Source organism: Musa acuminata, chromosome BXJ1-6 (assembly GCF_036884655.1).
Source record: "Musa acuminata AAA Group cultivar baxijiao chromosome BXJ1-6, Cavendish_Baxijiao_AAA, whole genome shotgun sequence".
Classification (NCBI taxonomy): Eukaryota; Viridiplantae; Streptophyta; class Magnoliopsida; order Zingiberales; family Musaceae; genus Musa; species Musa acuminata.
The window spans coordinates 480781-619830 of record NC_088332.1 but is presented as its reverse complement, the minus strand read 5'-3'; the positions used below and the strand labels follow the sequence as shown (position 1 = coordinate 619830).

The window sequence follows — 139050 nt, the reverse complement described above, 5'->3', positions numbered from 1 at the left end:
TTATTCATTGTGAGAACAATAAAATACAAGTAATAAAACTCTGTCCAAAGTAACTCAGGTCCAAGCTTTAGTCCCTTGTATACCTTCAAACGTAATCTGGGAAAAACCTTATTATCATCTGTCTTTCAACCTCCCTAACTAAAATCCTAGAATACATAGGCATTTGCCTATTAACTACCCAAATCCTAATATTCAAATATTATTTTCGAGATTAAATTTCTTATCCTCTAAGAGATAAAGTGTTGTGAGAAATTTTATTCCTTTTAAAAATTAAAATTATTTATCATTCTAAAGATCTTTTAGGAGATCATGCACTTAAACATTATATATATTACAGCGCTGGACTTCCCCTTGATCTCCTTTGGACAAAAACAGGCTATTTTATATTTATATTTTTTATTATCTAAAAATATTTTAAAATTTATTATTATTTTAATAATTTTAGTTGAACGTATGAGCTGACTAGCAAAATAATATTTTTAAAAATATAAAAAATACTTTTTATTATATTCAATGACTTATATAACGTTGATTTGAACATGACATCTGTCACTTATATGATAATACATTAATCAATCCTAGTATCTTAACAAAATATAATAAAATAATATTTAAAGTTAGTCAAATCACAAACCAATATATACTATTATATCACTCCAAAAATTAAACACTCGATAAATAGGCGAAATATTACTACAAACTCGGTTTCAGTTAAACTGTTATATTTCACTATGGCTCGGTTTCGGTTGTCGAACCGGTTTGGTTTGTCGGTCTCTTGGATTGTGATCGAACCGTACCAAATCCTAACCGGGCACAGACGAGAATATTCCTTCACACGCTCGGCATCTCCCTCTCCGTCTCCTTCAAAAACCGTTTGTTGGGCCGGTTGGTGTCGTCCGTCGCCTGTGCGATCCTCAACAGGGAAGTCGACCTCGGAGGCGATGGAGTGCACCGCTCTGCCGCTGGGACCGGAGGTCAGTTCTTCCCCATTCTTCCGATCTTTTTCTTTCTCGTCGCATCGCAGTTCCTTGGAGCAACTCTTGCCATGTGAGGAAATCATTTGATCCTGGATGAGATGCTTAAAACCCTAAGGTAGACGATCGGTATAATTCCTAGCACGGAGGAGCAATTCAATGATAGGCAGGAAAAGTAGGAAGTTGAGGTAACGGTCAATGTTGTCAATGTTCTAAGCTAATTGACGAGTGTTAACGTTCTACTGGGATCATAAATAAAGCTCCTTCTTGGAGCATTACTCTCTGCCCTAAATACTAGGCCAAGGCTCTGATGGTTAGGGCCACCTACCTTACTCTTCGGTGCAGGGTTATATTAATCTTCACGAAATCATGTAATGTAGCTTGCAAATTTAAGAAAAACATGCTAGATTTTGATGTCTTTCATTGGTGATTTCTGCATAGTTTGATTGAGAAGGGAGCTATAAATGAATTCTAAGGAAAGGGAAATTTAAGATGTGGTGAAACTACAAAACGTCCTTCAAATTGAAGGTGGAAAATGAATTCATAAATCGCTTCTTCCCATTGGTTCATCTTTACTTCTGCTCTATAACATTATCTACAAAGAATGCAGTCCTATTTGACCATTGCGCTAAGTAGTAATATTGAATTTTCTCTTGGATTAGAATTTGAAATTATACCTCTAGGTGAATCTAAACGTGCATTACATTTGGAATTTGTCTGGAGAAATTGATCTAATTTGTAACTTAGCTCAACTTGCATCAAAAGATTTCTGATGTAAGACTTAATCTCTAAAGACTTTCTCGACCCAGATTTTTTTTCCATTCTTTTGCTGCTCTTTCATATGATGAGCTATTGAATTGTGTGTGATTGTATAGAAACAATTTGCTACTATCCTAGAGGAGACATGCATTCGATCCTTGCTTGTACATGAAAATCATATATCTTCTACTAACGAGTGTTCCAAACATGTTGTACTGATATAATTTGAAACTTAAATCACTATATTGGACCAATTTCCTTACACCAACTGTGTGAGCTGGAGATGAGGTATTACATGTAGTTAAGGGATATCAACTGATCGATTTTTGTAGTTTTCACGTTTTCCGATATTAGATATCTGCATAATGCATTTGCTGGTCCTCCGGTATAGTCTACTTGTTCATTTCAAATCACCCAAAGAGGCCCTTCATAATTGATACTCTGAACCCAATAAAAAAAATTCTAGCTTTTGATTACATGATATATCAGTGACCACCAATTTTGGTTCACAGTCTACATCTAGAACTTTTTGGACTTTCCATTTGATTAGGAGGAAGAAATTGATGTCGTATGGATGGTACATTGTTATGATCCAATTCCTCCCTGGCTTTTTTTTTTTATTAAATCAGTCCAAGATTTCACTATATTCAATTTGGATTCTGAACTCTGATAGTTTGATGATATTGGAAGTCCTAGATGGACCACTTTAATCAACAAATAGTCTGTGGGTATCACAAATTTATTCACAGCAATAATTTAATTTGCAACCTTGGTCCTATACTACCAAAACTGGGCAAGAAGTAGGCCAAGATAGCCTTCCAAGTTAGGTAGTCGACAGCCTTTGATGATCCTATCATTTGGACAGCCCATGAAGGTGTCCCATATGGCATCACAATTGCCCAATTTCAACAGCTGGTCCAACAATATATTAGAAGAGGAACAAATTGTAAATAAATTTATGGCATGATAAGTTATACTCTAATCTCCATTCCTCGGTTTTCACAGCATTGGTTCCACCAATTAACCATAAAAACTATTGGATTTGCTACGAGTTGATGAAAGTTTGATGGCATGCACAAAGGATGGTGATTATACATTGATCTTGAATAAACAAGCACTAGAGGTCCAAGAATAAGTTGAATATATTTTTAATAGTGAGGACATGCATGCATAACAGAGGGGAGTTTTAAGGATGTTTCCAGATTAGAATAGGGTAGTAAAAATGTTCAATACTCCTTTACGTATTTAATTTAGTTTATGATATTTATTTTGCTAATGTTGAAGACATGTATGTATAAACTCTAAGAAAATAAAGTCAAACTTCTAAGAGTATTGGAGTCTTGCAACAAATTAAAATAAAAGGAATACCAATTCTAGCGACAATAGTAGGAGAAAGCCAAAACAATATACAATTGTGAGATAATGGAATTAAGGATAAATGCAGCTACAATAACTTTTATTAGGTAGCTCTATATGAACAATTTTACCAGGAAACATGGAATACAATATTTTGAGACTGTAAATCTATATAGAGCTGTTCTGGCAAATAACAAGCAAAAAATTCATATTCCATTTGAATATTTCAAGAGGACATATAGGGCACCATTAATGAGTCAATTCATATCCTAACAGATGTTCAACTAAAATCCTGAAGAAGCATTGTTAGAACAAGAGTAGACATCGTTGCTTTTTGGTCAGTGGATTCAAATGTATACATATGTGTTCTGCAATTTTACTACACTTTGCTGAGTTTGTCTTATTTGTCAATCAGGTGCTATCCCTAAACTTTGTAAAGCCCCCATTAGCTACTGTGAGTATTCTGCCACAACTAGAGAGTATTTTCCACTGTCATTTATTGCATGATATCAATAATTAAAATATTTCATTATGCATATATGGTATTTTTATTATATTCAACTATATCGTTTTGTATGTTTGTTGGTAGGTTTCCTATGCTATGATACATTATTTCATACGTTGTCATGTATTTTATATAAATATTCTATTTGATGTTATTTCTGTATCTATATTGACTTATGCTTATTTTATGTTGTTTGATATTTATCATCCTTAGAAGGAACAATATTTGCTCAGGTGTAGGCTAATCAAACTGTATCAATCCAATATGTCGAGATTTGTAATGTTGCTAAACAAAGATCCCTCATAAAGTATATGTCACATACAAAATATATTCAAACCTCTCATCAACCTCAACACTACATCGCCTCATCGTTTATGCCTTCGATCATGTTTCTCTCTCTCTCTCTCTCTCTGGAATGGAACAGATGCATTCTTGTTATAGAATCAATCAGGAATTAAACGGCTGTTCAAGGTCTCCTCGAAGCGACTGCAGGAGTCGACTCTCATCTCTGTGCTCATGTCATTCTCCGGTGCCGGATAGTAGTCTTCCCTGAGCTGCACATCCCTCAGGCCCGGCATCCCGAGAAAGAACCGCATGAAGTGCTCGTGGGTGGTGCCATGGATGAACAGCTTCCTCAAGCTAAGGCAGCCCTGGATCAGTCCAGTCGCCGGAAGCGACAGGCTTCTCTGGTTCACCTCCTTGTCCTGCGGCGGCCAGTAGTCGAGCTCGTAAAGGCCCAGGTCACCGATTCCGTGGAGGTAAAACCTCTCCCACAAGCTCAGATCCATGTGGCCCGTCGGCGCCGTCAGCGCGTACCCGAACGCCTCGCCGCAGTCCAGCTTCATCTTGGCAAGGCGCGGATAGCGGGCAAGAAAGCTTAACCCGAAGACTCTCTGCCTCGGCCTCGGGCACATCCGGCAGTCGCCCTCCACCTTGATGCAGATGTCTTCCAGTTGCGGGCAGCTCTCCAGCCCCGCATCCCCCAGCGGCGTTAGCACTTCTCCTGCGGGTATCCAAAGCGAGAGGCAGCGGAGCCTCGTCCATGTCCGAAACCAGAAGCAGCGGTTCTCGATGTCGTCATGAGTGCCGTCCGAGTACCTACATTTCTTGTTTCTTGATCCGTCAGGCGTTTCCTCATCCACTTGGTCGACGTCCGAGTCGTCAGTCGTCTTCTCCGGCGTCTGGGGTAGCTGATCCAGCTCGGGGTTCGCCCAGATGCAGTCGATGTGAAGGCGCTCGACGCGGTCGCGGATCGGCTCTACAGCACGCAGCGATCTTGTGGCGTCGAGAAGCTGGCAGCCAGAAATGGCAATGTCGACCAGCGTGAACCGGAGCATGCTCGAGAGCTTCCTGATCCCCATTTCCGTGACCTTGTTGCATCCATGGATTTCTAACTTGGATAGCCTGCTGCAACCGCGAGCGATGGTGACAAGGCTAGAGTCCGTCAGATCCGCGGATTTCTTGATGCATAGCGACTCCAGCCGGCCGCAGACGGCGACGCCGTCCAGGTGCAGCCAAGCGCCTTTGCAGACGCCGTGGAACTGCCCGAGCTTGAGCGACTTGATCTTGGGGCATTTGTGGCTCAAGGCCTCCAATGAAGGCCCGGCATCTCTGACGTTGTGGCATATATCGAGCGCGAGGTCTTCCAGCTGCGGAAGCCCGGCGAAGAGCCCCTCGAGGCCCCGCCCGGTAATCGCAGCGGCTTCCTTCGCTTCGGAGTCGATGCGGGCGGAGGAGAGGGTGGCGGGATCGACGAGGTGGAGGAGGGCGAGGCGAGGGCAGCCGATGGCCAGCGTGAGAAGGGTGTGGTTGCTGACGAACTCGATGCACCGGGGGTTGAACACGCAGGGGGCAAGGAGGTGGGTGAGCTTGGGGCAGGCGCCGGCGATGGCGGCGAGCTCGGACGAGCCAAAGCCCTCGGTCGAGGCGGGGCAGAGGAGGTCGAGGTGGACGAGGGACGAGGCGGCGGTGGGGTGGTCCTGAAGGGCTTGGGGGACGTCCTCGGTCCAGCAGTAGAACTGGGAAAGGTCGAGAGCGGCGAGGCCGGGGCAGGCGGCGAGCAGCGGAGCGAGGTCGCCGCCGAGGGGGAGGTTGGCGGGCCGCTGGTGCCAGCGGACGAGGCGGGCGGCGCGGAGGTCCGGCCAGAGCGGCGCGAGGGCGGCGAGCACGGACGGGTCGCGGGCGTAGATGGCGAGGGAGGAGACGCAGGGGAAGGCCTGAGCGAGGCGGGCGGCGACGAGGGCGGCCTGCTCGGAGAGGAGGTGGTGGTGGTGGTAGTGCTGCGGCGGTTGCTGGTGGTGGAGGAAGGGGTGGTGGCCCCAGGGGGAGAGGAGGGAGAGATCGAGGTGAGCGACGGCGGGGAAGCACGTGGGGAGGAGGAAAGGGGCGCGGACGTGGCCACGGAGATCGAGGGAGGTGCGCGTGGCCCGCTCCAAGGATCGCCACCGGCGGCAGGCCAACGCCATGGCGTTGCGGCTGCGCACGTCGCTCACCAGCAAGAAGATGTTTGTCAGGATTGATTCCGGCAGATCGTGCAGGTGGATGCCGCTGACGGTGGCGGCCGCCATGGACCTTCTTGTTGCCACTACTCCTACTCCTACTACTAATAGATTAGGTTGGATTGGAATTGGAAGAAAGGGAGAGGTTTAAGAGGAAGAGGTGAAGAAGAATAGAAGGATGGATATAGGGGAGGGAGGGAGGAAGGAGATGGGGGCATTGGGATCAGGTGAGTTGGATGGGTGAGAGAAGCCATCCACATGACGGTGATCTGATCTCTGTTCCTTTTCGCATCTTGTATATATCGGACGCATACTTTGGCAGCGCAGTAGTGATTGTACCCCCCGGGGATTAAAACTCAAGCCAAAATTGAACCCAAATCAATTAAATCTAAACATATTGCTTTGCTTTTATTTTATTTGTCAAAGGCAAATAGCAATATCCATTTTTTAGTAATACTTTCTTTGAAATAATATCCATGAAGAGGGGGCCAAAGAAATGAAGATGATTTAATATAACACACGTTAACTGGACATCATCCTAATTTATTTGCTTTGCATCAAATTTGACTTGGATCATTTCACTAGATGATTCCCAAAGAGTGCTCTCTCTCACTTTTTGACTTGGATCATTTCACTAGATCATTCAAACCCCTTATTAACTAAGCAACATCACATGACCTTATCTAGAATGCCACTGATATAAATTTTGTAGAGACTATTTGAATTCTTGGCTTCCTAACACCTTAGCTTGAGAGTGATTCGAAAGTAGACATCAGTTGATTCTAAATTATTTTTTATAAAAAAAATATATCGAATGAGATTTTGAATCTTTAACTATTGATGAGAGAATACTATCATTAGATCAATATTTAAGATATAAAATATACTGGATGAGATTTCAAACCTTCAATATAGTTGATAAATGAGTCTCGTATTCACAATTAGATAAATTCTTAAGGTATAAAAAAATATATCGAATGAGATTTTGATCTAGTACACTACCAATATACTAATAATTAAGGTATGTTGGCTCCAAACTCGAACAATCATAATTTAATTTAATATTAATAGATTATTAAGATGCTGGTCTTGGATCATATTTTCATATCCAAAAACACTATTTTTTATCATTTATTATTTATAAAGAATAATAAAATAAAATAGTGGTGGACAAGTGGATGATTACAAAGATAAGGTGATGGGTCACCCAATCATCGGTCACACTCTAGTCATTTGCATCGATCTAATTTTCGATAGAATCTACCTCAAGGATAAGGATAGGGATAAGGCATCATCAATGACTAGAATCTTCTTCCAATAGAATAGTCACATATGATTAAAAATTAAAATAATCAAATATTATTTCTCAGATTTAACTCACAATTTAATGAACTTAAGTTTTTATTCATCTTAATAAGAACCCTTGTACTTAAGCTTTTCGTTTAAATTGATGTGCAATCATCCCATCTGTTAGAGAGAAATCAGAGATCAACAATTAAGGTACAAATAAAAATACTCTTTCCTATATAAAAAAATCAAACATCTTTTCCTACTTCCATAAGGAAAAAAAAAAAAGGGGGGTCAAATTCTTTCCTCTTTACCAACACGTTAACGTAACACGTAGAACTCCTAATTCACAAGGGATGCGAAGCGATTAAAACGATCAAATTGGTTCACTCCCATCACTATCGAGATTGTCGAATTCTCACGTGAGTTGCACATGGGACGGCCAATCATGCGATGCGACACTGTGAGAGATTAACGAAGACGTCCCCAACACAACCATATGCGGAGGGGTGTGTGTGTGTATGTGTTGCTACTACCTCCGTCATACGTGTGCGAGTAGCGTATCGAAGCCAAACGTACGAAGCTTAAAGGACATTTCGCTGTACTCCATGAGGACACCACGATTCCAGCTCCTTTGATGTTACCCACCACCAACCCCCCTCTCTCTCTCCCTCTCTCTCTCTCTCACACACACACACGTGGAACACGTTTTTGGGCACAATTAACACGTTCTCTGATGAGAAGCTCGAAGAAATGATGAAGGATTAGTCAATGAATGAATTGGCTCAAGGATCTAAATGTGCTATTATAACTTAGACACGGATATATTAGAGTTGTCGGGGGAGTAAACAAAATTAATAAAATATTAAAATAAAAAGAATTAAATAAATAAAAGAATAAAAGTTTAGATTAAACCCAGATGAAATTTCTTGTTCAATCGATATAATTCATCATATAAGATTGTTAAAATGTCTTGCCTAACCTCCTTTAGGAAGCTAAATAATAAATAAATGAAGATATAATTATGAAAGAAAGATAAAAATACAATTGAAATTATGTATTTTGTCTTATTTAGATAGTTGAAGAGCGTGGATATAATATTAAAACATTAAATTAAACTTTTTGATTATTTATGATTTTGATTTAAGAGTCTCAATCAAGATAAAAAATTTGTTGAAGTCAAAATCTTGAGTTTACCCATTTTATAGAAATGCTTATACAATTGAGAGAAGAGATGAGATGGAACCAAAAAGTCTCAAAAATTTGAAGTTTGAGATATTTTAAGTAATTATATTTAATATACATTTTTAAAATTTGAAATGTCTCATCTATTCTTCTATATTGTTGTTACTCCTTTATGATTTATCGATACCCACCAACTTTTCCAGAGACTTTTCAACATGTAAGACTTGAGTTTTATTCCTTTGATTCAGATGTCAACTTCAACTTCAACATAGTTTTAATTGAATCCATAAATTGAGGAATCAACACCATCAATCAATCAGTCCCAAATATAAGGGAAAAAAGAAAGAAAGAAAGATTGTATTATTTCATTAATAGTCAATATAAAATTATGTTAAATTTCATAAAATAAATCTTAACCATTTTTTCATTGATATATCAAATTCAACTTGATCAAATCCATAGTTTTAGGAATCAACTGTAAGATGGTTAAAGTTTAGCACGTCATAACTATCGCAGCATATGCAAAATAACTCAAAAGCAAGTTCATTTTAATTATACAACAAATGAACGGATGATTGTCATATATCTCTTGTTGTCTTATGACACATAAAAATTTGTATTGAGATGAGATGATTGATATTTTATATCAGATCGACATGATGTTGATTAAAATAGATCAATTTTGGACACAATAAAACAATCAGCGAATGATGAATTGAACGTGGTAAGTAAATGTCTCACTAATTGAGAATCATATCTAGCCTTATCTCATTTTAGGGTTTTGCGGTATTGATATGATAAATAATTTTATGTTATTTAATTATATTATCATACAATTTAAAAAACTAAGCTATTAAAAAATTATTTATACATATATATATATAATTTAACATTTCCTTTGATGCGGGAGCAGATCACACTTAACATCTAACATTAAAGGAGGAGTATCAAAAGAGGGACTGCTCACTCTCTTTGATTGTCCTGTGCAACCCGCGGCCTCGACAAAGACAAATGCACACGCCCACTTGTCTTGTTACACGGCTCATGTACCCTCGGAGTAGGGCCCACGAAATGAGTGGCTTGTACGATACCACGTCAACTCTGTTAGAAAACCATGAGAAAAATGAAAAAGGACGCGTGCCGTGATGCGCAATATTTAATTAGTCTCAAGAAAAATAAAACATAATTCTTGAGATATAAAAAAATAAAGAGAAGAGTTCAAATATATAGATTTTCGGACAGAATCAAAGATTTGTTGAGGATTTATAGGAAACTTCTCATTGTCTTCCTATCAAAGATTCTCTAAAAATAAAAGATTCTCTAGGAATCAAAGAGTTCAAGGATTTTTAGGAATCAAAGATTCTCTAGCCACCTATCTCTCTCTCCTCTTTGCAACGAAGCCACATCTCTCTCTCTCTCTCTCTCGGAAACCTGAGCTGTTGGATATGATGTATGATCTACACAGGAGCTGTGGGACGGTTCCAGGAAGGGCAATTCTGTAACTCGAAGCAGTAGTATCCCTGTGATGACAACGATCTTGAGGAAGAGGAGGAGGCAGTACCTCGGTGCTTCCACTAGTGCAGTGCAGTCCAGTGCAAGTGTAGTGGGCGGAAATGACGAGATGACAGGAGACGAGATGCGGTGTCTCGTTCGGCGGCGTCTCAGCCGATCGCCCGTACGTGGCGCGGAGATCACTCGTCGCCGTCATCGTCCCGATGACGCATCTCACTGTGCTGTCCTTCCCTGCCCTCGCTGTTGGCAGACAAAGACGCAGCGATCGGTACTCACTTTACAGCTCGCCATGCAGTGCGGTGGTGAGCCCCGTTGGTCTCACTCAGCCTTGGGTTGGTAAAAATGCTCACGTGAGGTTTGTTTGGGTTGAAAGTAATTTTTTTTAATATTTAAATAAAAACGAATTTTTTTAATATTTACAATAAGCGAATTAAAAAACTCCTTATTAATAAGCATTTCAGATATTAGATTTTTTTAAAAATATTCCAGACATTTTTTAGAATAATAAATTAAATTTAAAATTAATTAATTAATTTATCTCGTGATTTTAGTGAGGAAAAGATGTAAGAATAACACTCTTCCTTTAGGAAATTTCATGATAAATCTAAAGAGGACGAGAAAAAAAAAATCTTTAAGATTTGTATAACACCAGCTCAGGAATATTTATAATTTATTTTCAAGTGATGAAAAAATAAATTTTAGATGTAAAAAAGGAGTGTCCAACTACATAAATGCATTAACTGTGTATATTTTATTGCTGATTTCCTAAAATTTCTCCAACACAAAATTTCATAATGACATATATAATTTTCTTTATTGATATATATTTTGTGATGGGATAATTAAAGGATTTTGTTACCCATAACTGAATTATGATTATGATTATGCCATAAGTGAACCACGGAAATGGATTGTTCATGAAATTGATCCATGTTTTTAGGATTGATATAGGAAACAAATCACTAAACAAAATAATTAATAAGCTATCAAGAAAACAAACGCAAAACATTTGTCCACAATGACAAGCCCAAGAGATAGCCAATAGGATTTTGAATAGCCCGCCCAAATGCACCAAGTCCATAATCTAATTGACCACACAGAACTAATTAATACAAATTTACCTTAAAATCCAAAAGAATGACTCCACATAGTATCTCATAATAAGCATGTCTCCAAATAAAAATAAATTCCCAAGGAATATTTTTTAAACTAAAGAAATAATTTTATTTCAAACTATAAAAAGTTCATTTAATGTGATATACAATGCAATAATGCAGTAACCACTGGATGTCCTCTGGGAATATGTTGGTGAAGTAGGAAAAGAGTGTTAAAATAGTTCCTATTCATATACTTGATGAATGACAGCATATGGCCAGCAACAAAGTGACCAACCTATGGGAAGGCCTCAATCAAGGCTTTGGCAAAGTGGAAGGGGAGCTTTAAGCTTTGGATAAGAATGGCCCCCTCCATTCTCCTAAGAAAACGTACCCTCCACCACATGAAGAGGAGGGTGGGGGCGATTAGAGTCTTAGATGGAAAGGCCAAGTCAGTCCTTTTCACTGAGACTTGAACGGCACCACGTCTCCCCTCCCTTGGCATTTACTTTGATCGGTCCATCATGTACTCGTCCGCAGCATGATAGAGTGCCCCATCTACTGTTCTCTTTCTTATCACCAAAGAAATTCATGGCAGTACCTTGAGAAAAGGACAGCAATGAAACTTGTCCTGTGACCTTCGTGCTTTCCAGTCGGGCACGGAGTCCTGCAACAATGACAGCCACATTGATCAATCCAATGATGTCAATAGGAGAAACAAAAGTATGAGTTGGTATCATGGAGATTATTTATCTGGCAGCCACACATCAGTTTAACCATGCAACTTGGATTTGTTCAGCAGCAGCAGCAGCACAAAGGAAAGTGGAAGTTCATGTCCCGTTAGAAGCTGCACAAATAAGATAGCTGTAGAATAATATTAGTAGCAGCACTTGCTCTGGTATAACACTCCACGTCATTATTATATCAAATTGGGTTGGGCTTGTAGGGGAACATGGATCAAATGATTCCGTCGACTTAGAAATCTATGCATCATAAGCTGATAAACTTATTGTAGGTTCGAAGAGATAATTCAGTATAAATAGTGTGTCTGAAGCATGTGTGCACTGCAGCAAACTCAGATAAGTTTATCTTTATGATGGGAATGAACCTTTTTAGCAAGATGGAAACAGTTGGACCATATTGTTGGGACCAGGTGGCAGCAATAAGTGCAGGTCTCTAGCAAGTTTCTGCACCATAGAAAAAATTTCATGAGAAAAACAAATTACTTGCTGTCAGAGCATTTACAAAATATGAAAAGATTCTTCCAAAGATGTGATTGTTTAACATTCTTAATTTTGCTTGCTGCAAAGGCATCTAAAACATACTTTTGGAGTTGAACTTATCACTGAACAAATAAGGCACATCATGACATAATATGATTAATCAGCAGAATCGATATTGCATTAAAGAATATGACTGCAAGGATACAACAATAGATCATGGTGTCTACTAAGTACCAAATCATCATGTAAATAATTGAGGTATCTAGAACTTGGATATTTTGGAGGAACCTAGATACATTGAGATACGTTTGGAAGTCCATATGCTTTTCTCACAGATGATTCTAAGCCCTCTAGTAAGATGATGCCTCTTGGATCCTTTATAGAGTGCTTCAAATAGGGAAATACCTCAGTTATGCAAGGCATGAAGCAGAAGTAATGTAATGGGAGTGTGTCAATCTCTTCAGCATCAGCTATTAACACTCTAACCAAGATGAGTTATAGCAGTATGATCCAGACCAGTTGTTGGGTATGTTTTGGCTAAACGCAAGATGACCAATACTGCTGTAAAATACCAGGAAGAAGTTTCACATGTTAATGTTGCAAAGATTTTTCTTGTTGATGCACAAAAAAGCAAGAAAGCAAATGGAAGAACATGGACATATATGACTGCCTTCAGCATAGACAGCAATGAATGACTTTTCTTTTACGGTTACAACCATGGATCTAAACACAAAGGAACTCATTGCAAATGTTTCAATTGTCTCAGTGGATATCTTTCGACTAAACATAGTCATGAGGTGAAAGGAGAAACATCATTAAGGTAGGTTTAACTATTTCACAGTTATTCCATAGGCCTCATTACAGAAAAAAGGGGAGAATCTAGTACATACGTCAATCATGATAATAAAGGTACTACTCGAGCTATAGGTGATGGACGATGTTTATGAAGAAGACAGCTCAGATTCATAAACTAATCCAACATTAAAAAGCACATGTTGCAACCTACTATGTCGCCAAATGATACAATATTCATCACGAAAGAAAACATGCCAAAACTTAAGACCAAATAATAGCTTTCACTGATTTGTCAATCACGTGATAAAGGATACAATAATCTGCTGCCCAAATTCAACATAAAGCAAAAATGACTTTTAGTTGGCATTAGATTGATAATTTTCTTATAGCTACAGAAAGAAATTCCTAACCATAGTAGAAAATAGTTAAGAATGGTTGTGAGGCACACTTGCAACGGTCATCCGCAAAGGGACAACTTAAGTACAACCTCGCACAAGTCCCAAAAGGATCTATCAAACAAGAAAAGGTTGGTTAGTTTCAAAGATGAGCGATATGTCAGTCTCGACATCTCGCTCAGAAATACAATACTCAAGCAATTTAGCATATAGTTCGAGTGCAGACAGAAAACAAGGACTTTGGAAGGAAAAAAGACAGTTGCAAGACCACAACGACCATTGAACTGGTGTTGGAGTGTTAGGCAACAATATGCATATTTTGAGTACAAGTTTGTGAATCCAAACAAGACCCAACATTACCCCAAAGCCCCATCTAGCTTTGTGTCACACGGGGTCCCAAGGGGCTGGGATGAGTGATGTTTTGCACTATACCAAAGGCTTGAGAGATTCGGTAGTTTTGGCTCAGTTTTGCCTTGTTCGGTGAGCGGTTGCTGTGCAGCCCTGTGCACTGCCTAGGCTTACAAAAGCTAAGGAAAAACATATAAAAATAAGGCAAAACACAATGCCAAACAACTGCACAAGCAAACATAAGTGATGAACAGTTCGTTGACGATAGTGTTGCGGGTATGCGACGATCATCTATGACACAGTAGAAAATAGTTAAGAATATTGTAGATGACCAAGTACATGGATAATGAGTTATAAGAAATGACATTGTACATGACAACAAGAATTTGGACATCCAAGTGACAACATTCCTTTCCACGATTCAATCTCAATATATAACATCATTAAATAATCACTTTAAGTCAAAAGAAAATAACAAAACGATCTAAATCTGGTGAATATGTCAACCCTTGAAATTGTTTAATACAGCTGATATTTTGGTGAGCAACAAAACAGAACAAATTGTCTAATTATCACACAAAACGGAAAATATTACAAAATGCCTAAACCAACATCAAAATTATGAATGAAATTAATGGAGCAGAGGATGACTGAGGATTCATGCTATTCTGGATTGGACAGAGGAAGTTCTGAATAACTAATATGGTATTCCATATGCAAATACTGAACCAAATAGTGATGAGAATCAACTGAAACTTCCATATAGTATCACAAATCTAATTGCTGCAAAAAAATTTAGAGAACATATAAACCAAAGGATTCAGATGGGTCATTATAAATTGACAAAACCTTGAAATAGTTAAACCAGTAAGCATTCCTAACTACAACATCATACATATACAATACTTCCATAGATTTGCTATTAACCAAGGAAAAACAAGAATTTACAATGTCATACGAAAACAGGGTATATGGCGGCAACCATGGATCTTTCTTCATATAACTCCATAAAGGGCCAACATACCACAAAAATGGATCTTTCCTCATGTAGCTCAACAAAGGACCTTCCATGATTCAAATCTGTAACTGGGTAAGTAAGAAACAGATAAGAGTGCATGGAAGAGACCAAGGTATATTCACATACACAGAATTACTAGACAGTCATAAGAAAATTCAAGTTATCATAGGTTCCCATTAAATATGGACACTGTAGAATTTTAAAAAAAAAAAGCTCTGCTCTGAGAGAGGCTGTTCCTAGTATAATTTAATTCCAAAAGAAAAAAACATCTTTCTTAATTGTGAAAAATTATAAATGAACAATGGAAATTGGCGAATAATTTCCAAGGTGTTATGATACTAAAAGATACAACTGATATCTCCACTTCAAGCCTTTAAATCTTTGCTTATTTTTTAGAACCTTGGTTAGATTATTAGTCAGTGTGCCAGATTTAGTGTCCAGCAGCCATCATACAATTGAAATACAGGAACAATACATAAATATATGTGTCCTGGGCCCTTGGCATGCATGAGGATGCAAACACTTCACTACCTAGGATGTGCCAAAATGAGTACAACATGGTACCTTCAAGTTTGTAACAATACCATCCTGATGAGTGACCATCATGGACATGGCATTTGATATTAATCATTGGTTGAGAGGCCCAAATTAAATTAAGAAGTAATTTGTGAGCTATCTAGTTATTCTTTAATTAGGCTCCATGGGTTTGTCTTGTATCTCCCAAGAATCAAAAGGTCAAGTTCCGATCTACAGTTTCAACATAATTATTAAAATACTTGTGTTTGAGTTGGTGGTCTCTGTGATGTGCATCTCTGTCAACTTGATGTAAACTTGACCTGAGAAGACTCATTGACACCCTGCTCATGAGGTGATAAAGGTGAAAGTGTTCAAAATGCTAGCGATAGAAGTACAAAAACATACTAAATGAAGGCCAAGGTGGTGATGAGCAAATTAGATAGTCCAATCATGTTCACTGAGTCATAAATGTGCTCCTAATTAGTGTTTCAGAGACAAGATTAAGGCTTAGGCCTATATAGTATTTGGAGATGATTTCTTATATTTATTGCATGAAGAATATGAAGTTCATGCAAAACAAAAGTAGGGGAAGTGGCTAAAAAGGTACCACTCTAGAATAGACTCATAAACCAAACCTAAAGAGTTTGTAAGTTGCACTGAACTGAAAACAACCATATAAATTTTGATAGCAAAATACCAGGACTACATATGACCTTCAGATGAAGTTATGTGAGAACAAGTTCATCTATCATTAAAAGTCATGCAAGTGATATGACTTGACTCGCATTATAGGAATGTGATTAACCTATTTAGATTTTAGATTTTTGATGAGGGTCAGTCCAACTCGACCAATTTTGGAACCAACCCAAGCATTTTGTAAAAAGAGGCCCATAGAGGGGACACATTTTGATGTAAAGGGATGGTGTGAAACGTGATGCCCCACTCTTTTTTTTTTCCTCTTTCCAACGAACGCACATACTCCTTTTTCCTTCTTCCTTCTTCCCTCTTTTCATTTCTTATCCTTTGTCCTTTCTTTCTTGTCCTTTCTCCTCATTTCTTAAAACATAGCTCCTAAAAAGCCCCAAGGAAATTTCTTCTTCTTAGAAAGATTTTTTTTTAATCACCATTTCTTGTATACCAATATCCTAAACTATGTTATTATTCAAGAAACTCATTCTCTCGATACTAAAACCTCGCGCACTATCTCAGATCTTGTCCTACAAGAAATGGTGATTAAAGACGCAAGAAAATCTCCATCGAAAGGAGGAGAAATTATCTTGGGGCCTTTCAATATAAAATCAAGGAAGTAAACCTAAGGCAGGAGAAATGGGTTGAAGAGAAAAAAAAAAGAGAAAAAAGAAGAAAGAAAGGAGAAAAAACGAAGATGAGAAAAAAAGGGGGAAAACGAAGAAGAAAAGAAGAGAAGGTAATGTGAATGAAGAAGAGACAAGAAGTTACTCTTTTCCTATACCAAAAATATGTCTCCTCCATTTGCCTCTCTTTTGGTTTTACAGAATGGGCCAGGTAGGTTCAGAATGGGCCAGGTCTTGTCCTACCAAAACCCCGCGCACTATCTCAGATCTTGTCCTACAAGAAATGGTGATTAAAGACGCAAGAAAATCTCCATCGAAAGGAGGAGAAATTATCTTGGGGCCTTTCAATATAAAATCAAGGAAGTAAACCTAAGGCAGGAGAAATGGGTTGAAGAGAAAAAAAAAAGAGAAAAAAGAAGAAAGAAAGGAGAAAAAACGAAGATGAGAAAAAAAGGGGGAAAACGAAGAAGAAAAGAAGAGAAGGTAATGTGAATGAAGAAGAGACAAGAAGTTACTCTTTTCCTATACCAAAAATATGTCTCCTCCATTTGCCTCTCTTTTGGTTTTACAGAATGGGCCAGGTAGGTTTAGAATGGGTCAGGTTCAACTTGCATTCACATTCTTAGGTTATTCTAAAAGCTGCACAGAAATTTCGCTATAGTGAAATTTATTTAGCATGAATGGGCATGAAACTATGGAATATTCCAAATTATGCTGATGTTTATAGTAAACCTGGATTGTTCCATTGGTACCATGTTGCTAATGAAATGGCCAGACCTACAAAGAAATGACATTGTAGTAACTGCAACTCAAGATAGTTGAGATGGAGATATAGAATTCTTCGTAGCAGGGTTTGCAATACCATATTGTGCCGCCCAGTATGGACGGTACATACCGGTTCGCCAGCAGACCAGCGCACGAACTGCTCGCTACCGGGCGATATCAGGCATTTAGCCCCATATCGAGCGATACGGGGTTGTACCGAGCAATCATAGTCAAAATGTCAACCGTTACCAACCTGAACCAGCTGGTACTGGCCGATTTTGACCGTTGGCAAAGGTGGAGGAATCACTCGGATGAAGATGCATTTGGCCGACGAGTATCCTGATGTTGTAAAATGCAAGAAGGTTCTGACGGAGATCCGTAAATCATTTCAAAACAAGTTACAACAAGTAAGAGAAGATACAATAAAAAAGAAGGCAAGAGCTAAGTAAGAATATACTGTATGGCTACATATGAACCAGTTTATGACGAGTATGAGGGTTGCGATGATGAAATTGACTCGGATCTCACTGCCGATATTCGTGCATCACTGGAGCATCAATATATGTATGACGAATACATGCCTTAGGAGCCGCCTCGGACACATGTGATTCATGACGATCAACCTACGACCATCACCACATTGATGCACCAATAGGATACGATGTATCAATACACTATGTCATGGAATCAACTTCAAGATTGGGTCCGACAAACATATCATATAGATATATAGATACATAGGAGCGAGGACCCCGATCCACCATCGTTCGTTTTGGTATTAGAATCAGGTATATCTACATATGTGATTACTTAATTCATTTGAATCTTAAAGTTTAAGTTGTATACAAAATAATCTAACAATTCAAATATTTTTTCTGTAGTTAATTCAATATTAATGAAAGGACGATCCAAAATGGACCAAAATTGCGAACCTTACACAAGGCCACTCAAAGCTTGAAAAAATATATGGCACTATTCTTACCTAATTTACATTAATTTTGCAAAAACTATAATAAATGTATATTTATTTCTAACTTAAAAATCCTATCCTAACTTTTTTTTTAATTTTTCAAGTATTTTAGGAGGGTTTTATACCTATTTTAGGCGTACTGCTCAGTACGTCATACCATACCATACCGTACCAAGCAAAGCTTAGTATACCGATACCGCTCAGTACGTCATACCATACCATACCGTATCGAGCAAAGCTCAGTACATCGGTAACGGGGTATAATTTTAATGTGATAGATTGTCTCTTCTCCTATAAATTCAGATTATGTTAAGTTTTTTATTCTTGACTCTTTATTCCATGGTGCTGCTGATTTTTAGAAGCTATGACGTTAGGGATTTCGGTAAATTATTGGGAAGCTTGGTCTCTAGACTCTACATGGTAGTCTTTATTAGATTCTCAAACATCCAAAAAAAAAAATGCTTGTAATGATCTTCAGGTGTGTGTTCCATCTGCTCTTTTCATTCACTTATCATTTTCCTATGACTCATTATGTTAAGCAATTTAAACATGTCAAAAAATGTGTTACAGTAACTTAGGTATCTTCTCTTCTTTTAGCCACTTCGAAGTAAGGTTCTTAAAAGACAAAGATTTGCATACCTAATGTGGTTGGTGATGGCCTCGTCTTCATCCCTTTTATTATCTTCTATTAAGCTTCACAAATCAGCAACGAACCTACATAAGCAAACCATCAGTCCACAGCTTCTCTCTCACAAGAAATGGGAATCAAGAAGACAGCTCGAGGCATCGCTCTGGGGTCGGTCCGTGTGGCCAGACATAAACAAACTCGTTCCTCGACCAGCACACTCGTGTCGATTCCGACTGGGAATCGTACCTCACGATTAGGGCAGTACTCGGAGTACTCGCTAGAGGCGGAAGCGAAGACATCGGCGTGGCGGGGGCTTCGTGCACCGGCGTAGACCGCAGTAGGAGAGCTCACGGCGCCATCCCAAAAGGCGGAGAGGAAGGAGTCGCGGCGGACGGGATTCCAGTCCACCTCGTGGGCCTTGCGTAAGTGCTCTCGTAAGGAGCAGACCGGGTTGGCGGAAGACGGCAGCGAGGCCTCCCACAGCTCGAGGGAACCGTCGGCGACTGCGGAGACGGCAAAGGAGTCGTACGGCCGCTACAACAAACTTTCTCGTTGTTTGTTTTATTTTAATTTTTATTTAGAATGATCTGAAAAAAATCTTCAAACAAAATATTTACTAATTAAATTAACTAATGCCTTGAAAACGTATAAAACAGTGAGTCAGATAAATCAACAAATAATATTTTTTTTAATTATATAATTTATAAAATAAGAACAAATTTTGGTTACTATTTTAATTAACAAATACCCGAAAGATTTATAAAATAGTGAGTCAGATATATCATCAAATTAATTTTTTGATTTCTTCCTGACAAAAGATATTGAAAAACTCGGTTCGATGTGTCTATCTCAATAAGGTCTTTATCAAATAAATTAATTATTTTTATTTTCATAAAAGATAAATAGTGAAGATAATATTCGAGCTCGAGATTAAGATATACTTTATTATTCATATGTAACAAAAGTAAATTTATTATACTAATATTTTAATTATAAATTCACAAATTGATGTATAACACACTCCATATATCATCAACATACTAATATTTTAAGTGTGACAAGTGACACTATTAAGCTAACCATTTTTATAACACTACTCATTTGAGTACAAAATAGAAGAAAGACAAGAATTATTTGAGTATAAAATATAAAATATCATATCATAAACTACATATTACATCATAATTTAGTCTCATCTAAAAAATAGGCAAAGATTTGGATTGATCTGGGCGTGAAAGGCATACTACTATAAATCTAAGTATTTTGGGTCAAGCTCAATGAACTTAACAAGTCAACTATCCCATGAGACATAATTTGCATTAAAATTATTAATGAAAAATTAAGAAAATTTTCACACACCTCTCTATAATCATAGAAAAAACCTAAATAAATTTGACATTTTAATATTGTTAGAATTCCACATCCAAAAGTTGAATCTCTAACTAAAATTGAAACAACAAAAGAAATAACTACTATCAACTTGGCAACATAATAGTTGATACCACAAAGATTCTTGCAAGTCACAATCTTCCAATATTATTGTTCTCCTCATACAAGTGACATTGAACATATCCACTTTCAGTGGTGGATTCTGATGGGGATTTTTATTTTATTATTTAAAATATAGGAATGGAATATGAAAAGGAATTATCACAAATACATTTGACAACATATATATCAAGTATTGAATAGAGAATGAGACCATATTTCTCTATATATCATGAATCATGACCAGCTAGCTTAGTCACCACCAACATTATCTAATGTGTTACAAGTGAAAATGTAGGACAATAATATTATAGCAAATAATAGGAAATAGAGCACAAGTATGGAAGATGTATTACATATAAAGTAAACCAAGGAAAATTAATATACATACAATATCATTAATCTTCACATAACCTATTGATGCAAGATGGAAATGGAAAGAATGACAAAACTCTAGAAACTGTATCTAACGAATGAAATATCTAAAGAATGCAAGATGGAAATAGGATAGTAAATGACAAACTCTAGAAAGCATATCTAAAGTACATTGAAAGAATGAAAGAGAGAAATTTATTGAAAAATTAACCATAGTAACAATGAGATGAGATACATACTTTGACTTACATATCTCACACTGAGATATCATTATTAACAATGAGAAACTCTCCATAGCATGCATGTGATTAGAGCAGCCTTATCATTATTCTTGCTTGCACACTAACTCCATTCCATGTATGTGGACAATAGGTTGTCGAACACTAGTTTAAACATACAACACATGCCCTTGAAGATCTAGTATTCTTTTGAGCCAATGAATCCAACACACTTACAATAGCTATCTTCAAGGAGACTATACAATCATTAAAGGCAAATTAGTAGTTCTATAATTAATTCATATCATATATTAAACTTAAAGTTATAATTTAGAGGGGCAAGGACAAAAATTATTAGTTTTCGATGAATATATACAATTAACATATATAGTTTTGAAGGAATATATACCTGATTCACTTAGTTTGTATTGAGGAATTGAAATATTATTCTACAAATTTTCACACATAAATTATTAGTATGGTATTAGTGTATAAACTTCATTACTTTGGATTAATGGTCTGAAACCCTATTTTATAATTCTATACCTAAAATATTAATCTAGTGATGACGTGCCTAACTCAATTATTCCTAAGTTAAAGATATGAAATCCCAATATATAAAATTTTAGATCTAATACATTAATTTGATGATTATGTATTTGACTCACATTAGTTTAATGTTATGAAATCTTATTCAATAAAGTTTTTAATACATCAATTAGCTTACTTAGTAAAAATTTTAATATATATATAGTGTGTGTGTGTGTGTGAATGAGAAATATGTATCTTTTCTCTCTTCATGTGTGGGAAATTGGGCTCTATCGAGCTCTTCTTGGGCCACAAACATGCCAGCCCATTTAAGCTAGAAAAGACGTTCCGCTACGCGCACCAGAGACACGCACCCCCGACTGCTACCCCTCCTGCCGCGTGACGTCTCGACACGCGGGTCCCACAGGTGAGGCGAGGTCATGCGAGCGTCACCATCCGCACAAGCTTCCGGGTGAGGTGAGGTGAGATCATGCGAACCTCACTGTGGACCCCACGTCAGGATGAGTAGACCTCTGGGGTGAACGTTTTGGGGACGCCAAAAGAAACACAAAACCCATAACGAAAGGGATCCCCTCTGTCATCATGAAGGGGAGGGGAGACGAAGGAGATCATGGCAAGGAAATGAGCTGGTCTACTTACCTGCGAACGCAGCTGCCCCCACGCGTGCTCGGGCATCCCCGCTGTCCCTCGATCCCCTCATCCCCACCATCAACCCCACACACCATGGAACCCTTCCCCACCCCCCTTGAATCCCACCCAAAACCCAGACCACACGATGATGGCAGCAGCAACAGCGGCGGCAGCATCACCCAGACCAAATGATGGTGGCCTTTTCCTGCTCCCCGACGCCACCACCCCATGATGAGGGCCAATCCGCCGTCACGCTCCATCCGACGGCCGCTTTCCAATCCCTCCCCGACCTGTGTGCTTCTCCCCAACGATCCGACGGTAGTCATGGAAGCGATGGGGCGAGAAAAGGCGACGACTTTTCGTGCGTTGGATGGAGGAGCATCACGCGCAATGAAGGGGGAAGAAGCGGGCGGGGGCGGCCGCGTGCGCGCACACACGTATCCATCCCGTTTGCCTGCCTCCTTCCCATCTCCCCCCCCACGCCGCATTAATTGCCCTGCATCGGTTTTAATGGAAATGCCGGAAATATATCTCGGCTTCCGAGGTTCCCATCATTAGCTGCATCCGAAGAAGGAAGACCGAGATACATATATAGATCGGTAGGAGAGCGACTGGGCTTCACAGATACACATACCCTCCTCTCTCTCTCTCTCTCTCTCTCTCTCTCTCTCTCTCTCTCTCTCTCTCTGTCCTTGCGATCTCAGTGGTTTCGTTATGGAGTGCAGCTGAATTTGATATGCAGGGTCACAGGAAGCAACATGCCGTGGGTGTCGCCGGCTGCGAATTGCCACGGGAAGTGCGGTCGCTTGGTCGTCTTCTTTCGCGTCATCCTGTAAAGTTCTCTGTCTACCTCTCTGTTGCCGTCCAGATCTCAGACTTGACTCGAAACACATGGTTGCAGGTGAGTGAGTCAGGCTGTTTGAGATTGGTGAGAGAGGAGATCTCTGATTGCTGAGAATGCACATTGAGATCGATCTGAAGAGGCATCGAACAGTGGAGAAGGTTGGGGAGACCATAATGCATGTCAGGATCATTGCTTATTGCCAATTGTTGCAAGTTTGTCAGGTACATCGTCATCATCATCTTATGTTTCATTCTCTCTGCAACAAAACTCCCAATCAGGGATAGAATTGGAGCAGATGAATCAAATACTCTTGTAATCGTTTCCTTTGTAGGCTGAGTACTTCCGTCAGCTGCTTAAGCCCGTAACGTAGGTGGAGACTGCTGCTTTCTTCTTCTTCTTCTTCTTCGTCTGTCAAATTCCTAACTCATCAGTGAACACCACCACCACCCACGATCGACGACGGCAGTGGAGTATGAAGAGGAACACGAGATACTTTGGTGGAAAGAAGCCTCTTTCGGAGGATGCATATGACTCCACTGCAGGTGCGCCTGTTGCAGGGCACGAGCCCCATGGATTCCCTGGGCCGCTCAACAACATCCAGTTCCAGCCGTCGGAGACGTGCCCCAAGAACATGGTCATCTTCGACCAGACACATCAGCAGAGCCGGGTCATGTTCCACCCTTGGCTGGCCCACAAGCTCGGCTCGCCCAGCTTCGATGCCTACGGAGCTAACGCCCACGAGGCCGGCAAGAGCGGGTACGGCAACGACGAGGAGGAGGCGGAGGACATCGACGCATTGCTGAGTTCCGAAGAAGGTGAGGAAGATGAGGTGGTCAGCACGGGGAGGTCGCCGTCCAAAAAGGAGAAGATGAAGAAGATGGTAAAGACGCTGAAGGGAATCGTGCCCGGCGGCGACGGCATGGACACACCTGCTGTGCTTGACGAAGCCGTGAAGTACCTGAAATCTCTCAAGGTCGAGGTGAAGAAGATGGGGATGAAGCACAACTGAAGGCGGTCAAGCTTGAGGAAACCTCGAGAAGCTGTGCTGTGCTGTGCATGCCATCAGGAGAAGTGGAGATGGGTTGCTGTAGTTGTGCTGTGACTGAAATGTGATGGTCTTCTTCGTTGAGTACAGTGCTTGTATTGTGTTTTGTTGTTCTGCCATGGCATTGATGCAGGGGGAATTTCGCCCCACTCTGTTTTGATATTGTGGCTTTGTACTACAAGATTGTGGTTTTAGTACTCTGTCTTCTCTCTCTCTGTCTCACTTTTGGTTTTTTTTTTTCTTTTCTGAAAATAAAAATTATATAAAATTAATTATCTATCAAATAAAATTAATTAAAAATATATTGAGTAAAAGTTGACTCATGTTGCATATCCTCTCATGTAGATCTTAAATTTTTTGTTTCTTTTACGATTATCACTGAACCAACTAGAGAAAAAACCAGAGATACCCAAAATATATTTTCACCTTATTTTCTTATTAAAACTTAAAAATATATGAGATGTTTAATATAATAAATAAATCTTAAGTTTTAGATTTTTCTTTTTGTTGTTGTTGGTAAGGAGTCTTTTTCATAATATGATTTTTGTCACTTGCTTCCAAAATCTAAAGATACTTATCAACCTCAGTAAGATGAAAAATACAGGATGCAAATATATCTAATAAGAATTCAAATTCTTAGTACATAATTCAAATGTATTCATCATGGATTCAAGCCATTAATCTAGAGGAATATTTCATTAAAAATTTATAAATATATATATATATATATATATATATATATTCTCTATTCTTTTTATCTTATTATCTTCTATGAAACTAAAAAATTATAACCCATAGTTAAAAATGTCTGTCCCTTGGAATCGCTTCTTGTTCATATGCCTTTTTTATCAATCATAGGAGTGATTGGGGGGGTCGTAGATTTTTTCCTTGACAAAGAGGCTTAATGTGTCTGAGAGAGAGAGAGAGAGAGAGAGTGTGTGTGTGGTTTTCTCTTGACAAGCAAGGTCTTTGCATTCTTGTTGGGGATGTCCACAGCTGGTTTCGCTCCTTCAAAGTCCTGACAAGGTGGTGATGCTCCCTTTCTTCTAAAGTACTCCTAAATGAGAAGAAAACCTAACCTGAAAAAGATGGAGGATTTAAACTGAAAAGCAAGAATTTGCCTTGTAATATTACTATATTTTGAAAGAATATTATTGTTTAATTTAAATATTTTTCAATAAAACATAGATATTACATGATCGTGAATATTTATTCGAAACATTTCAATCCGACATAAGCATTCATTCACTAATAGAAAAAGTTTGAGTATCTCTGGACTTCGTATCACAATTAACTTATGTTATTATCTCTATTTGCATAGTTATAAAATTCTGATCAGATCAGTTAGTCAAATAAAAAAATTAAAAAATATATATTCATCCACCTATTCGATTCAATAACTAAATTGTTTGAACTTAGAAAGATAAAAATTTCCTCAACCTTTTTACTTATAATAAAAAAATGTTTGAATTTTTCTAAGGATATTTGGTTTTTTTTCATTATGATGATGAAAGAAAAAATTCATTATGTTAAAAAGGCAATAAGTCAGCGGGTGGACACTATGCAATTGCCACATTATCTCCAAAGACGACGACAACAACAACAGCCACAACGAAGCGGTGCTACGCGTGCCACCAAATCCAATCTTTTTAGCTACTAATCAAATCAAAGTCAGTCGTTGCTGCATGATCTATCGCCATCACCACCACAAAAGAAGTCTCCATGTTTGCTCCACGTTTCCAACACCATCCCGTGGTGCAACCTTAAACCTCTACCTCTCTCTCTCTCTCTCTGGTCTCCCAACACAAAGCATCTCCACCTCAAGGCACGAAGACTTAAAGATGCACACACACACACAGTAGCACGGAGGGTGGACTCGGTAGCGATGGCCGTAAACATCATGCGGTTGGAGAAGCCAAGTGGAGATCGCATAGTGTTGTTAATGATGACGATGCCTCACGGGGTCTTTAACGTGACGGGGGATAAAGAGGAGGAGGAGGAGGAGGCGTCCACTTCCTCAAAGGAGACGTCTTCCCACTTTGTGGCAACTGAGTTTGGCCAGTGATGAAGTGGGTTGTGGCCTAAAAGATCCTTCGAAACTTGGGTAAGATTAGGAAGAGACTCCTTTTCTGTCTACCATCTTGTGAGTAGTATATTTAGAATATGTGACGAGTGCTTTGTATTAAATAATCTGCAAGTGTTTGATTGGTCACAAGTTGATTGCAATATGTATCTATGCAATTAATATCTATGCAGTAATAGTTGCTTCGAGGTTGGAAATATTTCATATGGTGGTCCTTGCAAATTGGGTAGAATGTCAAATACGAATTTATATGCCTTTTTCTTTCTTCCATGTATTTGTTAGAAAAATATTCATATACCGGATAAAGATTGAAAAAATTGAAAGAGGACTAAGAAAGTATTGAGAGGGTTGTTGTTATCTACCCTTCGACAGACAGACATCTTAGCTTGTTATCTACTCTAACTAGGCATGTAAAATCACAAAGCTTGGAGAAAGTGATGGTCGTAGGATATATTTGGATTTACTGTAAAATTATATAAATATAATAAATTTATTTAAGAGCTGAAAAAGTATCTTCGATAAATTAGACATATAATATGAAGCCTTGACTATTAAAGAAGGTACTCTATTTACTTTATTTGTTTCATATAGGGATACCAACAAATTCAAATTGAAATTGATTCTTTCACAATTTATGACATCTGCACCAAGGATGCTTACCCACCATAGAGACTAAGGATCACCAGCAAATTAAAACAATTCTCAAAAAATTAACTTCATTCACTTTTTTACATGTTTATCGAGAATGTAATCAAGCAGCTAATTAAACTACCAATGATGCTAGAGTTAGTCGCTCCTTTTTAACTTTGGGTGAATAATTCTCTCCTAAATTTATCCCTGTATTTATCAAATGACCTTAATAGGTCATTCGGTAGAACCTTAAAGCAATGATAAACGATTTCAAATAGCTACATTAATGTATATAAAATAACAGGGAGGACTGGAAAGCTTTATATAATACTTGTAGGTTATGTTTTCTGTAGACTAAGAAAGACAGAACCGAACCCAAGAAGAGAGGATGGAAAGCCAAGTCGAGAGAGGACATAGGTGACCACAATACACTCGACTATACAACAAAATACCTGAAGCTTTTTTGGCTAGAGTTGATTGGACTGCCTAAACTAGATTAAACCCTAGCTAATTTAATCCAAACTAGAAACAGGTCTAGATTAAAAATTCCAGCCAAAATAGCAATCGATTCAAAATAACATATCCTCACCTACAGCCAAACTGAAACTAAATGAGATCACGATTGGATGCAATAAACTTCAATAAGGGGTCTTCCCGGACCGAATAGGCTTTGGCTTCACTAATTCCAATAGGAATATTACCAGGTGATTCCAACAAGCAAATCTCCTTACTTTTGAGGCTTTGCGATCACTGTCCATGATGCATGATCTGAAATTTCATGGGAGGTTGGTCAAGAATACAAAGCAACACAGCTATAGGATTTGCAAGAATGATGTGAAAAGGTTAGAGTTGCAGTCGAGAGAGGGAATACTCGATGGGGAAGTAATTATCATAGCAACATTAACATTGCTGGCACATACTACAACAGTAATGATTTCAGCTTAACAAGATTAATGTAATGCTATATATGTGGATAATGGAAGACATATAGATGATCCTTTAAATAGCATGAGCCAAGAATATAACTATCTAATGAACAACTTCTAGTAGATTGCAATAGAGAATGAGCAGCAGAATTAACATTATCTTTGGACATGAAAATACAGCATATATGTGGATTAACCATGAATGATGATGCTACTCATAATTCATAAGGCTTAGCGAAAGCAACCAGATGAAGAATCCTTTTATCTAACCTGTATAACATAATTATCTGGAAGGATAAACTGCAATAATTATATCCTTGACGTAATAACCCACTGAATAATGAGAATAACAAGTGTGGTATGCAACCTACCTTAACTAATATGTAACAGTATACAGTACTGAGATAGACAGTACAGTTCTACTAAGCCAATATACATAATATATTGATGCCATGTGCAATGTCCATATTCCTTATTCAACAGAAGTGTCCTTGATGATATATCACACATGTTCCATATCCTTGTAGCACAGTCTAAATTATATAGATCTTTTCATGAGCATCTTAATTTCAATCTACCTTCTTTGCTTTTACATTTTTTTGAACTTTGATTTTTTTGCTGAAATCATGATCTAGTTCCAATATAAACTATCCAGATCACATGATCAGGGCCAATCTCAGAACCTATTCATCTAGTCATAAGTTGTTTTGGTTCTGAGAATTCTTCTTCTTTCTCTTAACCTTTAAACCAATAAATCTACTTTAACCAGTAATACTAAGGCAATGGGTCATGCTCTGCGTTATAATATTATACTTATTGTTTCCTCTTTGTTTTCCTTGCTGCCTTTTCTACACAAGTAGTTGATCTATATGCATCCACTTTTTATCTTTTGTTTGATCATTACATTTATATTACTTTCTAATTTTCAAAGTGAAAAAATACAAATGGCTTCACAAAGGCATTCACCAGATCAAACATAGCTTCTGATGCAGGCCGAGAAGCAGTGGATTTTTTTTTTATATAATAGAAGAACCATAAAGAGAGGTACAGTAAAATAGTAATTAAAAAACAACAGAAAAATATAGGGATAACTACTAGACTCGCTCTGGCTCAAGGAGCAAACTCCCAAGATAGCACGTGGGCAATGGAATCATTCCATTAGAAAAGTAACTTGTGGTCTCGCACCACTCACACACAAGATGAGAAAGAACTCAATTCATTGATCTATTTTTTATTGATGCATTACAATATTCTAACCCCTTTTTTATAAGTTCAAGTACAAGAGTAAAAAGAAAATTATAGAAATAAAAAAAATACAATTGCATCTAATTAAATATATGATATCCTCTTTCCTTTGACAAAAAATATTTTTTATTGATTTGAGAAATAATCTTCCTCTCTTCATGATATTCTTGATTGACAGATTTCTATCTTTGTAAAAAGATGAATCTTCAATTAAGATCGGTAATCTTCAATCAATACAAAACTGATTTCCCCCATCTTTTCAGCATTTTCTTCTTTTTTCTCCTTGATGAGTAGATGATGACATATGACAACTTATTACATATGTCAAATATTTCTAGACTAATTAAATTTATTTAAATAATAAATAGACTAAATTGGTTCTGTGTTAGCCACTCCTTTTCTTTCATTCTTTCATCGATAATAATTTTCTTAAACTCATTTTGTAACACCACAGACAGGATGTACGAGAAAAACTGAATCAGTTATATGGCTAGATGGACCTATCATCACTAACCTGGGCTTAAGCATCTGGCCAGTTGTTCAAACCAAATTAATGGGCCAATTAATTACATCGAATTTCCACCAATGGCTACCGCACGACCGTAACACTTTCATGAAAAACTTTTTTTTGCTTGTATGATTGATTATCTTTGTGTTTTGCTTGGTCTTTTATGTTTTTCCCCAGTTTTTTAGGCCAAGACACTCTGCATGGTTGTGCTGCAATTTTTGGGAGATTTTTGTGTTTTGCTCGCTCATCAAACAGACCAACATGGACCAAAACAGACCCATTTTCATATGTCACAAGCTGATTTTTGGCTATTGGTCTTGTGGTGCGAAGCATCAGCCATTTCAAACCCCTAGAACCACAAGGTAGCACCAGACTGGATGGGGTTTCATAATAGTGTTTCAGTTCAGTTTGGAAAACACGGGCTTGTATGCAAATCGTGCATAGGCTCGTCAAGCAACCTGACGCCAAGTTCAATGATCGTTGTTGGACTTACGATTGTCTTTTTTTATTGATCAAAGCCCTTGTTTTATTTGTCTTCCGAGTGTTTCCTAAATTGCCTATGTTGCTCTATTGGACAAGACATTAGGACTTGTCCATCACTCATTTTCGAATCTAATCAACTTTCTCTTTTTGCAAGTCCTAGACTAATGCAAGGTTGCACTTAGGCTGACTCTAAACCCTAAACCCTTTGTGGACTTAGGCAATGCTAGTTAAGTACATTTAAGAGACCAAGATCATGATACATTCATTTTTTCCTTAGCAAGTAGATAGGGAAACATAATACTACATATGAACATTAATTGAACCACACAAGAAGATCAAACCTACTAATTTCCATTACAAAATGTTTAGCAGTAATCAATGAAATGATATACTATTACATGTGAACAGAATTGGACAACACAGTGGTTAGCAAAAATTAAAGAAGCCATACAGTAAATATCAAGAGAACGAAAACAAAGAGTCAGCTAAAGTTTTCTAATATGAGAATCACATAAAGAAGTATCAGTTCCATTAACAATTGAATATTGTGAAAATGATTCAAAAACCATCAAACTAGTCGTATTCTAGGAGAAAAAGTATGCATACAAGTTTTAATGATTTTTTAGCTTTCAAGAAAAAGAATATATATGACCTTGGAATAACACTCAAAGGCTAATTAATGCATCCTTGGATTCTGCCATCAAATATACGTCATCTTATTGTGCCAATAAAAATTTATAAGTTGTCTCCAGAACAATTAAAAAATGAGTGGGTTTATTGAGCAATTAAATAATTAAAGGATTCTATATGTAGTTCTTAAGCTTGTAACCAGCAGTAAACTCAGTGTCCACCATATAAATTGTTTCTGGATTTTGGGGAACAATGGAATGCACCTAAAAACCTAAACAGCTAGTTAAACATTAAATACTTATAGCTCAAGCTCATGCTAACCCAGAGCGGGTATCCAAAATGCCCTAGAAAATCTAAACAGAATCTAGAAGGGGGGGATACAAACAACTTCCTAAATGACAAAATGTTTATCTCAAAAGCTCAACTAAGCATATCATCCAAGAATAACAACCCAAAGTGATCTCTATATTTTCGAAAGCCACTGAAGCTAGCTACCCTTCAATTTTCTTTAGATCAATTTAATATAGGATTAAGGTCCATTTTTGTCCCTGTGGTTTTGACCATGGACCACTTAAGCCCTTATGGTTTACTCGTGTCTAAAATAACATATATATTTTAAAAAACATAGCATATAAGTCCCTATCGTCAAGTCTGAGTTAACAGACGTTATAATATGCTTACGTGACATGCTGACTCATAATAAACCATTAATATAATGACACGTATAATTTGAGTTTAAAAAGGATTAAGGTCAATTTTAGCCCATATGGTTTTGGCCATTAACCACTTAAACCATTATGATTTATTCATATCTAAAATAACCCTTATATTTTTAAAAACGTAGTATATAAGCCCCTAAGTCTGAGTTAACAGATGTTAGAATCTGCATACATGGTATGTTAACTCACAATAAACAATTAATATAATGATATATAATTTAAGTTTAAAAAAAACTAAGATCACCATCGATGGCGGGAGAAGACATCGTTTTGAAAGTGACCATCAGTAGTGGCACTGAGTCGCTGCTGTCTAGCACAGTGTCGTACGCACGAAGGCTCTCCCACGCTGACGATGACCGTAGGAGCTTTCGATCCTACCTCAGGTGGATGTACGTTGACCGATTCGACGCTAGACACGTAGTGATCTCCTAGTCCCTCTTTCTCCTCCTGGGCATCTTCGTCCCCACCGCCTCCCACTTCATCCTCTCCTACGCCCTCACCCGCCACGCCTATAACGTGGTGGTCCAATCTTTCTCACTTCCACCTCCGGCCTCTCCTACCTCTACCTCTCCACCTTCGTCCGTCGTTATGCGTCGCTTTCTCTTCCTTGACAAGATGGACATTAACCATTTTTAAACTTAAATTAAACATATCATTATACTAAAGGTTTATTGTGAGTTAGCATGTCACGTAAGCAGACTCTAACATATGTTAACTCAAACTTGACGGGAGGAGCTTATATGCTATGTTTTGGAAAATATAGGGATTATTTTAGACACGAGTAAACCATAAGGACTTAAGTGGTCTATGACCAAAATCACAAGGACGAAAATAGACCTTAACCCTTTTTTAAACTTAAATTACACGTATCATTATATTAAAGGTTTATTATGAGTCAACATATCACGTAAGCAGACTCTAACATATGTTAACTCAGACTTGACGAGAAGAGCTTATATGTTATGTTTTTAAAAACGTATAGTTTATTTTAGACACGAGTAAACCATAAGGACTTAAGTAATCTATGACCAAAACCACAGAGACTAAAATGAACCTTAACACTTTTTTAAATTTAAATTACACGTATCATTATATTAATGATTTATTATGAGTCAGCATGCCATGTAAACAAACTCTAATGCCTGTTAACTCAGACTTAACGGGAGGGGGTTATATGCTACGCTTTTAAAAATACAGAAATTATTTTAGATATGAGTAAACCATAAAAACTTAAGTGGTTCATAACCAAAACCACAAGAGTTAAAATGAACCTTAACCCTTTAATATAATGCTTTATATTGACAAATCAGAGCAAGTCATAAGCAGCAATCATATCAAGAAAAGCATTTTGTACTTTAGGTAAATGAAATGCCACCGATGGATTGGATGATAATGGGGATAGGATTAGTATTTGCTCGGTAATATCTGAAACAGATGTACTTAGTCATTGAAAGAATGAGTAATGCCAAAACCATAGCACAATTGACACTCAAAATGTTACTAGAATTCCAGAAAAAAGAACCAAGATGCACAAAGTAGTAAGCAAGTGCTTTATAAGGCATATTAGCATCCTAGATTTGTTATACATTGCATCAAACCTAAAGCATTTCAAAACAAACATAATCAAACATTCAAAATAACTCCTTTTAACCAAAAAGAAAATCGAAGATTAACTCCAAGCGGTACCAATCAGAATGCAATCAACTTAAAAAGAGCACTTATTCTTCATAATATCTAAAATGAAATGGGGAAACGTCCGGTAACCAAATACCCCCTTGACAACAGGCGAATCATGTGAGGTACGCGGGGATCTTGATGCGGATGAAGAGCATGCTCATGAGGTAGGCGATGACCACAGCGGAGATCCCGAAGGACGCGAAGGAGATGCGGACGCTGCGGGCGCGGTTGCGGTCGAGAGCAAGGTCCATCAGGATCAGGCCGACGCCGCCGAGCACAAACATGAATCCGGAGGAGAGGCCCTCGATGATGTACTGGCCGTTGACGCGGCCGGGGAGGAAGACGACGGGGCGGACGGTGCCGGTGAAGTGGTCCTGGGTGCTGCCGATGCCGGGGGGCTCGACGATGACGTCGTAGACAAGCCCGGAGACCACGGCGAAGTAGGTGAGGAGGACGAGGGAGAAGACAGTCATCGGGGAGGGGAGGGCCAGGGAGGAGGGAAGCTTCAGGCGAGTGCGCGGCGGGCGGAGGAAGCTGTAAGGGAGGATCCTGAGGAGGTGGAGGAAGGGATCCATCGAACCCTGGTCCGAGGGTTGGGAGGCACCCGCGCCGGCAGCGGTGGCTTGCTCCGATTTGGGCGGCATGGTGGGTGCTCGCGGACGCCTTTCTCGGCTTCGGCTCTCCGTGTGAGTTATCCCGATTGGGGATCTAGGGTTGGTGGTAGCACTAGCTTACACGGATCGGACCGGCACCCGGTTCAATGTAGGTGAACCGGGTCGACTTTCTTTTCTGATAATTAATCGGGGTAATATATCCCGAAAAGCCTCTCATAATTAATTTTTATTTGAGAGTGCCTATCTTTTTAAATTTTATCTATTATCTTCAAAAACTTATCAGATTCGAACCTCCTAAATCAGACACATCATCATCAAACTAATATTTTAAATATAAAAATTCTTAATTTTGATATATAAATTTGACACATTTCAATCAGATCAATAGTTTTAGAGATAAAAAAATATTGATCCTCGATAAATGAGTCACATACATCACCCTATAATATTTTAGACGTGAAAATTGTGATTAATAAGATCTGGAATGTTTAATTTTTGATAAATAAGTATAATAATATAAAATCAGTAGACACACGATCATAAAACCAATATTTTAGGTGCGATGTTAAACTCTCAACCGTTGATATGTAAATCGAATATATCGTCATCATTGATAATAAATCATTATGCAAAGTTCACGCTGAATTACCGTTTGGGCTTTGAATTCCCTCACCTCTTTTACACGTGACAGCTATGAATGAATTGGACACAGCAAGATCCAAACTGAAGCAAAGACCAAGTAACATTCACCCACGAGACACGAGACAGGTAGAAGATGACATTACTTTCATTCAATTCATTTGGCCTGAACTGTAATGACATGGCTTAAAAGACCAACAGATGTAATGGACGAACTGTAAAGAAAAGTTGGGAGTCAGAGGTCGGGAAGGGCATAGCAAGAAGCCAGCACTGAAGTCCCCATTTGGGGTTAATACATTGGTACACGACAGAGTACAGAAAATGACATTATTAGATGACGTACACTATAAAACTTGTCTTTAATCAATCATTCCGTATTACAAGAGATAGCGAGAATAAACATACCCCAGAAAAGGGGAAACCGAATTAACTAACTCAACATTTGATGAGGCTTCCTCAGTACCAGGATGAATCAATGTAGAGTTCAACTGCAGTAGTACACGAACAAAGCAATACAAGGCTATGCCCACGTCCCACTTCCATGGTAAAAGTCCAAAGCTAGAGTAGCATTAAAGGGGATAGAATGCAGCATGCCATCTTTCTATCTAAATAAATGCAGAACTCCATCTGTACACAGATGCAAAGGTTGTGTAGCTATTTTTTGGTGCTCAATTGCAGTCTAATCCACACTCCTCCAGAAGAGGGCCATCTGATTTTGGAAGGAATGGATCAATCCGTACCCACAGCAGAGAGAAAATTGAAGCAAGGAGAATGGACCAGACGATAACAATTGTAGGTGTCCGGTTCTGCCGACCAACAAGACCTTTGAGGAAAGGATACAGGTGAACGATCACCCAGAAGGAGAAAAAGAGTTTCCCAAACAGAGGTCCCCAGGATTCATATCCGTTGTTTATTGCATTAGAGACACCAGCTACCACGCCGATAAAGTTCACGATAAGCAAAGTTGTAGGAGGAATGAGCAAAGTGGTCCATTTGAATGTGTACAACTCGGAGAACTCTTCATCATCACCTGCCTTTGTTGTCACTGTGAAATTGGTGTCTATACCTGCAAGGACCTTTAAAAGCCCCTGAAACACTGCAAAAAGATGTGAGGAAACACCTCCGATGACCCAAAATTGCTCATTCCTCCACCAGTCATCAATGCCAACACCACTCCATCTCATTTCCAGGATGCTCGTTGCAAAGATACAAATGAAAAGTGACAGGAACCAAAGACTCGCCACATTGCTAAGCTGCAATTTACAATAGAACTCATTATTAGCATCAAGATATAAAAACAAAGAAATCCATTTGGAATTTCAAAATGAAAAAAAAAAAAAATTAACACACCTCTGGGGTGATGAATTTTCCAGTTAGCAAGCAAACAGCAGGCAAGGTGCAGTAGGCCAAAAGAGGAATTGATGTCCATGGATAAACAGTAGCATTAATGTACGAAAGCCGTTCCAACCATTTAAGCCCACCTCCGTATCCATACCAAAGAGGACAGTGTTTGCTTAAGAAAATTTCCACAGACCCAAGAGCCCACCTAAGGACCTGGTGGAGACGATCTGAAAGATTCAGAGGTGCGGAACCTTTGAATGCAGGTCTTCCTGGTATGCAGTATATAGATCTCCACCCATGGCAATGCATTTTAAATCCTGTTAATATATCTTCCGTCACTGAGCCGTAGATCCATCCAATCTGTATGGAAAGCCTAGCAAATTAGGAAGACACCTTTAGAATACAAAAAATATCAAGACCAAAGAGTTACCTCTTTTCCCCAGTCCGTCTTATCTTCATAACCACAGCTAATAACATGAATTGCTTCCTTTAATAATGATGCCGGAGTAGCACCTTTTAGTGTTCCACCATTCTCGAGGAGAGTAGATGCCACAAAAACAGGAGACTGTCCAAATTTCTTTTCTAGCTTCTGTTCAGACATCAGCTTTTGTTTGTCATTCTCATTTCCTGTAATCGTACTAAAAGATTAGCACATTGAAATTTTATGAAAAACACATACAAAAATTTCTGATGTATTTTCAGACAGCTGTATGGTTATGCTTTCATATGAATTAGTGAATGCCTAAAAGTGAGAAATGAATTATCAGACTGTAGGTCTAAAGCTTGTGACAGACTACGAAAAAATATATTGAGGTCAAAGCACTTGAAAAATACAAAATAGACAATAGCATGACACCACTCTTTCGGAGCATTATGATCAACCAGTGATCTAGCATGAGTTAGAGCATATAATAGCTACTTAGCTACATGAGATAATCCATGGTGGTTTACTTCAATTTAATATAACATTTTACAAAAAGACTTGTGTTTCAAACAGAGAAAATCCAGAGAAAATGAGTTGATGCCAAAGAGTTAATATACTGAAAATACTCTTAAGATGAAATTAATATAGGATTCTCTAAGAGATATACTCTCAATTATTGGGGCTGAGTAAATGGATTATGTTCTTTCTCAATGTTCGTGACCATTTGATCACTGGAACAACAAAATATATAACAAGAAACACCAGAAGGTTGTCAAACTACACATGGAAGTATTGCATCAGCCTGGTCAATTTGAATTATATATTAAAGTAGCAAGTCGTAGTGCCTGACCAGCGACAGACAGATGTACCTTGCTTGCCATCTTCAATTCCCTCCAGCGCAAGCACTGGTGCTCCATTATCGCCTCTCCAAGAACTATTCCTTCTCTTTTTCTGTTTAGCTTTTGCTGTTTTCTTCTTCCTTCTGCCAGAACAACAGCATCCACAGCAGCACCACTTAGGCCAGCAATTGCAAGTCCTCGTTGGTGGCTTCTTTGACTTTGGAGCATCATATCCATAAAGTGCCTTTCTTCTAAATGCACATCCAGTGCCGACATAAATGGGTCCTTGAATCCCATCCAAACCTTTCATATTGATCTGCATCATTTCTTTGTTAATTTCTCTAAGAATGTAAGGCATATGAACTCTTTAAACGAAGGACTTGTACAAAAATCAATTGAAAGTGATGGCAAGCCAATGCTTACATCAAAAAACACTATGTTCCGATTAGCATAGCGATCATGTCGATCAATACCATCAAACCGCTGGGGGAACTGCACATAGCACACTTTTTTTCCTACAAGTGGATCCATCATGAAGCACATTGCCTCTCGTATTGCCTTGCTATTGTTGAAGTAGTGATCACAGTCCACGTTCAACAAATAAGGTGCATTTGTAAGTACAGCAGAGACTCTAACCTGCCAAAACCAATAGAACCACTAAATAAGTAAACCTAGAATTACTGTTACATTAACACAGAAAAAATTATCCAATTGACAGTTTGGTACCAAAGCATTCATAGCGCCAGCCTTTTTGTGATGATTAAAACCTGGCCTCTTTTCTCTAGAGACATAAACCAAGCGTGGTAATTCATTCCCTTCCACATCATGCCCACCACTTTGCCCCAAAAAGACCTAAAAGGTTATGATAAAAAGCAAAAAAGTCAATTGAATTGGCAAAAAAAGCAGCTGGTTGTGTTATCACTGCAGAATATAAAGCAACAAGAGACAGACAATTTACCTGAATCATGCCTGGATGGTCACGGACATTATTTCCAGGCCATGGTGTTCCGTCCTGCATTGTCCAACCTTCTTCTGGTACCTTTTGTGCTTTTGCAACCAGTGCATTTATTCGTACCTTAAATTCCTCATATTCTCTCTGCAAAGAAGATCAAATTGTGCCAAATTATTTATGTCCATATTTTACTCACGAAAATATACATAGTATTTTTCAAACCTTGATTGCTCTTCTTTCCTTGATAAATGAAGGATGGACCTTATCCTTTAGATAATCTATCTTCTGCTGAAAATACCATTCAGGTGCACGAGGCTCAATATTGAATTTCTTACAGAAAGGAGCCCATTTCTTTGCAAATTCAGATGTTTCTGATAATGCTTCAAATGTCAGCATAGCAGCACCATCATCAGAAACATAGCAGGATACTTTTTCTACAGGATAATCTACAGCTAGAATTGAGAGAACAGTGTTTGCAGTGATTAAAGGGGGTTCCTTCATTGGATCAACTGTACTCACAAATATGTCTAAAGGAGATAGTTGAGAAGGTTGCCCTTCTTTTTCATACCTAAGAAAAAGTATAAACGGTTAGGCAAATATAAAGTAATCATCAAAGGTGAACAAAAGCTGTCATCTGGACAACCTCAACTACCTTAATGACAATCTATCAAGATAGGTTTCCCTTTCAATTGGAAGCCACTTGGGAAACTGATCAAGAATCCATGAAATAGCAAACCAGATTTCACAGATGACGGATATAAGCCACAATGGATATGCATCAGATGCAGGGTTGGTGATACGGTAATGGAAGAAGAACCCAACAACAACGAGACGAATTATGATGATCATTCTGTACGGATTTATTTGGCTAGAAGGAACTGGCAGCTTTCTTGACAATGGTTGTCTTGCTTCATCCATTCTATAGAAGACAAATTGAATGGTAAGTTACAGTAATTCTAGTCAAATGTCAAAACTATTCAAACATGACAACTTATTTGGCTTATAAACAAGCATTATTAGATACAAGCAGGACAATATCTGATGTTACCATTGCCTTGACAATATTAGAAAACAACATTTGACCAAATTTCACATCATAAATTAATAATAGTTGCAGAATCCTGTTGTACATGATAAAATATTCCAAAGTTGTGCCTAGAAAACTCAATTTCATAGCCATAATAAATAGGCCTTGTCAAAGAGATCGAACTTGCTATAAATTATAATTAATGTATCCTTTCTGTTTTATGGAAAATTAATGTATCCTAACTTCTACTCAAGCTATATTCTTGTAATAACTTGTCCAGAGATAGCAACCAGAGTATTATACTTTTCCAACTTTTCTGTAAAGAAAAGTGTTTGCCCCCACTCCATATGGCAACTAGTTTTGGTCACACTCACTTCATACTGATGAAGGGCTGTTAATATCAATTTCATTATAAAAGTAAATGACCATTAAATGGAACAAACCCATATCCGTTTGTTAAAATGCAAATTATACTAGTTGGTCAGCCTAATTTCCACAAAAATTGAACCAAATTTAAGAATTTAGGAGGATCAGGTAGCCTAATGTCTTGATGAAAAATCATGAGAAGCAACTACAGCCATGTAAACAAGAACTCGTAAATAATGAAAGAAAAAATTACAGTGAAATTCATGATTTATAACTGGTGCATAAAGTAGCTCTTTTCTTGTCAAACAAAAATTATGGAGTTCTGACATTGTGGAAGTTCTGAGCTAAAACGTACAACAGCAATTGCATCCGAAAGGGAGTTCTAAAACCATCGTAGAACTATTCAAAGATGTATAAACACAAATATCAGACTTTAGAACTAGAGTAAACCATTGTGAAAATGCTGCTAAAATACAATATTTCAAAGATTACATAAGACATTTAACAGGATTCGATGCTTACAGTGGTAAATCAGGTTCCTCGTTATCATTATTCCAACCTTTACCACCACCATCATTCCTCATCTTGTGCATTTTCTCTTGCTTCTGCCTCCAATTCTCCATCCGCTCCTTCCAAGCCACGCTCCCATATCCGTACGTCGAGAGATCCTTAGAAGGATCCAAGGATCTAAGGTGCACTGCACAGGAAGAGATTTGGCATTAATTCCTTGATAAACTAGAAAACATGAAGGATCGAAATTATGATTTCTCATCCTTCGATAAGTAGAATCAAGGTTCGCCGTATCGAGGTGTACCACTTGATACGGGTGGTATGTATTGGTCTGACAAGAGACTTGTAGGAGCGGTACATCAGTATGTCCCATCATATCATATGTTGGTACACTCGATATAGCTCGGTATGTATCATATCTATAGTTGGTCGGTACACTGGTACGAAATGATAAGACGAACCATGAGTAGAATATCCTATTGGTAGTGCAGAATCTGGAATACCTGGAAGATTGGGATCTGAAAAGGGAAGCGGATGAATCTTTTTCCCTCCACCACCCATGAATGAAGGAACGAGAGCATGCTGTTCTGGAGGAATGTCATCAACCTGGAAACAAAACGAACTCATCCATCAGTATAGAAGGGTTTTACTGCTCCCGAGGCTATGAGAGTAAGGTGTGAGCACAAGTACCATCTCGCCATTGGTGAGGAGAGGGACTTGAGGCACAGTATGAACCACATAAGGCGTGTTGATGTCACCCTGGTGGCCATAACTCACGTGGGTCTGCAGCATGGCCTCAGCTATGTACTGTGAGTCCTGCTTTTCTCCCCTGACGAAGTTGAATTCATTCTCAAGATCATCAATGTTATCCTCTTCTTCATCACCAGCCACACGAGGACACCCTGCATAGTGCGGACAACAAAATACAACAATCTGTCATGAAAGATTAAGGCTAGAGAAATCTACTACGAGAGAATTAGAAAGTCATGAAATTATACTAGGGCTTTATCACGAAAAGGATCTAGGCCACAGAGATGTACTAAGGGTTAACTACAAGAAGAACCAAAGTATAGGTGTTTGTTATAATGCCAATTACAGTGACTGGAACATAATGTGAACCAAATCATACAACCAAGAACCCACGGTGAGGGAAAGCAAATTATAGAGAGATCGACTACAATTTAACCAGGAAGGAGGCATTGAGGGCGTGCTTTTAGGTTTCTTACCCTTGAGCCGCTTGAACCTGGTCTTGCACTGGGGGCAAATCTTGTTGCCCTCCCGGCGCTCGTACTCGTAGCAAGTCCTGCAAATGGGGAAGGCGCACTCGTTGCAGGCGACGAAGAGATCCCCGTCGACGGTGCGGCCGACGTCGTCGCCGCAGATCTGGCAGATTTGCCCGCTCAGCTGCTGCAGCGGCTTCGGCTGCAGGCGGAGATCGAATCAAAACCTTCTAACAGAAAACAGAACACAAAACACAAATACTAACGATTCGATTGTTCGACGCCAAGAAGAAAAGACGTAGAAAATACCCCCATATCACCGTCGCGACGGATGACCACGAGTTCGTTCCGGTTGTGAGAGCCGGCGACCAGACCTGCGCTCGCCTCCATGCGGTTGTCGGTGATGTTTTCTCCCTGTTATTGGAAAGCCCAAGTGGGCAAGCAATTCAATTCAGAGCCGCTGCAACCTCATTCCAGCGGCGTGACCTCATCACTTCTCTCCCCATCCGCTCCTCTCTTTCTCACTCTTCTCAGTCCCAGCAGAAGAAGGGCATCGCAAAAGGGCGCAAACAACAACAAGAACGAGAAATGCAGCGGTAAATGGGAAGGATGGAAGGAAGCTAAGAACGCAACATGTGAGCCGTCACAACCCCACAAGCACACACACACTCTCTCTCTCTCTCTCTCTCTCTCTCTCTCTCTCTCTCTCTCTTTCTGTGCCGCTTTGATCCTTCATCTCGCTCATCTGCCACTCCTTGTCCAGTTCATTATGCCTCGTGTTTTGTTCTGACTTGGCCACCGACACAGCTACCGCGTCAACCAGCAAAAGACGTAGTACCCGCGTACAGTTAGGACCGATGTGTGAGGTTCAGGGACGCACCCCACTTGGCGACGAGAAGCAGTCGTGGAGATCGAGTAGGATATTAAAGCAAACCACGTGTACTATCAGATTCGGAGTTCCAGCTAACGTGGCAAGCAAAGATTGTTTGATGGACTAGGACCTGCTGACTCAGCCGATCTAAACCACAAGTTTCTTACCTTTCGGCCGGTCTAATCGACCGGTTTATTGCATGATGTGCTGATCACCCTTCTGACGTGTCCGCCGACGCAGTTACTACGTCAACCAGCAAAAGGCGTAACAGTAACACTAGATGTTCAAATCGATTCGAACCAAATGACTTAAATCATTAAGCTGGTCCGACGGATTCGAATTTATCTAAACGAAATGGTTTAAAAATTAATTACCCTAATTCGATTTATAAAGTAATTATATATATATTTTTAAAGAAATTAGTTTGATTGAATTGAGTCGATTCGAAATCTTAATCCAATTGGATGAACTCAAATAAGATTTATAAAATTTTAACATTGCTTGATCTTCAGTTTGATCTTAAAGATTTTAAGATTTTTGAAACCTTTAAGATGATTTAATTAATTGATTTAAATTGATTAAAAATAAATGATGAATTCGATTAGATTAATTTTTTAAATTAAATATCGATTCGATTTGATTCAAATCAATTAATTGAATCAAAAATTAAATTTTTAAATCGAAATTATTTATAACTTTTAAAATCAAACTATCGTCGAACCAAATCGATGATTAACCGGTTGAGTTTGATGGTGGGACCCATCCGACTTTGCGACGAGAGGCAATGGTGATCGAGCTGGGTTGATGTGTAATATCCGATTCGGAGTTCCAGATAACATGACGAGCAAAGATTGGTTGACGCAGTGGGGCCTGCTGACACAACCGGTTTAAGCCATCGATTTATTTCGTGATGTCCTGATGCCAGAAGAGATTCTCCTTTGGCTTCTCTAAATAGCTCTCTCTCTCTCTCTCTCTCTCTCTCTCTCTCTCTCTCTTATGACTATCTTCCCTGTCTGCTTAAGGTTAATGAGAAAATACTTTTTGATAAAGGTCAGTTCTCCATTCAAATCGGAGACTTGGGTGGGTCTTAATAAGCATATGTTGTGACCCACATCACAAAGATAGGAGTGACATGTAACGAGAGTTTATATGTAAGAATATATATTTTACATCATTTAGACAGGCGATATACACTGAGTCTAATCTTACTACGCTGATAGAATGATTATGAAAATGTATCAACTAACTTAACTGATAAAATCTTTGACAATATAAGTGCTTGGTTTAAATTTAATCTTAATCACTTACTCTTTATAAAAAAATAAAAAAAAACTTTTAGCATCTCTCAATAACTAAGCACTTGATACATTTTTACAATTTAATCTCTAATTTATATACAAACTATATGAATTTACTCCATCATCATGATTTAAAATCCAAATAGAGAAGATGAATACAGATACTAAAAACACAACGTAGATTCTCTCTTTCTTTTTTTTTTTTTTGAAGTTCATGAGATTCTAACTCCATATTAAAATGCAGAAGAGTCGTCAAAAAATCCCAACATCTCTTTCTTTTTCTATATGTCAATAACCCTTGAGAATTCTATTTAGCTTAAGATATTGATGATCCGAGTGAGAAGACCGAATCGAATCGATCTTTTCCTTCGGATGATTAAAATTGAACCACACGTGAAACTCCACATCGAGAGAAACATCATGATGTCGAGGGCTCTCCTTATCACTTAATTTTCGACTCTCTAATAGTCTAAGTAAATAAGGAATAATAGAAATTACAACTGATTTTAACTGAGAATCAAAAGTAAATAAAAGGTTGAGATTTAGTCTCGAAAAGTTGATTGAATTCTCGAGTTCTCTAGCAAAAAAAAAAAAAAAAACACTTTGATCAATCAAACTCATCGTCATATCCACAGTGTATTTGTTTGATTGTCCAGTTATACATTTATCCATGTTGACACCAAGATCATACACCATTATAAATTTCGACAAGTAATCTTTTTGGTTGCATAAAGGACATATGCCATGGTTGGTGGCAGGTCTTGGGTTTCATCTTCAATTTTCTTTTTTCCTTTTTCTTTCTTTGAGAGAATCTTTCTTTCTTTCTTTCTTTCTTGTTTAGAACGAAGTTTTTCTTTTATTTTTCCTAAAAAACTAATAATTACTTGTGGAGATGAGTGCAAAAATGACACATTATATCAAGGAATATCAATACAAGAAAATTGCAAGGGTCAATTCCTCTTTAACAATACATATATTTAGTATAACACCCCTTAAGTTAACTCACATCCTAAAATTAGGTAAAGACGTGAGTTAGTCTACAAGTGCTATAAGATAGTGAATTAGTTTAATGAATCAGTTATGCATCCTACCAATAGATATCATACATTTTTATAATAACAAAATACTTTAATAATCTTAAGAAAAAAAATATTTTTAAATAAATAATATATAAATCAAATAATCCAAATCACATTCAATCTAAATTTGTCAAATTCCTTTTCCTATACAACTTATAGTCCATTTTTATTAATAGCAGTTGCCTCATAGTATATAAAATACTTTTGTCACACTAAAAACCTATATCCAGCCAACTTAAAAAGATGTCAAAATGTATTTATGGTGGAAGAGGCTTTCCTTGTTAGGATGAAAATGAAAGAAAAAAAATTAGAGATTAAAAATCAAAGAATATATCTAAAGATCGATAAAAGATTTATGTGGTTCAACATTCTTTGTTTGTGTTTTTTTTTTAAAGATAAGTGGTAAATATGAGGTTTGAGCTTAGAATTTTATGATAAATTATTAAAGTTTTTACTAGTCAAGCTATACAAAATTATGCAGTAGAACTTTGATGATTAATCAGATCCGTGATTGTCATAATTTCTATAATCTGATGATCATTTTGATTGTTGCATCATTTCGGACAAAGGTGAAAATAAGAATTAAGCTTCAAGCATACTCCAAAATAATATAAAATGTATAAACAAATAAAAGAAAAAGAAAAAGAGAGAGAGAGTAAGAGAGGCATCTCCTTGAAGATTGGAATATGAAAGTCCAAAGGAACGAACAACCAAAACTTTTCTAACAAGGATTATTCTATAAAATGTTGACATGGATTGTGTTTGACACTTTGTCGGTAAACATCCAACCACCTCTTTTGTAGCCGCAAGCATTCCATTCTTGGGGACGAAGATTATGAAAAAGTATTATGGCATATCAGGAAAGTGCTCTAAAGGCTTACAATAGATTCCAAGAGTGTGTCGTCGGTGTGGTGTGGGGTGCCATACACTTTAAAAAGTAGCCACAACATTAATAATAATAATAATAATAATAATAAAAGTAGAAGAAGAAGAATCGTGATCCAATAAACCAAGTATAGATAGATGCTCATCATCAATCACAATATACATCTCTAGCGCTCTCACCCCCACCTCACGCAACCAAAACATCAAAGGCCGGAGCGAAAGCATGGCGGGGGTGGATTTGCGGCACATACTCTTGGATTTGCTGCCGTCGTCTGTTATGACGGAGCGATGTCGAGAGCTAGGTATCCAACATCATCTTGAGAAGTTTATTCCTGACCTTTGGGCCATCAGTGCAGTCATTCGAGACGCGATGATACGGGCGGGGCCGCAGCCGGACGTGGAGATGTGGATGGCGGATGCGGGTGCAGCCATTGCGGACGTCCACAACCTGCTTGACCGGATCTTGGAGTGGCCGGGGAGGGCAGCGGCACCGCCGAATCCCTTGTTGCGCTCCTTCCTCAGCATCCGAGTGGCTTTTCGTCTTTCTATTCCGCAGGAGCTCAAGGAGATGGGGCTCAGGTTGAAGGAGCTCGTCCTTTGGGGGTCTGCCTTGGACCTCCGGAAGGAGATGATGGATGCCATGGATCCATGCGATGAAGAGTACTCCTTTGTCCTAGGAGACGAAGTGGTGGGAAGAGATGAGGACAGAGATAATATTATAGAGATCCTTCAGCAGAATCAATCATCCAGCAACAACGGTGAGCCCTTCGTCATTGTCATCCATGATGAATGGTCGTTTGGATCATTATTATCCATGGGGAAGACAACCCTGGGTCGGATGATTTACCACCACCCCTGGGTGCGCCAACATTTCCATCATCGAATCTGGGTGGACGTTTCCATCGACTTATCTTTCGATCAACTAAGCATCGGGAGAGAATTTGCAAGGTCTATCACGGGAGACTCGTGCGACCATCTGCAATCGCACCAAGCTATCTGGCTACTCGTGAATGAACGGCTCGGCCAAAGAAGATACTTGCTCATCTTGAATGAAGTATACTATGATTATACGGAAGAGGGGTTTGAAAGACAAGTGGGATCAACTAAAGCACAACCTATTGCATGTGGGTGGAATCGGCAGTACAGTGATCATCACCACCAAAAGGGCTTCCGAATTTAGTGGGCCTTTAGATATATCTGGGTCCAAAGACTCCTTTTCGTTGCATGGCCTATCAGAGGATGCTTGGATAAAATTGTTCATGAGAGACAACATTCATTGGATCAACGCAGGACAAAGAGAACACTTGTACCATAAATTTGCTACTTCAATTTGCGGAGCAACAATACGAAACACTTATGGACAAAAACAATTTCTGACAAAACAATTAAGGGCGATCCCTTCCTGGCAAAGGCATTGGGCTCAATATTCAGGTACACTGAGGTAAGTCGGTGGCAAGAAGTAGCATATGATTTGTCTTCTTACGTAAATGTTAGACGTCATCCGCATATTTTGAATTAATGAGCCTCCAAAATCTTTCAACTAAACTTGCACGATTACGACTCTATGGCTCATTGTACTATTTTAGTCTGTTTATTTCTTCAAAGGAAGATTACATGCATATGATGATCGTTGAAGACCTTATGCCACAACAATCATTTGATGCTGAGAAGATGTATCGATTGATCCGTGAAATTGAGTTAGAATTTGCAACGTTGGATTCGGATTACTATATGAGGACAAGGATCGGTCAAGATTCAATAAGAATCCCGAAACAATGTTGCCATCTATGCTTGCTTGTCAATTCTGATGATGCATTCACGTTTCCAACCGCCTTATCAGCAGGGGCCACAAAGAGATTAAGAACTTTGATTTTGCAAACGGAGGAAGAGATGGCTGAAAACGATCAAAAGTGTCAAATCACAGAGATCCCATCAGCCATGTTTACAAATCTGATACATTTACGGATATTACATTTATCACATTGCAGGATCCAACAATTACCTAATACATTTGCCAGGTTGGTTAGCTTGAGATACCTCAACCTTTCCTACACCGAGATCCAATCACTTCCTAAATATCTCTCGAACCTTCAAAATTTGAAGATCCTAAAGTTGGCTCATTGCGAAGAATTCCGAAAACTACCTGAATCGATCCACAAACTCAGAAAATTACTGATTTTAAAACTAGCTTATTGTCAGAAGCTTCAGATACTTCCTGAATCGATCATCGCTCTTACAAATTTACAAGAGTTAGACATTGAAGGGTGTCAATGGTTGGTGAAATTACCTCAAGGTTTGGATAGCATGAAAAAATTGATAATACTAAATGTGGACAAATGTGTGTCGTTGACTCGATTGCCCCATGGAATAGGGCAATTGACTAACTTCCAAAAATTATCGATGTATGCTACAGCTGATAGTCTTGCAAGTGTCATCCTAGAGTTGCAGAGTTTAGTAAATCTTAAAGAACTTCGTCTGAAAAAACTTAATGGACTATCAAGCGTGGAGGATGCTCGAGCCTTAAAGCTCCAGGATAAAATATTCCTCAAGTGTTTGATACTATGTTGGGAGTGGTGGGATATAAAAGTTGCATTAGTTACTGATACAACATTGTTACGTGAGCAGGTGATGGAAAACCTTCAGCCTAACCTAGCTTTAGAGAAATTAGAAATTGTTTCTTATATGGGGAAGAAACTCCCGAGCTGGATGGCATGCAAAAAAGAAAATCTGTGGCATTTGAGAGAGATCAAGCTTGTCAATCTAAAGAAATGTGAAAGACTACCACCGCTTGGACAACTGCCTGGGCTTGAGACTGTTGAGATAAGTGGCATGGATTCAATTAGTGCAGTGGATGATGCATTCTACGGTGACTGTGACGGTGACACATTTCCTAGATTGGAAACACTCATTTTCTCAGTAATGCCTCTGCTGGAGAGATGGCTGAAGGCAAAAGGTGAAGGTGACGTGTTCCCGGTACTTGGAACGTTGATACTAATCCAGTGTCCAAAATTCAAGGAATTGCATGTGCCACTTATAAGAAGATGGAGTTTCCTTAGACTTAAACTTTGGTTGAATAATGACAAGTTGCTGACCTCTGAATTTGTAGGTTGGCAGAACCTTGTACATGTCACTACTGAGTTGGAGATAACCGGGTGTGAAGAGCTGAGGTGCTTACCACAGGGTATCAAGTATCTTAAGCACCTTTCTCGTTTGGAGATTATCCGATGCAACAATTTGATCTCTTTGCCGGATTGGTTGGCAGAACTCAAATCTCTTAAACACCTGATTGTACGAGATTGCGCCATGCTGTCATTCATTCCCGAGAGGCTCAAACAATCGCCCCGTTTTCACATTTGGAATGAAGGCTGTCCAAAGTTGGGGGTCTAACCGGCAAAGCATATGTCCATCTGTCTTCTTCATCGATTTGCAAGTGTGTGTGTGTGTGTGTTGACCCAAGTGAAGTCATCCATCCATGGGAGAGGCAATCCTTCTTAATCTAATAATGTATGTATGCCCTCCAACTCTCTCTCTCTCTCTCTCTGGTATAATAAACTTGTTAATGTTTGCATCTCACTTCCACATTTGCTCTGCTCTGATAGCATTGGTTTGCAACTCACTTCAATCATTTTTTGACGTAAGCAAGTACGTAATTTGCCGTTTCTAAGATTGCAAGACAATTATGAACTTACTAACCATACACAATAAAATTGTAGTCATATTTCCCTTAGGATCCAAATGCAGGAGGGGCTACACGAAGCATACGGTGCGACTATTATTTATGTGTTACTCCAAGTATCTTATCAAGGAGCGATTGGTTGGATGATTATGGCAAATGGGAGATGTCTTTTAGAAAATATGAAAATTGTACCCTTTTTTTTAATTGAACTTTTTAACTGATATCCAACTAATGAATTGGTCTATAAATCAATGTTCTTTCTCTATAAGCATAACTTAATTCAAAGGCAGTGTAATTATATATATATATATATATATATATATATATATATATATATATATATATATATATATATATATATATATATATAAAATTCTTTTTTGACATGATAATAATAGGTCTATGGTTTTTTTCCCTCTCTCCACCCTTAAATTTCTATTCAAATGATTTTTCTTTGTTAGGGTTTATAAAAATATTACGATTTATCAATTTAAAACTAATAAGAACCGATTTTAGTTAACTTTTTTTTATTCTCCATAGTTACCCTTATATTAAAACTCAAAACATATAATTATTTTTTTTAATAAAAAATATTAAATTAATTTAAAACTGATTGGGTTTTGGCCCAAATAAATAGCAAAGAATAATGAAACTTAAGATATATAATCAACTTACAAGATGTTAGATGTGGTAGTGGATGGGAACATTTTAGACATACTCCTAGCAAAATATGTAAAAGTAAATTGGGAAACAATTCATCCATAATAAATTATTATAAATTGAGTGGTTGGGTGCTAAGTGAATCTTTAAGATCAAGGAAGAGGACAGTTATAAGACTCACTCGGTGGTTAAGAGATATAGTAAGTATCGATTATAAAGATATTTTTCTTTAGTTATTAAACATATTTCTATCGAATTCTACTATATTTCTTCACGGACTTCAAAGAGATCTACAGAAAGATTGAGAAAAAAATGGGAGGAGAACCATTTTGCTTATCGAAGAAATCCCTCCACGGCATCAAACAGTCTCCAAGACAATGATATAAACGCTTTGATCAATTTATATTTAAACTTTGGATATAGTAGATAACTTTATGATAACCACATATATTCAGAAAAGGATAAATAATTTTATAATATATTTATTGTTGTACATGATGATATATTTATTGTTGCATGAGACAAGTCTTAAAAAAAGACAAGCTTAAGCTTAAAAATCTACTTCAAGCGAAGTCTAAAATGAAAGGCTTGAGGGTGGAAAAGAATTCATGGTATAGAGATTAATCAGAATTGCTTTACTTATCCTAAAAGATGTATATAAAGAAAATGGTGGAATAATTCAGCATGCAATCTTTAAAGATTGTTAAAGTCTTTATCTCCAAGATAAGCAAAAAGTATAAAAAAAAATAAAAAAATATTTCTTATACAAGTGCAATAGACAGTTTGGTATACGCTGTGATTCTTAGTCCTACTCATGCTACCAAGACAGTGAACCACAAACCCAGGAAGGACTCATTGGGAAGTTATTAAATAGGTTTTTGATATGATTTAGGAACCTAAAACTTATTTAGTTTTTAGAAGAAGAACTAATGTCTCACTTGTAGGTTTTTCAAATTCCGATTATGTTAGGGATCTTAATAAAAGAAGATTAATTTTCGCATATGTCTTCACTATAGGCAATACGGTAGTGAGTTGAAAAACGGACTTCTAATCTATTACAGCACTTTCAACCATCAAGGCAGCAAAATACATGACAATAACTAACTGAAGAAGTGAAAGAGGTAATTTGACAGAGAAATTTGGCAAAGGAATTTACAAAAAAAAAAAAAAAAAGTAGATGTCAACGTGTATAAAGATAGTCAGAGCACCATTTTATTCATGAAGCAATTACTAACAAGGAAGTTTTTCTTCACAAAATTGATACAGCTCACAACCCGACAGATATGCTGATGAAACTGCTTCCTTTGACTGAATTCGAGCGCTGTTTTAATTTGATTTGATCAACCTGCAACGAGCTTTAGCTAATGCCCTATGGAGTACTTTTGGGAAAAGAGAAGATGAAATCTCCAAGTTGAACGGATTCGTCAAGGAGGAGAATTTGTGGGAATCGACTAAAATTGAGTTAGATTTGTGCTCGAATCAACCGAAGTCAACTTTTCACAGACCCCCACCTGCATTCCACATCGTAGTCGAGCCTTGTGCTTGCATTCACACGGCCCTCATGCGAGGGTTTTCACTCCGCGTTCCTCATCACCACAATCGCCCATCGTAGTCATCCTCGCCGCTAGCCTCCTGCTCATGGGCCCATGCCGATCGCCGCAGTCGCCTGCCGCAGCCTACGATCGAACCGGTCACCACGGTCCTCGTTGCACGCAGGTTGCCCTTCTTTTTCATACCTAAGAAAAAGTATAAACAGTTAGGCAAATATAAAGTAACCATCAAAGGTGAACAAAAGCTATCATCTGGACAACCTCAACTACCTTAATGACAATCTATCAAGATAGGTTTCCCTTTCGATTGGAAGCCACTTGGGAAACTCATCAAGAATCCATGAAATAGCAAACCACATTTCACAGATGACGGATACAATCCACAATGGATATGCATCAGATGCAGGGTTGGTGATACGGTAATGGAAGAAGAACCCAACAACTACGAGACGAATTATGATGATCATTATGTATGGATTTATTTGGCTAGAAGGAACTGGTAGCTTTCTTGACAATGGTTGTCTTGCTTCATCCATTCAATAGAAGACAAATTGAATGGTAAGTTAACAGTAATTCTAGTCGAATGTCAAAACTATTCAAACATGACAACTTATCTGGCTTATAAATAAGCAACATGAGATACAAGCAGGACAATATCTGATGTCACCATTGCCTTGACAATATTAGAAAACAACATTTGACCAAATTTCACATCATAAATTAATAATAGTTGCAGAATCCTGTTGTACATGATAAAATATTCCAAAGTTGTGCCTAGAAAACTCAATTTCATAGCTATAATAAATAGGCCTTGTCAAAGAGATCGAACTTGCTATAATTAATGTATCCTTTCTGTTTTATGGAAAATTAATGTATCCTAACTTCTACTCAAGCTATATTCTTGTAATAACTTGTCCAGAGATAGCAACCAGAGGATTATACTTTTCCAACTTTTCTGTAAAGAAAAGTGTTTTCCCCCGCTCCATATGGCAACTAGTTTTGGTCACACTCACTTCATACTGATGAAGGGCTGTTAATATCAATTTCATTATAAAAGTAAATGACCATTATATGGAACAAACCCATATCCGTTTGTTATAATGCTAATTATACTATTTGGTCAGCCTAATTTCCACAAAAAATGAACCAAATTTAAGAATTTAGGAGGATCCGGTAGCATAATGTCTCTATGAAAAATCATGAGAAGCAACTACAGCCATGTAAACAAGAGCTCGTAAATAATGAAAGAAAAAATTACAGTGAAATTCATGATTTATAACTGGTGCATAAAGTGGCTCTTATCTTGTCAAACAAAAACTAATGGAGTTCTGACACTCTGGAAGTTCTGAGCTAAAACGTACATCAGCAATTGCATCCGAAAGGGAGTTCTAAAACCATCGTAGAACTATTGGAAGATGTATAAACACAAAATATCAGACTTTAGAACTAGAGTAAACCATTGTGAAAATGCTGCTAAAATACAATATTTCAAACATTACATAAGACATTTAACAGGATTCGATGCTTACAGTGGTAAATCAGGTTCCTCTTTATCATTATTCCAACCTTTACCACCACCATCATTCCTCATCTTGTGCATTTTCTCTTGCTTCTGTCTCCAATTCTCCATCCGCTCCTTCCAAGCCACGCTTCCATATCCGTAGGTCAAGAGATCCTTAGAAGGATCCAAGGATCTAAGGTGCACTGCACAGGAAAAGATTTGGCATTAATTCCTTGATAAACTAGAAAACATCAAGGATTGACATTGTGAATTCTCATCCTTAGATAAGTAGAATCAAGGTTCGCCGCATCGAGGAACACCACTCGGTATGGGTGGTACGTATTGGTCCGACAAGAGGCTTGTAGGAGTGGTACTTCAGTATGTCCCATCATATCATATGTTGGTACATTCAATTATAGCTCGGTATTGTACCGTATCGATAGCTGATCAGTAGATTGATACGAAATGATAAGACGAACCATGAGCAGAATATCCTATTGGTAGTGCAGAATCTGGAATATCTGAAAGATTGGGATCTGAAAAGTGAAGCGGACGAATCTTTTTCCCTCCACCACCCATGAACGAAGGAACGAGAGCATGCTGTTATGGAGGAATGTCATCAACCTGGAAACAAAACGAACTCATCCATCAGTACAGAAGGGTTTTACTGCTCCCGAGGCAATGAGAGTAAGGTGTGAGCACAAGTACCATCTCGCCATTGGTGAGGAGAGGGACTTCGGGCACAGTATGAACCACATAAGGCGTGTTGATGTCAGCCTGGTGGCCATAACTCATGTGGGCCTGCAGCATGGCCTCAGCTATGTAATGTGAATCCTGCTTTTCTCCCCTGACGAAGTTGAATTCATTCTCAAGATCATCAATGTTATCCTCTTCTTCATCACCAGACACACAAGGACACCCTGCATAGTGCGGACAACAAAACACAACATGCTGTCATGAAAGATTAAGGGTAGAGAAATCTACTACGAGAGAATTAGAAGTCATGAAATTATACTAGGGCTTCATTACGAAAAGGATCTAGGCCAGAGAGATGTACTAAGGGTTAACTACAAGAAGAACCAAAGTATACGTGTTTGTTATAATGCCAATTACAGTGATTGGAACATAATGTGAACAAAATCATACAACCAAGAACCCATGGTGACGGAAAGCAAATTATAGAGAGATCTACTACAATTTTTGACCAGGAAGGAGGCATTGAGGGCGTGCTTTTAGGTTTCTTACCCTTGAGCCTCTTGAACCTGGTTTTGCACTGGGGGCAAACCTGGTTGCCCTCCCGGCTCTCGTACTCGTAGCAAGTCTTGCAAATGGGGAAGGCGCACTCGTTGCAGGCGACGAAGAGATCCCCGTCGACGGTGAGGTCGACGTCGTCGCCGCAGATCTGGCAGATTTGCCCGCTTAGCTGCTGCAGCGGCTTCGGCTGCAAGCGGAGATCGAATCAAAACCTTCTAACTAACAGAAAACTGAACACAAAACACAAATCCTAACAATTCGATTGTTCGACGCCAAGAAGAAAAGATGTAGAAAATACCCCCATATCACCGTCGCGGCGGATGACCACGAGTTCGTTCCGGTTGTGGGAGGCGGCGACCAGACCTGCGCTCGCCTCCATGCGCTGGTCATGCGCTGGTCGGTGATGTTTTCTACCTGTTATTGGAAAGCCCAAGTCGGCAAGCAATTCAATTCAATTCAGAGCCGCTGCAACCTCATTCCAGCGGCGTGACCTCATCACTTCCCTCCCCATCCGCTCCTCTCTTTCTCTCTCTTCTCAGTCCCAGCAAAAGAAGGGCATCGCAAAAGGGCGCAAACGACAACAAGAACAAGAAAAGCAGCGGTAAATGGGAAGGATGGAAGGAAGCTAAGAACGCAACTTGTGAGCCGTCACAACCCCACAAGCACACACACACACCCTCTCTGTCTCTCTCTCTTTCTGTGCCGCTTTGATCCTTCATCTCGCTCACCTGCCACTCCTCGTCCAATTCATTATGCCTCGTGTTTTGTTCTGACGTGGCCACCGACACAGCTACCGCGTCAACCAGCAAAAGACGTAGAACCCGCGTACAGTTAGGACCGATGTGTGAGGTGGTGGGACCCACCCCACTTGGCGACGAGAAGCAGTCGTGGCGAACGAGTAGGATAAGAAAGCAAACCACGTGTACTATCAGATTCGGAGTTCCGGCTAACGTGGCGAGCAAAGATTGGCTGATGGATTAGGATCTGCTGACTCAGCCGATCTAAACCACAAGTTTCTTACCTTTCAGCCGGTCTAATTGACCGGTTTATTGCCTGTTGTGCTGATTACCCTTCTGACGTGTCCGCCGACGCAGTTACAACGTCAACTAGCAAAAGGCGTAACAGTAACACTAGATGGTCAAATCGATTCGAACCAAATGACTTAAATCATTAAGCTGGTCCGAACGAATTTATCTAAATGAATTGGTTCAAAAATCAATTACTCTAATTTGATTACGATTTATAAATTAATTATATTTTTAAATAAATTAATGTGATTTAATTGAATCGAATCAAAATCATAATCCAATTGGATGGACACAAATTAGATTTATGAAATTGAACTCATGTTATTTATAAAATTATAGTATTTAGATTAGACAAACATAGTTAGGTTAATTTAGCTTTTCAATTGGTATAACACCGATGTGTTTGATGGTGGGACCCATCCGACTTTGCGACGAGACGCAATGGAGATCGAACAGGGTGGGAAAGGAAACATGTAGTATCAGACTCGTGTAATGTCCGATTCGGAGTTCCAGCTAACATGGCGAGCAAAGATTGGTTGACGCAGTGGGGCCTGCTGACACAGCCGGTTTAAGCCACTGAAAGATTTTCTCTCTCTCTCTCTCTCTCTTGTGACTATCTTCCCTGTTTGCTTAAGGTTAACGAGAAAATACTTATTGATAAAGGTCGTCCTCCATTCAAATCGGAGGCTTCGGTCTTATTAAGCATATGTGACCCACATCGTCACGAAGATAGGAGTGATATGTAACGAGAGTTTATACGTAAGAATATATGTTTTATATCATTTGGACAGGCGACATGCACCGAGTCCACTCTTACTATGCTGATAGAATAATTATGGAAATGTGTTAAGCTAACTTAACTTATAGAATCTTTGACAATAAGGTTCTGATTCGAATCCAATCTTAATCACTTACTCTTTATAAAAAAATAAAAAAATAAAAAATAAATTTAGCATCTCTCGATACATAGGCGCCCAACACATTCTTACAATTAAACCTCTAATTTATATACAAACAAACTATATACTAATAGGCATCAAAATTCTTGTAATTAAAAAAAAAATACTACAATTATCTTAAGAAAAAAATTATATTTTTTATTAATAATATATGAATCAATTATCCAAACCACACTCAATCTAAATTTGTCAAATTCCTTTTCCCATACAAATTCTAGTTCATTTTTATTAATAGCAGTTGCCTCATAATATATAAGATACTTTTATCAGACTATAGACCTATCTATATCCAGCCAACTTAAAATTAGGTCAAAATGTATTTATGGCGGAAGGCTTTCTTTGTTAGGACGAAAATCAAAGAAGAAATTTAGAGATTAAAAATGAAAGAATATATCTGAAGATCGATAAAGATTTATGTGGTTCGATATTCTTTATTCATGTGGTTTTTTAAGAGATAAGTAATGAATGCGAGGTTTGAGCCTAAGATTTTATGATACACTAACACCTTCTACTTCTTTATTTATGTTCACCAAGAAAACTAAACTCTTCACTGCTTGACAAATACCAAATGTCTCTCTTGAGCTAATCGAAATTTTAGCCATCCTCTCACACAAAATTTGGAAGAAATTTTCTCTAAAATCTCTTCATATCTGCTAGAAAAAATCCCAAGAGCACCATAGTGTCCTTATCTATATCTATTTTAAACATTGCGATATATAATATATTTATGATGATAAATCCTAATTCTCTATAAACTATTCTTTTTTATTTGGATCTAAAATCTAAATATTAATCCTAATCCATGAGTTTGAAACTAATTAAGATTCCTCCAAATAGTTTGAATCTAATTAAGAATTTTAAATGCTTACTTACCATTACATTTTTTGAATAATTATTTTATTTTATTTATAAAATGAATATAATAGTAAAATATTTACAAAATGACAAATAATGTTTAGGTAGCACATCCTCTAGAGACAGAAACAATTATGCTCCTAAAATTGCCATCCAACTTTCTTGCCATTGAAGGACCGACATATATTTGAATGATCTGATAGCCAATAAAAGGATCAAAAAAAAAAAGAAAAACCATCAAAGCTGTTCGTCTTCTCCAATATAAGGATTATTTAAGATGGGTTGCACAAATATTAGACTAGTAGTCCAACACGGCGCATCATAATTCTCAGTGTTCAGGATATGATTGTTGCAGCTTCCCCATCTCGATAATTATGTAATAATGGTTACATAATGGGATTATTAGCATCATTACTCATAGATAATCCACGTATGTATTGTTCTTTCTTATCCAAATGACATTAGTTGTTCATTAGATAATTGTAATCTACCGAGACAATCGCATCAGCGCTCAGAATAGTTTTTGTTTGTTAATCTATTCAGAATAGTTTCACTCATCATTCTTTTCTATTTTATAAGCATGTTGATGAGATCAGATTTTTGATCATTTTGTGCTCAAGTTATGAAAGAATATTGAGATTTCTTTAAGAGGAAAAGAAAGATTCGTGAGAATTCAAGTCGATTTATTATTTCTTAGTTAAAGAAGATATTTTTTATAATATCAACAAAATAACATAGTGCTATTGTAGAAGATCATTCGAATCTATATGACTATAGAAAATATTCTCATAGCGTTTTTAATTTAGGGTGACATGACATTAAAGTTGTTTTATAGCCAAAAAAAGAGAGGATGTTATCATCTTATGATAATATATCACATGTCGGTCATCCGCTATAGTTCAGTGGCTTTGCGCCGTAGTGCTACTCAACCTACCTTAGTCCAAGTCAAGATAGATGCTTTTGACCTATTAGGACATCAACATGGATTGTATCGTTGAACTCGGTAAACGTAAGTTGGATGACACAAAGGATAGGATAGGATGAAGTTGTCACGTACTAGTGTTTCACTGGTGGGTTGATGCATGCAAATGAGACTATCATAAAAGTAGTTCTAAAAATATATAATTATGTTTGCAAAGTTTTAAATTTAGGTTTCTTTAGGCCACATCTATATCAGCTTCCAAAGAATCCAATTGAGGTTTTTTAATCAATAATTTGAGTTTGGCTTATGATGAGATAAAATTTTGATCATCCATATAAAAGCTCAAATTATGCTTTTGTTATTGAGAAAAATTTTAATGTGACAATCAAAATCAAAATTGTATATCTTTCAATATTATTTAGAATATTTTTATTTAAACTTAAACGAACCATCCTTTGATCCAAAATATACAATAATACCGATCTAGGAGAATTAAACTCATTTTCTCGAGTCCCTCTTATTAAGATATCTATTAAAAAATCCAACTATAATTGAATTTTATTTATATTGGTCAGTAACCATAATCAAAATCAAATCAGGTATCTAATATATCTTACTCAATTAAACATGAACACATAATCTAACATTCTATAACATAGTCCACTAATTAATAAGAAATAAAAAATTAAAATAAATAAGATATAATTTTATTCAAAAATAATTTTATTAATCCTTCTTAATACAACTAATAATGGTCCGTGTAATTTATTTTATCAAGATAATCATGTTATCGTATTTAACTATAATATGTATATATATAAATATAAATAGAATAGTAAAAACAACTTACTTTAATTAAGTGAATAAGAAAAAAATATTAATAATAATATCCATTTAAATATACATCATTATATCTTATAAATTACTTACAAGTCCCATTTTAAAAATATATCCTTTAAACACTTTAGATCGTAAAACTTTAGTAAATCAATTATTATCTCAAACACTCCTATCATATGTTTGACGATGATTTTTCATAACACTAATAAAAAGTTATAATAAAAACAGTTATTTCACTTGATATAAATTTAATTTATCAATATAGAAAGTAATTTCTTATATTTGGTATTTGTATTAGTTTTCTCGTATAATAGGCAGAGTGCATCAAACAATCTCGATCTTACATCACTTTCGAATATATTCTTTAATTATTAATCTTTAAATTTCTCTTTTGAAGTATTCCCTCATTAATAAAAATTATCCAATAAACATTAGTTTTATTAGATTTAAGGAAGAACGGTAAGTAACTAAAAATAATTAGAATGATTTGTAAAAAAAGAGGGACGATATATTTCCAACTAAATATCTTTGTACAGAATATATGACATATTCCTCTATATGAACTCTCTAGGAAACAAATGGAACTACAACTTCTTGTGTTTTATATATATATATATATATATATATATATATATATATATATGCACTAAAAATTGTCCTTCCGAACAGTTTCATGAAATCTTAACCCATAGGCTTCCACCGTACATCCGAGATGTTCCCTTGTTAAATAGTTTATCACTTTATTACTCACACGAAAAATAATAATCAATAAAAGAGTTCATTAAACATAAAAAAAAAAATATTCTTCTAATAATAATTAAAAATGAATCCGATATGTGTTCTTTAGTATCCGAATTGACTATTATGCATAGAATTCCTACTGTCAGTCTCACAAAAGAAGAGTTCCACGATAACAGAAGACCTTCGGAAGCCCGAAGGGAGGCTTACACACATGGAAGAAGATTTAGTCTTCCACATGCAAGGAGACCAAGTCTCAGAAGAAAGATGTAACCCCCGTAGCTGCAGTGAATGGTCATTTCATGATGAAGTGACAGATAAGTACACAAAAGCATAGCGACTGTACACACACAGAAAGACCCGATCACAAGAAAGAGCAGACGAAGAAGATTGATGATGATAAGAAAACACAGCTTGTCGGAGATGACAAGTCCCCATGACCAGATCAAGAAGCTTTCTTGATGTCCTTTTGGATTCGAGCAGTTGGCCATACCTCACGCGATGGATTCAAAAAGGTGGTCTTACCCCCCCGAAAGCATCACCTGCAAACTGGTAGCTCCCTCCCAGGCTATAGAATGGCACGCCGACACTTCCGCCGCCTTCTTCGCCGCGGCTTCCGGTAACTTCGGATGACTGCGACACTGCATGTTGCTGCCCCCGCGCAGTCGCTGCTGCTGCTGCTTTCTCGTCGCCGACTTCCAGCGGCAGCCGCTCGTACTCCGCGTTAGCGAAGGACGCTGCCATCAGCACCACCGGCCCTGCGGCCACCAGCGGCCCCGTGACGGTGCCTCCCAGCACCTGCCCTTGGCCTCCGGCCAAGAACACAGTTAGGCTTCCTGCGCCAGGCGGGGCCGGCGGCGGAAGCACGGTCCCCGTGAGCGACAGGATCTCGAACCGCCCCCTCAGAGCCGCCACCGTTTCGCCGGAAAGCGACGAACCAGGCTGGCGGAGGGCGACGTACGAGACGGCGCCGCCTCCGCTCAGGACGCTCACCCCGCGGCCCCGCCGTCGTGCGTACTCCGTCACGCACTCCATCACGTCGGCTCCTTGGGCGACCTCGATCACGTTGGCGCGGAGCGCGTTGGGGCTGTCGCTCGTCACGATGACAGGGGGCTTCGGCTTGTTCTTGGAGCCCGGGGGACGGCCTCGGGGGCGGCGCACGTGGCCTAAGACGCCCTGTTGGTTGCCGCCGCAGTTGTCAGGGCAAAGCTCGGGTTTCGTCTCCTGGGGCGCCTTCGATTCTTCCGGTTGCACGTGGGCGGAAGAAGGCGGTGGATAAAGGAGGTGGTGGAGGTATGGCGAAGACCCTCTCCCGCCGCCGCTTTCACTCCAGGTTTCGTTTCTGGCCATCGCCGAAACATCTACTCTTTCCCACCACCTGTTCGCCAGCTTTGGTTTCCCTTCTCACAGTCTTCTCCACTTCTCTAAAAGGTTCTCTTAGCTTTCAAGTTACCTCTCTCTCTCTCTCTCGCTCTCTCTCTCTCATCTGTGACTCTAATCAACTAACCAGCAAATCTTGCTTAAGACGTGAAATCTTCTTCTACCAACTATAGCTTACACAGTTCTACCACCATCTTCCACTTCGGAAGAATCCTTTCTCAGTAGAAGCATGCAGCTTTTCCAGTACACAACCACTGGAGCAGGAAAAGAAGAGAAGAAATCATAACTTGGGAGATGGTGGTGCTGATGTTATATTCATACCAGTAATATATATGAGGGAAACCTTAACAGCAGAGAATGACATGAGTTTGGGTGTTCCCTGAGTTGAGTAGGAAAGAAGCTCTTCCACTGGGAAGTGTGCAGATGCATCGAGAGAGAGAGAGAGAGAGAGAGAGAGAGAGAGATGCAAGCTTGGGCATATATTTCCTAGAGTTAATGGTACTCCTTGTTGGTCCTATTTATAGTATGCCAATGTTGGACACAATAGTGTGGTGTGATCATGCACTATAATATGTGGTGCTACATGAAATCCTTTGGTTATGGGTCTTTAAGTATGGGTTTAGGGTTTTGTAGGTACATGGAATCCTTCATCCTTGCCCTCTTTGAAGATGTTACATCATTGTAGCCTTGTGTTAATGATGCTACTTTGGCATCTTGGTGAATTCAAGTTCAGCAGGTGAGGCATAGTCAGTCAAAATCCTACAAAATAACCAACAAGGCTTATTATATTAACAACTAAATAAAAATATATTTGAATCATTAAATACGGATCTCTACTTATACTGAAAAAATTATTTTACTCTTGGAATTTGATTGACCTTTTTATTTTCTTCATGTATCTTTTAACTTAGTATTGAAGGAATCTAATCAAATATATATTTGACTTCGGTTTTTCATAAGACATCAATGACTGGGTTGGGAGTCAAACCACTCATCATCTTCACTAGAGAAATTTCTTTTCAAGACTTTAGCACCTCATATCGGAAATATAAGTCGGATGTGTTTGAATCCATCATAAGAACTAAGATCTCAGTTCAAGTTCCAAATTTAGATCTTAAATATGATAAAATTCAAAAATATAAGTCAAATCAGGTCAACTTGTTTTCTTTCCCCTAAGCTTCGACGTATATAACATGTACAGTTGATTTCCAATGGATGCAAATCATCAAGAAGCAGAGATGATGATGTGCTCAGAGATGCCTAATTTGACTCGAGCAATAGAAACCATATATTATAATATGAGATACTAGTATGAAAAACACAAGTCTTAGTAGCACAACTTTACCAACTAAACCACTTACAAGCCATACAAAGGTGTCTTCTCTTATAATGCTTTGTGTATATAAATGAATATTTAAGTGTACTAAATCCATGCAAATTAAGAATCTTCGAAGAGGAGGAGAGGATTGAATGTGATTTCTATTTGGAAATGGCCCTCTTTGGAAATTGGTAGAGCAAATCGAATGTTGCCAATTTAATTTTACTAACCATCCATGGGCAAAAGCAATAGACCGACAATTTATATTATATTTATATTATATTATATTATATTATATATGTCGAGTAGGTAGGCTTTGACCCCATTTAAGTGGAATTCATCCTAATGAAATGGAATAATCACCACTAATCGTGTTGAATCTCATGTATATTATTTATAATTTTTTTGAGAATAAATTATGAGCAAAAATCGATCTTAGAATCTTAAGATAAACTATTAAGATCTTTACTAGCCAACTTATGGTAGGAGAGTCCAGTGAATCATCACCATAGTCACGTTTCAGGTGTAAAAATATATCGGATAAAATTTTGAATCATTTATAATCAATTTTATGCGGGCTTATCTCACACAGTATTTGATGTAAGAATAAAGGTTCACAAAAAAATAAAAAAAAACTGAAGATAAAATAAGTCAAATTATAATTTGACCTACCCTTACTAATAATAAAATATTTGTGTAAGATAAATATCAAAAGGAATGACTAAAGAATAGTTTCGTTACTAAGTAGTCACTAAATGAGTTGAATGGCACATATTATGTTAGATTTATAACTTAAATCCTGATTAGTTTAATTTAGACTAATCACTAGTTAAATTAAAATATTTATTAATTGGGATTACAATAAATAAGAGTATTGAAATAAGCATCCAAGTTAATGCATTAGGAATAAAATGAAGCAGTGGCTAATCATCACCTAGTAAAAGTAATAGAGTGAAGGAAGACTACAGCTCAGTATCATCTAAGGTTTCTGGTCTCCTTAAGTTGATGGCAGCCTTCAAAGTGCAGCATGTGGTTACTTAATCGTTGTCTCCTTCAGAAACGATAAGTGATGACTTCGATCTATGACACTGATCTTATTTGTTCTGAAGCTAATCGAGGAAAGGAAATGAAGATTGATCTAGTTATGGTATGTTAAACCTATTTACCAATAATTACTAAGATTTTTGGACCAAATATTTGCCACTTACCTTTTTGTGAAAATAAAAAAAATACATTAGGCACTATTTAGTGTTTTCTTTTCTATAAATTTTTTAGAAGGTATATTTTTTTTTCACAAAGCTCTACCAACTGAATAAAACGAATCGATAAAATATATTGAATGAGATTAATACTTTAATAGTCACTAAATAATGTCCACTAATTGCATATAAGTCGTAAGTGATAGTAACATGACAGTGGAGGAGTCTCACGTATTGTAGGTTCCTCACGGGAAGCTGCATGAGGTTTTTGTCTTTAAAGATAGGCTTCCATGGAACCCATGAATCGACTGTGGAAGATACATGGAGCCCATGCATGGAGATACGGAAACGAGTACGTGCATTAAATAGAAGCCTTGTTTATTATTCCCTCTCCATTATTCCATTGACCAAGAATGGAATGCGTATACAAGTTGTGGGTCATAATCTGCGTACACTCCCAACCATGAGCTTATGCTATACTTTCATTCGTAGGAAAAGACAAATTCAACGATGAGTCAGATTTTGATCGTCCGTTCGAACGAAAGAGGATTGGAGTTGACCAAAATTTTTCACCCAAACATCAAAGTCGTAGGTTAAATCGTCGTACATCTCCTTCCTCAATCATGCCAGCTTAAATGATGTCAGATCATTTAGTCCTCACAAATCATTCTCCCATATACTAAATATCACGAGGTGAAAAAAATTTCCAATAAGTTTTCTTTTTGTTTGATAAAAAGATCATAAATCATCAGATGCGATTCGTGTGGTTGCTTCGACACCACCATCTTAATTTGTCATGGGTTCTTTAAAAAATAATAATAAATAATAATAAGAAAAATTGTTCTATGGGTTGTGAAGGAGCACAATAGAATTATGTTTGCAAGCATCCATATCACCAACGTCATCAACTCGAAGCATCTCGACATAACGAGGCAAAGTAAACGGAGCCCGCTGCCGCTTCGTCGGCGGTGACCAGACCACGTGCAGCGTTCCCCACCGCCCGCGCCACACGGGTCTCCTCCTCTCGACCTCATCCACTGCATGCAAGCGGAGACTATACTTGTGGGGTCAGAGACGCCTGCACTCTGGCCCACTTCAGCTGCCACTTAAATTGCTCTATTTGTTCCCATGGACATCATACGTAATCTAGCTTGCGGTTCACTTGTTCAACACCTACTATTAACATAATATTCAAGTGTGAAGACATTAAAAAAATATAAAAAATATTTATTATATTTTTATTAAGAATTGAAAGAATGGAATGAGATACATTGACTCTCACGTAAACTCACTAATTTTTTTATAAAAAAATATGACATAGTAAATAAGCTAAACTTTTGATCTATTCTCAGTGATTTTTTTTAGTTACTAATTTATGGATCGAATTTTACCAGGGGGAATTAATGATTGGTTCGATCTATAATAATTTTTGAATTGAATCGATCAAACTATATCTTATGTGGTTTTTACCTTTCTATTTATTCTAGATAAAATAATGAAGTATTGGATCTGTTATTTTTTAAAATCGTATATCTCCTTCCCTTGTGATAATTTATCACTCATTTGAATTTATTATATAGATTAAATAATCATTTTTCTTTATTTATAAAGAAAGTAATCAAATTTTGACTTAACAAGAGGGATATTGATTGAAAGTGAATTAGGAAATAGTCTTACATTTCTAAAAATTGATCAAATCAGATAATATATATATTGAGTTTGTTCCATAACTTAAAATTATATATATATATATATAATTCAGTTCAAACTTTTTGGATTTTTAAGCAGTGGCAGACGTAACCTTGTTTTGGTGTCCAATAAGCCCGGTGTCGGTTTTGGATACTGTGTTTAGGTCTGCAAAACAGTCGGAAACGCGTCTGGTCTGGACAGCCACCACGCTGTAGCCCAATGACGGTGCGGCGACGTGGCAGCGTGCGATTCGAGAAAACGGACGGAGGCCACGTGAGATCACCTGATAGCCAATGGGTTGGGTCGGGTGGCCCACCCCGTGATGTGGACCCAGCGCCACGTGAAGCCCACTCGTGGCTTTAGTGACATCAGTGGGACGGGGGGATTTATTGCGCCATGAGCAGGTGGGCGATCCACATCTGCCACGATTCATATCATGCGTGAGAGGTATCGGATGATCATGATCAATCACCGATCATTAATCACGCACACATATTAACAGTCCCAGCAAACGCGAGAATGCATCAAGATGAGTGTTGTTAAAAACCATTCAACTACTACCGCCTTAATAGCAAGCATTGCACACACAGCCGGTAATATTAGGAATCAATTAACGAAAGAAAACAAAGATGATGGTATAGAGCATTCAAACCCTAACACGTATTCAATCAAGGAAGCAACTAATTCTCCTAAGAGCACCGTAGGACTAAGACGGCCAACGGCCAATTAGTCAATTATGTGATGACCCAATTCAATAGGATAATTGACAAAATATGTGTCTAAATTAATAATAGTACACTGATCTAATTCTTCCAAATTGACCTTTTCTTTAGTCATGTATAATGAATGGTGGGTCGACTTGTATGGGTATATAAAGAAAGCGCCAGTTAAAGTCTGCTCGGCAACTATTAAAGTCAGTACTGCAACATTTGCCTAAAAACAATACAACAAGCAACAAGCTTCCAAAAATATGTTTCATGGTTGTCTCCCTCCATGAAATCTGGCAATGATATTCACAATGACATTTCTCTCCTCTCCATTATGTGCTAATGATGATGAATAGTTTCATGTCTAATAGTTATGTATAGGGACTCAAGAAAGGCCACTAAACCACGATAACTAGCACTCATGCAGTACAATCCAATAATTATATAGCTGCACCATGCTAAAAACCTGCTGTCATAGAATTTTCTCTTTTCATGATATAGAAAGAACATATTGGAGAATATTGAAGTTGCTAAATTACACATTAAATATAAAATAACAAATAATTTATAGCCACTATCAAAACAAGCAATAAACCTTTGACACAGCAATTTAACTCGAATCTTGGCCATTTTTTGCTTCTAAATTTGGTACTAAAGAAATAGAATCATAGAAGATTTGAGACTAGTAGAAATAAATGCAAAAGAAAAAAAATTGCAAGACTCATGCCATTATAGACTAGTAGAAGAAATAGAGATCCACGTCATAAAAGAGTGAGCAAAACAACGGTATATATATATATATATATATATAACTATGACATCAATGATCATCTAGTTAGCTAACCATACATATTTTAGAAGATACAAGTACAAATTCATTATTCAATAGGTACTGATTTGGATGTAGATTCATGAATGAAAGTAATAACTCAAATACAGTAATAATATTTCTTATATGAGAATATTTGGGAGTACATAAAAAAATACTACATAAATGAACTCTAATTATATCAAATGATTCTAACAAGTAACCTTAATGACTTAAAACCCTTCACTAAAAAGGAGTTGCAAAAGTCGTCAAAGCTACAGTTAAACTATTTTGTGACCATTTCTTCAAATCAAACCATCATGTTTGCGTAAGTCAGCATAAATCCTAGGACTTTTAAGACTTCCACAAGGTTCACATTATGCCATTAATGCAATTATTAAAAAAACTAACAAATATTAAGATTTCTGTCTCCACAATGGTCTTCATATAATTTTGAAGCAAATAGAAAATTAAATCTTCCACACAAGCTCATTCAAACATAATATATCCAAACTAAAGTTGTCTTATGTCCATACAAGCTCCCTTAATTCTGCCTTCATGAATATATTAAAAACAGAATGCAAAAAATCACAATATTTTGTCACTGCAAGGTATTGCTATTCAAATTTTATGACAAAAATTATCATGTGCACTAGTGCAGATTGCTTCCTAACACAAGTAGTAGGATAGGAACAGAGGCATCTCACAGCATACATAAAAGTACATAATCTTATAATAGGTACATTGAGTACGAATGAACAAGAACAATAGCATGAAAAATTGAAGTGGAGATGCAACAAGCCAGAAAGTTCATTCAAATAGTTGAAGCATAAAGAGAACTTTTGACGTCCAAGGACTTAATAAAAATGGCTGGACCAGATTCTGATTCAACAAGAGAAAAAACAAAACACCTGACCCAGCTCATCCATGCTTCTCTTCTCTTTCCCGGTTCCATTGCTCAATCCTAGCTCTCCGTTCCTCGCTTCCTTCCCTTATCAGGCTCTTTGTACGTTTTGGACTTCCATGCCGCCGCCTTCCCCCATCTCTATCATGGCTTCCATGTCCATCACCACTCCTCTGCCCATTGTCCCGATGGTCACCACGGTCACGATAATCACCATGATCACGGGATCCCCTTTTATAATGTGGGCTTGGACTGTGACTGCGACTTCGACTTCTTCGTGTGTTGGGCCTCCTGTACCGCCCAAATAGTTTCCTCCGGAGCTCCCTACCAATCTGCTTCACATGCATGAAATTGCAGTATCCACCACGGTTGCAACTATTCTCCTCATACTGTCGGCATGTGGCTTCTCTAAAGTCTGTGACAGGAGAAAAGTCCACAATTATAGGGCGCCCCGAGTAAAACCTGCCCTGCAGGGCCCTCATAGCAGCAGATGCTTGGTCCTCTTCTCTATATTGAACATAGACATTCCCAATCATATGATCAGCAAGGTTGTCACAAACATTAAGGTTCTCAATCTCGCCAAACTTGCCGAGCTCCTCAAAGATGTCTTCATAGAAGTCCTCAAAGTGCTCTTGTATCTTCCGAGGGTCAATCGGCTGGCCCTGAGCATCGACACCTGGAGTGATCATGTCTGGGCGCTGATACATATTAGAGAGGAGAATGGTCGGTGATATCGTGGGACGGTTGTGGAGGCGGGAGCATCGATCCCCATGGCGACAAGCCCCAATCTTGAAGTAGAAGGGGCAGTTGACTCTGTCCTTTTCCGTGCCAAAGATCGAAGCCAAATGTTCAGCCATCAAATCCAAGATGTCTGAGAGCCCCTAAAACCTCCAGAAACCTTTGATGGTTGCAATAACATAGTCAATGATCGACCTTTTTTCCCAGAAAGAAAATAAATCTCACCTTTTGGTATGATACAAGTAAAACTTCAACTATGACAGAAGAATGCGAGCAAATAGTACTTTCCCATCGAAGCCGCCTCTTGGCAGTTCCCCACATTGCCGTTGTCTTTAGGAATTTGAAGATCTTGCTATTTCAACCGATCAAGTTGCTAAAATGACAAGCAAAAGTCGCTATATAGTTCAGAAAGAGATTCAAATCTCTCCGGAGCCAAAAACCCTAAGAGAACTGTTTCCTAGGGTGCCGAATAATTGGTGTGAGATCAAATAAAACCATCCAGCGTTTCCTTCCCTAATCGAACGATTTTGATCGCATGAATCGAAAACTTAACATAATTATAACGATGGACAACAAAAAAAACCCTAGGCCGAGTCGGTCAACAAATCAAAGACAAGCCTTAATACGAAAAATGAATTACAGAGCCATTTAAGGTTTAGGAGAATGCGACGTACCTCAACGTGCAAGGAGGACGAGCGGCCGGAGACCACAGGGGCGATCCCCAAAGCAAGGAGCAAGCGAGAGCAAGGGCTACGCTGCGTCGGGGCTTCGGGGTAGTGGGTGTCTCCCCGTCTGGATGATTATTTATATTGTGCGAACCGATTCGTGAGCTCGGTCCGTTCGAGTGGATTTGGGCTCGCGAGATCGTGAGTCGGTCCGTTCAAACCGGAGCTCGGACGCAAATTTAGCAGAGAGTGAGCTCGGTGTGTTCGAGTCGGTGCTCCGAACCAAAAGGCAGCCCGAATCGACCGGGCTGGGATTTGGTCTCATAAAATCCGAGGGTTCTCCTTTGGGTTCGACCGCGTCGAGTCGATCGAAACGATCGAGCTATTTGTTCATGGTTGAACGGCGAAAGTGCTATATACAGAAAACATAAGAAGGAGTGTCACAAGTAGTTATTTTTGGACTCGCGAGATCGTGAGTCGATCCGTTCAAACCGGAGCTCGGACGCAAAGGTAGCAGAGAGTGAGCTCGGTCCGTTCGAGTGGATTTGGGCTCACGAGATCGTGAGTCGGTCCGTTCAAACCGGAGCTCGGACGCAAAGGTAGCAGAGAGTGAGCTTGGTGTGTTCGAGTCGGTGCTCCGAACCAAAAGGCAGCCCAAATCGACCGGGCTGGGATTTGGTCTCATAAGATCCGAGGGTTCTCCTTTGGGTTCGACCGCGTCGAGTTGATCGAAACGATCGAACTATTTGTTCATGATTGAACGGTGAGAGTGCTACATACAAAAAACATAAGAAGGGGTGTCACAAGTAGTTATTTTTGGGCTCGCGAGATCGTGAGTCGGTCTGTTCAAACCGGAGCTCGGACGCAAAGGTAGCAGAGAGTGAGCTTGGTGTGTTCGAGTCGGTGCTCCGAACCAAAAGGCAGCCCAAATCGACCGGGTTGGGATTTGGTCTCATAAGATCCGAGGGTTCTCCTTTGGGTTCGACCGCGTCGAGTTGATCGAAACGATCGAACTATTTGTTCATGGTTGAACAGTGAGAGTGCTACATACAAAAAAAACATAAGAAGGGGTGTCACAAGTAGTTATTTTTGGGCTCGCGAGATCGTGAGTCGGTCCGTTCAAACCGGAGCTCGAACGCAAAGGTAGCAGAGAGTGAGCTCGGTGTGTTCGAGTCGGTGCTCCAAACCAAAAGGCAGCCCAAATCGATCGGGCCGGGATTTGGTCTCATAAGATCCGAGGGTTCTCCTTTGGGTTCGATCGCGTCGAGTTGATCGAATCGATCGAGTTATTTGTTCATGGTTGAACAACGAGAGTGCTACATATAGAAAATATAAGAAGGGGTGTCACAAGTAGTTATTTTTGTTCTCTTCTATTTTAGCCTATCCAAGATTAGAGACGCAATGGGTGTAGGATATAAATTTATGGTATGCATGGAGGGAATAATGTCCGGAAGAAAATTCCTGGCACTGTAGTACTTGTTTTTTTATCCATCGTCAATTTAACTTGAGATAATTGATTTAACATAGTTTATATTTTAAGTATTATCGAATATTTTAAGTATTGAGAACCTACGGGAGAGAAATTTTTTTTTTGAAGGTAAAAAAATATGTGACACTTTAGTTCGAGAATAAAAATATTTCTGTCTCATATTTTATTCCTAGAAAAGATTACATTGAAGTCTTGTTCAGACAAATCTGTCCAACAACCAATATAGTACATATATGCAAACATCTAAATCTCATAAATATTTGTTAGCTTGGTTTCAAATTCAAACATACATGAGAAGGTAGTTTTATATAGTGTCATTCTTATAACTATCGATTTAGTAAGAGAATATATATTTTTAGATATTATGTTGATGTGACATGTCCAACAAGCTTTTCATCATCTTTGATAGTTTATATGGTTTGTCTAGTAAATGTTGATTGGATTCTATATATTGAGTTAAAATTAGCTAAAAATAATGATCATATCATTTGCTTGAGCTTGTATATCGCTAAGAACAGTACCTCGATTATTGTCACCTATGATGAAAAATAACTAAATTATACTTTAATTATTTTACTATTATAGTTGGATGTATTATACACGAAGGAAACATTTTGGGATACATTAGATGTTTCAAATATTTCATCATAGGTGGACATCTCATATGAAAAAAATATGCATCGGGTAAAGTATTTTAGATGCTTCTTTATCCTTGTTGGACACATCATGCACAACAGAGATGTCTTGGGTTATGTTAGCCTATTTAGATTTTTTTTTGTTATTTTCATATGTATTATTCACAAAGGATACATGTTGGTTATATCAAGTGCTTTGAATGCTTTCCTATCATATATCATGTATAAAGGGGATGCTAGGGTTGTGTCGAGCTTTAAGATGTATTGGGTGTTTTTATTATTTTTCATGAACATATTATGTATAAATTAGACACTTATGATACGTCAGGTATTTCGAATGCTTTCTATCCTGAATAAAAACACCCAATACATCTTAAAGCACGACACATCTTAAACACAAATCAAATACTGTGAGATGCATTAGGTGCTATAAGTATATTAAGTTTTTGTATAAGCATACTATATCTTTTAACATAAGTGATGAAATGATACAGTGATAAAAATTTATAATATAAAGACCATATGTTCAAACTTAAATATGTGTAAAAGTCCTTTATATTTTTTAAAGGAGGTAAGAACTTAGGCTAAATCAGGCCTAGGTCAGTTTTGACTTAACTTGAGCTGATTCGTCTAGTCTTTCCTAATCTATATTAGTTAGACGTTTGAAATGAAATGATATGATATAGCGTTAGAAGTACATTAAGTTTTAGTATAAATATCTTATATTTTTAATATAAATGATGAAATGGTATGGTATTTTGGATAATTTCTTATCTTAGATGCATGTGCTATAAGTACATTAAGTTTTAAGTAAAAATAAGTGATGCAATTGTATGGTGATAGAGACCTATAATAAAATTAATTATCTATAATAGTGATTAAATCTATAAACAATTAGATATATGTAACATTTTGAGGGAGGTGAAGCTAACAAGCACCTCTTTTTGGCTTCTTGAGAGAGAAGCTATAACGATTGAGTCTCCGTCCCCTACTTTGAAAGTTTTGTCATCGTCGTCTACTTTGGAAGTTTTGTTTTCTCAACTAAGAGTTACCGTCGATCCCCCTCCTCTCACCTCTCATACTCCTTTGGGTAGTGATGCCATGTCTTAATCTAATTCTCATATAGGTTTAAATATTCCCAAGCCTTAGCTACTTCGTAAGAAGCTCATTCCTTATGGGCAAGTTTATTTCGGAAAGCTAAAGGTGTTGACGAATAGAGGCTAAATCATATCCTTGAATAGAAGTTGAGTAAGATCCAAAGGAGACCTAGCCTTCAAGTAGAGTTGGATTAGATTAGAATGAGGTCATCATTGCATACGAAGATTGGCAAACTAATCTATATGATAATTTTTTTAGAAAAATCACTTTTCTCTAGTCTCTTAGAACTGTTATTTAAAGTTGTATATGAGTTACCACATTGTAGATATGGTTGGATGCTTCATTTGCTTCTAATTCTATATAGTGGAGGAAATGAATAGGGTATTGGTCAGTGGTCCATGGTTTGTTAGGGGGCAGCTCCTTTCTCTCATTTTTTAGAAGTCTAACTTTTTATTATTATTGGAAGAAATCAGTTCTGTTCCCCCTTGGCTGCTAAGCCATAATTTTATTTCTTAGAATAAATTACTTATATGGTTGAAATTTTTTTTAAGATTGATCGAGTTATATTGATATGTTCTAGAGATAATTTTGTCCATATTTGTATCCTATTAGACCTGTTTCTCCGGGTGCTTAAAGGGATTTAGATCCAAGTGGGACAATTCTAATTCTTCCAATCTATTGATTCAAAAATTTCCTAATATATATATGGTAAGGTAGGTTACAAAACATCAATTTATGAGGAAATTATCTAGGAGTCCCCGTTGACTTCATCTCAAGAGGAGATTGGGGTGACCACCCTATACCAGAGGTAGAAGATGAATAATTATATGAACCTTGAGTCTAAATCCAAATGAGGTCCAAGGCTAAGATTGGGAGGCCTGGTCTAGTTAACCAGGGTAAGGAAAAAAGATTAAAGCTTTAATCTACACCCTCAATCTTGATTGGTTTAACGGGCCAAGGAGAGGAAGGGCTCAAGCTAGAAGTTCGTATAGCTTCATAGTATATTACTATGAGCATAATTAATATAATGAGACTATCTTGAAGAATTTAAGAGAATCCATAATAGAAAAAAAAGAGTGTTAGGATAATAAGATGTCGCATGTAAAAATAAAGCTTACAATGAAAAATCATGTATATAATATTAGAAGGAGAAAAATAAATCTTAAGGAAGACGAAGATGGAGGTAATTGTGGAAGAGAGGAAGAGGTGAGCTCAATAGAAGATAGAAAGAGTAACAAGGGTTAGAAGAGGAAGAACGAGGAGATTATCAATAGGATAAACATTAAAGAAAAATTAGAGACGAACATTATAAGAGACAAATAACGTGATATATGACAATAAGGGTGGAACAAGAAAGATTGTAAGTGGTGGGACTAATAAGAACGATAATAAGAGTGAAACAAGAGAGACGTAGTGGGACCAATAACAACTAAAAGAAGAATATAGCACAAGTATGTTGGAGTTGCATCACTTTGGTTTGGTTTACCAAAAGTTACAATTTGATGCACCAATTCAAAGGGATTTTGAAAATTTACCATACTTGGGATTTCCTAAAGTAATTTTTAAAACTAAGAGAAGCATTAGAGTAAAGTGAGAGGTGAACATCATAAAAGATAAATAATATAACATACTACAAGGATAGAGATTATAGATGGTGGGACCAATCGTGATAGCGATAGAGAGAGCGTGAAGCAAGCATAGTGAAGTTGCACTAGTTATAAAAGATTACTCAGTTCGATTAACCTAAAGTGATAATTCGATTCAAACCAACAACCTAACCTTGATTTGATGATTTTGAACGGAATTGGAATCAAAGCTATATGATTCAATTCTGGTTCTTAAAAATTAGAACCAAAATCAATGATTTCAAAAATGAATAATAACAAAAAATAGAAATATTAAGTTTAAAGTCTAATAATAACTTGAGTTTGAATTTTGATAGAACAATTTTTTGTTTTTTATAAACCGGAATTGATGATTCTAATTTTAAATTTGACAAAATCAAAATCGACAGCAACAAAACAATAGTGAGGACTACAATGGTTTTTTTTTAAATCAATCGAAACCAATGATTCTAATTTTTTATATTCTAATTTTAAATTTGATAGAATCATGGTCAATGAACCCCCTAAAAAGATAAATGTTTATTACCAGAATTTCCAGCTTTAAAAGGTGAAGGACTAAGTATTTAGTGAAGTAAATCTATTATGCATTTATAATATTATTAATTTTCCTAATTGGACCCATCTGATTTTACTTGAGAAAAGAGATGAAAAATTCCTGATTCTTTCTGATTCCTCAATATTAAAGTTCTTTAAGGTCACATAAGAATGCTTTAGAAAAGCTTCCACACAAACAAGCTAGTGAAAGTTACCATAAAATAAAATTTCCATGCTTAGTATAGTTGTAAGCATTCCTCAAAATGCAATACAATGCTTGAGAAAAGACGGAAATTTCCACAATACAAACAAACTAGTGAAAGCAAGAGCATTGCTCCAAATACAATACAATGCTCGAGAAAGGCCAATCCAATAGATGGAAAGGTTACACAAACAAATTAGTGAAAGCAAGTAGTAGTTATAAGCATTCCGCAAAACACAATAGAATGCTCGAGAAAAGCTAATCCATAATAGCCACATATTATGACGATTTAACTTGTTAGTTCTTAAACCAAAGCCACAGCAAGCAGTCAGAAGAAGCTCAGTAATATGCCTTGTTTACATCATCAAAGTATGGGTGTTCCATAGCTTTCTTTGCTGAAATCCGCTTTGAAGGCTCATACTGCAACATCTTCTGCAAATACAAAGTTCCAAAGACTGAATCAATCTAGACCAAGAAAATCAAATATCAAAGGAAAAAATAATTTTAAAAAAATAATAAACAAAGACAAAAGTAAAAAAAAGAATTAAACCATAAGATAGTCTCTTGTAAATTTTAATCGGCTTATTGTCTCAATGGCTATAATAAACAAAAGTGTCCGAGCATTTAGTACTTCCATATGCTTGAATTGTTCCCAAAGGCATGTTATCAAAGCACTTCGTACTGGGGGTCTCACTGGGTTGTGTATATTCGTGTGTATGAATTCATACCATTTTGGATTGAAATCTAAAAGTGTTTGATTTTAGGTCAATATCCGATACTAAATTATTTGCTTTGAATGATCCATACTGTCATATTTGTCTCTTGTAAAACAAAGACAATATGCTTCAAGATGTATATTTTAATGGGCTAATCATCATCTCAATTGTTAGAAACAAAAGAACACAAGCATCTAGGGCTTCAATATGCTTAAATTGTTCCAACAAACAAGTAAGCAAAGCACTTCAAAATAGGCATCTCACTGGGTTGTGTTTATTCGTATTCATGTCTAAATTCATACCATTTCAGATTGACATCTAAAGTGTTCCATCTAGTTCAATATCTAATAGCAAAATTATTTGCTTTGAATGATCCGTAGCGTGTCATATTCAGGTTTTTAAAAAAAGATAATTTCTGATGAACTATGCAAAGATAAGAATAAATTAAATATAAAAAACACAGTCGATATAGAAATCCTCTTACCGAGAGTAGATCCAATCCATTATCATCCAGATTAGGAACAGTAGATGACAAACTCTTGGGGCTCCACTGAGGATACTCGTGCCAATTAGGCAATTTGCTTACACCAGGCCAAATTACATCATTTGGTGTACCCAGTAACCTACATCACTAGCATAATCAGAGAAACTAACAGAGTAACCTACTTAGAAGGGACAATAAGAATAAAAGGAATTTATGGATTGAGAAGCACTTTACCTGAAAATATGAAGAAGCTGCTGCAGTTCAGAGTCGCCAGCAAAAATTGCTTGGGTTGTAATTAGTTCAGCTAAAAGTTCAAAGCCGAGGAAAAAACAGTCAAGGAAGCAAACTTCTTTTAAAATCATGGAAATGGATGTCATATCTAACTATATGAACCAAATTCCTAGCATATCTGAGGTGAGAAATACTTACCAAAAATACAGCCGATTGACCACATATCGATCGGTGTTGAATAGTGTGTGGCCCCAAGGAGAACCTCTGGAGCTCGATACCAAAGAGTCAGGATCTGAAGCAATCAGTTGTCGTTGAGCAAAGTGAACTAGAACATAAGCCGATAATCAAGAAAATAAGCTCAAAATTCAGACCTCATGAGTATATTTCTTGAGAGGAATAGTGAATGCTCTGCTAAGTCCAAGGTCTGCGATTTTTAACATCATAGTCTTTCGATCCATCAAGAGATTGTGAGGTTTCAGATCTCTACATACATGAAGAAAAGCAAGGAGTTGAAACTCTAACACATGTTCTGTCCGTATAACAATTTGACATTAGAAACAGAAGTATCAACCAGATTTTTACCTGTGCAGCACCCCACGCCCATGACAGAACGCAATTCCTTTACATAGTTGATACATCAGAATCTGTAGGACAAAGGATTAAGAAATACCTCCTGAGAGTGTCGGCCGAACAATCATTTTAGAACAAATTTCTATACTATACTCCAAACTCCGAGTAAAGCTTCTTAACAAAATTGTTTGCGCTATAGGTTCAACTTAGTGTGATCATTTTGGAACCTCAATAACTACCCTGCAACAATCTTTACTAAGCATATTTATATACCGATTCAACAATCTGTTTGCACACAAAACATATTTATATACCGATAGGATTAACATGTACAAGTTGGATTAGCAACACGGTCTGTAGGCGTCGTTACCTTCACAGTTTCGGGCGGAATCTGTTCATGGTTCTGACGGAAGCTTCTGATGTATTTCTTGAGATCGGTGTCCATGTACTCAAAGACGAGATACAGAATGGTTTGCCCGTCTTTGTTCTTATCTTGTTTGAGATCCAACAATCTGCAATCACAGGGAAGCCTATCAGAATAATTAAGAGATGGCGCGTCGAATGACAAGATTTCAAGGATTAGAATAACGTCAGATAGAAAGAAAAAGTAGGACGAGCAATAAAACAACGACCTAGAAACGTGCAAGGGAAATATGTGAATGATTCCTCTATTAGGGGAGCAAGATGAAGTAATGATTTGACTTCCCAAGAGGAATAACCTAGCGGGTAAAGAAACCCTAAAAGGAAGACGAGATGGAACCAAAGCCTAGCGGGTAGAGAAGAGAAAACAACCTGACGACGTGGGGGTCGACGGAGAGCATGCGGAGGAGGGAGACCTCGCGGAGGGTGGTGGGGGGGACGCCCTCGTCGTCCTCGGGCAGGCGGGTCTTCTTGAGGGCGACGATCTTGCCGGTGGCCTTCTCCCTGGCCTTGTACACCTTCCCGTACGTCCCTTCCCCAACCTTCTCCAGCTTCTCGTACGCGTCCATCGCCCGACTCGGCTGCTGCTGCCGCACCGTTGTCGCCATCCTCTCTCTCTCAGTCTGTCTCTCCGATTGTCGCTGTGTGGCTCGATCGAGCAAGGGAAGAAAGGAGGAGAAAAGATAGACTCTGAACGAAGGGTTGTGTTCTCTTTTGGGCAACAAGAGAAGGGGTTTACTTATAGATATCTCTTTTCTTTTTCTATTAATTGTTCTCTACCTTTTCTTGATGCTCGCTCGCCTGCCCGCCCCAACGGCTCGCGATATTTGAAATTCGAATTGGCGTGTGTAGCCCTGCCCTCATATGTTGTCACGTGAGGTGCGCGTGGGTCTTTAAAAGGGAAAAAAAAAGAAATTAATTTAACACGTTTCCCCAGTATTCTAATTTTTTTTAAAAGCTTTTGAAATGACTAACAAAGGCTCAAATAATATATATTTTTAATATTTAAAAGTTTAAAATTATATTATTTTTTATATTTCACTAAATTTAAGTGAATTTACAATCTCTTTGGTGAAAATCATTTGAATATTATCAGAGAATTTTAGAAAACCAGAGTTACATTTTTGTTTAAAAACAAATTATTAATTGAGAAACCAAATGATTTAATCCCTAAAATGACCAAGAAAACAAATTGTTACACTATATCTTTTTTGATAAATAAAATCAAGAAGCAAATTATTAAATGATAAACACAAGTAATATATTTTTTTATAATATTTATTCTTTATGGTATTTATGTGAATATAAAATTGGGATTGAGAGGAGGAGAAAGAAAGCGCTTACTTGATGGGTCTTTTTTTTTTTTTTTCCGTATTACTCATCCAAATAAATGTCCATTTCCCTTCACTCGTGTTCCTTCAAATTTTCGATGTTCATCAGCCGCTCCTTCATCCAACTCCTTTTCTTTTTATCATCTTCCCTTAATTAATATAATGAATTAAAATAATTTACAAATATTGATGCTTATAGTATTAGTTGAGTATATTTATTTTATTATATCATATGCTAATAATGTTTTTTTTATATAGGTTTAAAATCGAGCAAATTGCTTAGAAAAAGCACATGTTTGCATCTTTTTCTCGCACAATATTCTTATTTTCATTTTTTTTCTAGCATAAGACCTCTACTTTTCAAAATAATAAAACTACCATTAACCAATCTTTTGTCTTTTCCTCTTCTTCCTTCTTTCTCAAATTTAACCAACTCATTGTATTGAACCAAACTTGTTCAATCCAAAACTTAAACCGGTCTTAAATAAATAATAGTGAATAAAATTTGCATAAATGGTTGAAATTAGATGATTTAGAAAATACCTATCTTAAAGGGTTAAGAATAGAAAAGGTGACAATTTAGGCATTTGAAGTCATTCTATGTTTTTCAGAAAATTTAAAAATTTTGTGGAGAAAGAGTGGGGTGAGTTATACTATTTTTGAATAAAGGTATACTGTTTTTAAATAGGATTTCAAAAATAATATAACCTTATTTTAAAAAAATATAAGTTATGTCTTCAAAAATTCTTTGACACTTGAAACTTCATAAACCTCAAAATTCACTACTACCATCTTGCTCATGTGTCTTGTGAACCTCCAACTAAATGATTAAGAAGATGCCTTACCAGTAATCCTAGTGAGATACACCAGCAATGGATTATGGTAGTGTCACCTCCTTTTTCAAGAACTCCCACTCCACCTCCCTTAGCATCTGAATCCTCTCATCTAATGGTACAAAACCTGTTTGTGGACTAATTACTCTATAAGTACCTCATTTTTATATCATAAGTATACTGCCTCCCATGTCAGGCCCTTGAAGTTTTCCGGTGAGCAATACTCGGATAGGCATAAAGCGATATCTTTCCTGTTGCAAGGAATCGAATTTAGAGATGATGAGCTCCCGAGATTAATGATCAAGCAGAAACAGTCGATATAGATGACCAAAACATCTAGTGATGAAACATAGGAGGACATGATCATCATGTTTAATAGATTACATGTCCATAATTAGCTAAAATTTCCCAAATAAATGGAGGCAATATCACAGAAGCAATGTTTCAAGAATATATTTGATCCATAGCTAGAAGTCTTTTGGCATTACCTTGAATCTACAGATATATTGACTGCTACTATAGTGGATGAGAAAGCACATCATAACATTCTACCAAATAGTACAGTGGCATGTTATACCACTTGCTACCTTTCTTAAATTAATTCTTATCCAAGTCGAGGATGTGTGAAGGTCTCAGTTATCTGTCAAATCAGACTAGCTATTTGTCAATTCCTTCTGATAGTGGAAAATAAGACACAAGTAATTATGTTATTTAGAAAAAACAAGTTTTTTGATGGGAGACCTCAAATAAATTCATAAATTGAAGGGAAAGATATTTTTCTTAAAATAAACTAAATATAGAGGATATTACACCAATGAAAAAAGATCCTTTGGTTAGTATGAACTAGAAAGATTGGTACCAATAAAATGTTTTAGGAAAAAAAACTGAGAACAATCACTTAAAGTTTGAAATGTCAGAAAAAAACAATAATTTAGAGTGTATTGATTCAAGTCAGGAATACAGGAAACACATGTAAAAAACCCCCACTTAGACTCAAGTTTCAGTTGCTCTCAACTTGAACCATATCCAACTTTATTTAGAAAGGTCAATATATGCTCCAGATTCATGGGAAAAAGTGGCAACCCCATATAATCAACTCTTCCACTATATGTGTTTAGGGCGCAAAGATCACGCAAAATAAAAAGAAGCCCTGTGGTATAGAAGACGATGACAACAATAAGAAGAAGATCCCAACTACTGGGGACCGTCTATGTTAATCTTTTCCCACCATTAAGGTGCTAGAGGGCAGCATCACTAGTTAAAATAAGAACAATGGAGTCTCTTGTATACATGTGCTAACTAAAACCATTCAACTAAAATTCAGACATGCTTTGTCTTAACTGTGTGACTTACGGAGTTATCTGGTTGCATAATTCAGACATGCAGGCACTGATCTCCAGCTCTATACCCACAAGATCCTGCTGAAATAGGCTTTCTTTTTTTGCCCTTTTATTTGTTTGTATTATTTACTTTTTTTATTGCACGGTTGATCACTAGAAGTAAGGAATAAATATAATTGGTAGATCAATAACTTACTAATATTAAACAATTCAAGTTGTCAAGAAGATAATCAACTCCATGCATCAGTTGAATCTGACCTTGCGATTCAGGAGCTTGCCGAAGCTTTTCACCCATTTTTGCCAGCCTGCATGACCTTTCCTTAGGTGCTTCACAGAGCTCTCCACAATCATAAGAAGATATCTAGCTGGCAAACACCTCTGAGAGCTTATCTTGTAGAACAGGTTTACATTCAGCACTGCAGAATTTACATGATTTCATGCTTAGACAGCATGGCATATTTCAGAATTTAGTGATCAAACCCAATTACTGAGCATAGAAATCCATGTGAGCCAATTATTACTGGAAACATCTTACATTACTGCTAATCTAAGTTCACTGAGATATAACAGATGAAGTTGCTCAAGTGAAACTTATAAATTGATGAAATATGCAGTCTTATCATAACCTCAAATATAAACTATCGAAGATGTTATACATTACCTGGCTAAAGTAGAGTGCAGAGGATAAGACAACAAATTCACTAGAGCCTTGTCTGTATGTTACCAAATCAATTCCATCCTTCAATAGTTCAGCTGCATCCTGCACATCAATATGTCTATCCAGTATCAGCTAACTCTCTGTTCAACACCCTTTTCCATTGTAGGAGAAGGAGAAGCTGAGAAGATTGACATGAATAAAATTAACCAATTCATACAGCATACATGAACAATCAGATAAACTATCTATAACCACCAAAACCATTCAACAATGTTTTATGGTGATACTTCATGAATATAAACAAGTATTAGGCTAGTAAAGTGTTATCTTGGCTTCAGAATCAGACGTTACACCTTAATTGTGGTAATACGCCCATGAACAGTAAATTACCTTATCTGAAAAATCTTAAACTTCACAAAAAATCCTAAAATGTCTAACCATCCAGTGGTCCGTTCCTACTATCTATTAAAATAAAGTGCATAAATTTCATAGATTACTCAAACAGGCCCCATCTTCTTTTTCTTATATTGAAATTATGACAATGCAGAAATTACTTAAACAGGGAATCATCTCACAATAACTTATAGTTGCATTTCTTGACATTGATCTGGTCCAACAAATTTAAGTTTCAACTAACAATTAGTCAGCAGTATATGCCAAGTCCAAAATTGGTTTAAGCATCATTCTGAGTAATATATATGGCTTGAAGCAAAAGTCCTCACTTTTAAGAGAAGCAGCCAAGTACTGAATTGCCACTGTACCAATGCAACCAATCCTATTCACACATTTTATGGTTCTCACACATCTAGGTGTTGTAAGAATATTTGAAATATTAGAAAATATGTCATCTCAAATGCTGAGATGTGAAAGAAGAAAATTTTCTAGTTAATGCATTGACTTCAGAGTCATAACATCCAATAAAATGCCAAAAATGCAAACACCTTTACAAATTCACTATCAGATTGTAGGAGAATGACTGTGGACTTCCATCTATCCCCAAAAATCTTGATCAACCCTTATGAAGGAAGAGATCTTAAATGTTGACCATTCATCCACCTAAATGGGTAGAAGACCATGTTAGCACAAAGTAAGCTCTATTAAGAGAGTTACGTTACAAGAAAATCCCTAAAATCTGGAGAATCTCAATTACAAGAAAAACCCTAGACGAAGTGACTATCAAAAAATCGACATGCTAATTTAATCATACTTAGCCTTCTCATTAACATTTCGACAGAAAGAATTTGCTTTCTCCTAACTTTATTTTGGCAGCTTGTTAGTTCATCGTCTCAGTTCATGAACTAATCATCACTAAATTCAAATAGTTCAACACGGACCTCAAGGCACTTACATGCCACTCGAAAATGGCATCTAAGAAGTGCAAACATATTGGAGCGCACCAAAAATTCAACCTTTACGAGATCTGGAATCGAATTCTCATTTCTTCTCTTTCCAGTGGCCCTTTTCAAGGCATTGAAATCGCATACGCATAACATAAAACCCGGAATGCCCATAACAAACGACCGAAGAGGGAGAGGGAGAGGGACGGAGATGTTAACCTGGCAAACAGGTAGTTGAATAGCGCCGTCCTCGCGCCTCCGACGTGCAGATTCCCGGTCAGCGACGGAGCGAAACGGACGCGCACCTCGCCCTCCTGGAGACCAGTGGCGGAGGAAGCCGACACGGAGAGATTTCTCCGGTGAATCGAGAGGTAGCCCTGGACGGGAGAAGGGAGGATGGAGCTCGGGAAACACCCAAATCCGAATCCATGGCGACCCCACGACTAGACTCGCCATTTCGTCGATTCTACTACCGACACTGCCTGATTCGAAAGCCTTCTATGATTCAAACGCCCTGTCGCGGCGGGCGCAGGAAAACGATATGCGACTCTTCTTTTGTAACTTTTATCAGAGTCTGATGGCTTTTTGACCATGGATCGAGATCAGACGGACATGATTGGGGATCCGAATAAATTCTTCTTCTCGCTTCCCCCTTTGTTGTTTTCTATTAATTTATATTTTTGTAAATGAAATTAAAATGCATAAATTGCTTTCCTCACAAATCAATTGGTCACAACATCAAAATTAGACATCATGAAATATATATATATATATATAATATATATATTTATATTATCGATGTCAATAATATCTATACATGCATTGACCCATAAGTTGGACGACTTTTGTCAATAGTATTTTCACCATCGAAAATAACGATTAATGAAATAATATGATACGCTGATGGATGGTAAGGATTCATAATAACTATCCCAAAATCTTTTACAATCATATCTTTAATTCCTTAATTCATTATTCAATAAATTTCTAATAAAAGTTGGAGGTTTATCAAAATAAAAAATCTAATTACTACTATACTAATCCAAACAATTTAATTAATAATTTTTGACTTCCGAATATCAATTAATTTCTTAGAACGTGCTCTATTATTCCATAAAGTTATTGTTTCCTCGGATTTTTTTATAGACCTTTTGTGATTAAAGTTTGGTCGAGAAACAAGTTGGCTCGTTGACTAAGTCTGTGTCGTTGACACAAAAGTTTCAAACCTTCCAGTGATATGAGAAAAAGAATAGAATGAATCCATGGACCCAACTTAGTTGGAGCTCTAATTCTTTGGAGCAGATGACAAACAGCTTCGTTGTCTTGAATGCACCATTACCACACACACACATCCAACACATGAAATTGTCAAGGAGGATTCAGATCGGCAAAAAAGAAGGGAAAAATATGTCAACTTGTGCTCTTATCCCTACTTGGGAATAGATCCTTCAGCGGAACCAAACAAGATAAGTCGGCAGCATTATCAACATCATCGGTACAATCTCTCTTCCTTTCTATGGAGTTATCCGTACAGCTGCGGGTGTCGTCGACATCATCGCTGCTGTACTGACTGCAAACCATCCTCGTTTGGCAGTCCAGCGTTCCTTCCCGGTACACGACGATTCCTTCCTCATCCATCTCGCAGTCCTTCATGGGGCGATAAGCTTTCTCAAACACCCGGTCATGCACTCTCGTTAGCGACATCGTCCTGCACCACCACAAGAAACTCTATTACGGTAGTTTACATGATGGGAGATCACTGGAACTCATGGAAACTCTATTCGTACTGTATCGCAGAGAATTCTCTAAAGAAGAAAGATATCATAAGCTCTCCATTTGGAGCAATGAAACTAACTACAAGGTTGGAGATGGGAACATGATCGAGATGTTGTAAGGAGACGGGGAGTTGGACCACTCAAATCCTTGTGTTGTGTATTTGCAAAGGTAAATGTAGAAGAAGGAACAGAAACCCAACGGTGGCATTGGTGGCAATACTGTGAATAAAAGGAAGGGTGGTGGGCCAGGCAGTGCATGTATCACTCACCTGACGTGGAAGAGGTCGGGGACGAAGGTGGGGTCGAGGTAGAACTCGAGGGCCAGAAGGAAAGCCTTATACGCCATCAGGTGGAGGCCGTCGATCCGAGGGTACGGCAGCCGCGGCCGGGGCGGCGCCACCAGACTCCTCCTCCCTCTCCCTCTCCGTCTCCCTCTCTCTCTCCCTCGGTACGCCGCCTCCGACCGGGACGCGTACTCCCTCCACGCCAACGGCGTCTGCTGCGCCCCCTGGGGCGACGACGGAGGAGCCGCCGCCACGGGGAGCGGGACGAAGCCGGCGGAGGCCATGATGGGCTCCAGCTCGTCGTGGGTGATGATGGGCCGGAACGTCGTGGTGTGCCACAGCGCCAGCTTCTTCGCCACCATCTCCTCTATCTTGAGCGGCTTCATATATCGTATCTTCCTCCGCCGTAAAGAGGTCTCGGCAGGTGGAAGGGAGAGGGGAGAGTGGGTACGGAAATAAAGAACCAAGGGGGGATAGAATAGGAAGAAACACGCGGAGAGAACGAGAGAGAGAGAGAGAGAGGGCGCCTTCTCATCACGTCACAGGAGTTGCCTTTTGAGGCCGACGACACGTTACGTTACGCAGGCGGAATGGGACATGCCGTTTTGACGATCGCCTTGCGATTTGCGTTCCCATCGTTTCACAAATGGGCCGGGCCTAATATACTGTACCAATATTATTATTGTCTGCATCTCCATCTCTCTACCAATTGACTCCTTTCCCTCACTGGGTGATAGAAAGAAATGTGACCTAATAGATTAGGTGAGTTACGGCAGTCAATCTCAAATAAAAAAAAAGATTGGGCAAATTTTCAAACCAAATTTACATTTTGATTTTTTTCCTTTTTGTATTTACTTTCGGAGCAACTTTTTTTTTTTAAATAACAAAAGTACCATCGTTCATTGCTGACAAGTTATGAAATCCAGTTGGGTTGACCGGTTCTTCGGTCAAACCAATCCAATGCTGGCCTGAATTGGCCATATTATATTTTTTACTGAATCAAAATGATGTATTCCTATTCAAAAATACTATGTATACTATTTATGAGCGTTAGAAATACGATCGAAATTAAATTAGAACCCAACTAGTTATGAAGGTTATCAATAATTTCAGTCAGAGAATACTCTAAATCAAATTAAACTTGTTTTAATATAAAAAATTATAAGTCCGACGGAGTTCATTATCTTATGCCCTTAACCGATTCAAACTTTGATATCATTAATTTCATAAATATTATGTCGATTCAATTATAATTTTAAATTATTTAAATTATGAATTGACTAACCAAATCAATTAATTGTCTTTGAACTAGTTTAGTTAGGTAAGTCTGAATTAATTCCGATTGAAGTCTATCTTATTTTAATCAAATTGAAGCCGCCTTTCGTGGTTGGATTCCTATCTATTCGAACGCCGCACTATTCTTAACACGGGTAATTTGGTTGAGGAACCAACTCGATCTAGTTGGGTTTTCCATTGGAACCAACATTATCAATTAAAATAATATTGTTATTTGAAAAAATATGAGCTCTTTGTAAGTAATGTGGAAAAAGAGATCTGATAAAAAGACCTAAAAATGTGAGATTTTTTAAGAAAATCGTCCCAAAGAACATTTTTTTATGTCTTCGAATAAAGAAGAAGCTAACTTGATGAAGGGTGATCTCAGCACGCATATATTTGACCATGCTTTTGAGCATATCTTTGTTTAGTCCACTGTAAGCCATGGATTTGGATCGCAATCTAATCGTAGGTTTAGCCTCCAACTTTTACTGCAAGAAGCTTTGTCAACGCAAAGCAAGCATGCTTTTTCCAACCTTTTCAACACAAATCCAAGCGAGACTTCAATCCATCATTTGTCAGTCAAACAAGAAGAATTGGCAAAACCAAAATAATGAGAAGGAAGATGAGCGCCATTTGAAAGACCTTAAAAGAAATTATTTTTAAGCGAATCCCAAGTCAATACATATATATATAAATCCCTCGTCACTCCCTAGAAATACATGGCCCAATGTGTGTTTGTATGGATCTTTGTGCTGTCAACTGACAGCAACCAATGAGCAGTCAATTCTGGGAGGGAAAGGGTGGGTGGTAACCTTCACTTACTGCTTAAAACCATAGTTTAGTATGTGCACACTTTGAGGATGTCAGAACACCAGCTGTTGGTGCAGCCAAAGGCCAAGTTCTTGTGGTTGGATAGAACAGATCGTTGCCGACGCCAAGTATATTTATTATGAAGGGAAAAGGTTTGGTTCTCCCAGACCGACTTCCGATTCCAAACCCTACTGAAGACGACGCCGATGTTTGGCAGGCTCTAAGAATCAATGAGAAAGTACACATGACGCAGCTTCTTCTATTTGCGATCGAGATAATGGTAGTCAAAGACACTACATTTCTCTGCCGGTTCTCTCACGCATTGTTACGAACACCCGATGAATTTGGTGTACTTGGTCTTGAGAACATTGGAGACGAACAGCTTCGGATGGTGGCTGTCCGATAAGAGGTGGCGGTGGACGAGATTTGACCTTTGGCTTTTGGTATCAACCATCAAAATGTTATGGAAGTAAAAGAAGAATAACATCAATCGTAACACCACCAATTAGTCTTATATTCAAAGTGAACAAGATTAATATTGACTTATAAGAGTCTGATGAGTGTATTACTAGCAACTTCAGCTTAAACATTTTGATCAGTGATTTGAACCAAACGAAATTGATAGATCAATTAGCCCATCAAATTCGAGTCATGACAATGACACCCATATGGATATGGATTATCAGAAGCAAAAAAGATAATTCTAGTGTGAGAATGTATATAAATGAGATTTTTTTCTTTACCTCGTAAATTCTTTGTTAACCAAGTTCCCTTGAGTTAACTAAACCCAAGCCAAATCTCCTTCCACACTCTCTCAAATAAACCATGAATATTATTTTCATCTTTTAACTCACCTTCTAATAAAAAATGCTATAAGCATCGAAGTATTTTTTTTATTACATTATTTTTATTCTTGAATTTTTTAAAATATTTATCACCTTAACATATCGGACCATAGCTGATTATTATAGATCCCCTTTTCGGTTATGGGAACTATTATATATATATATATATATATATATATATATATATATATATATATATATATATATATATTATATGATCTTAGTGCATGCTTATATTGATGCAAATCTAAAAAACTACTTCGATGATAAATAGAAAAGAATAATGATGTATGTATCAGAAAAGAAGCATGAGCTGGACATTAATATGAACCAGAATATACTACAATGACTACAAATTTGTTCTTTTTTCTGAGGTACCCTAATTAGCTCAAGGTTCACTGTGCCCCTCATCACCTTCCTCTTCACCACTTGGTGAACTCATTAGTGGGTCGGTGATGGTGTCATCAAATGAGTCATCTTGATGGTGGACCTCCTGAGGAAGTTGCAAAGATGGTTGCTCCGAAGCCATAGAATTCCCTACCCCCATAAAGTCGATGACAGGAGGAAGCTGGCCGGCCTTCCGATATGGCTCCCAAAAGGCGTGGTTAGGGGTGAGCGGTATCATGTCGATGCCATGGTCGCCATGATGATCTCGGGGAGTCTGCTTGCTCGAGTCGTGGCTCCTCTGCTCTCTCGCAATGAGTGCTTCATGTTGTAACCGCAACAACTCCATGTTTCGACAGTGGATAGTAGTGTGAACTCTTAGAGACTCGGGCGTTGCAAAAGTCCTCCTGCAGAGCGTGCAGGTGTTTGGCATAAACGTGGGTTCTTGGCGAAAGCCTCGCGTCGTACCATTGGAACAACCAAGGGACGAGCCTCCACCTCCATTCATGGCGAAAGAAAGAGATCAATGTTGAGGGTAGGATACATAAAAAGGATTATATAGAGTAGCTTGGAACAAAGTTCTCTTCTCGATTTGGCAATGCTGCTACTACTACACTGTATTCCTAACAGGTTATATAATTTCCATATAATGACCTAAAACATAAATGGTGCATTAAATAATAAATTTAAATTTAAATTCTCTTGTATGTAAAGAAATATACAACAATCAAGTGTTGCATTGGATAAGGATTTCATGACATTGAATATGACCTTTCATGAACTTATGATTAGGTGTTTGACATTGAATATGCCCTTTCACGAGGTATCTATTGGTTTCTATAAATAATGGGGATTCATGGTATATAGTGTGCGGGGGAGAAATTGTATTGAGTGAGAACTTCATCTTTGCCAAAAATAATAATAATAATAATAATAATAATAATAAAGAAAATTATAGATCTTTGTTTATCTCCTACAACAAAAGTCCCATTGATATGCCACATTCTGATACCACCCCCGCGGCAACATTTGATAGCCATGTCAACGCTAACGTGTAGCCTTAGGGCCACGGTGTATTATACCGACATGATACCTCGAACTTGGATGAGACAATCGTTTGCTCCTGTCTGAGGTTGTACAAGATGATGCCACATAGTATAGAGCCGCTCTCTCCGCCGAGGCGTTTTTTAACCTCGCCCACCAAGTCCAAGCATTAACGGGGATTATGCAAACTACCATCCCCATCGCTCCCTAGCTTGCCCAGCCGGCGACATTGCCCTAACCGTCATCGCCACGGGACCAACCGACCCTTGTCACCTTGCCACAGGAGCCTTCTTTAATCGGCCAACAACCCAGAGTTGTGGATGGCAATCCACCGACTGAAGAGTAGTCGGGAGGCCTAAGGCCGATGCTAGAGCATAGTGCCCTTGGTCCCCGACGCATTACCCTGAGTAGCCTCAAGCCTGATACCTTATCATCCGACTTAGTGGATTCTCTCCGGGCTCAATTACGCTCAGTGAATCGATACTTGGACTAGGTCCAATGAGAGTTCCACAAATCAAAGAAGGAGCTCGGGGAGGCCTCCTTCGTAGGGTCTCCCTTCGTACAGGAGATCCAAGACAAATAAATACCCCTCAACTTTCGCCTCCCCACACTCGAGGCTTATGAAGATAGCTCTAACCTGACAAAGCATATCATTGCCTTCCGAGCTCAGATGGCCCTATATGGCACCTTCGATGCCCTAATATGTCGGACATTCCCCACTACTCTTTAAGGCCCAGCTCGAATGTGGCACAGCCAACCTCGGTTTCATCTTTTGACTAACTCGCAAAGGAGTTCGAGCTTAATTTCTTGGCCAGCGCATAACCCAAATTTTCCGTAGCCATGCTCCTCAATCTAAGCTAGAAGGACGACGAACCCCTCTCTCACTTCATCGCTCGCTTCATTACCGAGATTTGAGGAGTCCCCGATGCCCACCCTTCGCTAATCATGCAGGCATTCCTGATGGGCCTACGATATTACTACTTGGAATGGTGGTAGTACCCAAGTACTATTGATTTTAGGTATTTTTTCCTAATTTACTTCGTATTTTTGGATCCTTTTGAGGAAATAAATATCCCATTTCAAGCATAGTTGAGAGGCATCTATCTTAAACTTTTATATTGTTAAAAAAAAATTTTAAGAGCTTTACTCGAGTTTTTTTCATCTTCACGAGTTTCTAGTTGAGTTACTTAGTATACTATGTGTGAGATTCTTGTAAAATTGAGTATCAAATGTAATATTTTTTTCCTAGGTCTTAAAGAATGAGAAAGACGATAGTCTCAAATTTTAAACAATCAAGAGTGTTACTCTATCATACATCCTTTTATGTTTAATAACATATATTACACTTATAGGAAAACATGAATATAATTCTTTATCTTTCATAGATTGTGATTTATATTATATTATTGAATTTGGTTTTAAAAAATCCATAAAACCTATGGATGAATGAGATGATCCTAAAAAATAAATATTTTATTTAATTGTTAAAACTAAAAATATTTTATATTATGCTTTTGGTTGAAATGAATTTGATTAGGTTTCTAAATGTACAACTACTTTTGATATTTCACATACTTTAAAAATCATTTATGAAAGCGCAAGTTTACTTGAGTATCATTTTAAATATTTTATAATAATACCAAAAGAATTCATTGGTGATATGTTTATCTTTATATATATATATATATATATATATATATATATATATATATATATATATAGTAAATAACCGAAATTGTAGTTTTCAGAAACACACTTAAAATCAGTCAAAACAAATAGAAACTAAAAAAAGAGCCAAATCTAAAAAAATAAATAAATATTTTGAGTTGAGAAATTAAATCTGCAACATCTAAAAATATAAATAAATCTCTCTCTTCCCTAGCCCTAAAGATTCATCTTGAGAAGTGTCATATTAGGAAGAGACCTCTGATCACATGTGCCATTAAAGAATATGTAATACAGAAGGAAAGTCGAAGAGAGAACAATAGTTAAAGAGGCAAAGAACACTTTTAAGTTTTTCCTCCGTCACATTCCATCATTAAGTCTCAAAACTAGAGGATGAATTCTATCACAAAGCCATCTAGACCACCTTGTAGACACAAGATTCATTCAAATCTTTTGTGAAGTCCATGGAGCGATATAATCTACAAGGGATCCTAAATAGTCCACCAAGATGTGAGGAAGATACACACAACAAAAATTAAGCATGCAATTTTATCTACTACAAATCAAATGTTTGGTCCTTCATCCAACAAACAAATATAAAAATAACTTAATACCACCATGATATCTGAGTTCTAATTGATACTGATTAGTCAACTGGCGAACTTGAACGACCCATCAAACCTACAATTCTCTCTCAAGATATCACACAAACTAGTCTCTTCTCGAGACAGCACATGGCCTTATAGTAGAAAAGCATTTCAAGTTATTACCTCCACGAGCTTGATGGTTGGCTTGTCAACTTGGGCAAAGAAATTTCGGCTCTCGATGTGTTTCATTCAAGCAAGCAAACCCTAATTTGAACACATCAAAATTCTAGTCATGGTTAACCATTGAATGAATCTTTTTGTATACATCGGCGACACCTTTATATGTAATTTTGAAACTTTAGTCATCTTTCTTGGAGACTGACATCATTTAGGGTGTCTCATAATCTTGGGAGCACGAGGGTTGGTAAAATAAGCTCAGCATCTTCTGTTCCATCTCAAACATTGTTGTTATGGTTGATATTAGGAAGAGATCGAAAACAATATCTTATTATCCTTTTCCACGTCAGACATATAATACGCAAAGAGATTAAAGGCCTTTTGCATGATCACAGTATAGAATAAGATAGCATTTTGAAGTTGAAAAAGCATAGGTGTATAATTATAATTTTCACAAACGTTATATATTTTTACATTTAAATTTTTATGCAAGTACATGTTAGAAGAATATTAGTTAGTATACATGTAGTTACTGCTCGTGTATCTCTCTAATTAACCATGGTTATTGAAGATATTAAAAGAAAAGGAGAGAAGAAGAAAGAGAAGAATGTCCAAATCCATGCTATCTCTCTAAATTCTCACCGAGGAATGAAATATGTCAAATATTTTAATTAGATGAACAAAAAGTTGGATAGTAGAAGATTAAAACATAACACTAATGGATCATATTCTACATATTAATTTAATCGATTTAGGAGATTTTTTCTTCATAATTCTGATGAACAATATATGACTCAAAGCTTCGGAGTATGTGCACCCGATATAAAAGTGTAAAATGTATATAGAGAAAAAAGAAAACATGATAGCGAATTATATAGGAATATTTATATCCACATGTTGGTGGGCACTTTTATGATTGACTTGCTTAAATAATTAGATTTTTTTTACTAAAAAAAAGAAATGCCCATTGTTGATGGTGATGCACATCCACAGTGCTGCTTGTGACTAACTTAAATGACTGATAAACTACTAGTTAGCTTAGCTTGTAAGATACTCTCAGATCATCACAAGTTTCTAAGATCAAATCTTACCTTCACAATTTACCTTTGTAGAACAAAAAACAAAAGGAAATTTCTTGAACATCGATATCTGTACAGGGACACCAAACGGCCCAACTGGTCTTTGATCGATAGGAAGAAATCAATTTCGAATTTTCTTAACCACAAGAAATCATGAAATGATTGTAATGCCAACGTGTGGGTCATCCATCTGCTGACAAAAAGTTGATGGAGAAATGGCGGCGAGAACAGAAATATTAGGAGTGAGTCAACTGCAATGTATGATTATATTATTGAATGTGATGGTGATTTCTAACCTCATGCTGTCAAGTACATAATACATTATAAAAGACAAAGGAAAGAAGTCTAATGGCGATCGGATGTTTCCCATGCAAAGAGAACAGTTCTGAGACATCCGAGTATAACTATCCATAAAGGACTCCAAAGAGCCCAATCATGTCACATGTTGCCGATGGAAGCTCATGCACTCCATTTTATTTTATTTTTGTTTGTTTTTAACTATTTATTTATTTTTGCTTGTTCTATTCATTTGTTTATGGTTTGCATCCTTGATCAATTTATTTATTTCTTGTTCGATACCATGAGAAATAGTTTTAATTAGACTGAGTAAATGTCTTCATGGTGTTGTATGATTTAGACATATCTTGGCTTTGTCAATAGACAAAGTGAATCATCTTTATTTGTGTGATCTCGGTTTATTCATTCTATAGTTTGTCTCACATTTGTTTAACATTTTTTCTTTTTGAGTATGTCCTTATTGGACTGTACAAAATTATGAAACGATTAAATTTTATGAACCGTAATATGGCACAGATATCATATAACATAGACAAAAAAAGTTTAAATCTATGATAAAAAAACCTTATAGATTCCAAGATGTTTAGTTTTTTCCCATATGTTTGAGGGATTGTTCGTGGAAAAGTCTTGAAAGCTATTTAAAAATGAAACAAAGGGAAGAAGCTTTCCTCCATCTCTTCGACTAACGTTGTCAAGTATTTTTGGCTTCCGTAATATGAACCAAATCAATCAAAACTCAAGATATTTGGAAGATAAGGTGGATTTAGACTCTGCTATCTCAAAGTCTTTGTGTGAGGGAGGTATAGAAAAAATACACTTACTTTGAATACTTATATGTGTTTCTATGGTAAATTAAAATTTTCCTTCATCATTTATATATTCTCTATGTGAGAGAATTTATGTATTAAAAATATCCTTCATCATTTATGTGAGAGAATATATAAGAGAATGAAGGGTTGAATTAACTCAAAAAGAGTTTTTTTTTTATACTTTATCATTTTTATATAATAAAAGAGTTGGATTATTTTTCATGGACATAATCCACGTAAATTTGATAGACATTAATTTCTTGATTTGTACTCTACTGTTGATCATTTGAATTAATTTTTTTGGTATCACATCATCCCAATCATTGTTTGGGCATTATGGAGATGAAGAGAGTCTAACCTTACTGTGATCACTGTGGACTTTCCGTTGTGACTTCCTTTCTGCTTCTTGTTCTTCTTCTCAGCCCCAGCCATCCACCCAACCCTTTTGATTTCTTCTCTTCCCTCTCCTTCCTATACTCCTTCCTTCTTCCTTGATGTAAGCACCCATTCGGTATCTTATATAATAAGCCCCTCCATTCCCCACCATCCTCAACTCATCATCATCATTATCATCTCTCTCTCTCTATATCCATCCATCTATCTATCTATCTATCTATCTACCTATCTGTCCATCTCCCTCTCTCTCAGACTTCATCAGTCCTAGGGAATACATGGCTCTACCACCGCGACAGTCACCAAGACTCGGCATGAAGGACAGTTCACATGCGATAACAAAGCCGAAGCCAGAGATCAGAATAATTCACGTATTCGAACCGGAGATCATGAAGACGGATGCTGCAAACTTCCGCGAGCTCGTACAGCGGCTCACCGGAAAGCCTGTCGCAGCAGTTGGTGGTAAGAAGAAGAAGGATAAGAAGTTAATCGACTCGAAGCATGACCGTGAGAAACTCACATGCAAGGAAGAAGTCAAGCAGGAGGACTTAGAAGAGGAGGAGAGGATGATAGAGAACACTTGTTGTACACAAGAAGAGATGGATGATTTTCTTCAAGTGCTCAGTGGATTCCCTTTGTCTTCTCCAAGCTCTTCTCGCATGGATGTGCTTGGAAATTAGACATGATTTATTTTGTGTTTTATTAATGGATTTTATATGCTTTTGATTGTTTAGAGGTGAGGTATGAAGAACACAAAATGTAGTCCACTTTCTCTCAATATTATTTCTTTTCCATCTTATTTGGTGCTGTAAATATTGGCATGCTGATTAGTGTTGGTTTTCCTTTCTTGGAGATAAGAATAGTGGGTGGAATATTAAGGATGAAGATATAGAAGGTGTTGCAAATAAAGTTTGAAAAGGCTGTGATTTGTTGTTTGGCTTCCTTTTCTTTTTTTGCCTACCATTCTATGATAAGGATGCATGACCGGACTTTCAAATATATATATGTTAAGATTAATTTGATGATCTTATAAGATTTGATGAGGATTACAAAACATATTTTATGTTTATCACATTGAAGGTCTTCAAAAATAAACTTGATGGCCTTTACTACTCAAAATAGATTAAGGCTGGTTTGCTACTTTATCCTAATTGAATGTGAGAAAAAAATATAAAATAAATGGTCCAAAATTTGGTGGGAGATGAGTGATCCTTAAATCTTATAAATTTGGCTTAGAATCCTCAAAAACTCAATAACTATCTTATCTTATTCCTTTCTGGTGTGCATCATAGATCCCTTTTTTTTGACAAATATTTGCAAGGTACTATAAACTCATCTTAAAATGGAGAAAGTGATTTAATGATTTTTTTTCCTTTCTTCATAAATTGTTTTACTTTCAAATTTTTTAAATATTTTCTTCATATTCATTTGAAATTTGTATTAGCGGTATTGATCTCGTCTTCATCATTATCCATGATCGCGTTTGTAGGAGAATGACATTCTCATCATATCTTAGAACGGTCTTTCCATCGACCTTGTATGAATATGCCTTGTGGCTACTAAGGAACCTCGAGTTTGTCTTTGAACTAATTTAAGAGAGAAAGTTTTATTACGTGTGCCTTATTATTCTTATACATCGGAGAATTTGAATGTTCACATTGGATGTTGGCGAGGAATGTCAAATCATATATTCATTATGCTAGATTTGTGTTTTATTATTAATATTTATGAAGTGAAGTACATGCCTTAGTATTCTCTATGACTCGTGCTCTAAGAAGTACAAGCTCTTCAGTTTCAACTTTGTTTTCACAAAGTTTAGACCAGCAAAATTTTCGTAGCTCCATTTCAAAATGGAGATATTATAGATGCCACGGATGGAAATGGGGTTGTCCATTTCCACAACCATTTGCTCTGATTCATCTAAAAACATAGAGCGATCAAATGGGGTTGTCCTGCTATTTATATGGGCCATGAATGACCCTTGGGCTACCCCGAGAATCATTCGTTTGCCTAATGGTTTGATTGATTGATTGATGCGATAGCAGCATGTGAATGACCAAGGATTATATGAGATCATCATTGCAAACTTTCAGAATCCCTAACAGTTTAGCATATTAACACGTGAAAGTCGTTGAGGAGATCACGTGTGAAAAGTGTTATATTATCATTGTGAAATGCTAAAGATAAAATTTGAGTGGATATGATGTAACTACCAAAATAATATGCCTACAAGGAACAAAGGCGGTAATGAATTACTACCATATGACTAATTCACTTTTCCGACAAATTACTACTTTTAAGTAATACATTTATGTCGAACGAATCGACATCCTGAATTCCAACAACATGGTTGAAACAATCTTAAGTGCTCCTTTCGATGATAATAAGGTTGAAATGACTGAAAGTACTCCTTTCGATAACGATACGACCGAGATGATCCGAAGTGCTCCTTTCAATAACAATATGGTTAAAAAGACTCGAAATACTTTTTTTTTATAGTAACATGATAAAAAAGTACATGATACTCTTCTTAAAGATCATACTACTAAATCGACTTGATATGTTCTCTTTGATGGTAGGACACTTCTCTCAATAGACAAGAGTTTCGTCGTACCTCAACTTAGCTATACATGTCAAGGCACAAAGGCAGGCAAATGATATGGGAAGAATAACCTAGCCAACACTTACCACATGGCTGACATCCTACCACCACATGATCAACAAATTGGTCAAAAACTCGGCATCATATAACAAACACCCAATGCTCTATAGTGGATAACTACAGAGCATATGACTAGCCATAACTCCACATCACATGACTAGCCAAGGTGTTATTCCTCTAAGAGTTATAGCCACAACCACAACCATTATATTAATGCACAATGTTGTGCAATCATTCCAAACATTAATATATAATTTCAAGCATAATGTTCCTACAATCTCACTATATATTTTTTTTTATTGTGTTCCTCCTTTGATTAAGATTCTCAAGTTCTAGAATGTTTCGTGTGGAGGGATTCGACACTCAACCAACACTTCATAATCAAAACTTTTAAGTATTAAATGAGTTTTGTCGGATTTGCCTCGTATATGGTTTAATATTTTTTTATTCAAGAAAATTTGACACTTCCTAATTCTAGTCAAATGAATGTAAAGTGAGATAACTAGAATCTACATTAACAAAATTAAATTCTTAATCAACATATGTTTCTAATTTAATTTTTTTCTTAGAACTCCAAGTCAACTTCTTGTGTATACTTGCAAATTTAAGGTGTTTGTGAAGATATCTATCACTTATATAGTACTTCATTTTGATCATTTTATGTTTACCACTTGATATCTGAAATAGTGATATTATATATATATATATATATATATATATATATATATATATATATATATATATATATATATATATATAATTGATGTATTCTTCAACTTTACTATATTCTTAATATTATCTTTTATCTATAATCTCTCCGAATTAATTTATTTTATTTATTTAACAAGCTTCTTTCTCTGTTTTCCTCTTTGATTTCACAATTGAATGATGACAACGAAGACGAAAAGATTTAGTATTACGGTTGCTTGTAGTTCTTACCTTTCTCTTAGATCTTTTCAACGTGGCAAAGGACAAATCCTACACGAAAAGAACGATGCACCCGACGGCACACAAGCGACGGTGCCGCCATCATCTACAGCTTGTTTCGATACCAAAAGACCCCCTTCTTCCTGCTCCCCTCGTCTGGCTCCACGTAGATGCACTCCTGCGCCTCCCTCCACATGGCCTTCAGCAGCGGCGTGCCGTCGAACTGGTAGTACTCCCCCAGCACCGGCTTGATGGCCTGCGTCGCCTCCATGGCGTGGTAGTGTGGCATCGTCGAGAAGAGGTGGTGGGCGACGTGGGTGTCGGTGATATTGTGGAACACCTTGTTCAGCAGCCCGTAGTCCCTGTCCACCGTCGCCAGCGCCCCCCGCATCCAGTCCCACTCGCCGGAGTCGTAGTGGGGCAGCGACGGGTGCGTGTGCTGCAGGTAGGTAATGAGGACTAACCACCCGTTCACGATCAGAAGCGGCACGCCGTACACCCGGACCAGCCACCAGAAGCCGTAGCCGGCGGCGATGCGGTAGAGGACGTACGATACCGCCATCAGACCGGCGTCGGAGATGACGACCTGGGATCGCTCCCGGTCCGAGAAGATAGGCCCGTAGGGGTCGAAGTGGCAGGCGAAGCGGGGGTAAGGACGGCCAGAGACGTTGAAGGCGAGGTACAGAGGCCAGCCGAGGGTGAGGGTGATGGCTAGGGTGAGGACGCGGCCGGGCGGGTTGTTGAGGTACTTGGTGAACCATGGGACGGCGGACTTGGGCTTGGGGACGAAGACCTCGTCGCGATCGATGGAGCCGGTGTTGGAGTGGTGCCGGCGGTGGCTGTACTTCCAGGAGAAGTAGGGAACGAGGAGGACGGAGTGGAGGACGAGGCCGACCACGTCGTCGAGGAGGGAGTTGTCGGAGAAGGCGTGGTGGCCGCACTCGTGGGCAATGACCCACACGCCGGTGAGGACGCAGCCCTGCAGGATCCAGTAGAGTGGCCAGGCAGCGAGGACGAGTCCGGGCGGAAGCTTTGGGATGATTGCCACTGCGAAGTAGAGAAAGAGTGCTGCGAAGAGCAGGTCGAGGACGACGTAGGAAAAGGAGCGGAGCAGGGAGCGGTCGAAGCAGTGAGGGGGAATGGCCTTCTTGATCTGGCTCAGGGTGAAGGGGGGCTTCTCGGTGGGTGAGCGCCGGAGGGGGCGCTTCTCCTCTGCCCGTTTCATTTCCGTCATGCGTCCGCCCAAATCCCCTCCTCCTCCTCCTCCTCCTCCTCCTCCTCTTGCAGCGTAGCGATGCAACTTGGTATAAAGAAGAAGGGAGAAGCGCGTGTGTTGACCGGTAAGACACGTGGTTCGTGCGTTATCGCTGGAGGTTTGACCAACGAGGTTCTCACGAAGCACATGTGGAAGACTGCTACCCAAGTTACGTTGTCAATATGAAAATTAACTTCGTATGTTGAAATGGAAAACTACATAATTTATTTATGAGTATAATGTCATAAAATTTATTGGATGAATTTTTGAAGAAAAAAAAAACTTCTAACTTTTTTTTTTTTTTTCTATAGATCATCCTTTGAAAAAAAAACCCCCAAATAACACACACTTGCATTTTAAAAAGATAATATTAATCTTAAAAAATTACTTGGGTTTACATAGAATTAAATCAGGTAAAAAATTAGTTTAGCTTGAATTAATATTTTTATCTGTATATGCTTATTTTATATTTATCAATTAACGCAAACTAAATTGTATGACCTTCTATCGTCGTTGTCATAATGTATCGTTGACTTCGTTCGTTGTGTTTAGTTCAATTTCCGCCACCCGTGAGCATCAAGTTTTGTGGCTAGTGAAACCAACTTCTTTGAACTTCTATTTCGTCGCTATCATAAGAAGGGTAATATGGTTGATCTCAAATTTTTAATAAATCTTTGAATATGACACTTATTGATGTAATGTTACTAGTTTTCCATTTAATATAATTTTTTGGTATTTTCTATAAATGTCTTAGCATTTGAATAGTGTGTCATTTTTTCTATTCTCATTTTTTATATTTCTAATAAATTATAATGCATCTATGTAATATTTTTTTTCACATTTTAGCTCCTAAACAAGTCAACAATATATATAAATATATGTATATAATTTGGTCTAAAAAATTTCCTAATAGGTGATGCACTATTTTTGAGGAAAAATAAAAAATAGTACATCGCACAGATGCACTATTTAAAATAATCTTAAATTTTTAAGAAAACTTTGAATATGACACTTATGTACATATATCATTAGTTTCTTTATTTTAGAGAATTATTTTGATATTTTAATAGATTTTTTTAGCATCTAAATAGATTTTTTTAGCATCTAGTAATGTAATGAGAAAGAAGGAGAGAGAAAAAGATACATGAAAAATGGAAATAGAGATCAAATTGGGAAAGACGTAGTGATGGATGGGACGGGAAAGAAAGTCTCTTAACTCTGCCGACGAAGGAGAAAGCCCACCAAACTAAGTCAAGAAAAAGAGCCATGAAAGGGATCACTCTCTACTTGACATGGATGTCAAACCACCCATCACCATATACCATAGCAAAATCCAATGTATCACATGGATCTATAACAAGTTAGCAAGTCGTCCAATATATCACAATTAAATCAAGAAAAAGTTATTATTAAACTATTTCCCCTTTAAAAGATCTCCTCTTTCATTAAATCAGATTTATTTTCTTATGCTAAAAAATCTTTATTACCTTTAATTCTCTATGTTTATTCTATACTTTTGTCTTTCTTTTGTTTTTTTTTGGCTAAAATAGCTTCTTTCTAACTTCTGTCCTTATCTGAGAGTTATTGATTTGAAAAGCAGTTCATGGAATGCAAAACAAAACACAAAACACAAAAAAAACACTATGACAGGCCACATATCACTTGGACAAAATATAAAGCAGTTTGACTCTAATATCATTTCACAAGATGATATGATCCTATCACTGATTAGAAAATACAATTGGAGTCTTTTCTTTCGCCACGACAAGCTAAAGATGTTGTCCCCATCTACTTCACGAATGGATATCCAAAATATCGTCAGGGCGGCTACGTAATATATATATATATATATATATATATATATATATATATATATATATATATATATATATATATATATTACACCTGGTTGGATTTCATTAAGTTATTGGACAATTTTATTTGAATCTAATAGATGTGAGGTTGGATGAGATGAGAAATGATGAGAACATTTAGTTGGAGATTGTGGGTGTGGGTGCTGATGAAAAGTTGAAGCGGAGGAAATTATGTTGGGGATCAGAAGACCTTATTATCAAAGGAAAAAAGTCAGGTAATTAATAATAAAATATAAACTCAGAAAATAGTTGAGGTAAAGTTTAGGTAGTTCAATACTTTTTACACATAGTTACAAGGAAAAAAAAATATTTTTTCATGTGTAAAACTAAATTGTATCTAGTTATAATTTCTTTTGAGTAAATTCAGGCTCAAGTTGAAAGATTATATCCTCTCAAATATATATTAAAAAAAAACTTTCTTTTATGTTTTCTGTATCTGTACTAGTATTTAAAAAATAATTATATATCAAACACTAAACTCTAACTTTTTACAGTTTTTTTCTCTTATTCAATACCTAGTTTAATCTCATATCGTAAATGTTGGGGAGGGAGAAAAAAAAAACTCATAAATTAAAATAAATTCAAAGATCAATAAATAATGAATATACCATAAAAATCAACGTAAAATATAACATAGTTTTCCTATCTATGTAGAGTCTATAGAAAACATTATTTTTTTTATTATATTAAAAAATTACAAAAGCTTTAGTTATACTTTTTCAAGAATAATCCCATATACACCCTCTCATATAAAGCTTGAAGCCCTTATGAGTACTTAATTGTCTCTCTCTTACCAAAATCTCTTGATATTCAATATATATTTTATAAAAATAAATATTTTATTATATATATATAATTTTTATATTTAAATTCTAATCAATCTTTGGGGACATACTCCTTAGAGCCATCACGTTTTGGGGAGCAAAGGTGAGTCGCTTCACGTTGCAAGATCTTATGCGATCATTAAAAATAATATTTTTAAATTACGAATAAAAAGTTCATTTATAAAATGGTAAGAATAAATATTTTTGGAATAAGAAATAATCCAAAGTATATTCTTCTCTTAAGCCCCTATCAATGTGACGGATTGGACTTTACATTTTGAATTCTAATCGATCTGAAATAACATTGGTTCGTAAACGCATAAAAATGTTAGGTAGCACTATGTGACAACACCTACTCCAAACTTAACGTGTTAGATTAAGAACAATAACCCATGTTTAGCCGCTCTCTTCGTGTTTTGGTTCTTCTAAGGCCGACTTCTGTTCTATATTATTCTTTTCCTGATAAGAAAAACGTGTCTGCGCCTCATGCAACTCGTGGGGGAATGGTGGAAACACACCCATGTGGATCTTCTCCATCAATCCTTGGAAAGGAAAAGGATATTGCAAGGCATCCCTGTCAAGAGATATTGCAAAATATTACTTGGTATTCTTTTAGGTTCACATATTGTTTACTAAATGATCACTCTTTATCCTTTTCCAGTTGATGTTTTTGTTCATGTATAATATACAATAGATTAACGTTAAATGGGGATAAACATATGGGAACTCTTGCAAGACCTGTGAACAGTTTTGATGGTAGCTGCTTTAATTTTGATTTCGTACTTGAATGTGAGGACGATAAAGATGAGGAACTTAGCACGACCTTCCAATAGTCTCGATGTTAGCTTAGCTGGCTTGTTTTAATTTTGATGTCGTACTTGAATGCGATGGCTCATTTAAGTCGGCTGATAGTACGACAAGCACTGGCAATGTGATCGAGAATATGAAGGGAGAGGTGCTCTTCTGCTGGTTGTGCACCATGTCAAGCCTCTGATGCTGCCATGGCATGGCTGAGAGTTAAGCGCTTTTGGAAGGGTTAAAGAAGGCCTCACCGTAAAACTTTAGACCTCTTTGGGTCCGCTTTGATGCACAGATTGTAATTAATTATACCATTGTTCCATGGTTTTGAACAACTCCAGTCGAAGAGACAGTAGAGATCCTTTTACTATAGGTTCTCTTTTATCCATCCCTTTGGATATAAGCTTTACAATTTCGAGAGAAATCAATTTTTTTTTTTTTTTTTTTTTTTTGAGGACTTTGGTCATTCTTTATGCCAACTGTCAAATGATAACTTTTCTTCTTTTCCTTTTTCAAAAAAGGTATATCGTACATTAATATAATCGTGTTCATTATATATTTCTTTTTGCATCACTGCATTGATTAATACAGAACAATTATCGATGACAGGATCATTCTTTATTCAAATTATGGATTAATTTATTATGTATTGATTGAGGAAAACGTACGAATAAAAAAATTTGCAATTTTATGTAATGGATTTTGAGCCGAGATTCACGTCTGGTATGATCTTATGCAATTGTAGTTATGTTTTGAAAGGATTTGGATAAAAAAAATAAAAGGGTGATTTTTCTAGTAAATACTCATTTTGGGTATTTTTCAATCGGTGCCTCCTTTTATTTTTTTTCAAATAATATTCTAATTTAAAAAATATTTAAATTTTCTCTCAAAATATTTTTCGTATGTTATAGTGTGTCGTCATAATAAAAACAATATAAAACCTACGTGAAAATACTATAAATGAATCAAATAAAATCAAAATACACTAAAAATTATTTGATATATCATACTAAAATTCAATAGCTATTTATAATAGTTTAGGAATAATATCATCATAATAGAAATGAAAAATTAGCTTTTTACCACATTTTAGTTACCATAATAAAAACACTATGAAGCCAATTGGAAAGCATTATAAATGATCTAAATGGACTCATAACCTCAATGAAACCAACTACAATCCAAAAAGTATTACGTTTATGAGGAATGATAATTAAAGCGGAACAATATGATGTCACTTATAATATTTTCAATAGCATTTATAGTATTTTCAATACTAAAAACACGTAAATGAATCAAATGAAAATACTGTAACAACTTAAAACAGATAAAATAGTAATATTTAGAGGGGTATTTTGATTTTTTAAATTAGAAATACTGTTTGAAAAAAATTATCGATTGAAAAATACCTAAAATATTTTTTTTCTTAAAATAACCCAAAAAAAAAAATATTGATCTAAATCTGATCCACTTATAAGATATTAATAATTTAAAACATTATCCAATAATTTAATCTAAAATATTGATCTAATGAGATCGAATTTTATTTTCACCATTTACTATTTGTACAAAAGAATAATAATTTAAATAAAATGGTGCTAGGATTAAGAAATCACCAGAGAGAAATCAAACCAAGGCCTCGACATGGAAATAAATAACATAATTTCTTAGACAGAATAATATTGATAAAAGAACACAATCTTGCCTTTAAAGCTTGTCCGAATTATACTTATAAAAACTATCTATCTCTGATTAATTTAAATTTCACGGATTGCAGTCATTTACCAATGTGAAAAAATGGTAAGAATATAAATATATAGATTATATAAAAAAATATAAGAGAGAACAATTCAGATTCAAGCAATGAACAGATCGATACTCAATGCCATGGGAAAGTAATTTCTCAGAATTCTTCCAACTGATTAGCCAATGCAGAAAATTAAACTTGCCGAACACTGTAGAAAAATACGGGATTATGAGTTCCAATAAAAGAATCTTGAATCATCGCAGCCATTACATTCTTTACTCTCACTGTTTGCTTCGATTGGCTGATGCATCCACTCAAAAACGGTGGAGATGGTTAGAAACAAAGTTCCCGTAAAAGAATAAGCTGGTGATGCACTTCTTTATTCCCTTCGGATCAAATGGGAGATCACACAAGACTGCGTCTCCATAAATTTTCTTGGCATGGCTTTTGCCGTGCACATTGTCACATGCTACTGGCTATGTTTGGTTTCCTCCGGGTAGAATGATCGTTGCAGTTGTCATCGTCTCCTCCTCAATAGCTGGTTGTGGTGCCATCGCCGTCACCAGCTATATGATCACCATCTTGAACCTTCAGGGTCCTGAAAAAGAAGTGCTTGCTGCTTCCTACCATGCTGCCCCTCACCCCATGCCCTGCCTCGCTCTTTGCATAGTCTCTGCGACAACGGCTCCTCTCCCTCTGCTTCATGCAAAACATTTGGGTTACAATCAAGTATCATAATGAAAATTCCTTTTATCCAAAACATACTGGCGAGTTAAAATTAATAAGCTGTCATGAGAAGTTGGATAAGCATCAAGTTTTAATTAGCAGCAGTAACTGGTGCGGCGCATGCTATGCTAAATGAAGTATCTCAAGGAGAAATAAACACCTTAACAATCCGTGTGCTAGAAAGATATATGCAACAACAACAACAAAAAAGTCAAAGTCTCAGCTATTTGGGGCTGACTAATCTTTTGAAGCCATTGAGATCATTAAAGATTTATATCTTAGTTAAGAATTTAAATCTTTATTTATAGTCTCTCATTAAAGTTTTTTTAGGTCTTCTTTTATCTTCTTAACAAGGTCAACAAAGTTGTAAGCCCAACTTATTTGGAGTTGACTACATGAATCTTTTGTCACGATTGAATATTATAAAAAGTCATAAATTAGTTAAGAGTATTGAAATCTTTACTTATAGTTCCTATTAACGTATTTTTAAGTATTCATCTACCTCTTCTCATACCTTGTACCATTTAACAGTAATCATTTCACCTCTTCTAACTATCGATCTATAAGTTATCTACTTATCACATCTTATAAATTTTTTCTTTCGATCTTAAAGATACCCAATTATCACACAAGAGTCATAATGTCTCTTATTATTTTAATTATCCTATTTTTACTCTATGAATAACATCTATTTTATTAAATAACTAATTCAAGATATCTAAAACTTTTACTTAATGAAACTTCTAATCCATCCATCATATATATTCCTTGTATTATTGAAATTACATCTTATATATTTAGTCTTGCCCTTATTTAATTTAAAAACTTTAGTTTTTAAGGATTGTCTACACAACACTAGTGCAGAATTAATTTCATTTAAACTCTCATCAACTAAGTCAATATTATCAACTAGTAACGTAGTAAATGACCAGTAAATTCATCCATTATAATCAATATTATAATGTAAAAAGTTAGAGACTTAACACGGATCATTGATAATAGTTCTCTACTAATAAGATACTCACTAGACAAACTCCCTATAGTTCTATACTATTAAGATATTCACGAGGCAAACTCCCTATAGTTCTATACAAAAAAGAAATTCACCAGGCAAACTTCCTATAGTTCTAATATTAGTGGCTACATTATCAAACATATCATCTATAATATAAATATAATTAGTGGATATATCTTTGTTTCCAAAACTCATCGAAATAAATCTTTACAAAGTCTATCACAAGTCTTTTCTGATCAATAAAAACTATATATAAATATTTCTTTTTCTCTCTATATTTTTATATTAATTTTCTTAATAAATAACTTATATTGTTGATTTTCCAAGCATAAAACTAAATTGATCTTCAGAGATATTTATTCCAAATCTTATACCACTTTCAATAATTTGTTCTCACGGTTTCATAGTATGGCTCCACATTTTTATAGTATGCCTCATAATTTCTCTATATATAGAATAATTTTGTATGTAACTCACAATTATAAATTGACACTAAAATGCTCTTCCTCTATTCATTAAGCATCTTCTTAAAACCTAGAATTTTCAAACCTTACTTAGATCCACACTCTTATCTATTTTCATCTTTTTTTTAACTTCGTTTACCTCACTAGTTTGAATTTTTGGAACAAATATGATTACTTACTATTACTTAAGTCATAAGTGGAACATTCATTAAATAATTTATAAAAATAATTTTTCATCTTTCCTTAATTTCGTTATCAATTTTGTTATCATTAATAATAATTTTTTGTTTTCATCTTTAAAACATATAGCATTACTTAAATCCTTGCACTTGCTTTTCCTATCTCTACCAATTCGATATATATTCTTTTCTAATCCTTAGTATCTAACTTGTCATTCTAACAACTTTTTTAACACCTTTTTAAGATTCTATGTTTCTTTTGAATTTCTCCTCATTTTTTATAAATTTATCAATCTTTAAGCATGATTAATTAATTTATGATTTCCTTGCACCATTAAGAAAATATCCTTCATTAAACTTCTAATCTTATTAGCCAACGTAGTCCAAATAATATTAATATTATCCTGCTTAAGTTTCAAGCGATCTTCATTTCCATCCAATTCTTAAAAATCCTTGCATTATTATTTTTAAAATTCCACCATTTAGTCCTAGTAATTTTTTTTAATATCTTTTTCTTCTTCCATTTTTTACAACAAATACATAATACCATCAACCTATATATAACTTCACAATTCTTATATACAATTGTAACTAACATTCTAATGAGAAAAATGTCAAATGTTCATCTCACTTCTTAAAGTTAGTATTAATAATTATGAGACCATATGAAATGATAAAATCTAAAATCATACCATCATCTTCATTCAAACCATCCTAATCATTCCTTGAATGATACCGTCTAAGTTTTTCTAAAATTTTCTTTTTGTTTGATCATCTAATACAACTTTATGAGAATAAGCACTTATAACATTCAAAACCTGTTTTCCTAAGATAAATTCTAAAACTATATCTCTATTTCCAATTTTTTTTACATCTATAAGATTGTTCTTAAGATCCTTATGTACAAGGATTTCTATATCATTTCTATATTTACCAAATTCTAAACCAAGTACCATCAATTTCTCTAGATATTTCTCCTACCCACTTATCTCTCGTAAGTAAATAATGTTTATCCTCATAGTGTCTACTAATTTTAGCCGCTTTCTTGAAAGTGTTCTTAACCTAATACTATGTTCTTGGACTAGCTTCTTTACTCGCATTAGTCCAAATAATGATAAAACCCTCACCTACTTCGATGTGATAGGCTACTTCTGAGAGACGTCTTAGCCCACCGTTAGCATTGTGGGATACCTAATTGGTGAAGGTGCCTCGTGTTACGTCAGAGTGACGACCTAACCCTATATGTTTATGAGATCTATGTAGTTTTATATTGGTTCTTAGTGACCCAAAGCAATCCTCTACCATTTCATCCGAGTTTGGGACCGACATTGGCAGTGTTGCTAGAAAGACATATCTAAAGAGATAATATGTGTAACAAGCCAAAGCCAACATCAAAGATGCAGCTAGTGTTCACATTATCTCAAACCAACTGTACATATAGGTGATCTTTCATTGATTTCCTATGAATAGGAAAACATGCATTTTTCTTCATATACATATATTCCCAAGACAAGTAATATTTTTTTCACATAACACAATACAGCAAGGGCATTGTCTGTTTAAAAGTAAGATGTGCTTAGATGTATTACCACTTTCACTATCAGACACATCACCAATCCTTGCAATTGCATCGATCAGTGATTGTTCCTGCTCCTGTAGAAATCACATGAACCTAAAAGTTGAGAAGAATTTAAAAATAGCAGCAACCAACTAAATTTCTGAGTGTGTCATTACTTTGAGCATTTTCTTTGCCATTTCAATCTCTACAGGATCTGGAGGACTTGCATCAAGAACCCTCTCCACCTGCCCATCAAAGAATACAGTGAATCAAACAATCTCTGTAGCTCAGAAGATGGAAAAATTTCTTCACATACATCCTTAACCAGAATCTTTGTATCAAATATTGTAATATCTTGAGATCCCTTCTTTCCAGTCCAATTCTGTGATGACATGTAATTTTTGCTGGATTGGTTCTTAGAGGACCCTCCACCTTTACCAGTACATGGAACGATGCCACCGAGACCTGAGAGCTGCTTTTTACCAGGTCCAGTTCCATGACGACCACTTGGATTGGACATAACAGGCTCCACATCTACCCACCGTATATCTTCAGGAGCAATCTGCCAAAAACAAATATTTCAACTAGGACATAGTGCTAAGAAACCTGTAATTAAGCTGCCAAATCTGCTGAAAAAATCTAGCAGGAGCTTGCAACACATATAAGTATTGTTAAATCATCAAAAATTGAATGCTAAAAGATGCATAGATGAGAGAGCATAATTTATTAGCTCTTCAGATCTCTTTTAACTACATGAGCCATAAAGTCTCTAAACAAAGCTAGGAGAAACAGTCCTGGAAAATCTGCAACTGGACCTTTGCTAGTTTATAGTTATCAAACACCTACAAGATGGGAAAATCTGCAACTGGACCTTTGCTACAAGTGAGAGACTCGTAGTAAGATAGAGATAAAGGTTGACCCTGTTTGGGGGTTCCCCTGAAGAGAGGAGGATGAGGCCCTTAGGCACTCTTTACCGGGCTTCATGGTCTTTTTGATTCGGAGGAGGGAATTCTCCATGGGTGAAGACAAGGTCAAGATCCCTTGTCTAAGAAGGAAAAGAGAAGAATTCCTTCTTTTGGAGGCGAAGGTAAGTTTCTTATATGGAGTTTATAGTAGTCGGTGTGTCATAGGAATCATGGTGTGAGGTTAGGGAGGACCTCTAGAAAGTCATGTGGAGTCAAGAGATGTATCCTCATAACATGCACTCATCTAAATATGGAGTTGTTAGTGATTTAAATAGGCGCTCGGGCACTCGCCTAGGCACTCGGGCGAGGTGAGGCAAGGCGAGGCCCGAGCTCCTCGTGTGTGGACCAGGCGGCGCGCTTCAATGATGTGCCACCCGAACCCAAGCGTTGGGCACTCCAAGCAAGTGCCCGATTCAAATAAGGCAACTGAACCAGACTTTTAAGTCTAGTTCGGATCAACAGTAGTTAGTTGGTTCGATTGAACCAACTAACACAGTTACTTACCCTCATAACCGACACTTCACGCCTGCGTGACCTCGAACCAACCCTAGCATTGCTTCTATCTCCACCGCTAACGCTTTCTGTCGTTGCCTCCGCCACAGACGTAGTGGACCGAGCCTTCCTCTATCGTCGACGAACGGGTCCAATGGCCTCACAAGAGCCCATAGTTTCCTTTCACCGTCGCTCCGTGTGCAGTTCCTTAACCTATCGAGGGAGAGGACCGTAGGTTCCTCTGCCACCGATGGACTCCCTCTGGAACTTTCGCCCCTACCGCTACTACTATCCGCAGCTTCCGTCGTTGCCACTACTGTCGCTGTCGCAGCTGTCTTAAACTAATCCTTCGCTGCTGCTGCCAGCTTCTCAATGCTGCTGTTGTTGCCAGCTTCTCACCATTGCCAGCTTCTCATCGCTGCCTCTCCTTCCCACTTTCCACATTGTCGGTGACAATTTTATCCCCTTACTATCAATAAATAGTTCTTTTCTCCCCGTCTAACTACTGTTAACAGTAAATAATATACTGTTAATAGTATATTGTTAACTACTGTACAAAGTTATCTTTTTTACTAGATTGATAATATAGATTTTAATAGTCAAGGCTTGTTGCCACCGAGGGTTAGTTGTGTACAAAATGATACTTGTGTTGTCACATCATTGATCATTGCATAAGCTTGTCAAAGTAGACGCTGAACTGCATTGGCCAATTGGATCGAGGTCCCTTGTCGCTAGGATTAGTCGTGCATGAGGTGATACTATCATGTTCTCAATTGATATAGAAGTCAAACACCCTTGCCATGCTGAGGCCCTGAGCTAAGCTTTTAAGCTTACAACTATAAACTAGTATAATCAGATGCATTCCGGCATGAGCTTAATGAGCTTGACCCCGTTTGGGGATAGAGATAAAGGTCCAGTTGCAGATTTAGTATTCTTGGATGCCCCAATTGATGAGAAGGTCAGGGAGGGCCCACATACCATGCCAGCAGGTCTGAGATCACCTGGAGGCTCAGGTTAGTATCTTATCCATCACAGCACCAAGTTTTAACATATTTAGATAAGGTGTAGTGGTCCTAATCAGACTAGGATTTTAACAATCCAGAATAATCTTTATCTACTCAGACAAAGCCCAACACAACATACACTCATATTGATAGAAACACAGCAGCAGTAACAAAATCACGAAACGAAAACTGACACCTCTCCTTTCCCTACTCCAATTAGTACTCAAGAAGAAATTGGTCAGGTATTGTAAAATCCTATCTGAAGCAGATTTGTGCTATTAGGTGAGAAAAGTACATAAATAGGCAATTTCATGTAGCTTTTAAGGCATAGAATTGAAACACTATTCTTAATGAAATTTCTTCATCCAGAATCCCTCTCTACTTATCTTATCCTACCTCTTCTCTCTACTTGATTTATTTTCTCCCTCTTTTCTCTCTATTCCCTGCCTTGGAGAAAAAAAACATAAATATTTCTTCCCAATCAGCTTCTAAATACTGCATAATCATCATGGCTAATATGCTCTCTGAAAATGTTCACTAGCCTTTAAGGAGCGGAATTGAAATGCTACTGTCGATCATAAAATCCTATATGAAGTAGATTTGCATTGCATTAAGTGAAAAGAATATATATATAAAAAGGTGTTTTATGTAGCCTTTAAGGTGTAGAATTGAAATACTCTCTCTCTCTCTCTCTCTCTCTCTCTCTCTCTCTCTCTCTCTCTGATGTCTTTTCTCCCTCTTTTCCCTCTATTTCCTTCCTTGGACGATATTTTGTTCTCTGCAAGAAAGAGAATGCCTATTTTCTTTTCTCCCTCTTTTCTCTCTATTTCCTGCCTTGGACAATATTTTGTTCTCTGCTAGCAAGAGAACACCTGATTGGAGTCAAATGCTGTCAGTTTTGGCCAATATTTAATTTTAACCTCATTGTGACTATGATTATATCCTTATATCTTATTTGGTGAGATATCTAATTTCAACCTCATTGTGACTTTGGGTATTACAGTCAAATGCTATATCATTTTTGGCCAATAGCCAATTTCAACCTCATTGCGACTATCAATTTGAACTAGTGTGGTTAATCTAGTGTCAGATCCTAGCATCTCTTATATCATTTTTGGCCAATAGTCGATTTCAACCTCATTGTGACTATCAGTTTGAACTAGTGTGGTCAAGCTAGTGTCAGATCCTAGCATCGCTTATATCTAATTGATTGTTGATAAACAATTGCCACCAATTTGAACACAGAAGTCCAAAATTGAAAATTCTGTTGTGATACTGGTTCACATGTTCGACATTAAGAACATGAAATCATAGACCACATATTGAACTGTCAGATGATACTGCAAAAGGACTATTCCATAACTAGTTCAAACTGCACAAATATATATTTCACAACAATAGGAACAAGAAGTCATATGGTCCCAAATATATATATATATATATATATATATATATATATATATATATATATATATATATGTATGTATATGTATATATGTATATATATGTATATGTATGTATATGTATATATGTATATATATGTATATGTATGTATATGTATATATGTATATATATGTATATGTATGTATATGTATATATGTATATATATGTATATGTATGTATATGTATATATGTATATATATGTATATGTATGTATATGTATATATGTATATATATGTATATGTATGTATATGTATATATGTATATATATGTATATGTATGTATATGTATATATGTATATATATGTATATGTATGTATATGTATATATGTATATATATGTATATGTATGTATATGTATATATGTATATATATGTATATGTATGTATATGTATATATGTATATATATGTATATGTATGTATATGTATATATGTATATATATATATATGTATATATATGTATGTATATGTATATATATATATATATATATATATATATATATATACATATACATACATATATATATGCATACATATATATATATATATATATATATATATATATGTATGTATGTATGTATGTATGTATACATACATACATATATATATATACATATACATACATATATATATGCATACATATATACATACATATACATATACATACATATATACATACATATACATATACATACATATATACATACATATACATATACATATACATACATATATATATATATACATACATATACATACATATGTATATATATGTATATATATGTATGTATATGTATGTATATATGTATACATATACATACATATATATACATATATATATATATATTTATATATATATATACATGTTAATTTGTATATAAAGCAAAAGAAATCTGACTTTTTTTATCAGTGGCATGCAATATAAATCAAGATATGAGGTTATCAGATGAGTCAAAATATGTAAAATATTATACAATTTGTGCAATCGAGCTGTTCAAAAATGGACCCCATGCCAAGATATCCTGCTATGGGCCCACCTTCAAAACCATAAAAATTCTGCAATCAAGCTGCTCAAACATGGAATATATACCGAGGATATCTGCCATTTAGGTAGGCACTGACCCACATATCGGGTGTGTGAAAAATGGCCACTCCTGAAAATTTTCAGGGGCAACTTGGTCCACCTAAATAGCTTTAGCCTGTGCCAAGGTATCTAAAAGTCATACTGAAGTTTGTTCTGCAGACTACTTGGATTTTCCAAAAGCATAGTTCAATCAATTGGATATTTAGATACCTCATCTAGAATAACTAAAATATTCATACTTCAGCATCAGCTTGTTTCTCTGTTTTCTAAATGACTTTTACCTCAGTCAGAGAGAATAAGCAAGAATTAGGAATGAATTAGTCTATCAAATATGGTTTCATGAGCATTAAACGGAAACAATTTTTCATAAGAAAACAGATTGCCACTATAAACATAAATGAACCAGCATTAAAATATTTAAGAGCCTTCATATGAACAAAATAACAGAGCTGTATTATTTCTTCTAGATGAAAGTTACAGTGGTAAGCAAAACATGAAATCAATAACTATAGAGAAACAGAAACAATAAGATATATGAACCAAAGCTATATAGCAGATTGAACTTGAGATAATAGTGTAACATGTCTTTCACTACTAATGTTTGACAAAAAAGATCTTAAAAGCTCAAGGCGCACTGAGGCTCCAAGGTTTCATGGAGCCTAGGCACGATGTGTTGCACAGACATATTATTAAGGTTAAGAAAAAAGAAGTCCATAAAAAATAATTTTAAAGAGGACATTAAATATAAAACAAAGTTGTGATTATCAATCATTATTATCTAAATAAACACTTGTTAGCTCAAAGAATAATAGTTTTCAAAGTTTAAATCCAATTATGTTAATTATTATTCCTCTTGGGTGAAGGAATATTTTCTCTATTGGTAGCAGCTCCATTTTCTCAAATAATGAAATATAAGAAATATTTTAAAAATAAAAATTCTATTTGATCTCTTGTATTACATATTACAATTAACAATGAAGACAAAGATAAAAAGAATATCTTGTTGCTAAAGGGGAGCTGCTTCTAGGTGTTTGACCTTTCAAAAAGCTCATTAAGCACATATCTGAAAGTAGTCTTAGATGAAGCCTATCAGATCAGGCTCACCTAGAGCAAATCTTAGGATCTAAGCCTTATGAAACAATGCATTTTAGCATCCAATAGATGTCTTTATTTTCAGTAATTCATAGACTAAATATAGCTACTCAAAACAATGATCAAAATACACATAATTTATCCACACTCCACTGCGGTGAAAAGATCAAGTTCATAAATTACGCAGAGAGAGAAGAATGAAGCAGACCTTAAGTCCAAAATCTGTACAAGACAATATTTTATTATGAACAAAGGACAATACGGATAGCAAGAAAAAGGAAGACATGAAATCAGCATCCTTAATAATAAATAGTTGCAAAGCTCCAAAGAAGCAAAAGATATAGCAATCCAGGAAAAGAAATAATGTTATACTAAACAAATGGTGAATTAGTTTACCTCATTGAGATTGACCCATTCCCATGTCTCATTGTCTGTGTGGATGTCATACACAAGAGCATGTAAACCCTGACAACAATTTGAAATTAGTAAGGCAAACGCTAGCAACTGGCACATAAATAATGAAGTCCTAATACTCCAGACTGAAGCAACCTCACGAGGTTTATAGTCAATTATAACAGCTTCATAGAAGTTATTATCATCAGGCCACCTTGTCATGATTTTCCGTCCAATCAGTGAAGCATTTGCTGCAGCTTCACCAGGTTTGGTTGCTATGTTTTTAATTTGATCCCTGACACTTGAACCAGAAGAAGGATTCTGCAAGGACCAAAAATGCACTTAGATCAAATAAGCTGAATAACAAGAAAATGTCTACAACTAACAAACAAGGACAATGTTTAAATTATTTAATTTACTGGTTTAGTCTTCTTGGTTTTGGCCCCAGCTACATTTCCTTTTCTTACAGTTGATGCTGATGGATGCATGGAAGCAGCACCTGGTTGTGAGTGCAGCTTGGGGAGATAGCCACCCATAGGTAAGGAAGCTGCTGAGTTAGATGTCTTTTGCCTTTTTTTAGAAGCTGAACCAGATGGGCTGGGAACCAGATCATGTATACTTTGAGCATTATTAATTAAATTAGATTGTCCTCCACCTTCCTGCCTCCACTCCCTGAATTTTATAAAAAAAGTTTAACAAATATTTTATATGTTAACAAATATATGAATAATGAAGATGGTATCTCAATCACAAGAAGACCTTATTCGGTGAATGATATCATCAGTGTTAACCCTGCGTAACAATTCTCTATGTTCCTCATTGGATAGTCTCAGTTCTTTCCTCAGTTCAGTAATTAAACCTTCCTTCTCCTGAAGAAATTTATCAATTCAGACTAAAGTACCAAAGATAGAAAAAAACAGAAGTAATTATTTCTGTTTTGATGAATACCCAAGAAATAGCATCTGATTGGGCCTTAAATGCCCGAAGAACAGAACAGTATGCTTCTTGCTCAAGCTGATGTATTACGCTCTCCATATCATTCTGCATCCTAGAGCATGGAGGTGCAGCAGCAGTAGTTTTTCCACTACCAGTAACAGGCCCTCCGCGATTGTGAAGAAACGGTGGAAGATCATCATCAGTTCCTGCAGTGAAGACAAATAAGCTAAATTAGATCAAAATACAGATGATAGCACATAGGAAACAATCACCACAAGCTACCAAATGCAACAAAATTCAACACTTTAACATATCTGTGTAATCATTGTTTGGATTTTGGAAAGATGTTTGAAGAAAATGAATTATTTTTACACTTGATTTGTTAGCATTGAAAGTGGTTGTGCAGCCCTCCCCTACTGCTTTTTTTTTTTTTTGACTCACTAAAATAATGAACCAAAAAATATAAAATGAAAGATGAAAAAAAGCTACAGGAGGAGTACAGATACAAGTACAACCCAGTTGATAGATTGAGTTCAGTCCCTACAATGTACTCATCTCAGATATATAAATGGTGCTTAAGAGAAGCTTCCTACTTTACATATAAGAAGTTCCAGCAGAATAAAGCCAGCATCCATATATATTCAGATGATATCACCAAAATAATTATTTTTCCTGCACACCAAATATTTTGGAGACCACCCCAACTCAATTTACCATAAGCCTGAAGCCCCTAATTTTCAGAGGAAAGAAAATTGAGAAACCTTTATATCAGAAAAAGAAGGGAACACAAAGCACTAAAATGTTACTTCTCAGTTGTCTTTAGGAACAAAAGATTCCTCTTTTACTTCTTAAGTAACTCCAATATCATGAGGCACTAAAATGTCACTTCGTAGTTGTCCTTAGGAACAATAAATTCCTCTTTGCTTGTCAAGTAGCTTATGCAATTCATGGTTTTCATGCTTCTGCATTATGGAATTTATCTTCAAAATGAACTATGACAAGATTCATTCTTTCTTCTAGTCAAGTTTGACTCCCAATAGGCGCATTTGCATAGCAAGCTAGTCATGAAAGAAGAACGTTTAAGTAGCACGTAGTTTCTTCTTTCCTACTTATCGATACTAGAAACGGACAGGAGTCCAAACCCTAGATCTGATCCAGAAGTCAAAACAAGATTTTTGACCCGAGACGCCGACCGCAAAACTATTCATAATCTACTTGAGCTGATCAACTGCCACTCGCACATATTCACCAGAAGAATAGAAAACATCAAGCCTCAAGAATCGTCGGCCAATTCACGCCTAACACCCAAGCACACGATCACGGCGCAAGCATGCTCAATGCAACTCACCGCTGCTATCCGTAGGGCCATAATCCATCGCCAGACTCCCACGCCAAGGTAGATCAGAAGAATCGGACCTTTCAAACCACCGAAACAGTTGCCGGCAAAGACGAGCAGAAAGAGGGAGAATAAACCAGGGGAAGAGCCGTTCTAGCCAGGCAATGTCCCACCGGATCGCCGCAGCAAGGGAATCAATACGGCCCTGGGAATGCCGATTGGAGCGAGGACTCAGAGGAGAATTCGAGCAATCTCCGCAACGATCGGAGAGGGAGAGGAGAACGCAGGGGTTGAAGACAAGAGAGCGAGGAGGAAACGATAAAATAAGAGGGAGCCGGAAAAGGAAACCCGAGAAGGCGGACTTCAAAACCCTTCCGCTGCGGTTTAAATACCCTTCTGAGTTCCGGAATGGATCGGTGAGGAAAAGACGCGCTGGAAGAGGGTGACGGGGGTTATGAGATCTACTTGTGGCCGCCGCCCAGGGCGAGAGGAACGGCCAGGACTGGATCAGGTATACATAGAAAGACTTGATGATGACGTTGGCAAGATCATGTCCTTTCGTTTGCGGAATCTGCCACTTCGTCACTGCCTCGTCCGTTTCGGTGGGACAATGTTGCAGCTTACCGTAAGGTATCGTCGTCAAATTGTAGTGAATATTTATATTAAAATATTAATATAAATATAAAAATATTCTCTGTTGATTACATAATAAGTGCCATATACTTTTTATTCCAGCTTCCTTTTATTTTTAATCCATCATAAATAGATACCAATTAAAAAAGATACAGATTTAATGGACAGAGAGGTCATATTGGATGTTTGGCATATGCAAATTTTGTAAGGAACCAATAGGATATGAAATCTAATCATCGAAGAGGTTTTACAGGTGAAGTATGTTCAGGAATATTGGCATTGTTAGGTAATACAATAATTATTTTTCTATCAAACAAATTTGATATATAATAAATGACACGTCGATATAAATATGATATTTAAGATAAATACGCTACATAAGGAGTGCTACATTTCTTTAAAAGATGATAGTAAAACAGGATATGACCTTTTAGATTTTAAGATGAATTTTTATTTTTATTTTTTAACCAGAGACTAAAGTAAAATTTGAACAAAATAGAATTAGGCAATGCGTCTCGAGAAACCTATCCTCGAAAATAGATAATTTTTTTACTGCCATGCAAATGGCTTTACGAAAATTCTATCTTCAAAACACAATACCTATTACCTAAAATAATCACGACTACAGTTCTTGATTACTCGAAGAATAAGAATTTAATTAAAAATAAAAAAAGAAAGAAAGAATTTAATACTTTGTTTGCATTAGAATTTTCTCATACTTTACTATTTCACTATAGAGGAGTTTATGCAGACATTAAAAAGATGCCAAAATACCCTTTTCAATTATTCTGAAGAGTTATGACCTTTTTTGAATGTTCCTCCTCATTCCTTTTTCCCTTTTTTTATAGTAAATTTCTTATATATAACAATCCCCCACTAATTTATATATAATAAAATTATAAATCAAAATGTAAAGTATGAGATATATATTTATTTATTTGGATGTAGTTTGTGCTTTCTCCATGTTGGGCTACTTCAGCTGTTTTGTTAGCTTATCGATTTCTACTTGTAGATCTCCTTTCCTTGATCCGTCGTCAGTAACAGTACTCCCCAAGTCCAACTTGTTGGTGTCAAATCCACCATAGAAGTATTAAATGTCTTTATTCTTAGAAGCTGGTTTCTCCCAAGCTTTTTTACTTTTTCTTTTTCTTTTTTTTCTTGGAGAACCATGTTTCATCTATATGGGAAATGTTTTTGTCATGGATGAAAATTTTAATCAATCAACACTTAAGTGTTGTATATTTTAAGATTTATAAAATAATTTTTATAAGCTAAGTGGCCATGGATGAAAATTACGTATGTTTTGATACATTTAAAAAATAATAGATGATAAATTATAATTTTTGTTCACTTATTTTTTGCATTTAGGTCTATATGTGTTAAAAAAATGAGTGAATTCTTAGTAATGTCTCTGTTTGACTTAATTCTCAAAACAAACTTGAAAAAACAACTAGGTACCTGCTCTCTGTTTTTCCCTTTATCCATTATTTCTCATGACCTATTACAATATGTTATGTCAAAAAATAGTTCTAAATTGATCAATTATCTCTTTAGACCGGTTATAATGTGTTATGTCAAAAATATGATTATTTGATTTAGATGTTGGCTCCAAGTTAATTGATATTTTAGTCTGCATCGGTCTTTTATCAGTGTTGATAACAATCGAATCCCAAATGTGTTAAGCCATACAAAACTATATCAGGAGCATCACAAAGTCTTTCGATACTTAAGTTAGTTTAAGAGTTTATATATCAATGAATTATGGAGAGTGATAAAGCTGGAAGCATAAGTAGAACAAGAGTTTTTTTCTTTTTGGGATCATACTGGGAGACTTTTATAATATGACTCTAGGACCATTACATTTATAGATGTGCATTAATATCATAATAGTTTCACATATCTCCTAGCTCTGGTGGAGTTATGCTGCACCGAATCCAAGTAACATACAATAGGTACAACATGATCAGAACGATGCCATGTAAGTCATATGCAATGGAAATATTAGGATATTATAACAAGGTGTTAGCCACACGACATATGTCTTGCAAGTTGAGCTACTTTCTCCCCTAAAGGCAAGACCAAATATAATCACATATGCCTAACTCTTAATAGGGCTTTATGGTTTAGATGATGTCTCTTAAATTTGAGCCAAATAGTAATCTAGGTATCCCCTTCGAATAAGCTTTTCGTTTATTACTTTACGTCATAATAATCATTCATGTAATAACCATGGTTTTATGAAATATATAATAGTTTGACTGATATCTTCTTACTGGTAGTACCCTAAGTGGTCGAGGGGAGCACAATAGTTTGTTTTCCCTTATATGTATAAATACCTTTGTATATGATATAATTTGTGGTATGAATTCCCTATAGGGAGGGCTTCGATCTCTTTTTGACCTTTCGTTTCTTAGGCATTTAATATATAAATTCTTCCTTTGTCGACTTCTTTCCTTCAACTTTTCTCTTCCAAAAAATTGAGGATTCAATTATAACATATTAGTTGGCTTCCTAGATAAGCTTTGAGTACGTGGTTGGTAGTTTGGTAATCACAAACAAGAAAAATCTTGATATTGGTAAGTTACTAATATGGGTATTTATTAAAATGAATGGGTTGGGATCGAGACCAAACACACCTCGTCATCAAACTCTTAGCATAATTGGTTAACGTCTCATCCTCCTCTTATTGTATCATAAGCAAGGAGGTTGTCAGTTTCTTCAAAAGTTTGTAACTGTTGAAATTTAACTCAAACTACATGGCCAACTAGTCAAATCAAATATTTGAGTCTGGAGGTAACCTGGCAAACCATTCTCATGTTGCCCACCACAAATGGTCAAGAAAGTTTGACACATGAGGGAGTTGGTACTTCTGATCTGTTATAATATACTCTAATGGATCCCAAATCTCATTGTTTGTCTCTGACACAGGAAGACATTTTTTTAGTAGGATAGGCTCCTCCTAAATATTTCTAATGAAAAGAGATCAAATGTATGGGTCAAGCTCGAGTTGCTTTCCTTGTTTGTTCTCTTTTTTTCTATCCTTAAGATGTTGGTCCATCTCGAAAAGGTGATCATGGACTTTCGGTGAAAGTTTGGCCGATTGAACGATTGACTTCTTACGCCCTTCGGTGTCCTTCTCTAGGGCATGTCGTGGGGACAATAACTTCTGATGAGCTTTTTCTAGAGGTGGTCCTAATTTTACCATAGCACATACGATAGGCATAATAGGTTATATAGAGATAATTAGTGTCACTAAGAGAGTTGAGCCTTGATAAGTCATCTAAGAAAGTTTTTGGATGAAAGAAAGTATGATTTGGACAACTCCCACTATGAAATAATTCAGCCAGGACGACGACACCAAGAGGGAATGAGATGGATTGTTGATTAATCGGATTTGTTCGATATAGACTAGCATGATTTTCCTAAGACATGTTGGGAAAGTTCTCCTAGCACTAAGCTATTATGTCAAAATCTAATTATTCAAAGACCTTGTTCTATGTTTGTCTCTCGTAGATGTTGAAAACAATCAAATCCTAAAGGTGTCAAACCCTACAAAACTACACCGATGGTTTGCCCGATGAAATCCCTTCATATTTAGGTTAGTTTAAGAGTAATGATGTCGATAAAGTGTCGAAAGTGATAAGAACCAATAGAGTGAGAGATTTTTTTTTCTATTTAGGAAACTACCTAAGAGGGTTTATAGTATAGTTATAGGACTATTATGTTCATAGAGGTGCATTGAGTCGAGTGATGATGATTTCATGCATCTTTTTGACTCTGGTGGAGTCATGCTGTATCGAATTTTAGGAATTTACAATAGACATGACATGATCGATAATGTTCAAAAAATAATATTATGTTAGCTATACACGATGAAAATATTAGGTTCATGACGATGAGATATCAACCACGTGATGATAAAATATTGCTCGTGCAAGATCAAGATGTTGGCCATATGATACTAAAATATTGATCATACAAATCGATATTTTTATAATATTATTAAAAACACTATAACTTTAATGGAGACTAATAATCAATGAACGAAGACAGCATAGTTCTTCAAAATTATAATAATAAAATATTAATTAGTTTAAAATACATCTACCTTAAATATTAATTTTTTAATATAAAATTTGAGGTTTAGTGAAAATAATTTATATAAGAATCTGAGTATTTTTGGTACGAAAACAAATAAGGTTTTGACATATTTAAAAATAAAATATGATAAATCTTCACTTTTTTCCTCACTTAACCCTAAATTTAGATCTATAAGAAGATTGAGAAAACCTTATAATATATGTTCTAGTTTATTATAAAAGAGTGACAACAAAAAATGTGAAACATTATTCGGTAACATAAATCTTGTAGCATTTTTTGGTTATTGAATCAATCTATTATGACTTTATCCAAAAATACTGCAGTGAAAACCTTAATTAGTTTACATCCCCACTTATCTTAACTATCAATTTTATTATAGATTTTGAAATTTCACAAAATAATTTTCATGAGAGGTTAAAGTAATTTTAGTACGTTTCAAGATAAAGAATGATAAATTTTTCTCTACTTAGCATTAAACCTAGGCATATATATTTTCATCAAATCTTATATATTTATATTTGTTTACTAGAAAAATATAATAAAAAAGATAAGCCATTGCGTAATCACAATGTTTTTGGTTCAGTAACCATAATACTATAATCGATTTAGTTAATTAAGAATGGTTTCGACCGACTCGGCGATTATTAATGAAGATATTTTTTTTACTGAATTACAAACACATTAACTATATTCAAAAATACTATAACTCATTCTTAATTCAATTAAATTCTCACAAACATTAATTATTAACCTTATTTTATTTAGTAAGGTCTCATAAAATATTTTAGGATTTCAGATATGTATTCTTATTAGTTTGAAAATAAAAAAGATACAAAAAAATTCTAATAAAACTATTAAGTAAGGAGTAGTGACCAGAAATATAATTTAAAATAATTAGCTTTTAAATAGGTATTCTTATCAGTTTAGAAGCTATATATATATATATATATATATATATATATATAACATAAACTTAGTTATTATATCAATTATAATATTTTTGAATAAATTCTTATTTTTTTGACTAATTCAAAAAATATACTAGAAGTCTTATCATTTTTAATTATAGATTGGTATTTTTTTGGAACAAAGAGAAAAAGAGAAACCAGAGGCACTGTCAGATAAAAGCAAAAAGATGGGGGGGTACTTCCGAGAATTCACGCCAATTAAAAAGTATCTGCGACATTCTTTTCGGTACGGTCAAACATTGACCTCCGTCGTCCAAGTTCCTTGTGGAGTGGCATTCACCGTAATTACCCAGTCTCACCATCAAAGCCATAAAACCCAGCTTTTGATCCTCCCTTACCCCATCGCTGCCTCTTTTAACTCCTCGTTCTTCTGCTTTCTCTCCGTAATCTTGGGGCAACGCACGGGGGGAGATCTATGATGGCGGAGAGGGCGCGTGAGCTCAGGCAGCCATGGAGGAGATTGGACGACAAGGTCGTGATGGTCACTGGTGCGTCCTCCGGTATCGGGCGCGACCTCTGCCTCGACCTCGCGAGGGCCGGTTGCCGCGTCGTCGCGGCCGCGCGGCGGACCGACCTGCTGAGGTCTCTCTGCGACGAGATAAACGGAGTGGGAGCGTGCTCGGTCGTCCGATCGGTGGCGGTGGAGCTCGATGTGAGCGCCCAGGAGGCGGTCATCGCCGCCGCCGTGCAGACGGCGTGGGATGCGTTTGGTCGGATCGATGCGTTGGTGAACAACGCCGGAATTCGAGGTAAATCTTATTTTTCTTTATTGGAAAAAGTACATCTGTGATCATCTTTGGTGAAGATTTTGGCACTCAACAAACTAATTGACTGTGACCATGTAAAAGAATGACGTCAAAGTACACTGAGAGGATTTAAGATTGGGGGATTTGTGTTGATAACGATAGAATGAATTTTTCTAGGGAAATACTGTGTGCTGGCAATCGAAAAGGATAGAGCTTGATAAACCCACTTTTCTCTGTTCCAAACAAATCAGTCCCGTTTATAGAAGAGCTGTTTATTGGCTCTGGAACCGAAGGGCATTCATTATGGTTTAGATCCAATAGTGACCATATCTTTTTTTGCTAATAAAAACGTTGTTGTAACAACCCCATGATCTATCAGAGAAAAAGAAAAAAGTAAGAAGCCATGTGAAAAAGAATATAGCAGAAGAAAGAAGAGATAAGCTGGCACTGCATAATATAGAGCAAGAAAGAAGAAGTAAGCTGACAGTGAATTACTGCTAAACCTAGTATATTTTCGTTTAGTGTTCCTACTTAATTTAGTTAATTTTCATGATTATAAGATCTGACACAATTTTGCGTGTAATATGACTCTTAACTTAACTATAAATATTCAAAACTTACTATATTTATTATAAATAAGGATTTAAATGCACTTAACTTATCATATTCACTTTAAATAAATATTTAAATACTCTTTAACTTAATTAAAGATATGACTCTTTACAGATCTCAATGGCGACAAAAAATCTATGTAATCGGTCCCAAATAGTTGGGACTTTACGACTTTATTATTGTTGTTCTTTCTTAATTTAATACATTTTAGTTGAATGTTCCTACTTATAGTTCATAGTGTTTTGAGAAGCTACATGTAGAATTCATGTTAAATTCAGGTTGGTATTCTGATAGCATAAAGAGTGACCAGAGTGATGACTTCAAAAGAATGTAAAGTGATCCTGTGACAGAATATTTTCTTTATTCTATGACATAATATTTTGTTAATTATCGAGCATGCTTTACAAGGATGTTATTGCTGGAATTTCAAGTTTTGAAGAGCTTTGCTACTATGGATTAGCTCTCTCTTTATTCACCCTCTCCAATAACTAGATTAATTTTCTTAGGCATTTTTGACTTGCCATGTTTTCACTTTAGCTATAGATCATCATTCTATGGTTGCAATCTCACATGATACTATAATGAAGACATTAACCTTTTGCTTCCAGTGAAGGAGAATTTACAATAAAATGATCTTGGATTTTTCTTGTTCTGCTTTAGGCTTTCACTGTTTATTTGTTTTAATGCAAATTTGAGACATAGGTTACAGAATTGTTAAGTACTCCAACCAACCAGAAGATATAAGCATGTCAATTGTGATCAGCATTATTCATTTCGTACATGAACCGTATTTTCACACATATTTTTAGTCTAATCTCACTTTAATCAGCCTCCAGTTGGTGTTAAATTTGCTTGCTTCCTACATCTCTAAATTGCTGTCTGTCCCAGGTGCTGTAAATTCACCATTGGATTGGTCTGAGGAGGAATGGAGTAAAAACATCAGAACAAATTTAACTGGAACATGGCTAGTATCCAAACATGTCTGCAAACACATGTGTGATGCAAAACAGAAAGGGTGTGTGATAAATATTTCATCTATTGGTGGCATTGATCGTGGCCATTTACCTGGAGGAATTGCATATTCCGCATCAAAGACGGGTGCAAATGCAATTACTAAGGTAATCTGTCTGGTCGAATCATGGATTGCCCATGTCTGTGTATGCATGTAACACAGTGTTTCATAGCATGGACCTTGCCATGGTCATGGTGCATATAAGGCACTGGCTACACAAAAAAAAAACCAATTGATGGTATAATCTCTCATAATTGTTATTTTGGGTAAATTTGTTTGTTACTATGTTAAAATTCTTTGCTATTATGTGAAAATGCAAGGATATGACCACTTTTAGCACGTATAGCTACGCCACATTATATAGATTTATGTGTGAAACTATAGTGAATGTTAAGATGTTCTACAACTGTGGGTGTATGATATATGTGCTAAATGTACTGCAGCTAGTCTGAAACGTACCTTTATAATCATTTTTGCTTCCGTTCGTTGATTTGCAAGTGATCAATCAAGTTGTATTTGACATCAACAGTGGTTCTCACTCATGATTTTTGCATGAGAGGAGTTGGACAATTGCTTATTAATGTACATAAAAATCTGGTATTCATTGGCCTCAGGTAGTAGATCTGATGCTTTTGATAGTAGGCTCCACTTGGTCTTTTGCTGTCTTTACGTGGGAACTGTAAGGCAGACCTTTAACTGAGTTTAGTGTTCGTATCTTCTCAAAGTTCATTTTTCCTCTTCAAATCGATTTTGTTATTTTCTTAGAATTTCATGTGCATTGAAGGCAGTGTTCATGTCAAATTAACATGACTTTTTTTTTATGGGAAAGCTTTATTCTATTTTTATTGTTGATATTAACAATATTATCTTGCTTGAACAGGTAATGGCTTTGGAACTGGGAGCATTTAATATTCGTGTGAACTCTATAGCACCTGGATTGTTCAGGTCAGAGATCACTGCTGGTCTGATGGAGAGGGAATGGCTGAATAGAGTGGCTGAAAGAACAGTCCCATTAAGAACCTATGGAAAGTCAGATCCTGCATTGACATCACTTATCCGTTACCTTATTCATGACTCATCAGCTTATGTTTCAGGCAACATCTTCATTGTTGATGCCGGCGTCACTTTACCAGGGATCCCCCTTTTCTCTTCCCTCTGATATCAGCTTTTATTGATGGTTTCTTGGAGAGATGTCAGTCCACAGATGAAACCGATGTGATAAGCATCCTACGTGTGCCTGAAAATTTGGATATGCGGAAGGTACAACATCACTGTATGTGGATCACATGCAAAGAACATATTGCAGATGACGAAGCATAGTTACCTCCCATAATTCCTTCATCTGATGCTACGTCGTAGTTGCAGCTCATTCGACTTTGTTATATCATTCCAGAGACATATTCCAGTGCATAATTGGGCCACGTTCTAAGAATTATCTTCATGGCCATCCGGTTGAACTTTATTGTGAAGTATTTTTTTCTTTTTATCCCTTGTGAATTTGGCCAATTTGAGGTAACTCGAAAACTGTTAGATGGCAATGCTTCTGTTTAAAGTTGAAATATCAAATTAAGGGGATTACAAGTTAAGCTACATTACTTGAAAGTTGGAGTCTTTTCTGTTTAAGCTCGTCTCTGGAAGAAAAGCATGTTCATCTTTTTCATCTATGGTTTTTTAGATCTTTCTTACTGTCATGAATACTTTTTGTCATAAATTTCGTTTCAAAGAGACCATATGTGAATTGCTATTGATCGATGTCATCCAATCTATAAGTTTAAATATGTAGATGAGACATGATCTATATGTCAAACCCAACATGCAAAATTAATTAGAGATTTGTTTTCAAGCGTGTTGCGAAAAAAGATCCGAACATATGATCCTTGCTTCGATACCGACCACCTAAAGTTCTTAATCGACATCATTCAATCTAAGAGTTTTAAGTCCAAAGATAAGACATGAATGCTGGAGTATTTCACAAACATTTTTTGATGGCAAAGAAAGTTACTAAGACACAAGATGTGAGCTCATGATCAATTACCACAATGCAATGCCAACTCATGCCATGTCCAGTTTCGGAGCAGAGGAATTAAAATGGAAAAGCAAAAAATATAAAGATAAGAAAAAGAGAAGGAATTCTAGAAAACGAACTCACATAAAGAAACCATTGGTGAATCTGACCAGTGATCACATAAAGAAAACAGGAATGCAATTGACCTGATCTATTTTCTTAGAATATTGATATCATACCATTTGAAAACACTACATATTTCCATAGAATTATCAACCATTGCGGAGAGCCAACCTCCTTGGATGCTCGAGCCAAATTATGATCGAAGTTAGCGAGAATTTATATCCTTGGAGAGTTAAGAGTAAAGCTTAACTATAACAAGACAATTAGCCTCTTTTGATTACAAATGGCTGACCAAGTCAACCATCAGTCACTGTCTGAGTTATAGAAGTGATGGCTTGATTGGTTCGGATTATTAGAAATATAGCATCTAACTCTTTTATTTTTTATCAATATGAAATTATTCTTTTATTTTTTATACGAATATTTATTTAGATTTAGATTGAATTAATCCTCGATCAACGTTATTTTTTTTTATTTTTTTTATGATTTTTATATCATAATAAAAAATATTTTTAAAAATATTAATTAAATTAATTGATAAAAAAATTAATAATTTATTATAAGACGAATCTATCTTCCGATCTTTCAGCCAGTGAATTTTGGAGGAAGGATGCGAGAGGGAGAGAGAGAGAGAGAGAGAGAGAGAGAGAGAATCGTGACCCTACCGCCATACATGCGAGATGGATACAGCTGCTCTCATCACCTCTTTCCTCTCTCTCTCTCTCTCTCTCTCTCTCTCTCTCATCCCATCTTCTTTCGACAGAGAAAGAAATCATGTTGTACTTTGATTCAGCCCGAAGGTACGTCCACAACTTCCACAGCTAAAAAGGCAATAAAAAGGAAACACAAGACAAGTCTACCAAAAAAAGAAGCTCCTCCTTCTGTATCCATCCTCTTGTCGATGATTCCCATACCATTTTCGGCAAGAACATTGTGGATCTCCCCTCCAACTGAATCCGCCATTGCCAAGAACATTGTTGAGCTCTGATTGAATGAACCACCACTAACTATGCGACTGCTGTTTCCCGGATGAACAGGCACAGCTTTCCCGGCTGTCCGCCAGTGTCTTCCACAACAACAAACAATCCAATTAACATTCACAAGAACTACAATACCAGCAAACCTTTGCAGACGCAGTACCTTCACTTGCTTCTGCAGATCTTTGATGTATCCGATGGCCAAATCTAACATGTCGGCTGTGTTCGTTTGCTGCAAGTGGAAATGAACATTAGAGTGCTGCAACAACGTGAATTGCTGTTGCAGCAGGTGATACCTTGTCCATGTTCGGCACGAGTTCCTGCAGCTTCCTCATCCTCTCGCTGATTCTGGTCCTCCTCACCTGAGAGAGAAGAAGAATTCCATCAGTGAGTAGTTATGGAGGTGAGAAGAGGAAGAAGAAGAAGAGCAGATTACCCTCTCGGCTATACTTCGAGGATGAGTTGCACAGCCGCGCTTGGCTCGGATCTTGCAGGGGACAGCATCCTGGAACGCCAAGTATCCTGCGGCATGATTCCTCGCCTCTCCAATCTGTTCCGAGGTGGAGAACGACGATGATGCGTCTCATGGACAGGAGGGACAGAGGGAGGTCAAGAGGAGTTACCTGAAGCTCCGCAGGATTAAGCGCATCAGTCGTCGTCTTCCCTCCGTCGTCTCTGCCCGAGAACAAGGAGGAGGTGTCCCAAGTGTTTGTTGGAAATCCCGGCATGTAGCACCTGCCTCCGCTGCTCTCTTCGGGGCTGCTGCCACCGATGACCTCGGAGATCTGCGACATCATGGAGTTTTGCCTCGACGAGAAGCTTATCTGGTTCCTTAGCCTGTCTGCTTCATCCTCGTTGCGGAAACCAGCCACCCCTCTCAGCATAGGATATCCTACAGAAGAGCAGAATGAAGAGCGAAAGAATAGGGAGTCTTCAGATGTTGAAGAAGACAGGGAAGTGATTGCGTACCATCCTCCACGCTCAGGTGAGAGAAGAGACCACCAGGAGAGCTGCTGTGCCGTGGGTGGGTGGAGGAGCTGTCCGCGTCTCCGTTTTTAATCTGCTCCGTCTCCATCGCCATCGAGCTCACATGTTGCTGCTTCTGCAGCTGGTGAAACATGATCTGCGAGGAGAAAGCTGCCGGTGGCGGATGGGGCGGCGTGAACTGAGGGCTCCTCTGGCTTATGGCTGCACCACCGCCACTACCGGGAGGCTTGTCGCGGATCTGGAGATCCGGGGCTAGTAATCTGGCGAACAAGGTCTCGGTCTCAGGGCACGAGGTTCTCTCAGGAAGGAAGTCGTCGCAGAGTTCTCCGAGCATCGAGCTCGGGGCCGATCGATAGCGGAGGAGGCCGGAGCTCGTCTGCTGCTGCTGCTGTTCCTCCTCCTCCTGGTGGTGGTGGCCACCGTAAGGATTGATGTTGGAGCTGGATTCCTGCTTCCGGTGGCCGTCGAAAGGAGCTGCGCTTGGATATGGGAGATTGAGATCCTTCGACACCGGCAACGACGGTGATCTGTACATCACTTCCTCCTCTTCTCTCCACTAAATCTACAGCAAAAGGCACGGCCTTTTCTCCTCCGTTCCTAACTGTACTATTCTGACAAGATCTCGACCTATTAATCTCTCTCTCTCTCTCTTCAAAGAACAGATCTTTCAACCGGAATCCCTCAGAACAGGGACGAAGACACAACCAACTCTCACACGATTCCACGAGCTATTCAAATCTCTCCAACCCCGACACTATGTTTACCAAAAAAATCTCTTTTTTATAGGAAACACAAGGAGGAGGAAAGAAATAGAAAGAAATGAATCATAATAATAAAACAAATAAAAATCGTTTCTTTCACGGCTCGTCTCCTCCTCCACCTCTAAACCTCCAGATTACTCCAGTACTCGACGTCGAGGACCACCGAAAAGATCCCTTTCCCTCTCCATCTCTTCCTCTCTCCCTTCCTCCATCTCAAGCTCTTATCGTCTCTCATATTGTTTATTCTATTTGCCTTTATAGTTGTTTATTCGGCTCGACGTTGTCTCCGCAGCTTTCTTTAAAGCGCAAGCGAGTGGCAGCCGTTGCAGCGACGTCCCGCACACGCACACGCTCGTTTCCTCGCCGTCAATCCTAATTGACGGAGATACCCTTTCTACCAAGAGCCCCTCCGATTGCTTCCCCGCCGCGGGTCCCACTTGTTCATGTAGGGCCCATCGGTATCGACGAATGGAAACTGATCCTTGTTTGTTTCATCGCTTGCCAAGGATTCGGTAGCAAGCATCCTCGCGACCACGTCACCCACGCCATCGGGCAATCCCACGGACGACGTAACCAAAATGCCCTCGCGGCGACACAGGTTTAAATGGTTCCGACTACGTGGGTGGAGTCTTCTCCGTGTTGATCTTGTCCACTCTTACAGGAATAGTTTTAGCTACGACAGGCGTGTGGCCCGCCTACAGCGCCTTTCTTTTAGCTATTTTAGGCCGGTTTTGGTGGGCGTCCTTTAAACTGTTTATGTCATCGAGCTAGATACCCTATCTACAAGAGGCTCCTCCTATTGCATCCTGGCCGCGGGGCCCGCATTCCTCTGTAGGGCCTCACGATGTGAGCCAATGGAAAATGGCCCTTCTTTGTTTGGTCGCTTGGCAGAGAATACAGTAGCAACCACCCCCGTGCGACCACGTCACCTGCCCCATCGGGCTTTCTCACGGACGCGGGCTTAAACGGTTCCCGCCACATGGGTGGAGTCTCCTTCGCGTTGATCTTGTCGACTACGAGAGGAACAGGTTGTCTATGACGTGCGCGTGGCCCGTCTGTGGCGCCTTCCTCCATGAAAAGCGAAGGCTCAGATTCTTCCCCCTCAGTTACCTGCCTTGCAATTGGGACCGTAGCGGGGCCTCTCGTTCATCTCCTCTCCGTCATCATCTATTGTTTTGCTGCCTCATCCTGACCGTCAGATCCCAAGCGGACACATCCAACGTTTGAGAGAATCCGGGACTAAGGTAGCTCTCTTCCATCAGAGAAAGACTTCATCAACTAAGATCACGAGGAAATAGAGAATGGGCCAACCCCTCTCCCTGTCTTTCTTCGAATCACACACCTTGAGTGGTCCATTTATTAGTCATTCGAGCCAATGAGATTGTTTGTAACGTTGTTATTACACATAATAATAATAATAATAATAATAATAATAATAATAATCTTGTTTTAAGGAATAGCTTTGTGGAGGTAGCCAATCGTAGATTGTCTTGGTTCAGTGTTAGATGCATAGGGGAATGTTGACAAGTGATCAAGTCAAAGCTTAATCCTCATCTTTTCTTGCTTGTCTTCACCCAGCAGCACACAAAGTCACAGTTAATAGGACATGGTAGAAGGATTATTTATAAGCATTAATAATCTTTAAAGCACCAAACAATAATACGTTAATAATCTTTCCTTGATACAGTTAAAGAGAGATTTAGATTCCAAACCTCACATTTGGGTTAGGGTTAGTTACAATATCTAGAAATCGCCCACCTTTAGATCTTAGCTATGGATATCGATTTGATTCCGTTGAACTGCATGTTTAATTTTTTGTTGAAAAATAAATATACTCGATTTTATAATATAAATTATGTTAATAATATAAAATATAGTGAGAGAAAACGATAGTAACGGAGCAAACACAAACGATCTAATAAAAGCATTTCAAAAAATCTTATAAAATTTAAAAAACTACTAAGGATATTTTTAATCTTTTTTAGAACTCAAACGGTCTAATTAGTAAGTCAAATGGGTCGAGAGTTTAATTCTCGATTTTTTTTTAGTCTTACTAGTCACTTCGAGGTTAGTTTTTACAATAATACTTTAGATTATTATTGTTATTAATGTGATCTAATCTAAACTATTAGACCAAAATATTATATATCTAAATTAACAGTAGTACTAAAATATTTTAATTTTTTAAATACTCAAACGATCTAATTAGTAAATTGAACTGGTCAAGACTTGATTTTATAATATAATTCTAATGAAAATTTATGCCATAATTCTTACACTGATAACTAATTATTATGTTTTACTACTATTTTTTTTATATTAGTAGCTATATTGCTATCCAGTAGTGGCTGGCATGCGGCAGTGGAGCATGAGGCATATTAGGTCAATGCAATAAGATACTTCACCAGCTTAGGGAAGACATGAAGTTAGTAGCCACGCATGGTATGGTATCTGCTACCTTTTATCTGTTCATGGATGCATTGCAATGTCACACATAGGATCTTAGAAACCATGAACTAGATGGGATAAGGTCAACCTAAATCAAAGTTGGTGTTAGAATCTCCGAGCAGCCGCAACGGTCTCGAACTCATCAGAATATTAATTGCATGCAGCTCATCGCTCTCAGAAGCTGCCGCATCCGTTGGGGTGCAGTCGTGAACCATGTTAGTCCACGCAGCCCTGCAAGCCTCGAGGCATTTAAAAGGGTATTATAATATGATAACGTGCTCATCTTGCAGCCATCATGGCCTTTGACCATATGTGGATCAGCAATGGGTTGACCTCAGAGTTAGGGTTCCATAGTGAAGATGATGATTTCATTAGCATGGGGTGTTTACTTCGTGGCTCGCCTTGCACACACACATATCGTGATGATTTCGGATAGATTATGTTTTGGAGAATAATAAGTAGATGTTTTGGTGCTTTATGGATGCAACAATTCAGTCTTAACAGTGTTTGTTTGAAAAATAAGCTTTTGTCATCTTTTTAATTTTCCAGCATCCATCAAAAATTCTTTTAAAGATTATTTGTCACGAACAGATCCCATCAGCTGAAATAATCGACTTGTTAATTTATTATATTATTATTTCAAAAATACTTGTTTTCAAATGTTTATATATACTGATTTAGCTATTATAAATGTATTCAAAATTTTTTCACTTACTTGAATATTATATTAATTTAAAAATATTATAATTTTTTTTCTATTCAAGAACTCCCGAATCAACATAATCTAGGCTCGGACGATTAATTCATGATCATCTATGGATATCCTATAATACTAGAATCTCTTATCAATTTCTTGATATATATAAGGCTAAATTAAGTGGTGATAGTCAATATTTATGGATAATTTTTTATCATGTTTAATGCTAAATAATCGATTCTGAAATTATTTATTATGATTTGTCTCGATAAGTGTCTCGTTACTATCGATGAAAATACTTTATTCAAAAAAATCATCACATTTACTATGTATATTAATTTTAGGTAGTAGTATTTAACTTTAGATTTCATGAATTTTAAATTCTAGTATGCAGCATTAATTCCTATCCTTATTTCTCCTGATTGTAGAGCCATGGATTTAGTGGGCCTCTCATCGAAACATTGGCCCAATAGGCTTTTGGGTCGGCCTATTAATAGCAGCCTAAATTGGGCGTCGAACACCGTAGGGTGTCTCTGCCGGCGTCTCTTCCCATTACTTGCTCATCAGCGACGAGTGTGGCTCCGATTTCCTCGAAGGCGGTCGCCGCGGCGGCCAGCAGCGGAAGGCTGAGGGGGGCGGCGCGGACGAGGGGCGGCGGGTGGGAGAGGCTTCGAAAACTGTCTTGGCTACTCTAGCAAAGGCTTCCCCCCTTCCTTGTGCTGGTAAAGGCTTCGTCTTGATCTTTCTCGTCTTGTTTCTTTTGTGTTAGGGTTGAATAAGATTCTTCCATTTGCTGCAAACAGAGAAATCTGTACAAATAATCCGTGGATATGAACTTTGGAATTCAGGAAGTTGAATTTAGACAGAGACTGACCTAATTTGCTAGCAATAAGTTAGTGGATCTACAACTTTCTCAGATTAAGGCAGCATGTCTCATGATTATGGTGTCAATTCTGCTGATTCTTCTTGTGTTTGTGTCTGTGTTGGTGTGCATTTCGCAACATGCACATTGAAGTGTGGATTATAGGGCTTCCATTTGTATGTATGTTCACAGTTTGGTACAGCTTCTTTGTGACTCGAGAGATCAGGGTTTGAGTCTTGAAAACACTCTCTTTAAAATGAAGGCAAGCGAGCATACATCAACCCTCCACGGACCTTGCATTGCCGGGGCACGCTCAAACTACTAACATATTCCATATCATCTTCTATTTTAATTATTAGGTAAACTTTCAAAGTTGTATAACGTCGGGCATCTAAACTAGTGCTCATTCTGGCTTCCAATCTCCCTCCCTCTCAAGAAATGTAACTACTCTTTACGATTGTCTGTTCATCTATACTCAATTGATCATCACCATAAGTATGTCCGGACATTTAGGATAAACATTACCATCCATACATTTCTTTATACCTATCTTTTTCTGTTGTGTCATAAAAAGTTAGGATTGGAAGCCAAAAAGAAGTGTGGAGAGTGATGAAAGGGCTTCATTATTAGCTATTAGCGATTGCTTTATGATATCCGTTGTGTGCATTGATGACAAAGAGTTGATTCCAAGAGTGTGATGGTGTGGGTGGCATACATATACAACTTTAATAATACAAATGGAATGTCCTAGAACAAACAAATAGAAAAACTCCAAGTAATATAGAACAAATAGAAAAACTCCAAGTAATATAGAATAAATAGGAAAAAAAAAAAAGGCTAAATGGAAAAGAAGAAACGAAAAGAGGGTAGAAGGCACTCGAGGGAAGATAAATGAAAGAAAAAACATGAAGATTAGAACGAACTGCATGGAAAAATAAAGTTCTCAATAAAGATTATTAGATGAAATGTTTGCATTGGATTATGTCGATCAAAGACATTGGATGATGGCATGCTAGAGATCAAGATTATAATTGGAAGCCAAAAGGAAGTGTGGAGAGTGAAAAAAAGGGCTTCACGAGAGCTTGCTTACGATATTGGTTGCGTGCTTTGATGATTCCAAGATTATTTTGTTGTTACATTTCCGTGGCCATATACATCTAATAGAAAACAAAAAAAAAAAGGGGGGGTACTATTTAAGCTTTAGATAAAAGGTTATAATAACTGCATTCGAATAACTTTGAAATGATAGAGGAATCTCCAAATTTACCAATAAACGATTAGAATATTTGCCTAATAGCTCTCTCATTTTCTTTTTCTTTTTTACTCAAACTTATCTACTTGGTTTAATAACATGTGACTATTTTTAATTTTCATCCTGCACATGAAATATTTTCCCAACAAAGGTTATTATGTTGCTCGAGATACTGATTCGTCATTCACAAAAAAAAAAAAAAAAAATCAATATGAATTTGCTTGACATAGTATAATTTGAAACTATGAGATACAAATACTAAGCATCTCTCGACGATGGCATAAACTTTTGTTAACTTCGATCTTGAAGCTTAGATCAAAAGTCAAAAGATGCTTAATGATTATTATTACAAGGATAGTTGAACCATATCCTTGTTTTATTCGAACTCCGTTCGTTCATGTATTAAAATAATATCGATTAAAAAAAATTTAGCGACCAATATCAATTATGCATTATGAGTTCGGTACGATTTATTGATAGATTGGACATTTGAAATTTAATCAAATCCGTGATTGTCATATTTTATATAATTGATTGTTGCGGACATAGATGAAAAATAAGAATTGAAGTGTTGGTCAAAAAGCTTCAAGTATGCATATTCTAAAATAATATAGAACGTATAAACAAATAAATAATAATAATAAAAAAAGCTAAAGAGAGAGTAAAAGAGGCACGGCCTTCAAGATTGGAATATCAAAAGGAACAACCAAAGCTTCTCTAACAAGGAAGGATTATTCTATGAAATGTTGACATGGATTGTGTTTAGCATTTTGTCGGTTAAAGTAACATCCGATCACCTCTTTTATAGCTGCTACCATTCCATGCTTGGGGACGAAGGTTAGGATCCGAAACGAAAAAGAATTATGGCGTGTGTGAGGAAAGTGCTTTATTTAGAGGAGGCTTAGCATTGATTCCAAGAGTGTGTGTTGGTGTGGCATACACTTTAAAGAGTAGCCACAACATTAATAATAATAATACTAATAAAAGTAGAAGAATCATCGTGATCCAATAAACAAACCAAGTATAGATAGATGCTCATCATCAATCACAATATACATCTCTAGCGCTCTCACCCCCACCTCACGCAACCAAAACATCAAAGGCCGGAGCGAAAGCATGGCGGCAGTGGATTTGCGGCACATACTCTTGGATTTGCTGCCGTCGTTTGATATGAAGGAGCGATGTCGGGAGCTAGGCATCCAACATCATCTGGAGAAGATTATTCCTGACCTTTGGGCCATCAATGCAGTCATTCGGGACGCGACGATGCGGGCGTGGACGCAGCCGGACGTGGAGATGTGGATGGCGGATGCGGGTGCAGCCATTGCGGACGTCCAAAACCTGCTCGACCGGATCTTGGAGTGGCCGGGGAGGGCAGCGGCACCGTCGAATCCCTTGTTGCGCTCCTTCCGAGTGGCTTTTCGTCTTTCTATTCTGCAGGAGCTCAAGGAGATGGGGCTCAGGTTGAAGGAGCTCGTCCTTAGGGGGTCTGCCTTGGACCTCCGGAAGGAGATGATGGATGCCATGGATCCATGCGATGAAGAGTACTCCTATGTCCTAGGAGAGGAAGTGGTGGGAAGAGATGAGGCCAGAGATAATATTGTAGAGATTCTTCAGCAGAATCAATCATCTAGCAACAGTGAGCCCTTCGTCATTGTCATCCATGATGAAAGGTCGTTGCCATCATATCCATCCATGGGGAAGACAACCCTGGCTCGGATGATTTACCACCACCCCTGGGTGCGCCAACATTTCCATCATCGAATCTGGGTGGACGTTTCCTTCGACTTATCTTGGGATCAACTAAGCATCGGGAGAGAATTTGCAAGGTCTATCACGGGAGACTCGTGCGACCATCTGCAATCGCACCAAGCTATCTGGCTACTCGTGAATGAACGGCTCGGCCAAAGAAGATACTTGCTCATCTTGAATGAAGTATACTATGATTATACGGAAGAGGGGTTGAAAGACAAGTGGGATCAACTAAAGCACAACCTATTGCATGTGGGTGGAATCGGAAGTACAGTAGTGATCATCACCACCAAATACACTACCGAATATACTAGTTGGAGTATAGATATTGCTTCTTATCGAAATATATTTGGGTGCAAAGAGTATATGTTGGCTGGCCTCTCAGAGGATGCTTGGATAAAATTGGTCATGCGAGACACATTCATTGGATCAGCGCAGGACAAAGAGAACACTTGTACCATAAATTTGCTACTTCAATTTGCGGAGCAACAATACAAAACAATTAAGGGCTCTCCCTTACTGGCAAAGACGTTGGGCTCAATATTCAGGTACGCTGAGGTAAGTCGATGGCAAGAAGTAGCATATGATTTGTCTTGTCACTCAGATGTTTGGCCTCCTTACTCAAATGTTAGACACCATCAGCATTTTAAATTAATGAGCCTCCAAAATCTTTCAACTAAACTTGCACGATTACGACTCTATGGCTCATTGTGCAATTTAGATCCATGTAGCTATTTAATGGAAGACTACATGCATATGATGATCGCTGAAGACCTTATGCCACAACAATCATTTGATGCCGAGAAGATGTATCGATTGATCCGTGAAATTGAGTTACGATTTTCAACGTTGGATTCAGATTACTATATGAGGACAAGGATCGGTCAAGATTCAATAAGAATCCCGAAACAATGTTGCCATCTATGCTTGCTTGTCGATTCTGATGATTCCTTCACGTTTCCAACCGCCTTATCAGCAGGGGTCACAAAGAGACTAAGAACTTTGATTTTGCAAACGGAGGAAGAGATGGCTGAAAACGATCAAAAGTGTCAAATCAAAGAGATCCCAGCAGCCATGTTTATAAATCTGGTACACTTACGGATATTACATTTATCACATTGTAGGATCCAACAATTACCTAATACAATTGCCAAGTTGGTTAGCCTGAGATACCTCAACCTTTCCTACACTCAGATTCAAGCACTTCCTAAATATATCTTCAACCTTCAAAATTTGAAGATCTTAAAGTTGACTCATTGTGAAAACTTTCAGAAATTATCCAAATCGATCCACAAACTCGAGAAATTATTGATTTTAAAACTAGCTTACTGTCAGAAGCTTCAAATGCTTCCTGATTCGATTACCGCCCTTACAAATTTACAAGAGTTAGATGTCGAAGGTTGTCAATCATTCATGAAATTACCTGAAGGTTTAGTCAGCATGAAAAAATTGACAATGCTAAATGTGGACAAATGTGTGTCCTTAACTCAATTGCCTCATGGAATAGAGCAATTGACTAACCTCCAAAAGTTAACAATGCATACTACAACTAATAGTCTTTCAAGTGTCATCCTAGAGTTGCAGAGTTTAGTAAATCTTAAAGAACTTCGTCTGAAAACACTTAATGGACTATCAAGCGCGGAGGATGCTCGAGCCTTAAAGCTCGAGGATAAAATATTGCTCGAGTGTTCGACACTAAGTTGGGAGTGGTGGGATATAGAAGTTGCATTAGTTACTAACATAGTATTATTAGATGAGCAGGTACTGGAACACCTTCAGCCTAACCTAGCTTTGAAGAATCTAGAAATACTTTCTTATATGGGGAAGAAACTTCCGAGCTGGATGGCGTGCAAAAAAGAAAATCTGTGGCATTTGACAGAGATCAAGCTTGTCAATCTAAAGAAATGTGAAAGGCTACCACCGCTTGGACAACTACCTAAGCTTGAGACTGTTGAGATAAGTGGCATGGATTCAATTAGTGCAGTGGATGATGCATTTTACGGTGATGGTAATGGTGACACATTTCCTAGATTGGAATCACTCATTTTCTCAGAAATGCCTATGCTGGAGAGATGGCTCAAGGCAAAAGGTGAAGGTGACATGTTCCCGATGCTTCTTAGGTTGATACTAATCCAGTGTCCAAAATTCAAGGAATTTCATGTGCGACCATCAAGCAGGCTTCTTGCATTATCACTATGGTTGAATAATGACAAGTTGCTGACCTCTGAATTTGTAGGTTGGCAGAACCTTAAATATGTCACTGCCTTAGAGATAACTGGGTGTGAAGAGCTGAGGTGCTTACCACAGGGTATCAAGTATCTTGAGGACCTTTCTCATTTGTATATTATCCGATGCAACAATTTGATCTCTTTGCCGGATTGGTTGGCAGAACTCAAATCTCTTAAACACCTGATTGTACGAGATTGCGCCATGCTGTCATTCATTCCCGAGAGGCTCAAACAATCGCCCCGTTTTCACATTTGGAATGAAGGCTGTCCAAAGTTGCAGCTCTAACCGGCAAAGGATATTTGTCCATCCGTCTTCTTCATCGATTTGCAAGTGTGTGTGTGTGTGTTGACCCAAGTGAAGTCATCCATCCATGGGAGGCAATCCTTCTTAATCTAATAATGTATGTATGCCCTCCAACTCTCTCTCTCTCTCTGGTATAATAACCTTTGGTCGATGCTAGAGTGATATTTGTGCTTCAGGTATAGGTCGAGTAGTGCTTTTGAGAGGGGATTGTATTTTGGTTTGCATCTCACTTCCAC

The 139050-nt window shown here is 37.2% G+C and overlaps 15 protein-coding genes, 1 long non-coding RNA gene and 1 pseudogene across 26 annotated transcripts; 4 read left to right on the top strand and 13 right to left on the bottom strand.

The window, feature by feature from the left end:
* Positions 1-3830: 3830 nt before the first annotated feature.
* Positions 3831-6380, bottom strand: LOC135675495 (F-box/LRR-repeat MAX2 homolog). Its single transcript, XM_065185699.1, has one exon. It carries the CDS (start codon positions 6159-6161, stop codon positions 4038-4040), a length of 2124 nt encoding a protein of 707 aa, XP_065041771.1. The 5' UTR covers positions 6162-6380; the 3' UTR covers positions 3831-4037.
* A 4968-nt stretch (positions 6381-11348) lies between these two features.
* Positions 11349-19763, bottom strand: LOC135675494 (uncharacterized). Its single transcript, XR_010513878.1, has 6 exons — positions 19388-19763; positions 19153-19227; positions 12799-15017; positions 12279-12357; positions 11937-12034; positions 11349-11837 (listed from the first exon to the last, which is right to left on the bottom strand). It is a non-coding gene; the product is annotated as an uncharacterized LOC135675494 (long non-coding RNA).
* A 2659-nt stretch (positions 19764-22422) lies between these two features.
* On the top strand, positions 22423-24501 carry LOC135582731 (transcription factor bHLH144-like). Of its 3 annotated transcripts, XM_065185697.1 has the most exons (4): positions 22423-23000; positions 23144-23233; positions 23303-23466; positions 23577-24501. In XM_065185697.1, exon 4 carries the CDS (start codon positions 23718-23720, stop codon positions 24252-24254), a length of 537 nt encoding a protein of 178 aa, XP_065041769.1. In that variant the 5' UTR covers positions 22423-23000; positions 23144-23233; positions 23303-23466; positions 23577-23717; the 3' UTR covers positions 24255-24501. The 3 variants fall into 3 exon arrangements, with proteins under 3 accessions (XP_065041769.1, XP_065041768.1, XP_065041770.1); XM_065185696.1 differs by having other exon boundaries at positions 22423-23233; XM_065185698.1 differs by having other exon boundaries at positions 22423-23466.
* A 3037-nt stretch (positions 24502-27538) lies between these two features.
* On the bottom strand, positions 27539-33901 carry LOC135675493 (uncharacterized). Its single transcript, XM_065185695.1, has 2 exons — positions 33286-33901; positions 27539-27771 (listed from the first exon to the last, which is right to left on the bottom strand). Exon 1 carries the CDS (start codon positions 33833-33835, stop codon positions 33305-33307), a length of 531 nt encoding a protein of 176 aa, XP_065041767.1. The 5' UTR covers positions 33836-33901; the 3' UTR covers positions 27539-27771; positions 33286-33304.
* An 814-nt stretch (positions 33902-34715) lies between these two features.
* On the bottom strand, positions 34716-41863 carry LOC135586008 (probable cellulose synthase A catalytic subunit 5 [UDP-forming]). Of its 2 annotated transcripts, XM_065185689.1 has the most exons (14): positions 41433-41863; positions 41130-41325; positions 40594-40805; positions 40407-40509; positions 39916-40090; positions 38653-38919; positions 38223-38568; positions 38007-38144; positions 37775-37900; positions 37472-37684; positions 37079-37364; positions 36216-36412; positions 35795-36145; positions 34716-35697 (listed from the first exon to the last, which is right to left on the bottom strand). In XM_065185689.1, the coding sequence occupies exons 1-14, from the start codon at positions 41511-41513 to the stop codon at positions 35113-35115; spliced, it is 3276 nt and encodes a 1091-aa protein (XP_065041761.1). In that variant the 5' UTR covers positions 41514-41863; the 3' UTR covers positions 34716-35112. The 2 variants fall into 2 exon arrangements, with proteins under 2 accessions (XP_065041761.1, XP_065041762.1); XM_065185690.1 differs by lacking the exons at positions 40407-40509; positions 40594-40805; positions 41130-41325; positions 41433-41863 and adding an exon at positions 40208-40398.
* Positions 41864-45479: 3616 nt separating this feature from the next.
* Positions 45480-46436, top strand: LOC135677915 (disease resistance protein RGA2-like). Its single transcript, XM_065190324.1, has one exon. It carries the CDS (start codon positions 45480-45482, stop codon positions 46434-46436), a length of 957 nt encoding a protein of 318 aa, XP_065046396.1.
* Positions 46437-50778: 4342 nt separating this feature from the next.
* On the bottom strand, positions 50779-54609 carry LOC135675492 (probable cellulose synthase A catalytic subunit 5 [UDP-forming]). Of its 3 annotated transcripts, none has more exons than XM_065185692.1 (6): positions 54196-54609; positions 53889-54084; positions 53352-53563; positions 53123-53267; positions 52672-52846; positions 50779-51328 (listed from the first exon to the last, which is right to left on the bottom strand). In XM_065185692.1, the coding sequence occupies exons 1-4, from the start codon at positions 54274-54276 to the stop codon at positions 53247-53249; spliced, it is 510 nt and encodes a 169-aa protein (XP_065041764.1). In that variant the 5' UTR covers positions 54277-54609; the 3' UTR covers positions 50779-51328; positions 52672-52846; positions 53123-53246. The 3 variants fall into 3 exon arrangements, with proteins under 3 accessions (XP_065041764.1, XP_065041765.1, XP_065041763.1); XM_065185693.1 differs by having other exon boundaries at positions 52672-52849; positions 53168-53267; XM_065185691.1 differs by having other exon boundaries at positions 52672-53267.
* Positions 54610-59566: 4957 nt separating this feature from the next.
* Positions 59567-61240, bottom strand: LOC135677608 (AT-hook motif nuclear-localized protein 25-like). Its single transcript, XM_065189970.1, has one exon. The coding sequence runs from the start codon at positions 60587-60589 to the stop codon at positions 59747-59749; it is 843 nt and encodes a 280-aa protein (XP_065046042.1). The 5' UTR covers positions 60590-61240; the 3' UTR covers positions 59567-59746.
* Positions 61241-67051: 5811 nt separating this feature from the next.
* On the bottom strand, positions 67052-68788 carry LOC103971024 (splicing factor U2af small subunit B). 3 transcript variants are annotated; one of them, XM_018820067.2, is made up of 3 exons: positions 68657-68775; positions 68208-68355; positions 67052-68142 (listed from the first exon to the last, which is right to left on the bottom strand). In XM_018820067.2, exon 3 carries the CDS (start codon positions 68099-68101, stop codon positions 67262-67264), a length of 840 nt encoding a protein of 279 aa, XP_018675612.2. In that variant the 5' UTR covers positions 68102-68142; positions 68208-68355; positions 68657-68775; the 3' UTR covers positions 67052-67261. The 3 variants fall into 3 exon arrangements, with proteins under 3 accessions (XP_018675612.2, XP_009383227.2, XP_009383225.2); XM_009384952.3 differs by having other exon boundaries at positions 68267-68355; XM_009384950.3 differs by lacking the exon at positions 68208-68355 and having other exon boundaries at positions 68657-68788.
* Positions 68789-74239: 5451 nt separating this feature from the next.
* Positions 74240-77361, bottom strand: LOC103971023 (cyclin-dependent kinase B2-1). The gene is made up of 8 exons (XM_009384947.3): positions 77024-77361; positions 76602-76743; positions 76244-76305; positions 76033-76144; positions 75860-75953; positions 75665-75734; positions 75431-75569; positions 74240-74662 (listed from the first exon to the last, which is right to left on the bottom strand). Exons 1-8 carry the CDS (start codon positions 77257-77259, stop codon positions 74570-74572), a joined length of 948 nt encoding a protein of 315 aa, XP_009383222.2. The 5' UTR covers positions 77260-77361; the 3' UTR covers positions 74240-74569.
* A 1272-nt stretch (positions 77362-78633) lies between these two features.
* LOC103971021 (glutamate--tRNA ligase, chloroplastic/mitochondrial-like) lies at positions 78634-82606 on the bottom strand (annotated as a pseudogene).
* An 821-nt stretch (positions 82607-83427) lies between these two features.
* LOC135582708 (uncharacterized) lies at positions 83428-84730 on the bottom strand. The gene is made up of 2 exons (XM_065189969.1): positions 84195-84730; positions 83428-83858 (listed from the first exon to the last, which is right to left on the bottom strand). Exons 1-2 carry the CDS (start codon positions 84593-84595, stop codon positions 83561-83563), a joined length of 699 nt encoding a protein of 232 aa, XP_065046041.1. The 5' UTR covers positions 84596-84730; the 3' UTR covers positions 83428-83560.
* Positions 84731-97128: 12398 nt separating this feature from the next.
* On the bottom strand, positions 97129-98442 carry LOC103971019 (delta(12)-acyl-lipid-desaturase). Its single transcript, XM_009384945.3, has one exon. The coding sequence runs from the start codon at positions 98398-98400 to the stop codon at positions 97273-97275; it is 1128 nt and encodes a 375-aa protein (XP_009383220.2). The 5' UTR covers positions 98401-98442; the 3' UTR covers positions 97129-97272.
* A 5431-nt stretch (positions 98443-103873) lies between these two features.
* On the bottom strand, positions 103874-116816 carry LOC103971018 (protein EMSY-LIKE 3). Of its 3 annotated transcripts, none has more exons than XM_009384943.3 (10): positions 116359-116816; positions 115023-115216; positions 114834-114943; positions 114494-114746; positions 114231-114395; positions 114078-114146; positions 107923-108168; positions 107783-107851; positions 107638-107701; positions 103874-104363 (listed from the first exon to the last, which is right to left on the bottom strand). In XM_009384943.3, the coding sequence occupies exons 1-10, from the start codon at positions 116384-116386 to the stop codon at positions 104239-104241; spliced, it is 1323 nt and encodes a 440-aa protein (XP_009383218.2). In that variant the 5' UTR covers positions 116387-116816; the 3' UTR covers positions 103874-104238. The 3 variants fall into 3 exon arrangements, with proteins under 3 accessions (XP_009383218.2, XP_009383219.2, XP_018675785.2); XM_009384944.3 differs by having other exon boundaries at positions 103874-104360; XM_018820240.2 differs by having other exon boundaries at positions 103874-104360; positions 114078-114395.
* Positions 116817-122377: 5561 nt separating this feature from the next.
* Positions 122378-126078, top strand: LOC135675491 (uncharacterized). Its single transcript, XM_065185687.1, has 3 exons — positions 122378-122797; positions 124295-124524; positions 125299-126078. The coding sequence occupies exons 1-3, from the start codon at positions 122464-122466 to the stop codon at positions 125575-125577; spliced, it is 843 nt and encodes a 280-aa protein (XP_065041759.1). The 5' UTR covers positions 122378-122463; the 3' UTR covers positions 125578-126078.
* A 1230-nt stretch (positions 126079-127308) lies between these two features.
* Positions 127309-129467, bottom strand: LOC135675490 (transcription factor bHLH130-like). 2 transcript variants are annotated; one of them, XM_065185686.1, is made up of 6 exons: positions 128493-129467; positions 128147-128415; positions 127960-128073; positions 127820-127885; positions 127687-127755; positions 127309-127612 (listed from the first exon to the last, which is right to left on the bottom strand). In XM_065185686.1, the coding sequence occupies exons 1-6, from the start codon at positions 129043-129045 to the stop codon at positions 127550-127552; spliced, it is 1134 nt and encodes a 377-aa protein (XP_065041758.1). In that variant the 5' UTR covers positions 129046-129467; the 3' UTR covers positions 127309-127549. The 2 variants fall into 2 exon arrangements, with proteins under 2 accessions (XP_065041758.1, XP_065041757.1); XM_065185685.1 differs by having other exon boundaries at positions 127309-127755.
* Positions 129468-135646: 6179 nt separating this feature from the next.
* LOC135677914 (putative disease resistance protein RGA4) lies at positions 135647-138796 on the top strand. Its single transcript, XM_065190323.1, has 2 exons — positions 135647-136840; positions 137555-138796. Exons 1-2 carry the CDS (start codon positions 135647-135649, stop codon positions 138794-138796), a joined length of 2436 nt encoding a protein of 811 aa, XP_065046395.1.
* The last annotated feature ends 254 nt before the right edge of the window (positions 138797-139050 follow it).

Excerpts from the sequence above, each read along its gene's own strand:
- LOC135586008 (XM_065185689.1), bottom strand. The coding sequence starts at position 41,513 with ATGGAGGCGAGCGCAGGTCTGGTCGCCGGCTCTCACAACCGGAACGAA. Across the intron at positions 41,326-41,432 it reads GTCGCGACGGTGATATGGGG|CCGAAGCCGCTGCAGCAGCT; the intron begins GTATTTTCTACG and ends CTCCGCCTGCAG. Across the intron at positions 38,920-39,915 it reads GAGGAACCTGATTTACCACT|AATGGATGAAGCAAGACAAC; the intron begins GTAAGCATCGAA and ends TGTCTTCTATAG.
- LOC103971018 (XM_018820240.2), bottom strand. The coding sequence starts at position 116,386 with ATGGATTATGGCCCTACGGATAGCAGCG. Across the intron at positions 115,217-116,358 it reads TGGCCCTACGGATAGCAGCG|GAACTGATGATGATCTTCCA; the intron begins GTGAGTTGCATT and ends TCTTCACTGCAG. Across the intron at positions 107,852-107,922 it reads CAAAGATTCTGGTTAAGGAT|GTGGAGAGGGTTCTTGATGC; the intron begins GTATGTGAAGAA and ends TTTGATGGGCAG.
- LOC135582708 (XM_065189969.1), bottom strand. The coding sequence starts at position 84,595 with ATGAAGCCGCTCAAGATAGAGGAGATGGTGGCGAAGAAGCTGGCGCTG. Across the intron at positions 83,859-84,194 it reads CCCGACCTCTTCCACGTCAG|GACGATGTCGCTAACGAGAG; the intron begins GTGAGTGATACA and ends GTGGTGGTGCAG.
- LOC135675492 (XM_065185691.1), bottom strand. The coding sequence starts at position 54,276 with ATGGAGGCGAGCGCAGGTCTGGTCGCCGCCTCCCACAACCGGAACGAA. Across the intron at positions 53,564-53,888 it reads CAGGTTCAAGAGGCTCAAGG|GGTGTCCTTGTGTGTCTGGT; the intron begins GTAAGAAACCTA and ends CGCACTATGCAG. Across the intron at positions 53,268-53,351 it reads TCCTCACCAATGGCGAGATG|GTTGATGACATTCCTCCATA; the intron begins GTACTTGTGCTC and ends TTTTGTTTCCAG.
- LOC135582731 (XM_065185697.1), top strand. The coding sequence starts at position 23,718 with ATGAAGAGGAACACGAGATACTTTGGTGGAAAGAAGCCTCTTTCGGAG.
- LOC135677608 (XM_065189970.1), bottom strand. The coding sequence starts at position 60,589 with ATGGCCAGAAACGAAACCTGGAGTGAAAGCGGCGGCGGGAGAGGGTCT.
- LOC135675493 (XM_065185695.1), bottom strand. The coding sequence starts at position 33,835 with ATGCCGCCCAAATCGGAGCAAGCCACCGCTGCCGGCGCGGGTGCCTCC.
- LOC135677915 (XM_065190324.1), top strand. The coding sequence starts at position 45,480 with ATGGCGGGGGTGGATTTGCGGCACATACTCTTGGATTTGCTGCCGTCG.
- LOC135677914 (XM_065190323.1), top strand. The coding sequence starts at position 135,647 with ATGGCGGCAGTGGATTTGCGGCACATACTCTTGGATTTGCTGCCGTCG. Across the intron at positions 136,841-137,554 it reads CAATATTCAGGTACGCTGAG|AAATTATCCAAATCGATCCA; the intron begins GTAAGTCGATGG and ends GAAAACTTTCAG.
- LOC103971023 (XM_009384947.3), bottom strand. The coding sequence starts at position 77,259 with ATGGCGACAACGGTGCGGCAGCAGCAGCCGAGTCGGGCGATGGACGCG. Across the intron at positions 75,735-75,859 it reads GTCAATCGGCTGTATTTTTG|CTGAACTAATTACAACCCAA; the intron begins GTAAGTATTTCT and ends TTGAACTTTTAG. Across the intron at positions 74,663-75,430 it reads ATGGATTGGATCTACTCTCG|AAGATGTTGCAGTATGAGCC; the intron begins GTAAGAGGATTT and ends TTGTATTTGCAG.
- LOC135675495 (XM_065185699.1), bottom strand. The coding sequence starts at position 6,161 with ATGGCGGCCGCCACCGTCAGCGGCATCCACCTGCACGATCTGCCGGAA.
- LOC103971019 (XM_009384945.3), bottom strand. The coding sequence starts at position 98,400 with ATGACGGAAATGAAACGGGCAGAGGAGAAGCGCCCCCTCCGGCGCTCA.
- LOC135675491 (XM_065185687.1), top strand. The coding sequence starts at position 122,464 with ATGATGGCGGAGAGGGCGCGTGAGCTCAGGCAGCCATGGAGGAGATTG. Across the intron at positions 122,798-124,294 it reads GAACAACGCCGGAATTCGAG|GTGCTGTAAATTCACCATTG; the intron begins GTAAATCTTATT and ends TGTCTGTCCCAG. Across the intron at positions 124,525-125,298 it reads GTGCAAATGCAATTACTAAG|GTAATGGCTTTGGAACTGGG; the intron begins GTAATCTGTCTG and ends TTGCTTGAACAG.
- LOC103971024 (XM_009384950.3), bottom strand. The coding sequence starts at position 68,101 with ATGGCTGAACATTTGGCTTCGATCTTTGGCACGGAAAAGGACAGAGTC.
- LOC135675490 (XM_065185685.1), bottom strand. The coding sequence starts at position 129,045 with ATGTACAGATCACCGTCGTTGCCGGTGTCGAAGGATCTCAATCTCCCA. Across the intron at positions 128,416-128,492 it reads TCACCTGAGCGTGGAGGATG|GATATCCTATGCTGAGAGGG; the intron begins GTACGCAATCAC and ends GCTCTTCTGTAG. Across the intron at positions 127,886-127,959 it reads CTCGAAGTATAGCCGAGAGG|GTGAGGAGGACCAGAATCAG; the intron begins GTAATCTGCTCT and ends CTTCTCTCTCAG.